At 60.0% G+C, this 124,409-nt stretch overlaps 5 protein-coding genes across 18 annotated transcripts; all 5 read right to left on the minus strand.

Annotated features, from left to right (window-relative positions):
* Positions 1–1,138: 1,138 nt before the first annotated feature.
* Positions 1,139–2,832, minus strand: SNRPE (small nuclear ribonucleoprotein polypeptide E). Its single transcript, XM_040085584.2, has 5 exons — positions 2,684–2,832; positions 2,418–2,444; positions 1,960–2,022; positions 1,637–1,715; positions 1,139–1,312 (listed from the first exon to the last, which is right to left on the minus strand). Exons 1-5 carry the CDS (start codon positions 2,735–2,737, stop codon positions 1,257–1,259), a joined length of 279 nt encoding a protein of 92 aa, XP_039941518.1. The 5' UTR covers positions 2,738–2,832; the 3' UTR covers positions 1,139–1,256.
* Positions 2,833–3,573: 741 nt separating this feature from the next.
* Positions 3,574–16,417, minus strand: ZC3H11A (zinc finger CCCH-type containing 11A). 5 transcript variants are annotated; one of them, XM_040085518.2, is made up of 18 exons: positions 16,351–16,417; positions 12,685–12,737; positions 12,155–12,338; positions 11,699–11,818; positions 10,904–11,027; positions 10,300–10,497; positions 9,976–10,092; positions 9,645–9,725; positions 9,281–9,391; positions 8,904–8,966; positions 8,640–8,741; positions 8,301–8,366; positions 7,285–7,761; positions 7,118–7,191; positions 6,188–6,467; positions 5,627–5,778; positions 5,276–5,343; positions 3,574–4,634 (listed from the first exon to the last, which is right to left on the minus strand). In XM_040085518.2, the coding sequence occupies exons 3-18, from the start codon at positions 12,206–12,208 to the stop codon at positions 4,364–4,366; spliced, it is 2,358 nt and encodes a 785-aa protein (XP_039941452.1). In that variant the 5' UTR covers positions 12,209–12,338; positions 12,685–12,737; positions 16,351–16,417; the 3' UTR covers positions 3,574–4,363. The 5 variants fall into 5 exon arrangements, with proteins under 5 accessions (XP_039941452.1, XP_039941449.1, XP_039941453.1 ...); XM_040085515.1 differs by having other exon boundaries at positions 12,685–14,470; positions 16,351–16,400; XM_040085519.2 differs by lacking the exon at positions 16,351–16,417 and adding an exon at positions 15,850–16,315.
* A 1,381-nt stretch (positions 16,418–17,798) lies between these two features.
* On the minus strand, positions 17,799–69,514 carry ATP2B4 (ATPase plasma membrane Ca2+ transporting 4). 10 transcript variants are annotated; one of them, XM_058423481.1, is made up of 22 exons: positions 69,370–69,514; positions 47,469–47,906; positions 42,555–42,752; positions 41,777–42,034; positions 40,623–40,748; positions 40,011–40,136; positions 39,396–39,431; positions 37,423–37,557; positions 37,116–37,330; positions 36,798–37,040; positions 35,043–35,281; positions 34,229–34,463; positions 33,375–33,554; positions 32,631–32,718; positions 32,425–32,531; positions 31,014–31,205; positions 29,737–29,950; positions 28,920–29,131; positions 28,426–28,533; positions 27,975–28,157; positions 26,142–26,231; positions 17,799–22,863 (listed from the first exon to the last, which is right to left on the minus strand). In XM_058423481.1, the coding sequence occupies exons 2-22, from the start codon at positions 47,662–47,664 to the stop codon at positions 22,567–22,569; spliced, it is 3,678 nt and encodes a 1,225-aa protein (XP_058279464.1). In that variant the 5' UTR covers positions 47,665–47,906; positions 69,370–69,514; the 3' UTR covers positions 17,799–22,566. The 10 variants fall into 10 exon arrangements, with proteins under 10 accessions (XP_058279464.1, XP_039941692.1, XP_058279466.1 ...); XM_040085758.2 differs by having other exon boundaries at positions 37,423–37,584; XM_058423483.1 differs by having other exon boundaries at positions 26,039–26,231; positions 37,423–37,584.
* A 21,122-nt stretch (positions 69,515–90,636) lies between these two features.
* Positions 90,637–96,779, minus strand: OPTC (opticin). Its single transcript, XM_040085712.1, has 7 exons — positions 96,713–96,779; positions 95,528–95,750; positions 94,194–94,332; positions 92,965–93,123; positions 91,489–91,691; positions 91,046–91,141; positions 90,637–90,896 (listed from the first exon to the last, which is right to left on the minus strand). Exons 2-7 carry the CDS (start codon positions 95,747–95,749, stop codon positions 90,726–90,728), a joined length of 990 nt encoding a protein of 329 aa, XP_039941646.1. The 5' UTR covers position 95,750; positions 96,713–96,779; the 3' UTR covers positions 90,637–90,725.
* Positions 96,780–99,094: 2,315 nt separating this feature from the next.
* Positions 99,095–108,790, minus strand: PRELP (proline and arginine rich end leucine rich repeat protein). Its single transcript, XM_040085874.1, has 3 exons — positions 108,688–108,790; positions 102,087–103,032; positions 99,095–100,941 (listed from the first exon to the last, which is right to left on the minus strand). Exons 2-3 carry the CDS (start codon positions 103,015–103,017, stop codon positions 100,763–100,765), a joined length of 1,110 nt encoding a protein of 369 aa, XP_039941808.1. The 5' UTR covers positions 103,018–103,032; positions 108,688–108,790; the 3' UTR covers positions 99,095–100,762.
* Positions 108,791–124,409: the final 15,619 nt, after the last annotated feature.

The following is a 124,409-nucleotide window of genomic DNA, read 5'->3' on the forward strand; positions in this document are numbered from 1 at the left end:
GAGGTTCATCCCCATCCTTATCCTCATCCTCATCCCTATCCCCATCCTCATCCTCACCCTCACCCTCATCCTCACCCTCATCCTCATCCTCATCCTCACCCTCATCCTCATCCTCATCCTCATCCTCATCCCCATCCCTCCATCCCGGGAGTCCGGTCTGGGGGATGTGAGGAAAATCGGGATAAATCCGGCACCGGGAAAGCCGAAAAGCGGCCCCAGATGGATTTGGGGTTAGTGGGAGCGGGAAAGGGGAAAACTCCCCCTGGAAAAGGCAGGGAATGGGAATTTCCATCCCTGGAGACGTGGGATGGGATTTGTGCCACATCCCGGTGTGCTGATTTGGGGAATTTCCTTCAGGAATTCTTTCCAAGGGCTTTACCGCCGTCCAGCCCTGCCCGGGAGCGGAAGGAATTTTCACCCTCGGGAAAAGTGGAACTGGGGAAAGCCGAGACCGCGAGAGGTTCCGAGGCAGCAGAAAATCCAAGGAAAAGGGGCTGGGAAAGGCGGAGCCCGCCCGGAACCTCTGCCCTGCTCCTCCCGGGAATTCCCGCCGGGATCGGGATCGGGATCGGGATCGGGATCGGGCAGAGCCGGGCCCGCAGCTCCCCCTCCTGTCCGGAGCCCGCGGGAAGTTTTTTCCCGTTCTAGCAGGAATTTGGGATGCTCCGGGCAGAATTCCCGCAGGAACTCCAGCTAGGAATGCTGGAGGGGGAAAAATCCCGGGCGCCGGCCCCGGGGGGAGGACTGGGAAGGGGATTTCTTGGGAAAAAGGGATTTGATTTGGGGAAAAAAGAGATTGGTTTGGGGGAAAAAAAAAAAAAAGAATTGGGGGGGGGGGGTTGGTTTTTTTTTTTTTTGGGTTGGGGTTTGTTTGTTTGTTTGTTTTTGGTTTTGTTTTGTTTTTTGTTTTTTTGGATAAAGGGGTTAGTTGTTGGAGAAAAGCGACTGGTTTGGGAAAAGCATTTTTTGGAAAAAGGGGATTGGTTTGGGAAGAAGGGATTGATTTGGGGACAATGGGATTGTTTTTGGGATGGAGGGCTTGCCTTGGGAAAACTTGAAGCTCCAGGATCCAATCCCACAGGGGAAAAACCCCTGGACAATATCCGTCCCCACCAGAGACTGAAATCCCAGCCGCAGATTTCGTGAAAAACGTTTTTTATTCCCCCAAGAAAGCCCCGAACTACAAAACAGAATTCCCAAAGGAAGGCGAGGATCTCCGCCACTGGCACATCCTGGTGCTCCGGAGCAGCCGGATCCTAACTGGAGACGCTCTGCAGCAGGGTGATGTTGTCCCCCTTCAGCATGATCCGACCTGGAAGCCAGCGGGATCAGGGAATGTGGGAACGCCCCGGGACGGGAGCGCCCCAAAGCCCCACGGATGGATCCCAGCCCCAAACCCCATTTCAGCTTCTGACCCCTGGGTTTGAGCTCCCACACCTGGATTTCAGGTTTTACACTGGGATTTTCAGGCTCCAGATCCCAGACCCGGATTTCACGTTCCACGCTCGGGGATCCCACACCCGAGTTTCAGCTCCCACAGCTGGATTCCAGGACCCCACACCCGAGTTTCAGCTCCCACAGCTGGATTTTAGGGTCCCACAGCTGGATTTCCCACCCCAGCGCCCCCCTGACGTACCCAGCTGCTTCCTGGACTTGGTTTTGGAGTGAATCTCCTCAGCATCGTCCAGCACCAGGTTCATGTACTCATCAAAGCCCTGCAGGAGCAGCACCAGCCTCAGCCAGGGGCCCCACACCCCAAAACCCCTCCCAGAAACCCCCAAATCCTGCAACTCCCGGGAGAAACAGGAACCCCCACAGGGGTTTTCATGGAAAAGACGGAAGAAATGGGTTTAGGAATGGGAAGAACGGGAAGAAGGGAATGGGAATGGGTTTAGGAAGGGAAGGAAGCAGGGAGCAGAGCCCAGAGCAGAGGGGTGACAAGGGGCCAGTGGCACTCACGATGATGCAGCCTTCTATCCTCATGTTCACCTGCTCGTAGAGCCACACCTGGATCCTGGATCTCTGGAAACCGCGGGGAGGGAGAGAAAAGCAGGGGTGGGAACACTGCAGGCAGCTCTGAGGGGTCTCTGCCCTGTCCCTGGGGGGCTCCACGGGAACATCCCACAGGACTGTAGGATGGAGGAGCAGCAAGCACTCCCCTCACGTTTAATGGGTTTTAAACGGGAAGAAATAGGATTTAAATTGGATATTGGGAGGGAATTCCTCTCTGTGAGGGTGGGGAGCGGCTGGGATGGAATTCCCAGAGGATCCCTGGCTGCCCCATCCATGGGAGTGCCCAAGGCCAGGCTGGAGCAGCCCGGGATGATGGAAATTGTCCCTGCCCGTGGAAGGAGTGGCACCGTTTGGGATTTGAGCCCAACCGCGCTGCAGCCCCCGGGCCCGTTCCCGCTACTCACGTTCTGCAGGTAGCGGAAGATGAGGTTCTGGAGCCGAGAGTTAAGGGCACAGCACAGCCAGGAGCTCCCGGGGACAGCGCCCGGGGATGGGACCCGAAACGCGCTGAGGGGGAACCTGCGGCCCGCAGGGATGGAGGCCGAGATCCCCCCGGGCGGAGCCGTTACCCCGGCGATAAAACCCGCCAGCCGCGCCCCTTTCCCGCCCGCCAGCCCCGCGCTCCCCGCGCTCCCCCGGCGCCCCGAGGGGCTCGCGGCAGGCAGGATACGATGGGCTGCACCATCACCTTCTGCACCTTCTGGCCCTGCCCGCGGTACGCCATGGCTGCACGGGGCCCGCGGCGGCGCGGGGCACTGTGGGATAGTGGCGGTGTGAGGGGAGAACTGCGCGCGGGGCACTGTGGGATAGTGGCGGTGCGAGGGGAGAACTGCGCGCGGGGCACTGTGGGATAGTGGCGGTGTAGGGGCGGGAGGAGCGCGCGGGGCACTGTGGGATAGTGGCGGTGTAGGGGCAGGAGGAGCGCGCGGTGCACTGTGGGATACCGGTGGTGTGTGGGGCGCAGTTTTTTCTCACTGGGTTTTTTAACGTTAGTTTTAGGTGTTGGGGTTTGTTTTTTTTTCTGTTAGTAGTTTTCTTTTCTTGCTGTTACTAGGGTGGGGGGTTTTTGCTAGTATTTTATTTGGTTTTAATAACCACAATTCATAGAAAAAAATTGAATTAAAATGTTTCCCCGGCTCAGAGCTACAGCAGAGTTGCGCCTTTAAGCGCCCGACTTTAAAATCAAGCGGCCTTTTGTGCTCCTACAGGCACCAGAGTTTTCCTGTTAATTTGCCCCACAGGGTCATGAAAGACCTGAGAAGCCAAAACTCGTTGAGATATCACCCAGCCCCGGTGTCCTGGCCCTGTTCTCTGGGATGAGAACCCAAATCCTCCCCTCAATTCCCAGAAATTCCCCACGCCTCCTTTTCTCCAGGCTGAGCCCCTTCCCCAGCTCCCTCAGGACTTCCAGCCCCTTTCCCTTCCCTGGAGCACCTCTGGATGACCCCAAAATCCCAACCTGTACTCATTAACTTCTAATTAACTCCAAAGCCCCAACGTGTTTGATCCCATCCCTTAAATAAAGCATGGAAAGCAGAGAGCTCTGCGCGGACACCAGAGTGAACAGCCTACTTTTAATCCCTTAAATAGAATCATACAAATATAAAATGGAAGAATAAAATATTTACAGAAAAAAAAAAAACAAAACAATCAAATAAAATCCACAGGGATTCCACCCAATCCCATCTCCTGACGGGCTGGAAGAGGGAAGCAGCCGGGGGGAACACTCCAGGTGCTTTTCCTCCCTCCCACAAGGATCCCGGCCGGTTCCAGTCCTTCGGCAGGGAGCGATCCTCAGAACCGAGAGGCACTTGAGGCAATCCTCCTTTTCCCGAATCCCTGCAGGCAGCCAGCAGGAATTCTGGCTGCCCAGGACCCCGGTGCCCTCAGGGAAAGCCGCCCTGGATCATCCGGAGCCAGGCTCACGCCGGCAGTGTTTGGTCCGAACTCTGACTCGCTGCTCCCTCTCCCAGCCCGCTTTTCCCGAATTCCCCCGGCTCCGAGCGCGGAGGCGGCGTCCATCCGTCAATTCCAGAGTTGACACAGTAACTCTGGGGTTTTTGGGATGCGCTGTCCAGCACAGGAGGGAGCTGGGATGGCTCTGGAGATGGGATCTGTGTCCCCCGAGGGAACTCCAAGTGCTTTGTCCTGTCCCAAGCGGGAGGAGCCGCCGGAATTTCGGGATAACTGAGTGCAGACTCTGCCTATTCCTAGCAATCCAACTGCGCTTCCAGCTGGAAAAGGATCCCCTCCACGGATCCAACAACATTTACAGGATTTGTGTGGGGATGGGAGTTTTTTTAGGGGCGGTTTGGTTTATTTTTTGGTGGTTTTTTAAGACCTGCCTCTCTCAGCTGTCAATCATCTCCGAGAGTTCCAGCAGGAGATCATCCTCGTCCTTCCCGGGATCCAGGTCGATTTCTGCTTCCAGTTTTCCCCCGGAGATCTCCCAGATGAGCTTCTCGAAGTCGTCCTCCACCGACAGCGCGGGTTTGGCGGCGCCGGCCGAGCTGAGGCGCCGCAGCTTCACCGGAGCCTCCAGGGAGGAGGATCCCGATCCCGATCCCGACCCCTCCGACTGCGCCGGGGAATCCCCCCGGCTCCCAGCCTGCAGCTTGGGGCTGCGGGAAACGGGGAGAAGGGAAAAATCAGCCTGGGAGACCCCTGAGGGGGAGCTTGAATTTCACAGCGGGGTGGGGAACCCGGGGGCTTGGGAGTCCTGGATCGGCTTTGGGAATCCTGGATCAGTTTAGGGTTTGGGGATTTAGCCATGAGGAAACACAGCTGGAATGTGGGGGAGAAGGGGCGAGAAGAAACCCCAAAAAGGCACTGAAAAAACCCAAAGAGTCACTGAGAAGAAACCTCAAAAAAAATTGAAAAAAAAAACCAAAAGCACCACTGGAAAGGAATCCCAAAAAACGTGCCACTGGAAAGGAATCCCAAAAAACGCCACTGGAAAGGAATCCCAAAAATAAGCCACTGGAAAGGAATCCCCAGAATAGCGCCACTGGAAAGGAATCCCAAAAAACGCGCCACTGGAAAGGAATCCCCAGAATAGCGCCACTGGAAAGGAATCCCAAAAAAAGCGCCACTGGAAAGGAATCCCAAAGGAGCTCTGCTGCACAAACATTAACTCCAGTTAACGGCTCCTCTGCTGGATTTCAGCTCCCATTCCCTCAGAACCGGGATCTCCCACTCGTGGCTGCCCCACAGCCCATCCCTGGGGGCAGGAAGGAGAAGGAAAAGCTGGGATTGGGGTTACCTGCTCTGGGAATTCTCTCCCCGAGGGTTGGAGCCCGGGCTGTCCTCTGGAGAAGTGGGAACAACAACCTGGGAATGAGGAGCAGGACAACTTTTAGGATGTAAGAATCCCAAATTTTAGGAGATTTTTCCTTTTCTGCCCCACCTGAGGCAGGGCATTCCCTGACATAAGGAATTTTTCTCTTGGAACGGACAAACCCCTTCCCAAAATGCCAGCAGGGAATTCTGGAGGTGCTTCCAAAGCAGGAACGCGCTGCCCATGGGCGTCAGGGGGCGAGAAGGGGCGGGAGAGCCGGAGAAGGTTCCAGTTTTCCCGGTGTTTTTGGGAAGGAGGAGGGATCTGGGGCCGTACCTTGGCCGAGGGCTCCGGGATGTCCCCGCTGGTGGCCCCCAGCGGCTTCACGGCCACCACGGCGGGGGGGGGCCCCTCGGGACCCTTCCTCTTCAGCGGCTGCTTGGGCGTGGCCTTGGCATCCAGGGGCTTCAGGCACACCCTGGATTTGGCTGGAATGGAGGGGAAAGGAGGAATGGAACAGCTCTGGGAATTCCAATCTCTGGCAGTGGGGAGCCAATCCCTGTGTCCTGCCCCTCCATCCCCATCCCAAAACTCTCTGCAGCTCTCCTGGAAGGAGCTCCGAGCTCTCCCTGGATCCTTCTCTTCTCCAGGTGAAGATTCCCAACATTCCCACCTGCACAGGGACGAGCTCTAGACCCCTGATCCAAACATTCCCAGCGCCCCCCATGCCGTGGGCACTGCCTGCAGCATTCCAGCCGGGATCTCAGCGCTCCCCACACTCCTGGGAATGCCCCACGGGTATTTCCAAGCGGGGAATGACCAGAGCTGCCTCCCACAGTTTCTCCAGGAATCTCAACCCCTGCTCCCAGAACATTCCCAAAGGAACCCAACACCTACCTCTGGTTTTCCTCTCGGGCAGCTGAGCTCCCTTTTTCCCTGGATCCTTCTCCGGGCTTCCCACTCCATCCTCCTGGAGTTTTCCCAGCCTCCTCCTGCCCAGCTGCTGCGCTGATCCCACAGCAGACTCGGGGCTTTTATCCTTGTTTTTCTCCTGTTTTTCAGCTGGAATTGCCCCGGATCCTTTCTGCAGTTTCTCCTCCTGGCGCTGTTTCAGCTGACGCTTCTCCCACATGATTTCCTCCAGGCTCTTCACCTGAATGCCAGAATTCCCTGAATTCTGAGAAAGGAAAAAAAACCACCCCAAGGGGGTTGTTAGGATAAAAATCTATGGATTCACTAAGGAATTCCGGGTGGCAATCCCTACAAAATGACTCCATGTGGCACTGCTAAAATAATTTTTTTTTTTTTTTCCAAGGTCCCTCCTATGAAAATGCACTTTGGGAACTTTGAAATTCCCCAAAAAAAACAAGTTTTCATGGAGCAGAAGGCTCTGCCTGTAGCCTATCCAATCTTTTTAGGGAATATAAAACCATCCAAGCTGCTCCACAGAGCCTGATTTCCTCTAAAATTCCAACTTTCAGGGTTAAAATATCCAGCTCGGCATTTTAAAAATGGGGAAAAAAATCTCTGAAAACATTTTGCCCTCCTCTGTTTTTTATTCATTGTCAGGCATAAACGAAATAATTAATTAAAATGAAGTAATTGATTAATTCGAAGGGAGGATTTGTTTCCTGGGAATTTTACTGACAGCATTATAGGATTTCACCACAACTCCCAAATGAGGAAAGGTGGGAAAAACGGACCAGGAAACAAGTAGTGACAAAATCGTTGGGAAATTGTATGCCCCAAAACGCTCAGGAATGTGAGGCATTGATCAGAAATGTTGATGTTTTATTATAAATTTGCTCTCCCTCACACCAGACTCACCTCAGCAGATGCACAGCCCTCCTTGAGGGAAGGTTTGTTCAGCTCCACGATCATCTTCTCCTCTCTTCCAGGCGCTTTAAACCAAGAAAAAAACATCCAAGAATTGGTTTTTTTTGGTTTCCTGGGGGGGTGATTTCCCTGATTTTATTAGCAGGATCTACGCTCACCTAGGAGCTTGGTGACGCGGAGCAGCTTCCGTCCCCTGAGGGCGGCCTCGGGCGGGGCGGGAGCAGCGGGAACGTTCTCCCCGCTCTGCTGCATCCTCAGCGCCTTCTCCCGCTTGATCTCCTCCAGGGTTTTGATGCGCAGCTCCCCGGCGCCCTTGGGCCTGGCCGGCTCCGCCCTGCCCGGCACGGCCACGCTCTGCCTGCGGGGCTCGGCCTCCGCCCGGGCCCTGCTGGGGAACTCCTCGGCCTTCTCCTTCTCCTCTCCCGACCGTTTGTGGTTCTTCTCGGCCAGCGCTCCCGCCAGGGATTTGGTGCGGGCGGCTGGGGAGGGTCTGGCTCCCGCGCCGGGATCCTCGCCTCTCCTGCCTTCCCCCGGGATTTTGGCTGGCGGCTCCCCTCGCCTCTGGTTGGCTTTTTCCAGCCGGATCTCCTCCAGGGTTTTCACCCGGATCTCCTCGATGGGCTTGGTGGCTTTGTCTGCGCTCGGGGAAAGCAAATCCCGACGTGGGAGAGAGCTCAAGGACCCGGACTGAATCCCACTTTCAGGCTCCAGAACTCCTCCCAGCACTGAGGGAATTTGGGACGAGGGCTCCCGGTGCCCCTTGGCTTGGAAGGACTTTAAGGATCATCCAGGGACATCTTCCCCTATCCCAGGGTGCTCCAACCTGGCCTGGGATGCTCCCAGGGATGGGGCAGCCACAGCTCCTCTGGGAATCCCGTCCCAGCCCCAGGGAAAGATTCCTTCCCAAAATCCCATCCAAACCCGTTCCCCATCAGCCTGCAGCCCTTCCCCTCGTCCTTGGGAATCTGCTCCTTTCCTGCAGGCTCCCCTCAGCCCACAGCGATCACCCCGAAATTCCTCCTCCTCAGGTGGAACAATCCCAACTCTCTCCCTCCTTCGAACCACTTGGATGTGGAAAATCAGAGCCAGTTATCCTTTCAAATTACCAACTTTAGGCTGCATGGAAGTTCTTGGGAAGAAAAGACAAAAGGAGTATTTCCAATCTAATTTTCACCTGTCTCGGTGCTGCTCTGCTCAGAGGGCAGCCCCAGCCTCTCCTTCAGGGACTTCAGGACTTGCACTAAAAAGAAAAAAAAAAAACAGAGGAAAAGTTAAAAAGTGGCAAAAAATCCCAATTTTGGGTGGGAAATGAGACAGGAGAGGAGAGCACCTCAGTGGGACTCAGAGAGACCCTGAACCCACACCCAACATGCAAAAATAAGCAGGAGAAAAAAGGAGGAACAAAAAATCCCAAAAGGAAAAGCTGAAGAGAAAATCCCAACAGAATAAACCTGGAGAGAAAATCCCAAGCCAGGTGTGAATCCCAGGTGTAAATTCCAAGTGTTTTTGGTACCTGTGCCTCTCCTCGGGGCTTTGTCAGCGTTCTCCTGCAGCTCTGCCTTCCTCCCCAGCCTGTCAGCAACGTTCCTCCTCAGGGGAAGGAAAGTTTTCCCACCTTCAAAAAGACAGCAAACGAGAAATTCTTTCAGAATGTTCCTCTGCAGAAGGGTTTAGAACAAACCTAAATCCTCCCAGATTAATTTTTAATATTTTTTTTGTTTTCGTTGCTACCAGAATTTGCTTTTTTTGATGTAAATACTTCACAAAAAGCTCTCACCTATGACGGTCTTCCTTCTTCCCAGTCTGTCAGGAAGATTCAGCTGGATCACGGGGTCCTCCCCTAAAACGAGGAACAATCTTTGCAGTGCACCGAAAGCATCATCCCCAATGCAGCCCTCACCCCAAAAACGCCATTTTCTGGCTGCCAGCCCACAGGAACTAAAGAAGGCCTGGGAGGAGAAACGATTTTAATGACAAAACTTCCTGAGCTTTGATTCCAACCAAACCCAGCGCCTACAGATCCCCAACATTTCCAACACAGCCACAGCCTTTAAAATTGAAATTGGGAAAGGCAGCACCACGCCAGAGTCACCCCCACTCTCAACAAGCTGATCTGGGGGCTGTGGAATGGCAATCTGGGCCATTTGGGATTACCTTCCTTGGAGGAGAGGGTCACAGTTCTCAGCACGGTCCGGACGTTCTCCTTCTCTGGCACGGGAATGCTCCGGGCCTGGAGGGGCTCCACAGCCACTCCTGAGGGACCTTCTGCAGGGAAAAGCATGGAAAAATCCCGAGATTTACAATTCTCCTTGCGTCTGCCCTTGGCAATTCCGAGCAGCTGCCACCTGCCAGAGTAGCCCCTCCAAAGAACATTCACGTCTGCCCCTGCAGGATCTCCCAATTCACACAAAAAAACTTCCTTTCCTTGCAAATTATCCAAGGAAAATCAGGATTAAACAAAAGGATGAGCAGTAGGCAGAAGGATAAGGAAGGAGGGATTTTATGAAAATTAACTCACCACCTTGTTTTTTGGCTTTTTCCTTGAGTTTCTTCAATTTGATCTCTTCCAAGGTTTTTATCCCAAAATTTAAGTTGTCATCTGGAAGCACAGAATAGGGACATTTTTAGGCATTCAAATATCATTTAAACTCTTTAAATTCCATTTAAACTCTATTTTGTCCCACAAAACCAACCCAGGAGGATTTTTCCCTGCCTGGGGAAGGTGATTAGGTGGGAATGAACTCCTGGATTCCATTCAGCATCCCGGGGTTCTATTTTATTTTAGGAATATTTTGCTTTTAATTGTCAAATTCCCCTCCCAATCCCTCCTCCTGCAGCTCTTGGGATACCTTGCTTTGCACTGGGATTGGATTTCCTGGTGGAAATCACCCTCAGTCCGTTGTGGGCTTCTGTGGGTGGTGGCTGGACCGGGGCTTTGGTTTCTTCTCCTTCTTCAGAAAGCTGGTCTGGAAGGGAAACCAAACCCAAAGTGAAATCATTGACGGAGTAAGGATTTAGCCAAACTTCTCATTTTCAGGTGGTTCAGTACTTCAGCCCGCAAAAACACATATGCCTCTTTTCTGCAGCTCAAACCGGCGAAAAAATTCCCAACTTCTGCGATCTGCACCTCGACTGAAAGCAGAAACCCCCGAGATGAATTCAGGGTTTCTCACCGTCATCATCCTCATCGTCATCTGCGGCGTTGATGACCACGGGGGGGTGCGTGGGGCTGGGGACATTCTCCGAGTTCTCCACTTTCATCACGCCCCGCAGCTGCGGGGACGGGTTGGACTGAACGGAGAGCTTGCTCTGCTGCAGCTGCACCATCTTCACCTCGTCCTCGGCGGCCTCGGCGGGGCTCGGCAGAGTGGCTGCCAAGGAAAAACATCCCCAAAAAATTTAAATTAGAATTCCGCTCCACTCCCCTGACTGCAAACCTCCCTTCCAGGAAGCATGGCTTGAAAAAAAAAAACCTCAAATGTGACTCAGAAATCCCAAACTTTGACCCCAGACGTCGTAAATTTGATAACAGAACACATCTGGATTTGGTTCCTTATTCCCCACCCACACAGGGGTTAAAGGAGAAGGGAAAAGGAACCCTGAAAACACCAAGCATAGAGCAGGGAAAAAAATTCCAAAATCAGAATTTCATTTAATTCCTGTGACTGCAAACTCCCCTTCAGCCGTACAACAATTCCTTGAGACTCCACATAACTTTATGGAATATTCCCCATGAATTCTCGGGTGTTTTGAGGGAAAAGGAGGTGGAGAACTCACTTTTGCTGGGGGGAAGGAAGAGCCCGTCCACGTAGCGTCCCTTGGTGTGGTGGAAAGCACAGTTGTGCTTCTGGCAGCCTCCAGGTTGGTTCTCCCAGTAGCAGGCGATCTCACTCCGCTTTTTCTGAGGGCAGAACCACAAACCCAGGCTCAGGGGACTCTCCCCTGGACCGGCAAACTGGCTCACTTTGTCAACAGGCCGCAGGGAAGGCGGGAAACTCATTCCAAAGGGCAGCTAAAAATATTCCAGGGCTTGGAGACAAGGTTTTGGAGGCTGGGAAAATGGGATTCATAAGGATTTTTTTTTTCTTGTCATTCAGATGGAAAAGACAGGACACTGTCACAGAGTTAAATTAATACAAAATCCAAAATAATGGGATTATGCACAGGGAAAAACGTTAATTTTCAGATTTGAATTGCAGGTGAAATCCACCTGAATTCATCTTTCAGAGCTTTAGCTCCTTCCCATTTTTTTTTTTCCTCCCCACCCAATACAATTCCAAGAGCTCAGGATAAAGTTCTGGGGAGAAATCCAGGGCCATTTTCCAGCTCCCAGGAATCTGTTTCCCACCCCATTTAAGGAGTGGGACCCATGTGGGTGCTCTGGCGAAAACTCTGGGAATTTCAGCATTTAACACAAACACTTCCTGCTGGGATAAACACCTTAAAAGTCCATTTTTTCCCTGCCTTACCTCCCTCCCGGTAACCAAAACCCCTGTAAATCTCTGCTGGAAAAGGACACGGATCCCCCTGCACTCCTGGGGAGCTCTGCCAGGGTTTTTTGGGAGCACTCACATCGATTTCCATGTGCCTGAACCTGCAGACATTCCTAAAGCACCGCCCCTCCTGCCACAGCGTGCAGACGGTCTCGCTGCCCAGGGCGGCCTCGCAGTGCCGGAAGGAACAGGAATCTCCCTGAAAAACACAGGAAATCAGCAAAAAACGGGAAAAAATCCACACCCAGCCTCAAAAACTAACCGGGGCGGAAAGGAGAATCACACACAGGCTAAAGTATGGGATGGGAAAAGGACACAGGTTAAAAAAAATGGGATGGGAAAAGGACACAGGCTAAAAAAATAAACAGAGCTAGAAAGGGAAATCACACAGCTTAAAAAAACCCCAGTTTTCAGAACTGGGAGCTGAATAATTAATTAATGAATTAACTGATTTGTTTTTTCTCTCTTCCCGCTCTTTGCTGGGAAATTAAAGAGGGAATGAAGGCACTGCAGAGGGGCTCAGACCCCAGCTCACCTTGTTGCAGGTGGAGTAGAAGTAGAAGTAGCAGTCGTCTCCCTGGTTGGACATGCTGCAGAAATCCTTGGAAAAGCTCAGGGTCTGCTCCCTCTCAGGGCTCTCCTCCAGCCTGGGCAAGAATTGGCTTCGCTTCAAAGGCTTCTCCTGGCTTAGCAGTGACAGCTTCTTTTTAACAGAAACCCTAAAGCAGCAGCAACAAAAATTGCTGGGTTTAGACTTGTTTCCTGTTAATCTTCAGAGGGAAGCAATGACTTGAAATCAGCTGGGCACGAAAATGAAGCTGAATTTGTCTAAAATTCCATTTTTAACATAAGTAGATATTAATAATAATCACATGCTAATAACAACCACATAATGACACCACACCTCAACAACACAAAACACCGAGCTTTAACACCGGATTGTGAAACAGCATGAACTGGGAACTCTGGGATGAATCCATTTCAGAGGGCAGCGACCATTTCCACGCTATCCAAGTGCCACATCCCGGATTTTCCCAATCCCAGGGCACTCTGGAGCTCACCCACCTGGCCACGTTGAGCACAGGCTTTGATCTTCCCAGCCATGCAGTTCCCCTCTCCTGTAGGCCGAAGGAGTCCGTGAATGAATAACAAAGGGGCAGAAAGAATTTTTTCCTTTTTTTCCTCCTGACAATTCCAAGGGAACCTCTCAGCCAACAATTCCAAACTCTGAGGTGCTCTCAGAACAATCTGACAACTAATGAAGGAATTGAGTCCATTGGAAAACTGGCACACTGGAGACAGCCAGGGATATTTTAATTCTTCCAATAAAAAAAAAAAAATAACCAACAAAAAAAAAAATTAAAAAATAAAAAGCCCCAGCGCCTTTTTTTTTTTTTTTTTTAAAAGATGAACTCAGGATTCAAAGTGGCTGCAAAAATGAGGCTCCATCTTCCACAGCTGGGGAAATTTCTAATTTTTTTTTTTCTTTTTTTTTTTTTTTTTTTTTTAATTTTTTTTTTTTTTAATGATTTAATTCAGTAAGTTGCAATTTCGGGTCTTCCGAGATTTCTTCACCTATTAAGAAAACACAAAAACCTTCCCCCGTCTTTGTGACCTGTACAACAAACCCCCCCCAATTCTGTGTGTATAAACCCACACACGTGTTTATACACACCCCAAAGAGGGAGGGACAGCACAACAAGGAGCAGGAATTTCAGCCCATTTCCCACCTCAAAAGCAAATCCGGGGGAAAATGCGATTATTTCTGTGCTTTGGGATGAGGTGACGGGGTCAGAGGGGGTTTGGGGACACGGGGACAGCGCAGGGGACACATCCAGAAGGGCTTTATCCCTTTATCCCCACCCAAGGAAAAGCAGCAGCAGCGAGCTTTGGGAAGCAGGGATCGCATTGGGAGCGGCGTGGCTGCACGGATTGGGAATTTGGGACAGGAATTAGTTGGGGTTTCCATCAAATACCACAATTTTGCTATTTGCGCTGTTCCCTGATCCATTTATCCATCATTATCCTGCCTTGGATCCAGTTCAGCAGCTGGCTGGGGTTTTTGGTGCCATCAAAAATTGATTTTATTCAGCTTTTTTTTCATGGGAATCACACTTTTCTTTTGGACAGTCTTATAAAAATCAGATTTTTAGGGCTCTTTTGCACACAACCTGCAACCAAACCAGCTAAAATCCAAATACGTGTCAATTTTACCCCTCTGACATCTGTGTAAAGGATTTCTGACTCTCTGGGGAGCACAAAACTGAATGAAATTTTTCTTTACAGGTTAAGAAGAAATGCTTGGGACCTTTTACTCACACAGACACTAGTGAATTTTCCCAGGACTTTTTTTTTTTTTTTTTTGGCCGGGGAATTTTCCCAAGTCTAAAATAAAGAGAGGAAAAGTTGTGTTCTCAGATTAGTGATTGGTTGGGGTTTTTTTACTGCTTGACACAGGGGATAAAACAGGAATTAAGCACAGGGTTCCCTCCCCTTCTTCCATCTCCGTAGGGTTAAATTCACTTTTGGACCTTCAAAATCAGATTCGGGGTCGTGGAGATTCCTGGGAATCTACTCCTAAAAATTCCTGCAGCTCCTTTTCTTGTGGAAGTTCAACATTTTTCCAGGTGTTTTCCCCAGTGCTCCTGGGAATTCAAATCAAATTTCAAGCCCAAACTCTTCGGTTTGCTCAAGCCAACACTGAAATCCGCAGGGATTCGGGTCATTCCCGGCTGGAAGCAGGAATTCCTCTTCCAACCCAGATCAGGAGGAATTCCCAGGCTGGAAGGCGGAATTTCCTTTCCTCAGGCAATCAGACACCTAAAAATGCAACATTCCTACATCCACCACCCTGGGGGGAAAGAAAACCCCTTCAGATTTAATTCCTTTACAAACTGAATCAGCATTTTCCCTTCCACATCCTTCCATATTCCAGTGCAGAGTCTGAATCTTGTATAAAGAGTGGGAATAAAACCTTGTAAATAAACGACAGCAACAGAAAAAAAATCAACCAACCCCTCCCAAAAAAACCTCAAGGTTCTAAATTCCATCAAGGTAATTTAATTATTAAAAAGGTTCATAAAAAACCTTTATTTCCTCTCATATTAAATCGGTTTCAAGGTGGCAATCAAAAAAAAAAAAAAAAAAAAAGGAAAATATGAATAAAAATTAGCAACTCTGGTGCACTCAGCAGGTCTGGAATTAACTAAAGTTAATGTGCAATTGAAACACCTTTTTGTCCAGAATTCCATTAAAATTTTTGTAGTAAAACGTTTTTAAACCAATTATTTGTAAAAAAAATCAAATCAAAAATGCAGCAGCTGAGGGTCAGCAAGAACCAGGTCAAAAAAACCCCAACACACACTTTTTATTTTAAAGGGAAAAGAAATAAAAACACCCAAGAGAAGTTTTCCTGCACCTCCCTGTGAGGAATTCTTGGATTTCATGCCCCAGAATTCCCCTGGGAAAGCCTCTCCTGCTGCTTCATTTGTGCCTTGAATTCCTGACAAAGGCATTTGATGATTCACCTCCTGTCTATCAGGTGACAAAGAAGGAAAAACACCATGAATTCCACATTTTAACCCCCTTTTTAGGCGTTTTTTTTCCCACTGTCCTCCGGCTTTTCCTCTTCAGGAATCAACCCCAAAGCAAGGGAAGCTGCTACATCCACTCTTGACTAAAATAACTATAGAAAATAAGCATTTTTCTTTTTTTTTTTCTTCCCCCATATTTCTGAGCTCAACCCCAGGGCCTGGCAGCGATTTCCTGTGACAATTCCTCCCCTGTCACGGGAATGTTTTATTAAATCCCAAAAAAGACTCGATGTCCCCTGGATTTCACCTTGGAAAAGCGTCACTGGAGCTGGGAAGTGCCAGCACCAGGAAGTTTTCCCTGGAAAACTCCTGGACATATCCAGCAACCCCTCCAGCCCTCCTGTTCTGCTTCAGGTGTGCCCAGACTCAACCCCAAAATCCTTTATTCCCCGGGAAATCCCCTTTTATTCTCTTTTTTACAGCCAAATAAAGCCGGGCTTTATTCAGGAAGTCTGACCCTGAGTCCATTTCTGGGAATAACCTAGAGGCTCTGATCCTGCAGCAACAACAAAAAACTCCTTTTGGCGTTTCCACAACAAAAATCGACGGCAGAAAGCAGAAACCTCTCAGCTCCAACCTTTAAAAAACATGAAAACCCCCCAAAAATTCACCGAATCGCGTTGTTTTAACAACCTACGGGAGGAATTCAGCCCGGCTGCATCCAGTTACTCAGCTCCTGAAGTTCCTTTAGGGAGTGAGGAGTAATTAGGCGACTACATTAGAAATAACCCCTTAGACGCGTTGCTACAACAGGAAGAAAGGAGGTTTTACCCGAAAATGAGGAGATTTATAAAGCACCTGCGCTGGGATCGCGAATTTGGAGCGGGGGACGAGCCCTAAGGAAAGGCCTCGGGCCTACCTCGGACACGCAGGCCCCCCCCTCCCCAAAGCCCCAGGGGTAGGAAACCCACCTCATCCCGGCTTTATTCCCACCTAATCCCGCTAATTCCACCTCATCCCACTTCACCCCGGTGGTCCCCTCAGCGCTCCCCTCCGGCTGCGGGGACAGCGCGGGGGACGCGCGGCCTGCGGAGCAGCCGGGGCTGGGCCCGCAAACCCCCCCCCCGGCCCCTCATCTCCCAGCAGCCGCCGCGGGGGCTCCGAAGCGCTCTATTTACGGTCGATCGGGGAGTTTTACCGAGCCCCCGGGGGCCGCCGTGCCGCTGTCGCCGCGCTCCGCCAGGGCCGCCGCCGCCGCCGCCGTGTCCCCGCTGCCCGGCTTAAAGATGGCGCCCGGCGCGCGCGCAGCCTCAGCGCGCCCGCCGCCAAGATGGCGGCCGGAGGCGGCTTCGCCCGCCCCACAGGAAGGGAGAGGGCGGGCGGGAGCGTGAGGCGGAGCCGGGGCGGATTTTTCTGCGTTGTTTTTGTTTTCCCCGCGCTTGAAAAATCCTTCAAAAAGCTTCAAAAACGGGAGGAAAGCTTTTCCCCTATGAAGCGAACAGGACTGTGTGTCTCCGTCCTGCCCTGTGCCCACAGAATTTCAGTTGGAAAATCCCTCCAGGGTCGTCAAGCTGTTCCCGATCCCTCAGAGCCCTCAGTGCCAAGTCCAGTCCCTCCTTGTCACCTCCAGGGATGGGGACGACTCCAAACCTCCCTGGGCAGCCTTTTCCAAAGCCTGGCCACCCTTTCCATGAGGAAATTCCTCGCGATGTCCCAAGAATGGTCCCCACTCCCTGCCGCAGCCCCTGAGGTGCCGTCCCCTCCCTCACGCCGCCTCAGGGATGTGAATTCTAAACTAGAAGATATTTTGAGTTCCCAGCCCTTTTTTGGGTTGTTTTTGTTTGTTTTGTTTGTTTTGTTTTTTGCATCCAGCCCAGATTATGTTTAAAAAAAACCCCACGGAATTGTGGCTGTCGTGTTTATTTAAGAGCTGTGGGCAGGGCCACCAGCCTGGGAAAGCAGGCAAGAGGAGAGGGTGACGCTGCACAATAAAGTTTTACACCCCATTCCTCTCCCTTGGAATCAGCTCCAAGGATCAACTTAGAGACGTTTGGGATGGAATTTTCTTTCAACCCACTGGGATTTTCTCATCATGGCCCTGGGGAATTGACTTGGAGAAGATGCTGCTTCTCCATAAAAAAAAACCAGCTCCAGTGCAATCAGTGCTTGAAAATGAGAGGATTTAAGGGGCTGGTTGCTTTTATTCCCCATTTCCCTCCTTTTCTGGACAGAATTCCTCCTTGGAGGGAAAGGTCCCTCGGGTATGGAAGCAGGATGTGGCTTGAAGGCGATCCCAAGGAGATGGAGATCCCAACTCCACCAAGGACCCCCTCAGCAGCTCCATGTGCAGCACTGGGAATGGGAAAGGGAGAATCCCTGACCCAGGGCAGCCCCTCACGGCCCAGCAGCACCGCTTGGGTGGCATTGGCAGCAATTTGGGGACTTTAGCTAGAGGTGGTGGAAGGAGAAGCGACTCAATGACAGAAACCCCGCGCCAAGGGGAGCTTGGATCCCCATCCCTCCTTCCACCCCACCCGATGGAGCCGTTCCTCGGGGAGGGATTGGGACAGATTCCCCGAGCTGCCGGACACACGGAGGACGGCACAGTTACACGTGGGCACATTTTATTCTCTGGATGCACTCGCATTGTTTCTGCTCAACAGCCAAAGCTTTATTGATTCCAAACTGTTCCTCCTTCTCCCTCTTCATTTTTATTTTTTTTTTACTGCACCCCCTTTTCCTACACCTCTAACCACTCTGCTGCTTCCACTTTGCAGTATTATCTCTGCTTGGAGTCTGTTTTCTCAGAAGAAGCCAACGGACAATTCATTCAGATTATTTTTTTTTTTTTCTCCCAAGATCCATATAAATTACATGCAAAACATTGTACATAGAGATTAATATCAAAATGCAATACAGATCAGGTGCACTTTAAGCTGGACTCTAGGATATGGCAAACACACCAGGGTACATATTGCTTTGAAACCACCATTGTTTTGTTTTTTAATGTCATGCATACCACATAATATTCAGTCTTTTGTTTTGTATTTTGGTTGTTGGTTTTTGTTTTTTTTTTCCTTTTTTTCTCTCTCCCATTTTTTATACAAAAATACCAGTGCTTATTATACTGAGTTACTGGAAAAAAAAAGAGAAAAACTCGGCTCCACGTGCCCTCTTCAAAAGAAAGTTTGTTTTGTGAGAGCATTTGATAAATATATATACACACACATAAATGTTGAGTTCAGACTGTATATATATATATATTTATTGAAGGGGAGGAAATAAACTAAAGGCAGTTTTAGCCATGGGCTTTGCTGGGTGAAAACTGGAGGATTTGAGGAGCGGGAGAGAGCGGAGTCGGGCTGAGGAGGGGGGATGACGCTGGAGAGGTGCCAAAATCCCCCCGTTTGGGTGGAAAAGGAGCAGGAAAAGCGTTCCCCCACACGCCCCGAGGGGAGATCTGGGGGTGCAGGAGGGCGTTTTGGGGGCTCGGAGCTCCACAAGGGGTCGGGGCCGGAGCAGAAGCGATGCAGGCCCAGGTGTCCCCTCAGAGGGACAGAAACCTGCCGGGGGCTCGGGGTGGTGCCAGGAGCTGGCGGTGGCACCTCGGAGATGCCCTCCTGCATTCGGGATGGGGATTTTTTATTCCAGCCGTCCCCTCAGGTCACCCTCGGAGAGGGGCCGAGCCCTCCAGACCCCGGGGGAGTAAAAGCCACGAAGGCCGCCCATGCTAAAAGTGCGGTTTAGTTTGTTTCCTTCTTGAGATCGGTCGGAAAAATTTCACTTGGAAGCTTTATTGCATGGGAAAAAAAAAAAACAAAACCTTTGGGGAAAAAAAAAAAAGAATGAAATTAAACCCCCTCCCCACACCCTTCTCCCTGTGCAAATCATAAAAACCTCAGCAGGAGAAAGCGAAAACGCCTCAGGAGCTGCCTGGCCAGCAAACCGCACACAGGCCGCGGTGGGATGTCTTTGGTACCAATCCGCCAATTCCACGGAAAATCCACGGAAAATCCGCCACCAAGGGGCCCTGCCGGGATCAAGAACGGGATGCAGGAGGATGTTCAGAGTGTTTTAATAACAAAGCATTCCAAGGCAAAGTTGAACACGGATCACAACGAGGAGGGGAGTGCTCCGTGCGCACTCGTGGCAGTTCAAACAAAGCAAAAACCCCAGAAATTATTCATAATAATATATATTTATATATATATTTATATCTCCCCCTAGTCAAGGCATGTTGCAGAGAGTCCCCAAAAGTCCGTGCCGCCGATCATGCCTTTTTTTTTTGGAGCACCAATCTCCCCCAAATCTCTTTTTTGTGTGTGTGTAATGTCCTCAATAACTTAAGCCAAGAGTCAGCTGCTGCCAGGATATCACTGAAACTTAACCAAAAAAAAAAAAAAACAACTTTACAGGAAATCTGCACAAGAAACATTTATACTTGAAGCAACCAGCCATACACCAACATAATTTATAGATATTTATATAAAAAAACCCCGTTTGTGTCATCCAACTCACGTCTAGTAGAAAGATGGCTGCTCAGAGAAAAGGAAGCTGACTGGCATCCGATGGCTGAATTAATTAATCCACGGAATTAATTAAAGTGTCCCTTGCAACTGCCCTCACGCAGTGGTGGGACTCGAGATTTCTTTATTTTCTTTAAACAAAATACATATGGCTGACGTAAAAATATCAGTTTCTGAGCTAAAGAAAACTAGATTTTTTTTCTTTTTCCTTTTTTTTTTCTTTTTTTCTTTTTTTTTTTTTGCATAATATTTATATAGTGTTATTTCTCCCTCCCCCCACTCCTGAAATGGAAACTAGAACGACAAAAATAGAGCAAACTAAAGGAACAACCAGACCCTTTGTGGCAAACCCTGCCAGTCACAGATTTCTGGGAGTGACTTTGAGAGCCTCCAAAGTTGGCTTGAAGTTGTTGTTGGTTTAAGTCTTTCTTTTTTTTTTTTTTTTTAACAGGTCTGAGGTATTAAAAAAATATCAAAAGAAAAAAAAAAAATTGGTGCATCCCCCCAAAAAGTATTTAATAAATATTTATGTAAGCATGTAAGAACACTGTATCTTCTTTTTTTTGGTTTTTTTTTTGTTGGTTTTTTTTTGCAAGTATTTAAAATAGAAAAAGTGATTTTTTTTTTTGTTGGTTTTCTTAAGCGACGTCACCTTTAGCACAGAACCAAAACCCCACAACCACCCCTTGTTTGGGTTTTTTTTCCTTTGTTTGTTTGTTTTTCCTGGTGTTTGACCCAGGATGCCCTCACTCCCCTGGGCTGTTGTTCCGGGGAGGGAGGGAAGGAGCCGGGCGCGGGGCGCACGCTGAATTTGCACTGGGGACGGGCAGTGGTGGCAATTCCTTCTGGCTGTTGGCAGTGAACAGCGCCCAGCTCTCCAGCACCAGGGCGGGACACTGGGGATGCTCGGGATCTGGGGGGTTTTTGGGGTAAGGACCTTTCCTCAGCAGGAATGAGCCCGTCCTTCCCTCCGCCTCGCACCCCACGGGAAGGACGAGGCGGTGCCGGGGGCGAAGCGAAGACACTTGGTTTGTCTGGTGGTTTAAGGAACACTTAAAAAATCATGGCAAAGATCTGGGCCCTGGCGTGGCAGGAGGTGCTGCAGGCAGTGCTCGGACAAGGCACGGGAGATTCCGCTGTGCGTTCCCGACGGGAAAGGGGAGGAGAACCCAGCCAGACACAGCCTCTCCCAAAGAAACGGGATCCTCTGCGCTCCCAGGGATGGGAATGAGCTCGGGCGGGCGCTTCCAGCACGTTCCCTCTGCTCCCAAGCCAGCCCTGGGGATGGAGGAGAGCAGGAGGGTGGCAGAGCTTCCCCCAGGTCACAACCAGCTGGGGAAGGAGAAGCCCAGGCCCTGCCTCCTGCTCCAGGGATGGCCAGAGGGACAATCCAGAGCCAGCTCCAAGGAAAGGGACTCCCACTGGATTACTCCCAGGGCTGGAGGTGAGGCAGGGCTCGAGGGGAAGAGGCGACCTCCAAAAAAAAGCAGCGAAGCGAGGCCAAGCCTCCAGCAGGACCTCCTCTGGAAGAGCTGCAGCCATCCAAGCCAAACCTCTGGGAAAATCAGGGATCATCCGTGGGCCTCCCTGCCTTCCACTGGATCACGAGACAGCTGGATTGATCTTCCCGAGGATTCAGCACCCGCTGTGCCCTGAGTATTCCCCACTCCGCCTCCCATGGCTTTTGGGCACAGCCGGAGCTCCTCCCGGATCCCTCAGCGCTTCCCTGGAGCCGGCACTGCGAGGCTGAGGAGTGCTGGGCCCCAGGAGCACAGAAAAAGGACAAAAATCCCTCTGCTCCGGAGGGCAGGAGCTGGGAGAGCTGCAAAAATCCTCTCACCGAGAGCTTCCCCCTGACCAAGAGCAGCAGAGAGGCCTCTCCTAAAATCCCTCAGGAAGAAGCTGCGTCCCTCACAACCCGGGGGTTCTCTCCACCTTCCCCCTGGCAGTTTCACCTCCACCTCTGCAGGAAAGTCAGAATGTCTCCCCTCCAGCAAGGTTAGAGCCAAGCCACCTTCATTTCTCATCTCCCAGCTTGGAAACAGAGAGAGAAAAACGTGTGGGCACACAGAGAGGGGGAGCTGGAAAAAGCCCAGGTACCATTTTTCAAAGGTGGAAGACTGGTGGGCATCCCTGGATCTCAGCCTCGGAGCAAACACCTTCCCCTGGCTGGGAGTTCTGAGTTCATTCCTTAATTTTCGCACTGGAGCGGTGACTGCCCCTTCCCACTGCGTAGGGGGGCAAATCCCACAAGCAAAGAGCAAACCCCAACGTTAGAAGAAAAAAACCCTAAAAACCACGAGTGGAGAAAAAAAAAACACCCACAAAAAAAAAAAAAATTAAAATAAGTGCACCCCCAGCCTCAGGGCTGAGGGCGTGTAAGACTACAACAGTTTGAATTTCCTTGGAACATGCATTTTTCCAAAGTGAAAACCCCCTGGCTCCAGGTGCCTGGAGCCCAGCTCTTGGAGAGGAAAAGAACCTGGCAGCTTCCCCTGGGCGAGTACCACGGAAAATCAGGGATGGAGATGCACAATTGGTTTTTTGTTTGGTTGGTTTTTTTTGGCTTAGCCTCTCTCCCAACACCCAGCGTGGTGGTACTCTGGTTCCCACTGCTAAAGAACGGTTTAAAAAAAAAAAAAAAAAAAAAAAAGGAACAAAATGAAACAAAACAAAAAGAAAAAACAGATAAACAATGCCCCCCCCTCCCCACCAAACAAAAAAACCCCAACAAGACCCAGATGATGATACAGGCATGAGCAGTTTGACACGGAGTGACCGCAGCGTGTGATCAGTTACTGGTGCCGGGATCACACGGCGCCGAGCCGGACGAGGAGGAGGAGGAGGAGGAGGAGGAGGAGGAGGAGGGGGAATTCCAAGTTCTAAGGTCAAACGGAGGTCTCCAGGCTGTGGAAGGGGCTCCCGGGCTCGGGGAAGCTGAACTCGCTGTCCACGGCGTTGTTGTTTCTGTTCAGGGCCGTGGACCCCGCCGGGCTGCCCCCACCTCGCTTTTGGAGTCCGTCAGGCTCGGGCTCGTCTTCGGTGCCGTCAAGGAATGGTGTCCGAGGCTCGTCTTCCTCCAGGATGAACTCCGGGTGAGTCATGAAGTTATGGATGGAGCTTCTGGATTCGGGTTTCTCGAGGCCTTCGTACAGGGAGCTACGGAACGCATTCACCACTTTGATCTGGGCGGCGCGGGGAAGAAAAAACAGGGGTCAGTCGGGCTGCCAGAGGGCAGGGCTCGAGGGAGGAAGTGAAAATAAATGATGAGAGACAACCATCGAACAAAAAAAAAACGGCACGACCACAGGCAACAAAATCACCACTGAACAGACAGCTCGGTCAAAAATGAGACATCTACGGTGAACGGGGGTCAGAGTCAGGCACTACGGGGCGGTGGGAACCCGCCGGCTACGGGGCGGCCTCAGAAGCTGCAAGAAAAGACACAGGACGACTCAAAACCACCACCCCGACATCACCGCTCTGGACGGACGGAAGCCAAAATGCGTTAATTAGCCGCTCGTTAACTCCGTGTGTGCGCGCGCGCGCGCCTCGGGGTGGACGGACACGAGGACAACGAGGCGGGGGAACTACGGCTCCGGGAGGAGGTGGGTTAGGCAGACAGCGGGGGCAAACGCTACCGTGGGAGCCGTGGGTGGGCTGGGCAGGGCCGTTCCTACAGCCCCGGAGGGGAGCGGGATTCCCAGAGGTGTCCCCGGCTCTTCTGGGAAGCACGGGATCCAGGGGGGTGAGCAGGGAACCGGACCCCGTGAGCATCCCGGTCTGCGTGGGCTTCCCCAGCCCACCGCCGGAGCTCTGGATCCTTCCTGCACCTGCAGGACACCCAGCGGTTCCCAAAGGCAGTTCCACTGGAACTGGAAAAATGGGGATCTGATGGAGCTGGGAACCAATTCGGAGCTGGAATTGTGCACCTGTGAGCCTGGATAAATCCAGCTGAATGAACAGGACAAGGGACAGCACCGAGGTCACCTCGGGCTGATCGTCCGTCACATCAGCAAGGCCTGACCCCTAAAAAACCAACGGGATCAAGGAGAACGAATCCAACCAAGCCAAGGAGAGCCCAGGGACTGCCAGGGCCACGGGGAGGTGGCGACTACAAGCTCAGGTTTAGGAGCAGCTCCACAGAAGCCTCAGCTCCATGGAGCAGAGCTCACGTGGGACCAGCAGATCTCCTCTCCCAGGGAATCACCTCCCGAGCACTGCAGATCTGTCCAGCACCGCTGGGAGCAGCAGGGAAGGCTCCCTGGAACAATTCCAGGGAATTTGTGCTCAGTTTCCTGCCCAACCTCTCTCAGCCCCCTCAAGGAGCTCCTGCTGCAGCTTCCCTCAGATTTTCCTCCTTTCTCCATCGCCTGCTGCGAGATGAATTCAGCTGTTCCCTCGTCAAAGGAAGGGAACAGTGAGGAAATGTGTTCTCAATGATCCAGGCAAAGCTGAATCCCAGGCTGGAGCCGCCCCTCCCTCCCTCCCACGGCCTGGCTCCCGCCTCCTCTCCACCTGGAAACTTCAAATGCCACCTCCACGCTTGGAATTCATTCCCGTGAAACGTGAAACCTCCACGTGCTGGGCGAGCGCCACGGGAATTACATCCCCTGCCCCTGGCTCTAGGGCAGAATTCCTGCAGGACCTGAACATCGTTCCGAGACCTCTCCAGCAATTCCAGGAGGGACACAGCAAGTCCAGCCCTGGAAAAACTCATCCACGGGAGAGGGACACCACGGATCTGCGTGGAGGGAAGAGGAGCTTTGGGAGAGAGGGAAGCAGCAGAGGGAAACAAGAGAAATCCAGGCAAGAAAACAGCGGGAAGATTTGGAGACCTGGTGAAGTTTGCAGGAGCTATCCAAGTTTTCTAATCCCTCGCTGCAAAATGGGGGAAACGTGGATCCACAGACTGTAAAAAAGCTGCATTTCGGTCTCATCCCCCCACCAAAACCCTCTGCTCTGAGCCCCTCTAAGCAGATTTTATTCCATTAGAAAGTGCTGGAGGTTTTCCCAGATGCAGGCGGCAGCAGGAGGCAGCTGCGCTGCTCCAGAATCGCTGGGGTTAAACTCAATCAGCTGCCAGCCTCAGAGTCAGCTAAACAGAGAGAAAACAAAATTATCCCAAATTCTCTCTCCTCCCCCACAGTGCATAAACAGCGGAGCCTGAAAGCTCTCCAGAAAGCCACCGAGGGTATTTCTCTAATCAGAGGAGAACGGGGATAAGTGACTGTGCAATAAAAAAGCCAATTATCCAGCAGAGACACATTCCCTGCTCCCAGCCTGCAGACAGAACCCACGGCCACGTGCTCACCAGCCCCAACAACCAACACACGGAGGGGCCTGACACCAGACAGGGCCTTTCTGGGGCTCTGGAAACCCAGGATCCAGCATTCCCGCTGGTATCCAGCAGGAATTTTGAGGTTTCCATGCCCATTTCCATGCACGGTTGCGTGTCTGCACGCCCTGGGATCCAGCGTGTGCAGAGCAGCCCACGATGAACACAGACAGGGCGATTTTGGGGGGTCTGGAAACCCAGTGCCAGATCCAGCATCCGGAATTCCCGCCGGGATCCAGCAGGAATTGTTTCCCGTGCCCCTTTCCATGCAGAGCAGTGTCTGCACACCCCGGAATCCAGAGCGTGCAGAGCAAGGTGGGCGCCGAGGATCCTCTGGCTGCGCTGGGCACCGGCAGCGCCCCCGGGATGTGCCCAGGGCAGCACAGGGATGGCTCAGCTCAGTCCCCAGGCCATGCAAGTCCCCAGGTGGGGACAGAGAAGGGGACAGCAGCCCCGGGGTGTCACCGGCGGAGCCACGGGCAGGGCCGTGCACAGGCAGCACCCACCACGGCAGGAGCAAACCCTGCTTGTCCCTCCTCCCCGTGGCTCAGCCTGGGGACGGTTCCCGGCGGCCGCTCTGCCTCCAAAAGAGATTTCAAGCGAGGCCTCTGCCCGTCCCTGGGGTGAGCCAGGGCCGGGCAGCGGGAAGAACCAGCAGGATCCGGGCTCAGCCTTGCCCTTCTCCCAGCAATGCCCGTGAACTCGGGGGCTTTTGAGGAAGGGCCGCCAATTTTTGCCCGCCCTCGGGAGGGTGGACTCAAACACCAGCCCTGCAAAGGAGGAGAAGAGGTAAAACTGGAGGAAGCGACAAGGAACTGGCGGGGGGGAAAGGACCAGAAGGGTTCGTAACTTTGTTAACAGCACAAAAACTGGGGTTTTGAACGGTTTCCCGCCCCGTCCTTCATGTTTGGGACTGAGTGTGCGAGTCAAGGCTGAGAGGGAGAGAGAACAGGCGGGGTTAGGTGGGTGCAGGTGCTCTCTGTGGTTATTAGAATCATGCATTGTAATAGACCATCACTCACTGCCCGCAGGAGGAGATGCAGCAGCAGCAGCAACAGCAGAAGTGGTGGGAGTGGAATTGACGGAGGAAAGAGCTACATGGGTTGGGCTAGAAACATTTTTTACATCGTGGTGCTGGCTCACGATGGAAGGCTGTCTCCTGAGGGCTCCCTGCAAAGAGGAGGCGCCGGTCTGGAATGTGTAAACTACGTCCATCTGCAAAGAACCAGAGAGTGAGATAGCAACACCCGGCCAGGGACAGGGACAGGGACAGGGACAGGGAGAGGGGAGGGCGGGAGCAGGGAGGCCGGGCAGACACACAGACAGCAAGGAAGGAGGAGGATGGAGAGGCGAGGAAGAGGAGGAGGAGGAAAGAGGAGAAAGAGCCCCCCACCACCCCACGCTCCCCGAAACCCACGTGGGGTTCTGCTGGTGGTGCTGGGGGGGGAGCGGAGAGAGCGCCCGGCCCTGCCCTTCCCGCGGCAGCGAGAGCAGCGGGGCCGATCCCCGCAGCGGGAAAAGGCTGTGGTGGGAGGCAGTGGCAGAGGAAACACCTGGGGTGACCCCGAAGGTCTGCAGGAGGAGCAGAGACAGACAGAGAGAGCGGGCAGAGGTGCGAGTGGGCAGCCGTGGCACAGGGCTCCTGGTGCCCCAGCCCCGTGTCCATGGGCTCCCCACAGCTCCCGTGGCAGCAGGAGATGTTCCAGCGCCTCTCCCAGGCCCAGGGCTGCTGGGGATGCACCGAGGCTGCCCTGTGGGTGTTGTGTCCCGAGGCTGGAGGATCTGAGCAGCATCCGGGGCCGCCGTGGGCACTTTGTGGCTGGGTCACGCCAGCCCCGTGGCCCTTCTGCACACCTCGCCCAGCCCCAGCTCCGGCTGTGGAGCTGTTTCACTCTTGGCTCCTGCCCCACTCTGCTGTCCCTCTTTTCCCCTGGCCTGGGGAAGAGCCCCGTGCCCTTTTCGGACACGCCGAGCGGGGACAGGAGCCCCCCGTGCTCAGGACCCTGAAGAGGCTCCAGCTCCCAGGAGCATTTCTCACGTGGCAGGAGCTCAGCTCAGCTCAGGAAAACACCCGGGAGGCTCCAGGCTCGGCCCCGGGGGCACCTCTGGCACTGCAGCCCTCCAGAGCTCCCAGGTTCCCATCTGGACCACTTCCAGAAGATCCTGGCAGCTCCCAGCGTGTTCTCGATGTGAGTGGAGCACTGGTTACCCCCACAAAAAGCCCCCCAGTGCTCACAAGCAGCCGGGAATGGAGGCTGAGCTTCACCCTGAAGCCATGGGGGTGGCACCGTGGAGGTGACAGCTCACGGAGGAGGAATTTAACTCTGCCCCAGCCCCTGCGTGTCACAGGGACAGAAAGGAGGAGGAACAAAGGTGACCCTTTGTCCCTTTGTGCCAGCTCTTCGTGCCTGGGGACACCAGGACTTCCCCACTTGGGACAGCTCTGCCCTGGCCTCCAGGGAAAGTGAGGGGCACATCCCCACCCCCTTTTGGGATGGGGAAAAAGGCAAAAATCAGGGAAAAAAGGTCAGGCAAAACCAACGGGTGTAAAAAGAAGGTTGAGAGGTTTTCTCCCCCTTCTGCGCCGTGGGGTGGCACAGGGAGCGAGGCCAGCGAGGGTCTCGTGCTGGCAAATCCCTGCTGGGCACATTCCCACGGGAACAGCATCCCAGCAGGAGCAGGCACAGCCCGGGGGGCTCCGTGGACCCCTCCCAGGTGACCATCAGTGGCACGTCCAGCCTCCTGCTGAGCCCAGGACAGCGTCTGCAGCACAGCAGCCTCCCCCTGCCCCCGGCTGTCCCAAAAATCCGGGTGTTCCCGGCTCCCTGGAGAGGCACGGGCAGTGATGGCACCCTCGGAGCGGCAGCCGTCACCTCTCCGCAGACAGAGCCCCCGGACGGGGAGAGGCAGGAGGGGACAGAGAAGGCAGAGACCCCCGGCGCCGCTGCCCCCCGGTACCTGGGTCTGGATCCTGTTGAGCCCCCGGAACCAGAGGATCTGCCCCCGCCGCAGCTCCATCTCCGCGTGGTCGATCTCGTCCACGTCCTCGGGCAGCTCCTCCTCGGGGATCTCCTCCTTGGTGATGCCGTGCCCGGCCTCCTTCAGGAACTTCAGGTGGCTCGTTGGGACGGTGCAGATCAGCTGGGGACATTCAGGGACGTTAGCCTGAGCTCGTGGCAGTGCCACCAGCCCTGGGGAGCTGCCAGGACCCGGCGGGAATGTCACTGCCACTGCCACTGCCACTGCCACTGCTGGGTGTGTCCCTCTGCAGCAGGGGGAATGAGGAGGGGATGGGGTGGGACATCAGCCCCTTCCTAAACACCTTCCTGAAGAGCTGCCCTGGAGACAAACCCGGGAGGACACGGGCAGGGAGGGAAAGACGGGGCAGGATCTGGGGACTGGCCCTTACCTGGCCCCACAGGAGCTCTCCCACTCCGATGAAAATGCACCAGAACCACTGGCTCAGGGTGAGCCCGGAGCAGCTGAAGGGCTTCCCACCAAACTCCACGATGATGATCTGCGGCACGGAGACAAGAGTCACACCCCAGGCAGCTCCCAGGGCGTGGAAACGTCCCCTTGGGCCACACTTCTCCCTCTTTCCTGGGATTACAAGAGGAGCAGGGACCTCACAGCCAGGCTGGGAATTTCGAGGAACACCAGAAAGGAGCAGGGACCTCACAGCCAGGCTGGGAACTCCAAACACCAGATTCCCCTCCCAACACGCTCCAGCCCCCAAATCCCGGGATCCCAGGATGTTCTGGGCTGGAAGGGATTTAAAGCCCGCCCAGATCCGTGCTCAGGGACACCTCTGAGCTCCACCCGGCCCCAGGCCGGCTCCCGTGCCGCCGAGGCGCGGCTGGTGGAGGCCAAGGGGACGGAGCCCCTGCGGCCCGGCGGGGTCACCTGGGCGGCGAAGGTGCCCAGCACCACGGTGCAGAAGATGGGGTTGCGGTAGATGGCCTCGAAGACGTTCCTCTCGCCGTGGATCTTGCGGGCGTTGATCTCGTTGAAGAGCTGCATCATCACGAAGGTGTTGAAGACGATGGTGTAGTGCTCGGTGGGGGGAGAGTGCAGGGGAGCGTTCCGGCCGCTGTCGATGTCGAAAAACTTCTCCCCTGAGCAGGGAGGAGGGGATTTGGGGCAGGGAAGAGAGAGGAGGATGAGGTGCTGCTCCTCCCTTCTGCTCCCCGCTGCGGGAGTGGGATTAGGGCACCTTGACCCAGCCCCACTGAACCTAAATATCCTTAAAAATACCCAACTGTGCACCCAGGAGCAAAAAACCCAAACCTCTCTGGGTCACCCCTGTGCTTCCCACCCAGCGCTCACAAAGCTCTGTCCTGCACGAGGGAACGGAGACAGCGACAGCGAGGGTGCCCTTGGTGGCTGCGGGCAGGGAGGGCACTCTGCCCCTTTTCCTTTTCCTTTTCTCTTTTCCTTTTCTCCTTTCCTCTTCTCTTTTACTTTTCCTTTTCCCCTTCTCCCTTTTCCTTTTCCCCTTCCCTTTCCTTTTCCTTTTCCCCCTTTCCATCTCCCTCCCCTTTTCCCGTTCCCCCTTTCCCTTTTCCACTTCTCCTTTCCTTTTTCCTTTTTCCCTTTTCCTTCTTCTTTCCTTTTCCCGCTCCCCCGTTTCCTTTCCCCCTTCTCCTTTCCTTTTTCCTTTTCCCCTTCTCCTTCTCCCTCTCCTTCTCCCGCTCCCCGTTCCCCGGGGCCGCGGGCTCACCGGCGAAGAGCAGGGTGAAGATGATGGTGAGCTGGTAGACGGCGTGGCCCAGGATGTTTTTCATCATGGTGCGGGAGATGAGCGGTTTGTTGCGGCCGTAGGGTTTGCGCAGCAGCAGCGACTCGGACGGCGGCTCCGTGGCCAGCGCCAGCGAGGCGAAGGTGTCCATGATCAGGTTCACCCACAGCATCTGCACCGCCTTCAGGGGAGAGTCCTGCGAGGGGGAGAGCACGTGGTGACACCAAAACCCTCCCTTCATCCCTCTCTGCTTCGCTCTCCTCCCGAAGAGAACGCCAGAATCGCTCTGGGGTATTTAACGCCTTCCTAAAACATCCCCTGGGACATTTCTGCTTTTCTCCAAGCTCCCTGCACAGCCCTCAGGGGAGAATCCTGCAGGGGAGGAGTGGGAGAACATGTCACACCACCAAAATAAACCTGCTCCATCGGAAAATAATCCTCAGGAAACCTGTGAAATCCAACAAGTTCTCCTGCTCTGCTAGAAAATAATCCTCAGGAAACCTGTGAAATCCAACAGGTTTGTTCTCCTGCTCCATTGGAAAAGAACCCACTGAAAACCTGTGAAATCCAACAGGTTTGTTCTCCTGGTCCTTTGGAAAATAATCCTCAGGAAACCTGTGAAATCCAACAGGTTTGTTCTCCTGCTCCATTGGAAAAGAACCCACTGAAAACCTGTGAAATCCAACAGGTTTGTTCTCCTGGTCCTTTGGAAAATAATCCTCAGGAAACCTCTGAAATCCAACAGGTTTGTTCTCCTCCTCCAGTGAAGAACAATCCACTGAAAACCCGCTAAACCCAAGAAACTCATCCTCCTGCTCCACTCGACAACAGCCCACTGACAATTTGTTAAAAATCACGGAGTTCATTCTCCTGCTCCCTGCCTGCGTGACACAGGCGCCGGTGAAAGGAACGATGACGGCCACCACCGTGTCCCACCTGCCCAGGTGACACCCCAGGTGTCCCACCCAACCAGGTGTCACCCTGTGTCCCACCCACCCAGGTGACACCCCAGGTGTCCCACCTGCCCAGGTGACACCCCAGGTGTCCCACCCAACCAGGTGTCACCCCCTGTGTCCCACCCACCCAAGGTGTCACCCCCAGGTGTCCCACCTGCCCAGGTGAGCTCACCTGTGTGATGCAGGCGCCGGTGAAGGCCACGATGACGGCCACTACCATGTCCCACCTGCCCAGGTGACACCCCAGGTGTCCCACCTGCCCAGGTGACACCCCAGGTGTCCCACCCGCCCAGGTGAGCTCACCTGCGTGATGCAGGCGCCGGTGAAGGCCACGATGACGGCCACCACGTTGACGGTCAGCTGGAACTGCAGGAACTTGGAGATGCTGTCGTAGACGTTGCGGCCCCACATGACGGCCTTGACGATGCTGGTGAAGTTGTCGTCCGTCAGGATGATGTCCGACGCCTCCTTGGCCACGTCCGTGCCCGCGATGCCCTTGGGGACAGAGGCGGGGCTGTGACGGTGCCCCCCGGGGCTCCGCCGCTTCCCGGGAACGTTCCCGGCAGGAAAAGCCCCGGAGACGGAGCCGACCTGCGCTCGGCAGCGGCGGCACGGCCACCCCAAGGACGGGCTTTCCCTGGGAACAGCCCAGACAGAGCCACGGCGCAGGAAAGGTGGGAACCAGCCGGGAAATAGCCAGGAAAAAAGATAGGAAACAGCTGGAAATCAGCAGGGAACCAGCCAGAAAAAAAAAGACAGGAAACAGCTGGAAAACAGCAGGGAAACAGCCGGGAAACAGCCAGAAAATTGGCAGGAAACAGCTGGAAACCAGTTGGGAAACAGCTGGGAAACAGCTGGGAAACAGCAAGGAAATAGCTGGAAAATAGCTGGAAAACAGCTGGAAAAAAGCTGGGAAACATCCAGGAAACAGAAAAAAAGCCAGGAAACAGCCGGGAAACAGCCGGCAAAAATGATCCCAAAATTCTCCCGCAGCATCGGCAGGGCCCGGGCCGGGCTGTGCTCCCCGGCTCCAGCGCAGGGAGGCGCTCCCACCGCAGGAATTCCATGCAGGAATTCCAAGCCGTGCCCAAAGCGGATCCCTGGATTCCCGGGATCCCTGCCCGCTGCAGGGCACGGGGGCTTTAGGGGAACAGCCTTCCCTGCTCATCCCAAAGGCTCTGGAATTGCGTTTGGATGTTCAACACGTTCCTAAAAACACTTCCCAAAAAATCCCATCTGCTCAAAGCTCCCTGTGCAGCCTCCCCACGCAGCTCCTGCTCACGTGCCTAAAATTCACCCACAGGGAAACTTCAAATCAACACCTTCATCTCCCTGCTCCTTTCAGACAGGATAAAAAAGCATCAAACCAGAGTTTTCCGGCATAAATAAACTCCCCAAGCCTGATCCAGCATCGTGCCTGGAATTGGGGTGAAGAGCTGCAGGGAAATCCGAATCATGGGGCTCCCACAGCTCCCCTGGATCCGGGAGTGACACCAGGGCAGGTCCCTGCTCTGGGACCTCCAAGGAATTCCCAATCCCTTGCTCACGGTCCCACACAGCTCAGACTCAAATCCACCACCCTCAGAAAATCCCTTTCTTGCGTTTTTGGGCCGTCCCATCGATTTGGAATAGATTTCCACGGTCTGGAAGCAGTTCCAGGGGACTGTAACCCCGCGATCCCACGGAGCAAAGGAGAACCTCCAGGCTGCCCTACCATGGCAAAGCCGACATCCGCTTTCTTCAGGGCCGGGCCGTCGTTGGTGCCGTCCCCGGTCACCGCCACCACCTGCCTCTGGTCACCCACGGTGCTGTCGATGATCCCTGCCACGGGGACGAGGGATTGAACCCCGGGGAACGCTCCCAGCCCGGATCGGGCTGGGAACGCCGCAGGGATGCGCCCTGGGGAGGGGCGGTGCCCACCTTTCACCAGGGTGTGCTTGTCCGTCGGGGAGGAGCGCGCCAGCACACGCAGCTTGGGCCAGATCTTGTCCAGCTGCTCCTGTTCCACCTGCAGGGCCGGGAAAAAGGGAACTGAACCCCCCACAGGAAATCTTCTGTCCCACCGGAGAGCAAATCCCAACCGGGACAGGAAAACGGCTTCACCCCAAACCCCGCTGAGCATCCCAGCAGCTCCCTGATCCAAGGAAAGAGGAAAGGCCAGCGGGACTCGGGAAACCCAGCAGGATTCGGGAAAATCCATTAGGATTTGGGAAAATCCATTAGGATTTGGGAAACCCAGCAGGATTTGGGAAACCCAGCAGGATTTGGGAAAATCCATTAGGATTTGGGAAACCCAGCAGGATTTGGGAAAATCCATTAGGATTTGGGAAACCCAGCAGGATTCGGGAAACCCAGCAGGATTCGGGAAAATCCATTAGGATTTGGGAAACCCAGCAGGATTTGGGAAACCCAGCAGGATTCGGGAAACCCAGCAGGATTTGGGAAACCCATCAGGATTCGGAAACCCAGCAGGATTTGGGAACCCAGCAGGATTTGGGAAACCCAGCAGGATTCGGGAAACCCAGCAGGATTCGGGAAAGCCACCAGGATTCGGGAAAGCCATCGGGATTCAGGAAAGCCATGGGGATTCAGGAAAGCCATCGGGATCTGGCGTTTTTGCTGTGGGAGGTTCCCCCCTCCCCGTGCAGGGCAGAGCTCTCCCACCTCTCCCTTCTCGTTGCGGATGAGCCGGTTGAATTCCTTCCCCTCCAGGCACAGGAAGTCCTCCCCGGGCAGCAGGATGCCGCACTTGGTGGCGATGGCACGGGCGGTGTTGATGTTGTCCCCCGTCACCATGCGGACGGTGATGCCCGCGCGCTGGCACTTCAGGATGGCGTCGGGCACCTGGGGACAGTGACAGGGACAGGGCTGGCACCGGGAACGCCGGGACGGGGGCAGCTCCTCGTCCCTGCAGGGATCGGGAAAGGGTTTGGAGCGGGGAGGGAGCTGCACGTGGCACCCCCAGGGGAGGGACCTCGCTGGGTGCCAAGGCACGGCCAGGGCATCCACGAAAACGGGAATTTCACCCTCTCCCAGCCCTCCAATGGGTTTATCCATTTGGGAGCGCTGGGGGAAGAGAGGAGACCAGAGTGAGGAATGAGCAAATCGGATCAGGAGCCTCCAGAGCCGCTGCAGCCGGGGGATCCGTAATGCAATTCCCAGATTGCCAGATCCCTGAACATCTCCTCGGGGACCAGGAGAGCAGGGGGAGAGCTCCGAGTCCAGAGGCAGGAACGAGGGGATTATTGCATTAGCCCAGCTCAGAGGGAAAAACCAGAGCCCGGGGATTCTTCCTGGCTCTTTCCATCCACCTCTGGTGCAGCCCGGAGCAGCACAGACGCCAAAGGTTGGGAATTTTGGGGTGGGAACACGCAGACGTGGCATTGTTTTGTCCAAAAAACGGGAGAGAAATGCCCACAGCAGGGATGTGGGGGCACATGTCAGGATGTCAGGGCTGGGCACAGAGGAGCTGCTGGAATTCCTGAGGGGACAGCGGCACAGCACGGGGCATTCGGTACCTCGGGCCGGACGGGATCCTCGATCCCCACCACGGCGATGCAGGTCAGGTCGGACAGGATCTCGTTCTCGCTGTCCCAGTCGGGCTCTGCGTCCGCAGGGAAATCCCGGAACGCCAGGCAGATGGTCCTGAGCCCGTGGCAGGCCATGGGCTCGATCACCTTCTTCACCATCTCGTCCCTGTCCTTCACCTTGAACAGCCGCGGCTCGCCGTTCTTGTCCAGGATCTTGGTGCACCTGAGGCAGGGCCACCTTCCTGTCACCCCCTCTGCAGAAAGGGGCTGTCCCCTTGGTCACAGCTTCCTACAGCTTCCCAAAACCACCCAGAAAGCACTCGGCACACTGCTGCCACCCCATCCACACAAAGGGGCAAATTCTCCTTCCACAACTCCTTCCAGCTTTGCCAAATGCACACAAAACCACTGCACATTGCTGCCACCCCATCCACAAAAAGGAGCAAATTCTCCTGATACAACTCCTTCCAGCTTTGCCAAATCCACACAAAAAACACTGCACATTGCTGCCACCCCATCCACACAAAGGAGCAAATTCTCCTTCCACAGCTCCTTCCAGCTTTGCCAAATCCACACAAAAACCCCTCGGCACATTCCTGCCACCCCATCCACAAAAAGGGGCAAATTCTCTTTCCACAGCTCCCTCCAACTTCCCCAAACCCACCCCAAAACCCCTGGGCAGGCTGCAGCCACCCCATCCGCACATCCCCGTCCCCACAGCCGCCTCCAGCGTCCCCACACGCACCCCACACCCCGGGGCACCTCCCGAGCCGCCCCGCCGCGGGAGGGGAGCGGGATTTACTTGCGCAGGATGATCTCGGAGGCGCCCTTGCTGTACATGCGGAAGCCGGCGCCGCTGCGCAGCACGGTGCTCATGGACTTGCGCACCGAGTTGAAGGTGTAGACCTTGTAGAGCTTCTCCTCGGGCACCTCGTTGCGCACGGCCTGGTAGTCCTGCTTCAGGTCCAGCACGAAGCCCAGCAGGGCGCACTCGGTCTTGTTGCCCACCTGGCGGGGCAGCCCGCCCTCCTTCTCCGGAGGCTGCGGGAGAGGGACGGCGTCGGGACGGGCGTCGGGACGCGGAGCCCCCGCGGAACCCCGGGGCGCAGTACGCCAGCAAAAGCACAATGTTCTACCGCCGCTGTTACCCTGGTTTTTCTGAGGTTTTTTTAAGGCCGTTTTGAATTTCATAAATGGAGTCAGAGCTTTTAGTTACTGCAGGATATTAGAGCAGTTTTCTACCTTTTACCCACAGATGTAACATAAACAAATCCTTTGTTTTTCATTCCCTGTCCTTTGTTTGCATATTTCTAACCTGAAAACAATTGTAACTGACAATTGGTCTGGCCACTGAGGCTGAGGGGTGGAAACCCCAAAAAGCCAATCTTCTGCTGGACCCACAAATGTATAAAAAGTAAGAAATAAACAAGGGGTCTCTTCTCTCCGCTCTCTCGGCTGTGAGCTGGGATCAGAAGGACCTCTGCCTTGTGAAATCTCTTGTCTGCGTGTGACTGCTCTGTGTGTCTCGGTGACACAGACACAGAGGCTCACAAACATCACGAATGCTGCAGCTGCTCTGCTGATAAAGGCTCGGGGGACGCAGACACGGCTGCTGCTGCTGCCCTACGGCTGCTGATAAGGAGCTCCCGCCCGGGACACGGCGGCGTCTGGGGCGTTCGTGTCCCCGGCCGCCTGCGCTGTTTGTGCCGGTGCTGGGAGCCACGAGGGGGAAAAGGAGCGAAAGGAGCGCGGGGCTTCTGAGAAACAGCTGCAGATGCCAGCGGCTGGACTGAGCTGCCTGCAGCACGGACAGACGGACGGACAGAGATCTCCCCGGCTTTTATTTTAGCTGGCCCAGGCAGAGAAGCTCCCTGGACTGGTTTTTCCTTTTCCTTGGGGCTGTTTAAAGCTGCTCTGGACTAAAATAACCACAAGAGCATCAGGAGCTCACAGCTGCAGCCCACCAGGGCCCAGGTTGGAATTTCCAGTGCAGGAGGGACTGATAAGGGACTGATAAGGGACTGATAAGGGACTGATAAGAGACTGATAAGGGACTGAGAGAGCCCAGCTACACCCACGGCAAGGAGTTCTCTCAATTTTGCCATCTCTCCTCAGAGCAGTGAGAGGTTTTGTTGTTTCGTGCTGTTCATTTTTTATGCTTGTGGGCACTTAGTTTGTTAAATAAATATTTTTTTCCACTTTTGTCTAAGGAGATTTTTCCCCAGACCAATCCAGGGAGGGGCCGTTTGGGTTTGCTGCTCCAGAGGAACCCCCCATTCGGAGGTCTCCTCCCAAACTTGCCCTAAAAAAGTGAGAGTTGTCCCTAAAGCAGGACAGCAGGCTGGGGCTGTAACAACCCTGCCTTCACGGGGCAGATTTAGCCATGAAATAAAGAACTGAACTTCCACAACCACCCATCACCACGGCCTTCAGTGACGACTCCCCAAAAACCTGACAGACGGAGAGAGAGAGAGACGCCAAACCCGAGCAGGAGCAGACAGCAACAGCAAAACCAACAACAACAACAACGACAGCGGGGCTTGGCGCTGCAGCTCACCAGGATTTTGGAGGTGTAGGCCGAGTTGATGGCCACGCCGTGCACGATGAGGTCCAGGACCTTGGGCAGGATGGCCTCGGGGTCGGGGATCTGGCGGTAGTGCGTGTCCCCCACGTAGGCCTGCACCACGGTCATGCGGTTCATGGTCAGCGTGCCCGTCTTGTCCGAGCAGATGGCCGTGGCGTTGCCCATGGTCTCGCAGGCGTCCAGGTGCCGCACCAGGTTGTTGTCCTTCATCATTTTCTGGGGGCGCCCGGGAGGTCAGGGCCGAGCCCCCCGGGCGCCCGCCCCGCGCCCGCGCGCCGCGCCCCGGCTCACCTTGACCGAGTAGGCCAGCGAGATGGTGACGGCCAGCGGGAGCCCCTCGGGCACGGCCACCACCAGCACGGTGACGCCGATGATGAAGAACTTGACGAAGTACTGGATGTAGATGGGGGTGCACTCGGTCAGCCAGGGCCGCTTCTGCACCCCGAAGGTGTCGATGACGAAGTAGAGCACCAGGATGATGACGGTGATGGCCGACATGATCAGCCCTGGGGACGAGGACGAGGTGAGGGGACGCAGGGGACAGGGACAGGCAGCCGCCACCAGCTCTGGGGTCACCGTCACCGTCACCGTCACTCACCTGCCTTCCCGATCTGCACCGCCAGGCGCGTCAGCTTCCCCTGCAGCACCGACTTCTCCTTCTTGGGCACTTTCACCTTCTTCTTCTCCTTCTCCTCGTTTTCCACCCCCTCCTGGCTCTTCAGGGGCTGGATCTCTAAGGCCACACCATCCTGAGTTTTAGCTACAGCCCGGGGGGCAAAAGAAGACACCACGTGTGAACAGGAGAGACCCGGAGCAGCCTGGAGGACACCACGGAGGAGGAGGATGGTGGTGGCGGTGGCAGAGAGAGCGAGCGAGAGAGAAATCCCAGGACAAGAACCAAGAGCCACTCCCGGCCACACACGCGTCCGAGCACATGGAAGCTCCATGTCCCGGGGCCCTGCCTCCTCCACGGGCGGGTTTTCTGTCACCTACCCCCTGCCCACGGGTAAGGGATCCTCAGAGGTGACTCTGGCACCGTCACGCCTCTGCGAGGAACATTCTAGGCCAGATTTTGGGATCCCTTCCGGCCTCTGAGCCCGCAGCGGGCTGGGAGCGCCTTGGGATGAGCCCCGAGGTGCTGCAGTGCCCCGAGGAGCGTCCCCAAATCCCCCTGGTGCCACCCCTGCGGGCAGCGCGGCTGGAAGCGCCGGCCAGGGAAGCGACAGGGGCCGGGATGGAGGGGAGGGTTAGAAACTGGGATGGAGATGGAAGAGCAGGGAGCTGGGAATCCTCCAAAATCCCAGCCTGGAGCCGTCCACGGCGCCTCTGGGACCCGAGGCAGCTCCCAAAGCGGGGCTAATCCAGCCCTGGGGAGACCCGAGCTGGGAGCTCTGCGGAGGGACGGGAACCCCCAGGGGCTCCAGCCCGAGCAGCAGCAGCGGCCCCGGGGCCACCGCGGGACCTGTCCCCTCCTGGCTCCACGGTGACAACAGACCCGACACGGACACAACAAAGCACCCGGACACATCTGACGGCACGGAGGGCAACTCAAACTGCTGAGAGGAGAGAGAGAGAGAGAGAGAGAGAGAGAGAGAGGGGTGGAGAGAGAGAGAGGTGCAGAAATGGGGCTTCCTCCACAGCCTGCAAAGAACGGTGTGAGAAACACGGGCGAGAGACGCTCACGGAGTCCAGGCCATGGCAGGACAGGGTGCAAGCGTCCCGTGGGCCGGGCCAGAGCTCATCCCAGGAATGCCAGGGGGGCACCCCCAGCCCTGCCCCGAACACCAACCCCCCCGGGACAGCGTGTGACGGGCACGAGAGCTTCAGAGCCCCGAACCCCGCTGCAGAGGCTCGGGGATGCTCTGCCAGAAGCGCTGCTGGAAGAGCCCTGGCCTCCCCGAGAAATGGCTCTTCCCACACAGGGACAACAGGAACATTCATCCCAGTGATGCCTCAGGATTTTCGCTTTTCTATTGTTCGTACGTTTATAATCCTGCAATTCTTCAGTGTATAACTCTAAACTCCATAGGCGGTGTTGGCTGCTGCTTTCCCATTCTGGTCAGACACAACAATTCCTCTCCAGGCCTGGGAATCAAGGGCACCTCGCTGCCTCACAAAAGTGAGCTGGGGGCAGCAAACTTGAGCTAAAAAACTTCATGACCTGAAGCTGCAATTGAAGGATTAACCCCCAATGTGCAAATAACTCATAAAAGCGTGAAAACCCCCTGACCCTCGGTCCGATTTTGGCTGCAGCCCCTGGAAGGGGCTTTGCCCGCCCGAAATGTACCCGGGGGCCCTCCAATAAACACAGCTGCTTTTTATCCTCTCCATTTTGCCCGGCCCCTGATTTCAGGCAGTCCCAACAGGGCGTCACCGGCCGTGCCGGGGCTCCGGGGACACCGCAGGGCCCCTGGCCACGGGACCCTTGCACCCTGTCCCGGGAAAACGAGGCGAGAGTCCCGCCGGAGCAGCCAAGAGCACAGAGTGATGAGGAGAAGGAAGGAAGAAGGAAGGAGGAATGCTCGGTAGTTAGTGTGGTGCTGGTTCAAAGGATGGAGAGGCTGGCGTTACCTTTGTTGCGGTTTTCGGGGGCTCCGCTTTTTTTACCTGTTCAAAGAGAGAAAGGGTGGAGGGCTGAGCACGCGGAGCCGCGGGCGCCGTGCAGCGGGGACGCTCCCGGGGCCGCTCCGGCGTCGCCCTCCGGACACCGCGCCTCGGTCCGGCGCGCGGCTGGAGGCTCCGCCGCTCCCGGGCCCCCCGTTCCCGAGGATTCCGATCTTCCCCGCCTGTAAATCACCCCCACAACGCCAGCAGTGCCTCCACGGGGCTGGAGCGCCTCAAGATTTTCAGGAGGAGAAGCCACGGAGCTCCACGGGGCAGATTTTCAGGAGAAGAAATCCTCCAGTGCCACTCCCAGCGCCATTCCCATGCCCAGCTCCGCTCCCAGTGCCACTCCCAGGGCACCCTGTCCTGTCACCTCGGCGGTGGCAGCCCCACCCGGGGCTCGGCAGCTCCCAAACCCGGGCACACCCGGGGCTGCCAGGGGAGCCTCGCTCTCCCGCCTGGCAGCGCCTCGGGAAGAGCTCCCTGGCGCGGGAACGCCGGAGCAGCCGGCGGTGCCATCCTGGCACTGCTGCCAGCGCCCGATCCCAAACCTGCCGGGCAGGGATCGGGGAATTTCCTCACCTTTCTTCACTTTCTTCTCCTCATCACCCTCTCCTGCTCCCAGGAGGGTGAAGATGATCCCCGTCTGGGAGTTGATGCCCACGGCAGTCACCACCATCCTGCCCGAGCCCTCCATCACGTGGGTACCTGGCAGGGCAGGAATGCCATGGGGACACAGCTGGGACCCCAATTCCCACCCCACAGAATCCCAGACTGATTTAGCTTGGAAGGGCAGGAGCGCCGTGGGGACACAGCTGGGACCCCAATTCCCACCCCACAGAATCCCAGACTGGTTTAGCTTGGAAGGGCAGGAACGCCATGGGGACACAGCTGGGACCCCAATTCCCATCCCACAGAATCCCAGACTGGTTTAGCTTGGAAGGGCAGGAACGCTGTGGGGACACAGCTGGGACCCCAATTCCCACCCCACAGAATCCCAGACTGGCCTGGCTCAGAAGGGACCTCCAACCCCATCCCGTTCCACCCCTGCCAGGGGCAGGGACAACGTCCCCTATCCCAGGCTGCTCCAGGCCCTGTCCAGCCTGGCCTTGGACCCCTCCCTGGGACCAGGACCCCCCGGCCACCCCCTTCCCGTCCCAAGTCACCCCAGCCCCGCGTCACCCCGGAACCCACCTGACAGCAGCATGGGGTCTTTATCCATTGACTTCTTGACCTGGTCTGACTCCCCGGTCAGCGAGCTCTCGTCGATTTTCAGGTCATTGCCCTGGATCAGGATCCCGTCCGCTGGCAGGAGATCCCCTGGGACAGGAGGAAAAACGGGATCAACCCAGCATCCCACGGGAATGCTCCAGAGGGATCCAAAACTCGGGCTCAGACCACTCTAGGGGCAGGAGAAGCAGCAGGTGGGGTTTGTAAGGGACAGGTGCAATAAAGTGAAATTTCATTCCAAGAGCTCCCAAGCCCTGGCTGGGGCACCGAGAGTCCTGGGGAGGGTTTTGCTCAGCGCTTCCCCATCTGGTTTCAGTGAATCATTCCCAGAGCTCCTGATCCAGACTCCACCGTGTCCACCTGCCAAGTGTGGAACTGGGCCCTTGGGAAAACAAACACGGTGTCGGATCAACCTCCTTCCTAATGGGAGGAATATTCCCCTGGGAAACGGGGAGCAGGGCCTGATTTATCCCAAGGGCTGCAGCTCCTGCATGAGGAAACGATCACCAGTACCTCCAGGCCGAGGAAACATCCCCCAGCATTTTCTGGATAAGGAAATATTCCCCAACATCTCCTGGATAAAGAAGTACTCCCCAACATCTCCTGGATGAGGAAATATTCCCCAATATCTCCTGAGTGAGGAAATATTCCCCAATGTCTCCTGGATAAAGAAGTACTCCCCAACATCTCCTGGATGAGGAAATATTCCCCAACATCTCCTGGATAAGGAAATATTCCCCAATATCTCCTGGATAAAGAAGTACTCCCCAACATCTCCTGGATAAGGAAATATTCCCCAATATCTCCCGGATGAGGAAATATCCACCGACACATCCTGGATAAGGAAACGCTCCCCAAAACCTCCTGGATCAGGAAACACTCCCCAGCGTCTCCTGGCCAAGGAAATATCCCTCAACACCCCCTCCACAGGGACAAGGTTGGGCAAACACCCTCGCTGTGACCCAGCAGCTCCAGGGCAGGCAGAGGCGGGAGCGGAGCTCCGCCACGCCACGGCAGCGTTTCCCTGGAGTACCCGGAGCAGCCGAGGCTCCTGCCCCAGGAAGAGGGGCCGCAGAAAGGGGAGGAGGAAGGGGAAGCTCAGCGCCAGCGCCGCTCACCGTACTTGATCTGGGCGATGTCCCCCACCACGATCTCGGCCACGGGGATCTGGATCACCTGGCCCTTGCGGATCACCGTGAACTTCTGCTCCTGCTCGATGCGGCTCTGGAGGCCCCGGAACTGCTTCTCCTTGCTCCAGTCGTTGAAGGCCGTCACCAGCACCACGATGATGACGGAGAAGAGGATGGCAGCGCCCTCGATCCAGCCCGCCTGCGACTCGCCCTCGTCCTCCACGCCGCCCGTGGACTGCCCGCACACTGCCGGGAGAATTCCCCGTGGGATAACCCCGATGGGAGAACCCCGATGGGATAACCCCGATGGGATAACCCCAAACACTGCCCAGGGAGAATTCCCAATGGGATAACCCTACACAGGGAATGAGGCAGATCTCGGAATCCCCCCATGGGGAATGGGGCAGATCCCGGAGTTCCCTCACAGGACAGATCCCAGTCCCCACACAGGGAATGGGGCAGATCCCAGTCCCCTCACAGGGAATGGGGCAGATCCCAGTCCCCTCACAGGACAGATCCCAGTCCCCTCACAGGACAGATCCCATTTCCCTCACAGGACAGATCCCAGTCCCCTGACAGGACAGATCCCATTTCCCTCACAGGACAGATCCCAGTCCCCTCACAGGACAGATCCCAGTTCCCTCACAGGACAGATCCCAGTCCCCTGACAGGACAGATCCCAGTCCCCTGACAGGACAGATCCCAGTCCCCCCGGGAACGGGGCACCCCCAGCCCCCCGAGCCCCCGGCCCCGTCCCGGGACTGACGCTCGTTGTCCCCGCCGGGCGGGTGGTAGAAGGAGAGCACCAGGGAGATGATGGCTGCGATCTCCAGGATGATCAGCGTCACGTCCTGCAGCGCCTCCCACACCAGCTGCAGGAACGTCTTGGCCTTCTTCGGCGGGATGAAGTTCTGGCCGAAGACCTGGCGCCTCTTCTCCAGGTCCGTGGGGTTCCCGGACAGGCCTGGAGGGGTGGGGAGAACCGGGGTGAGGGAAAATCCCGCGCTGTCCACAGGGAACGCGGCCGGGAGCGGCTCCCTGCCCGCCCCGGAGAACGGGAGCGCAGATAAATAAAATACAAACAGAGAAAATATCAACAAATAAAATAAATAAACATATCATAATAAATAAAATATAAACAAATACATTTATATTTATATGTACTATTTATCAATAAATACTTGTTATATTTATAATATAAATACAAGGATAAGGATAAGGATAAGGATAAGGATAAATATAAATATAAATATAAATGTAAATATATATATACATATAAATATACATATATTTAGAAATTAAATTATAAATAAACATTATAAATATAAATATTATATTTATATTTATATTATATTTATATTATATTTATATTATAAATAAACATTATAAATAAGTATGTATCATATAAATAAACATTACAAATTAGTATCTATAAATACGGCGATTGAATGAGTATTTGTAAATGTAGAAATTAAATCAATATCAACCCCCGGGTGCCGTCAGAGACACCTGGAGCGGGAGAAGATGGATACGAGACCCATGGAATGAGGGCCAGAGCAGGGGAGCGATGGGTGACCGGCACGAGATCAAACCCAGGGAATTGTCACTCGGAGCTGAGGAAGGAGAATTGCTCCGGGGTTTTTATGGATAAAAACAGGAAAAACCCATGAAAGATCCGAGTGTAATAAAGAATTCCTATCGCACGTCCCAGAATAAAATAACTCCTCAATCCTCCATCACCTCCCTGTGGCTCCAGGGACAGCAGGACAGGTGCCACTGTCACCCCGGGCTGCTGCCAGCTGGCACCGGCCGCCGTGTTTACATCAAATGAGCCGTAAATCCGGGAGATCTGCGCAAATCTGGGCAGATCTGGGAAAACCTGGGCAGATCCGGGAAAACCTGGGCAGATCTGAGCAGTTCTGGGCAGTTCTGGGCAGTTCTGAGCAGTTCTGGGCAGTTCTGGGCAGCTCTGGGCAGCTCTGTCACCGGCAGTGGCCACCCGAGCCCTGTCCCTGCCAGCCCTGGGGCAGCGGCAGCGTCCCCGAGCCCAGAGAGAGGGGAGCGAGGACGGGGAAACGGGGAAAAATGGGAATAAAAGGGAGCTCGAGCCCCTGAGAGCCCTCCCATCCCAGGCAACGACGGGGGACAGTGGCAGTGTGAGAGTGTGACAGTGCCACCCCTAACAGAGCCATGAGTGCTGGGGGGCAGCAGGACACAGTGACAGTGTCAGTGACAGTGGCAGTGCGACATGGCCGTGCCCCCAGCGGGAGCAGCCCCCCCCTGCCCAGCACCACCTTAAGGGACCCCCCCATCCTCTTCCACCTTAAGATGTCCCCGGGGCCGCTGCCAGGTCCCAGGGAGCTCCGGGAGTGGCCCTGGACACACCCCGGCCGTGCCTGGAGCAGCCTGGCAGTGACAGGGACACGGGGCTCACACTCGGGGGACGGCTCCACGCTCAGGGGACAGCCCCGTGTCACCCTGGGGTCACCCCCTGTTCATCTTGTGTCACCCTGGGGTCACCCCCTGTTCACCCTGTGTCACCCTGGGGTCACCCCGTGCCACCCCGTGTCACATTAGGGTCACCCCGTGCCACCCCGTGTCACATTAGGGTCACTCCCTGCCACCCTGTGTCACATTAGGGTCACTCCCTGCCACCCTGTGTCACTCTGGGGTTACCCCCTGTTCACCCTGTGTCACCCTGGGGTCACCCCCTGCCACCTTGTGTCACCCTGGGGTCACCCTGTGCCACCCCGTGTCACATTAGGGTCACTCCCTGCCACCCTGTGTCACTCTGGGGTCACCCCCTGTTCACCCCGTGTCACCCTGGGGTCACCCCCTGCCACCCTGTGTCACCCTGGGGTCACCCCCTGCCACCCCGTGTCACCCTGGGGTCACCCCCTGCCACCCCGTGTCACATTAGGGTCACTCCCTGCCACCCTGTGTCACTCTGGGGTCACCCCGTGCCACCCCGTGTCACTCTGGGGTCACCCCGTGCCACCCCGTGTCACCCTGGGGTCACCCCCTGTTCACCCTGTGTCACATTGGGGTCACCCCCTGCCACCCCGTGTCACCCTGGGGTCACCCCGTGCCACCCCAAGCAGGAAGCAGCCCCCGGGCCGGTCCCAGCCCGCCCCGTGTGGCTCCAGCCCAGCCGCGGCGAGGGAGGGGACAGCTGGCAGCTGGCCGTGTCCCCAGCCAGCCCTGGCGGAGGCTGAGCAGGACCCGGGGATGTCCCGGCCTCCGTTCCCACCCAAAGCGGCTCACGGCCACCCCGGCACGGGGACACACGGGGGACACCCAGGGGACACCCAGGGGACACACGGGGACACCCAGGGGACACCCAGGGGACACCCAGGGGACACCCAGGGGACACCCAGAGACACGCAGGGACACACACGGGGACACCCAGGGGACACGGGACGGTCCCACAGGACACGGACCCCAAAGCTCATCCCGCTGACGGAACGATGCCAGGGCTGTCCCAGCTGTCCCCGGGGAATTGGGGACGGCTTCGATGGCTCTGTGCTGGCACGGGGAGGGTGACAAAGGGCCCCTGCCACCCAAATGCCACCGCAGGCCCCGGGGTCAGCGCTAGCGGGGGATTGGGGCAGGAATTTTGGGTGGAGGCCACAGGCGCCAGCAGGGAGCCGTCACCAGTCCCCGATGTGCTGGGGACAGCGGCCGTGGGGTGACACCAGGATCCCCCGGGATCCCCCCGGGGCCGGGACAGAGTCAGGGCACCCAGGGGACACGGTGGCTCAGGGACAGGGGGACGGGGTGGCATTTGGGACAGCTCGGCTCCACGGGAGGGATGGGATGGGCTGGGGGCACGAGATCCGGGACTGGGGTGGGACTGAACCCTGCACATCCCCTAAAAATGCCTTTTGGGTTCTCGTCCCGCCTCTCCTCCCGGCCCAAAGCAGCTGATCCCACCTTGGCAGGGCCGAGCACATTGTTCTGTGACCTGGGCTTTGCATTCCCACCGGGATTTCCCCCTGCTCTAACGACATCCCGATATTGTCTCTCCTTCCCGGTCCCGCTCGCAGCTGGAAAGCCGCAAATCCCCCCCTTGCAGCACCAAAAATATCCCAAGGATTGTCCCAGCCGGGCACGGCCGCGTCCCCACCCCACAGCTCCCGCAGCTCCAGGGCCGAATTCCCACCCCACAGCTCCAGGAAAACCCTCGGAGCTGGAATCAGGGGCTCTCTGCCCCTGCAGCCCCCCGGTGCCAGGAAAGGCACCCCCAGTGCCACCAGGGCCACCGGCCGTGCCGATGAGGGGACCCCAAAAGCCAGCCCAGCCCCTGGGGACAGAGGTGACATCCTGAGATCCTCGCAGGTGACCCCGGGTGTCGCTGCCACCACTCCAGCTGCGCTGCCCAGGTTTTCCCTGTAGAATTCCTCAGACCGGGAGGGACCTGGGCCCATCTCCCCATCCCTGGGTGCATCCCCCACGCCCTGGGGGTGTCCCGCACCGTCCCTGTCCCTCTCCCTTGCCCCAGGTGCCACCAACAGCTGCAGGTGGCACCCGGCCACCGCGCCAGCGCCCTCCAACCTTTACCCCTCCCCTCCCACCCCGTAAATGATTAAACAGGAACAGCTGGAGCGGCGGCTGGGCTGTGGGGAGGAGCTCCTCATCCCTTATCCCACATCCCACATTCCGTATCCCTCATCCTATATCCCATATCCCACATCCCAGATCCCATATCCCTCATCCCACACCCCACATCCCTTATCCCACATCCCATATCTCACATCCCACACCCCACATTCCATATCCCACATCCCACACCCCTCCTGTGCTCCATCCTCCCAGGGGATCCCAGTCACACCTCAGGGAACCCCTGGAAGTCGCTTCTCCTCCTCCTTCCTCCTCTCCCACCCTTCCGACCCTTTCCTAACACACGGGGCACGCTCCAGGGGACACGGAGCGCGATGGCACAGCCCAGCTCAGCCGCTGGGGACACCACCCTCGGGTGTCACCTTCACGTGGCTCCATCCCGCTGGTGACAACCCCAGACCACGGGACGGCCGCTGGTGACACCACTCCCCATTGTCACCTTCGCGCGGGTCCGTCACAAAAGTGACAACCCCGGACCACGGGAGCCACCACCCCTGGATGTGACCTTTGTGCGGCTCCATCCCAGTGGTGACACTCCCAGAGGTGACAATCCCAGACCATGTGACAGTCACTGGAGCCACCACCTTCCACCTTCACACGGCTCCATTCCAGAGGTGACAACCCCAGGCCATGGGACAGCCACTGGGGCCACCACCTTTGGATGTCACCGTCTCACAGCCCCATCCCAGGGGTGACAACCACAGAGGTGACACCCCCAGACCACTGGAGCCACCTTTGGATGTCACCTTCCCACAGCCCCATCCCAGGGGTGACAACCACAGAGGTGACAACCCCAGACCACGGGAGCCACCACCCTTGGATGTCACCTTCCCACAGCCCCATCCCAGGGGTGACAGCTGCAGCGGTGACACCCCCAGACCACGGGAGCCACCACCCTTGGATGTCACCTTCCCACAGCCCCATCCCAGGGGTGACAGCCGCAGCGGTGACACCCCCAGACCACGGGAGCCACCACCCTTGGATGTCACCTTCCCACAGCCCCATCCCAGGGGTGACAGCCGCAGCGGTGACACCCCCAGACCACGACAGCGCCACTCACCTTCGACCGGCGACGTCTTCAGCCTCTTGCAGACGTTCTGGACGCCGCCGTAGGAGTCGTTGAGCCGGGCCACGGCCTCGGCGCTCCTCAGCTCCATGAGGTTCCTGAGCTCCACCATGGAGCACCCAAAGTCCCCCTCATGGCTGCCCTCGGCCACCGAGTTCCCGGGGTGGTGGTCGGCCACGTTGTTCGTCATGGCGGCGGCGGCGGCTCCGGGAGCGGGGGATGCGCGGCGCGGCCCCTTCCCTGGGGGCTCCCGGGGGGAACGGGCGGCTCTACCCCAGCCCAAGTTGTCGGGATGAAGGTGTAAACAGGATGTGCATGTTACCGCGGAGGCGACCTTAGCAACGCCCGGCGTGCAGCTCCTGCAGCGGGAGGAGGAGGAGGAGGAGGAGGAGGAGGAGGAGGAGGGCTCCCTGGATACCACAGCAACTGGAGCTGCGAAAACAACCGTGGGAAACAAAAATATCAGCGTTAGGAGGGCTTGGGAAGGAGCGAGGAGCCCCACGGGGAGGGAGAGGGGAGCGGCGCTGCCCCAAGGACGGGGACGTTTTGAGGGAGAACGCGGTGTCGGCGGGGTTTGGGAAAAAAAATTCCTGGGTGAGAAGTTGGGCTCGGAGCGAGGAGCAGGGAGAAGCGGCAGCTGCGGGGCCGGGCAGGAAAGGAGCCCAGGTGGTTCTTCACTTTCAGCCCAGGCAAACCCTGCCGTTGATTTTGGGATAAAAATACCCCTCGGCAGTGGGAAACAGCTGCTTCCTCCCCTGGGCGGGACGCTGGGGCCGGAGCAGCGCTCCCCGCCCTGCCAGCAGGTAGGGAACAAGCCCGATATCCCAACTTCCCAATATCCCAAATTTCCAAATTCCCAAAATCTCAATATCGCAATATCCCAAAATCACAATATCCCAAAATCTCAATATCCTGATATCCCAAAAATCCCAATGTCCCAATACCCTAGAATCCCCAAATCCCAATACCGCAATACCCCAATATCCCAGTATCCCGATATCCGTGGGAAAGGGGCTGCAGCACCCCGTGGGCTCCCCAACAGCTGGGAGATGTCACAGGAACCACGAAAGGGAAGCCAGGAGTGGCAGAGAAGCCACCAAGAGCCGGGATTTTCTCGGGAACGGAGGCTTTTCCGTGAGTGACCTGTCCCGAGGTGTCCCCAGTGTCCCCAGGTGCTGCCACCCAGGTCACAGCCCCAGCCAGGACAGCGGAGCCCCAAAAAGGCTTCAGCCGAGGCAGGCAGGGACCACGAGCGTCCCAGAGCTCCCCCATTCCCCAGGGATCTGGGGGCTGGGATTCCCTGCCGGCATTTCGGAGTGCTAGGGACAAGCAGGGACACGGCGGGAACAGCACAGGCTGGAGGGAAAAAGGGCTTTTTGTCAGCCAGGGTGAGCCGTGTTCCCGAGCTCCAGGGCAGCTCCCGGCGCTCCAGAGGCAAAAAGGCTGCGAGGGGAGGCTCCCACGGAGGGAAAACAAAACCCTTCCAAGGGCAAAATAAATAAAGGACAACGGGGAACGGCCACTCCGGCAGCACCCGCCCGGGACGGGGCCCTGGGGTGGCGGAGCAGCTGGGCAGGGACAGGGAGGGACAGGGGGACAGGGAGGGACAGGGGGACAGGGAGGGACAGGGGGACAGGGGGACAGGGAAGGACAGGGGGACAGGGATGGACAGGGGGACAGGGACAACGACCCCTGCTGATCCCAGGAACACGGGGATGCTCCAGCCCTCACAAACCCCACAGGAAGGCACTGATCAGCACAGGGCTGATGCCAAACCGCCCCATTCCAGCCCCAAAACTGCCCCAAGCTGCCCCATTCCAGCCCCAAAACTGCCCCAAGCTGCCCCATTGCAGCCCCAGCCGGGGCCTCTTCAATCTCTGGGGCAGCACAACCCCAGAGCACCAGACCCAGCCCTGCTCCTCATCCCGGGGCTGCTCCCGGCATTATCAGGGACCCACAGGCACCAACAGAACCTCGGGGACAGCAGTGACACCCGCACAATGTCCCCACCCCGGGAGGGACCCGTGCCCCTGCCGAGGGGATGGGGCACTGGGAATGGGAGAATGGGGTGGGGACACTGGGATGGGACACGGGGATGGGACATGGGGATGGGACATTGGGATGGGGACACTGAGATGGGGACACTGGAATGGGACACAGGGATGGGACACTGGGATTGGGACACTGGAATGGGACACAGGGATGGGGACACTGAGATGGGACACTGGGATGGGACACGGGGATGGGCACACAGGGATGGGACATGGGGATGGGACACTGGAATTGGGACACTGGAATGGGACACAGGGATGGGGACACTGGAATGGGACAGGGATGGGACACGGGGATGGGGACACTGAGATGGGGACACTGAGATGGGGACACTGGAATGGGACACGGGGATGGGACACAGGGATGGGGACACGGGGATGGGACATTGGGATGGGACACAGGGATGGGACACAGGGATGGGACACTGGGATTGGGACACTGGAATGGGACACGGGGATGGGGACACAGGGATGGGACACAGGGATGGGACACAGGGATGGGGACACAGGGATGGGACACAGGGACAGGACACAGGGATGGGACACAGGGATGGGACACAGGGATGGGGACACTGAGATGGGACACAGGGACAGGACACAGGGATGGGGACACTGCAGCTCCCAGGACACTGCAGCTCCCACCCTCGGGCCAGAGCGTTGCTGCTGCCCCGTCCCGCAGGGATCCCCGGCTCCCGCATCCCTGCCCGTTCCCAGCCCCGCTATCCCGCGGCTCCTCGTGGAGCTGAGCTCATCCCGGCAGCAGCTCCCGGCAGCGGGAAGCAGGAGGTGGCAGGCCCAATTAAACAGGCTCCTGCTGATTAAGAGAAAAAACGATAATTCCCCCACCCCACCACGCTCATTTCCTCCTCTTTCATAGCAACCGGCGCTGTCTGAGGAGAGCTCAGAGGTTAAGAGGGAGACAGTTAATTAATGCTGTAACGGCCTAGCCCTTAATTACCCCTGACACAGCTCAGAGGGCAGTGATCACCCCTGTGTCCCACTGAGAGATTCCAGCCTGGAATCCCTGTGTCCCATCCCTGTGTCCCACCTGTGATCCCAGCCCGGGACCGAGGTGTGGGACGGCTCCTGCCCGCCCTCAGCATCCTCCCGCAGCCCTTTTGGGATCTCAGCCCCCTTCCCGTCCCTGCCCCGTCCCACCAGCTCCCTGGCCAGGCTGGGAAGGATCAGCGCCGTCGCCCTGGGGAGCTCCCGGTGACTCCGGCAGGTTCTGCCCTTCCCTCCGGGAATTCACCCCCGGAGCCGGAGAGAGGAACAAGTTCCTCCCTGAGGGAAGAAACCCAGCTGGGAGAGGAGCGGGGACCTGAGCGACACCACCCGCGACACCTCCGAAATGCCACCCCTGAGCCGGACAGGGCCCGGGGACACCGGGGCTGAGGGGAAGGAGCTGCAGGCTCCAGGCAGGAGCCGGCGAGGAGCGGCGCAGCCGACGCGGTGCTGCAGCCGAACCTGCCCGGAATAATAAACGGCAGCACGGCCCTGTCCTGCCAGGGACAGTGACCAGGGACAGGGACCAGGGACAGGGACAGGGACAGGGACAGGGACAGGGACAGGGACAGGGACCAGGGACAGGGACAGAGACCAGGGACAGTGACCACGGACAGGGACAGTGACCAGGGACAGGGACAGGGACAGGGACAGGGACAGGGACCAGGGACAGGGACCAGGGACAGGGACAGGGACAGAGACCAGGGACAGTGACCAGGGACAGGGACCAGGGACAGGGACAGGGACCAGGGACAGGGACCAGGGACAGGGACCACAGACAGGGACCAGGGACAGGGACAGGGACCACGAACAGGGACAGTGACCACAGACAGGGACAGTGACCAGGGACAGGGACCAGGGACAGTGACCACAGACAGGGACCAGGGACAGGGACCAGGGACAGTGACCAGGGACAGGGACCAGGGACAGGGACAGGGACCAGGGACAGTGCCCAGGGACAATGACCATAGACAGGGACAGTGACCATGGACAGGGACCAGGGACAGTGACCAGGGACAGGGACTAGGGACAGTGACCACTGCCAGGGACAGTGCCCAGGGACAGTGACCATAGACAGGGACAGTGACCACTGCCAGGGAGAGTGCCCAGGGACAGTGCCCAGGGACAGTGACAGCAGCCAGGGACAGTGACAACGGCCAGGGACAGTGACAACGGCCAGGGACAGTGACCACAGCCAGGGAGAATGACCACAGCCAGGGACAGTGACCACAGCCAGGGACAGTGACCACAGCCAGGGACAGTGACAGTGCCCAGGGACAGTGACCATGGCCAGGGACACTGCCCAGCGTCCCCCGTGCCCGGCCCCAGCACCTGCTGGATTTCACCTCGCAGACAGGAGAGCGCTCAAAAAGCGACGGGCAAAAATTGATCAGCCGGAGACGCCACAAGTGACAACTTCGGCCACGCCGTGGGTGGCCCTGCTGCCACATGGGCGGCACCGCCGGTGGCACCAGGAGCCTGGCACGTGCCAGCAGGGCACGGATAGGGATCTTCCTGCTCCAGGACATGGGCTCAGATCCCCCCACGGACGATCAGACACGGAGCAATCCCTGCCCAAGCTCAGGAGGCTTTTCCATGGATCCAAGGAGGAGGGTAAAATCCACGCCCCAGCTCAGCTCCTCCGGCTGGGACATCTCCCACCGCCAGGCCAAGGAAAAGCGTCACCAGCCACCACATCCCGGCCCAGAGGCACAACTCCCAGCTTGGCTCACGTGGATCGAGGTGGGTCAAGGCGGAATCACCTTCTCCAAGCACCCGGACCCCAGCCCCGCTCTCGGCCCCCCTCGGCAGCACCCACTGTGTCCAGCTCCTCTCCCACTCGGGGAATGGGGCGCTGGGAACACTTGGCTGCCGGAGGTTGCCATGGCAAACTCAATGTAAAGCCGTCAGGGAGGCTGTTTATGTTGCCAAGTGGGGAGGAAGGGAAAAAAAAAAATTTAAAAAAAAATTAAAAAGAAAAAAAAAAATCAACTCCCTCAAAATTAGCCTTCCTTGGCTGGGGGTTGAGATTTCTCTCGTTGGGAATCCGAAGCTGCATCCGCAGCGGGATGAGAGGGGCCGCACGGACAGAGCCACTCCAGACGGACAAACGGGCTCCCAGAGCCCAGGTCGGGAACGAAGAAGGGAGCTGGGAGCACCTTTCCTGCCCTCGGGCTGGGAAATGCCCCTGGAGGTCCCGCTCCCTCCCTGCCTGCCCACCGCCAGGACCCACGGGGAGGGGTGAAAATCCCCTGGAATGCCGGAATCCAGGGGGGAATCGCGGCAGAGCGCCTCGGGGGGCTGCGGAGGGTGAGGGGTGAAAATCCCCTGGAATGCCGGAATCCAGGGGGGAATCGCGGCAGAGCCCCCCGGGGGGCTGCGGAGGGTCCGAGCCCCCCTCGGAGCCGGGACCCCCTTCCCGGTGGGAACGTGGGACCGGGGCTCTGCGCCGGCCCCGGGGCACCACCGCCCTGCCCCGGCCCCGCGGGGGACACGGGGGACACGGGGGACACGGGGGACACGGGGCCACCGGCAGCACGCGGCGGCCAGCCCGCGGTGGCACCGGCCCGGGGGGGTTCCGGGACCCCGGGCCCCCGCCCCGAGCCCCGCGGCCCCGCGGCCCCTCCCTGCACACTCACCGAATCGCAATGTGCCGATGGCAGCGCCTCCCGCCCGCCCGCTGCCAGCAACACCCCTGGCGAGGGAAGCGTCCTCCTTAACCCCTGCGGCACCGCGACAGCCGCGGGGACACCGCGACAGCCGCGGGGACACCGCGACAGCCGCGGGGACACCGGGACAGCCACAGGGACACCGCGACAGCCGCGGGGACACGGCGACAGCCGCGGGGACACCGGGACAGCCACGGGGACACGGCGACAGCCGCGGGGACACCGCGACAGCCACGGGGACACCGGGACAGAGAACAGGGACAGGGACAGGGACAGGGACAGAGAACAGGGACAGGGACAGGGACAGGGACAGGGGACAGTGGATAGGGACAGGGACAGGGGACAGCGGATAGGGACAGGGACAGGGACAGGGGATAGGGGACAGGGACATCCCGGAGAGGATCGCCACCCTCGGGGTTGAAGAGCGTCCAGGGGAAGAGGGGCAGGGTGGCGGAAGGTCACGGTGGCGGAACCTCCATCCCGGGGTGGCAGAGGGGACAAGGCCAGGCTGCGACAGCCCGGACAGACCCTGCTGGCACTCAGGGGCCCTGTGCAGCACCCGCACGGCTCGGGAGGGTCTGTCCCCGGCCGGGTCAGGAGGATCTGTCCCCACACGGCTCGGATCTGTCCCGGCACAGCTCGGATCTGTCCCTGCACAGCTCAGATCTGTCCCCGCACAGCTCGGATCTGTCCCTGCACGGTTCGGATCTGTCCCCGCACAGCTCGGATCTGTCCCCGCACGGTTCAGATCTGTCCCCGCACGGTTCAGATCTGTCCCTGCACAGTTCGGATCTGTCCCCGCACGGTTCAGATCTGTCCCCGCACAGCTCGGACCTGTCCCCGCACAGCTCGGATCTGTCCCCGCACAGCTCGGATCTGTTCCCGCACGGTTCGGATCTGTCCCCGCACAGCTCGGACCTGTCCCCGCACGGCTCAGTTCTGTCCCCGCACAGCTCGGATCTGTCCCCGCACAGTTCAGATCTGTCCCCGCACAGATGGGATCTGTCCCCGCACAGCTCAGACCTGTCCCGCACAGTTCAGTTCTGTCCCCGCACAGCTCGGATCTGTCCCCGCACGGCTCAGTTCTGTCCCCGCACAGCTCGGATCTGTCCCCGCACGGTTCGGATCTGTCCCGCACAGTTCAGATCTGTCCCTGCACAGCTCAGATCTGTCCCTGCACAGCTCAGATCTGTCCCTGCACGGTTCAGATCTGTTCCCGCACAGTTCAGATCTGTCCCTGCACAGCTCAGATCTGTCCCTGCACGGTTCAGATCTGTCCCCGCACAGTTCAGTTCTGTCCCTGCACGGTTCGGACCCGTCCCCTCCCCCGGTCACGCCGCTGTCCCCCGGCCCCGCTCCTCGCCCCGGGCCGCTGCCGGTGGCACCCGGGGCTCCGGGGACACCACCTGTGGCACCCGCGGGCCGTCCCCTCCCACCGCGGCATCCGCTTCCTCCGGCAGCGTGGGGACAGCGACATCGCCCCGCCCGGGGACACCCCCGGCACCGGGGACACCCCAGCGACCGCCAGAGCCCCGTCCTGGGGGCACGGGGAAAGGGGCCAGCGGGTCCATCCACGGGAAAATAAAAGCCGGGAATGCCCTGGAAAAGGAGCAGGAAAACGCCCAGGAAGAGCCGGGGCCCGGCGGAGTGCGGCAGCAGCAGCGCAGTGCCGGGGAAACTGAGTCACCGACCGAGTGACGGAGCCGGTGGCAGAGGCGGTGACAAAGGCAGTGACAGAGCCGGTGGCAGAGCGCTCACGGAGCCGTGGCTGAGCCCAGGGCGCAGGGCTGGTGCTGCAGCCCGGGAATTCCAGCGGGAATTCGCTGTGAGGATCCAGCCCCCGGGCAGCGCAGGGCAGGGCAGGGCAGGGCAGGGCAGGGCAGGCCCCCCTCGTCCTGTGTCCCCACCACGAGTGACCATTCCCATCTCCCACGAGTGACCATTCCCATCTCCCACGAGTGACCATTCCCATCTCCCACGAGTGACCATTCCCGACTCCCACGCACCTCCACGCCCGTGACGTCGGTCTGGCGACAAGGGAGGGGACACGCCTGGAGCTCAGGGTGCCACCGGCAGGGCCACCCCGCGGTGTCACCGTCACCCACGGGCGCTGCAGCCCCGTCGCGTTTCCTCCCCCGGGCGCACAATTCCCGGTGCCAGCGGCGCAGCCACGGCGCTGCCACGTGCCGGGCACAGGGCCGGCGGTCTGTCCCCAGACCGGCTGCCACCCCCTCGTCCCCACGCAGGTGACACCGCCACGGGTGGGCACAGCGCTGTCCCACCCCTGGCCGTGTCACACCGGCCTCCTCCTCCTCCTCTCCTTCCTCCGGCCAGGCCAGGGACCGGGAGCGGGGATGGCAGCAGGGCCTGGGTGACGGGAAAGCACAGGGAAAGGCAGGAGGTGACGTTCCCCCAAAACCCAGCGTCCCTGCCGCCGCCCCGCTCACTGCAGCTGCCCTGGCTCCCATTTTGCTCCTGTTTTGCCTCCTGCTAATTGACGTTGGAAAACTGCTGGGTTTTGGCTGCCCAAGGCAGCAATTAACTCCTGCGGAGGGCAGGGAAGGGGCTGGAGGCGGAACGCCGGGCACGGCCTCCGCACGGACGCGGCGCTCCAGGGCCTGGCTCCCCAAACCCTGCTGAGCCGAGCCCCGAAATCTGCAACCCTGAGCCCCAAACCCCAGAGCGCTGCCACCAGGGGCTGTGACAGCCCCGGCCGCTGCTGTCCAGGCCTCCGAAAGCGCCACATCCTCATCCTGGTGCCAAAGCCACCGGCGCAGCTGTCAGGAATCTGCCCTCGCCCCCGGCCGGGGCTTCCCCACTCCTCAGGGTGCAGCAGCCCAGGAATTCCAGGGGGGGTGGAAGCAAAGGAAAAGCAGGGAGCCTCCGGGAGAGCTGTCAGGGGGAATGTTTCCATCTAAGGCCTTGGTATTTCTCCGGCGGCGCCTGCACTCAATCAGCGCCGCTCCTCTCGTTATCCCCTCGTGCTTTACAAGGTAGCAGGGCCGTGCAGGAATGCAGGAGGACGGGGAGCGAAGCCGGCCCCTCCTGCGGCCCCAAACACCTGCGGGCATCACCCTCCGTGGGGCCACAGCGTCCCCGGTGCCACCGCAGCCGGTGCCCGGCGAGGTGACAGCGGCGCTGCCGGGCGCGGAGGATTGTCCTGGATGCCAGCACGAGGTTTTATCCGCTCCTTCTCCATCCCACTCGGCACCAGGAGATCGGTCCCTCCCGGCCTGGGAGCGCCGACAGCGGGTGCCCTTTGCTCCTCTCCCTGCCCTGCGGGTGAACCCGGGGCAGGGATGTGCCCACCACCTCCCCTCCCTCCTCCGGACCCCTCCGGGCTTGGCTCAGCGCGCATTTACAGCCCAGAGCGAGCCCAAGGCCGAGGTTCGGGATTTGGGCAGCTCGGAACTGCGGAGCGGGACCCGAGGATAAAAACGAGGCAGCGAACCGGGCCCGGGGCTGCTCTGGCAGCAGCAGCACCACGGACACGGAGCAGTGCCACATCCCGGCCCCGGCAGCGCCTCCGGGACCCTCCCAGCTCCCGCGCGCCCGGGCAGGAGGGAGCGGACACGGACACCCCCGGCAGGCTGTGGCCCCGTTCCCAGGGAGGGCTGAGCCCCAGCAGCTGGAGCCTCTCCCGGGAGGCCCCAGAGGAGCAGGAGAGCCCCGAGCAGGGCTGGCAGCAGGGTCCGAGCCAGCCCGGCCCCAGGAGAGGCCACGGGTCGGGATCCGGGGCTGGAATACCCAGGGCAGGACGGGAGGAGCCCGGAGCTCTCTGCTCCAGAGCCTCGGAGCTGTTCCGGGTACGGCCACAGCCAGGATTTGGGATTTGTGGATCCCAGGAGAGCGGGATTCCAGCAGGAGCTGCGGCAGAGCCGGGCACATCCCAGCCGAGGGACGGAGCAGCCCAGGAGCGCCGGGAGCAGCCGGTGCCCAGCTCATCCCCACACACACCTGAGATCCCCCCGGCCCCGACCCCCAGCTGCCCACATCCCCTGCGGAGAGCACGGGGATTTTAAACTCGGCTTGAACTAAATGCGACCCAGCAAAGCCCGACCCAGAGCACGGGGCGGTCTGAGAGGCACAGCAGCGCCCGGGGGCCGGGAGAGGCGCCGGGCAGGACAGGCGGACACAGGCACGGTATTTTTAGCAGGATTACACAGGGACAGGGGATTCCTACCCCGAAGATCCCTGGGGGATGAAAATAGGTCCCGTCACTTCCTCCAGCAGCAGCCGGGGACGAGCATCTGCCGCTCCGGGAAGGCGGGAGGGGGAGAGGGGCAGCCCCGGGCTTGGGGACACCCTGGGGCAGCGCTCACCTTGTCACCGGAGCCGCTTCCTCTTCCCTGCTCCCTGAAGAATCCCGGGGAAGAAAAGCCAAGCCGGCAGCAACCCCTCCCAAAAATCCCCCTCTGGAGCACGGCGGGGGAAACTGAGGCAGGAGAGGCGGAGCCGGCGGGACACCGCCGGGAAACGGGGGCTGCCCGGAGCGCGGGGATCCCCTAGAGCTGGGGGGAGATCCCAGAGCGCTGGGGTCCCGGGGGCGGCAGCAGCCTGGGGACACGGGGAAGGGCTGGGGACAGCAGTGCCCCTCCTGCCACCGCCACCACCGGAGCTCTGCCGCGGTGTCCCCGCTCCGGCAGCCGCAGCCCCGAGAATCCCCGCTCGGGATCACATCCCTGCCCCGGCTCCGGCCGGCCCGGCGTCCTCCGAGCCCTCTCCCCACGCTCCTCCAGCCCCAAATCCGGATCTTCCCAACAAAAAAAAAAAAACACCACAAAAAAACCCCGACCGCAGCGGAGATTTTCCAACCCGGCAACAAAGGGATTGGGAGAGGGGTTAAAAAAGGTAAAAGTTAAAAACAAAAAAAACGGGGCCGCGAGCGTTTTTCGCTGCCGCAAAGGGTTAAAAGAAATAAAGCCGGGAAAAGCGATAGGAAAAACACACGCGGCTCCAGGGAAGAGCGCGCGGCTGCTCCCGCTTCCCTTCCCAACATTCCCCGCTCCTGGGAAAGTGTGGGCTGTTTTCCATATATAACTGCGAACTGCTCCATGCAGTAACCAGTCTAATTAAAGGGAGCCAGGCGAGCAGGGAAAGGCGATATTTGTCCCGGAGAAAAGAGCCCCCATCCCCAAATCCCAGATCCCAAATCCCGACCCTCGCCCAGCAAGGGGGGAGGAGGGGTAAAAAAAAAAAAAAAAAAACAAAAACCAACCAAAAAAACCACCAACCAAACAAAAAAAAAAAAAAAAAACCCTCCAGGCGGGAGAGGCAAATGGGAGCTTGGAAAATATGGAGAAATAGGAGAGGAGCCAGATGGGCCAGGAGAGCCCGGGGAGGGGCAGGGCGAGGAGGAGGGAGAGCTCCTGGGAGCTGGGAAGGGGCACGGCCACCCCCGGGAGCCGCCCGGCGCCCTCCTTCCCCGGACGGCGGGAGAGGCGAGGGTTTGGGTGAGCAGCAGGAATCCGCTTGGAAAATAAATCTGAACGCGAATTCGCCCAGGCGGGAAGGGGCTGGGAGGGGGCTGGGAAATGCCTTGGAGGCACCGGGAGGGATCCAGGGGGGTGGGAGAGGCTGGGAGGGAGGGGGCAGCACCCGGGCACCATCCCGGGAACCATCCCGGACACCCGTATCCCAGACACCCATATCCCAGACATCCATATCCCAGGCACCATCCCAGGCACCATCCCGGGAACCACCCCGGACACCATTCCAGACACCCATATCCCAGACATCCATACCCCAGACACCATCCCGGGCACCATCCCGGGCACACACACGCTCTGGGGTGACCCACAGGGTCTCACCCCAGCCCTGCCTCGCCCAGCTGAACCCCACCGGTGTTTCGGAGGATTTGTCCCTTCAAGGGATGGAAAAAAACCTTGGAGAAAGCCCTGGATCTGCTTCCCACCAGCGCCAGGCACCGCCATAATCCAGAGCAGGCACCACATTCCCAGGTACCGGGGCCTGAGCCGGGGGAGCAGAGCAATTAAAAACCGTTAGCCTGCTTTAATTAAGTGCTGATTATATTTAAGAGTCGCCGAGCTGGGGAGAGGCACCATCACCATCATCGTGATGGGCATTGCCTCCGGATGGACACGGCTCTTTGCTCCCTAAAACTGGACTTGGTCCTGCTGCTGTCAGCCCGATCTGGAGTCTGGGCTGTCATTCCCAGTCCTGGCATTCCCAATCCCGCCATTCCCGGCCCCTCCTGGAATCCTGCCTGCAGCCCGCGCTCCCGGCACATCCCTGCTCGTGCCGCATCCAGCCCCGCGCGCTCCCTCCTCCCAGCAGCACCAGTAACGCCGGCAAACTGGGAAACCCCTGCCCTCGGAGCTCCCGCACCCCTGAGAGGAGGGACCGGGCCTTCCAGCCCCTGGAGCACGGCTCCAAAGCCAGGCTTTGCCATGAACGTGCCATAAATCCCAGCTCCCCCCAAATCCAAAGGTGCCGGGATGGAACCCCAGCATCCCAGCGCAGACTGGGGTGAAGGAGACCCTGAAGCTCACCCCGTTCCAGGGGCAGGGACACATCCCACAGCCCCAGGGAGCTCCAAGCCCCGTCCAACCCGGCCTGGCTGGGACGAGCTCAGCCTGGGACACAACGGGGACGAGGACACGGCGCTGCCGGGGGTGACACCCCGAGTGACGCCCCCAAAACCCCACAGCCCCCAGACGAGAGGGACAAGGTGGCCCTGGGGTCACCCCAGGTGACAGCGGCCACGGCCGCTCTGTCCTGGCTGAGCTGGAGCTGTGCGAGGCTTTGGGGACGCTTTGGGGACAATTTGGGGACGCTTTGGGGAGACTTTGGGGGGGCTTGGGGGACACTTTGGGAGGGGCTTTGGGAGGGGCTTTGGGAGGGGCTTTGGGGATGCTTTGGGGACATTTTGGGGACACTTTGGGGACACTTTGGCACAGCCCCAGCGCTGCCCCAGGTGGGTCCCTAAGCAGCAGCGCTAATCCAGGGATAATTGCGGCTTTAGCAGCGATAGGGCCCAGATTACCGGGAAAATCCGGGTTTAGGGGCAGCGCGCTGGCACCGAGCGGCGCCGGAGCCCACGGAGCGAGGGAGCCGTGGGAATACGGAGAGGGATCTGTGGGAATACGGTGAGGGATCCCAGGAACACAGCGAGGGATCCCGCAGACACCGGAGCCCAGCACGGACACTCCCCATGGCTCAGGGCACCGATTCCCACTCCCCATCCCAAAGGAAAAACGCCAAACCCTTGACCAGGATTCCAGCCCAGCTGGAATTGCTCTGCCTGCCGGAATCTGCTCTGTTCCCAAGGCTTCGGCTCCTCTCCCCTCTCCCAGCACTTTCCCTGCAGTACCAGGGGCCTTCCTCACCCTCTCCATCCTCTGCACCTCCCACGGAGCCCAGGCAGGGCTGGGCCAGGGGCTTTGCTCCTGGAATAACGAGGAGAGTGGGAATGTGGGGTGGCAGCTTGGACTGGGGTTGTCCAGCACGGCCTGGGATCCCCCAGCACGGTCTGGGATCCCCCAGCACGGTCTGGGATCCTCCAGCATGGTTTGGGATCTCCCAGCATGGCTTGGGATCCCCCAGCACGGTCTGGGATCCTTCAGCATAGTTTGGGATCCCCCAGCACTGTCTGGGATCCTCCAGCATAGTTTGGGATCCCCCAGCATGGTTTGGGATCTTCCAGCACTGTCTGGGATCCCCCCACCATGGTCTGGGATCCCCCAGCACGGTCTGGGATCCTCCAGCATGGTTTGGGATCCCCCCACCATGGTTTGGAATCCCCCCAGCACAGTTTGGGGTCCCCCAGCACTGTCTGGGACCCCCCAGCAGCACCTTGGCTGCTCCCCCACTCGAGGGCAGGCAGGTCCCAGGCGAGGAGGCTGAGATTCGGGGCAATCCCTCTGCTCCCTGCGGGCTTTTCCTGGATCCCTGTCCCAGGGCTCATCCCGAGAGGGCACAGATCCCCGCGAGCTCCCGGGGACGCGGCCAGGCCGGGCCGTGCTGCGTCCGGGGGGTGGGAGGAGGAGGAAGGGAGGCTCCCTGGTTGTCCTTTCCAGAGGGAAAAGGGACAGCCCCGCGCCTGGAAGCGCCAGGAAACGCTTCCAGCCTGCCCTGGGGCCGCCGGCCCCGGCACTGCAGAAATTCCATCTGCAGCATCTTCCCGGCATTGGATGCATTTCACGTCCGACTGCAGGAGCCCGAGGATCCCCTGGCTGCTGACCTGCACGGAAACACCCGGCTGCTGCTGCGCGGGGGGGACGAGGAGGAGGAGGAGGAGGAGAGGAGGAGGAGGAAAGGCCATTCCTGTACCCGGCCCCGGGCCAGAGATGCTCCAGCAGGTGCCCGGCGAGGTGCGAGAGGCACGGAGCGCATCCACGGATGGGGAGAGGAGGGAAAACAGCGCCAGGAAGGGAAGAGAGGATGGGAACGGACAAAAGGCAGCGGGTCAGGAGCCGGCACAGCAGAATCCAGCGGTGGGGCACGGAGCTGGAGCATGGCGTGGATGGATTCTGGGCCCCTGGGATCGGCTGTACCCATCCCGGAGAATCCATGGATACCAGGACAGCCCCCTCGGGATGAGCCTCCCCCAAAACACCCCACCCGTGATTCCAGCCTTTCCCACCTCCTCTAGGAGCCCCCCAAGTGGCACCCAGCACTCCTCAATAAATCCAAAGCGTCCCTGAGATGAGAAACCCGTGGACCAAACCCCCGTGGAACAGCCGGGCCGGCTCGCGGGGGCGCGGCACGCCCCGGGGACGCCAGAGCAGGTAGCAGGATGAGGTTTTCCAGCTGGATTTCCCCACGGGGACACGAGCAGGGCTCGGCTGTTGGCTTTCTCCTTCCCCCAGGAAATCTCCTCTGGCTCGGGAAACACCCTCGGGCGCAGCTCTGCGGGGAGGGAACACTTCCCAGGCACAGCTTTGCTCCTTCCCTTGGTTTTTTTGGCCAGTCCAGCTGGGGTCAGATTGGAGAGCAATCCATCACTTGGGAAATAACACCACTGCAGGCCTCCTCCCTCAAAGAAACCTCAAAAGACAGCATTTAAGGCGAGCTTAAATTGGACAACTAAAAATAGCCGGCACCAGTCACACTGGAAAATGCAGGACGTGGAGCTTCGCCCCCTCCCAGCTCCGCCTGCACACGGGGCTTTGTCCCCCCAGCCCCACGGATCCGCCCCGAGGGACCAGCGCGGGATAAATCCCACGGGGAATCCAGCAGGAGACCCCCGAGGGCCCCGACGGGAGCGCGGGGACCCAAAGCTTTCCCAGGCAGGATGTGGTGACTCAGAGCCACGTCTGCAGCGGGACACCCAGGAAAGATCCCAGCCACGCTTCCCGGCTTCTCCCAGCCCAGCCAAGCCTCTGATCCCGGCTCCCCGCCGCTGATTCAGCCCCGGGTGAAGGCAGCCAGGCCTGCGCCATCGGGATGAATCCCGGCTGTCATCCCGCTGCTCCGGAGGCTGTCACCCTCGCTCCGGCCATCCCGGGCATTCCCAGCTGCCGGCACGGCCGCAAATCCAGCCTGCCCTCATTTCCCCGCGCTCGCCTTCCCGGCGCTAATCCCTCCCTGCTCCAGGGGCAGGAATAATGTTTAACTCGGGTTCAGGCCGGAGCAGGGGCTCCCTCCCAGCCCCGGGCAGCGCCAGGCGTGTTCCCGTCCCCGCGGCTCCGACAGGGAGCCCCTCTGGAGCAGGGAGCTCCGGGAGTGTCGCACCGGGGCTGGCGGCACGCCGGGGACGGGAACGGGGACGGGAATGGGGACGGGAATGGGGACAGGAATGGGGACGGGAACGGGGACGGGAATGGGGGACAGGGCCGAGCTCCGCAGGGGCCACGAGAGCCCCGCAGCCGGCAGAGCCCGCCCGGAGCCTCCCCGTCCCCCCGGGATCATCCCAAAATCCGGGGGGCTTGGACACGGCAGGGACGAGAGGGGACAGCGCTGGAGGACCGAGCCATGCCCTCGCTCGTCCCGGTGTCCCCGGGCTGCCTGCGGAATGGCAGGACCGGGAAAGCGGCTTTCCCTCGGGATGTGTTCCCAGCGGCGCTCCGCAGCACCGGGCTGTTTTTGAGGAGGTGGGAGGGAAGGGAGGCGAGCAGCCGGAGCGCCGCGAGGGCCGCGCCGCTGAGCCCAAGGAAAAGGCTGGAGCAGCGCCGGAGAGGCGAGGGAGGCATCGGCATTCCCCGGCGGGAACAAAAGGAAAGGAAGGAAAAGAAAAGCCGAGGGCATTCCAGGGGCCACGGGCACCCCCCCGGCCCAGCGAGGGGCGGCGAAGGGACGGCAAAGCTCCAGCTGCCGCAGCAGGCTCCTGAATCAGCATCTCGAGAAACGGCGCCGAAAATCAGACACCTTCCGCCCGAAACCCGAGCCCGGACCCGAAGATCTGATCGCCGACCCCGGCGCCCAAAGAGCAAAGGTCGCCGCCAGCCCCCCGCCCGCAGCCAGCCCCTGCCCACCGCCAGCCCCCCCAGGCCGAGCAGAGGCAGCACGGCGAGGGCCGGACGCTTATTTTTAGCCCGGAGAAGGCAGGAGCCGGGAGCAGCCATCCCCAGCCTTGCCCTTGGCGCCGGACGCGGCGCCGCCGCCCCCCGGCTCCGGGCCGGCATCACCCCGGGCACGGCTCCGGGGCACGGCGGGACGAGCGGCAGGATGCCGGGCTCGGCCCCGGAGCCGGCCCCGCGGCACGGCGAGCGCGGTTATTTACGGCTCCTGGAGGGAGCGAGGCAGGGCTGACCTTTCCGAGCCGCAGACAAAGAGCAGATGTCGGGAATCGCCGCTGGCGGGGACCCTTCCCGGCCCGGCGGGATGAGCCAGCGGAGCCACCGGGGCCAGCGGGGCCGGCGGGGATCGGCAGCGGGGAGCCGGCCGAGGCCACGGAGAGCCCGGCGCGCCGGGATCCCAGCCTGGGAAAAGGAGGGATCGGATTCCTCCCTGCCCGGCCCCGCCGGACAAACTCTTCCGGGTGGGGACTCCTACGCGCTGTGCCCGGGCACGGCCCGCCGGGGCTGCTGCCTCCCGCCGCCAAAGACAGCCAAAAACCCGGCAGAGAGAGCCAAAACCAGGGAAACACGGCCAAACGCAGCCAAAAACCAGGCAAACACAGCCAAAAACAGGCGAACGCGGCCAAAAACCGGCCAAACACAGCCAAACAAACACAGACGAACGCCGCCAAAAACAGGCGCACGGCACGGAACCGACACCACCGGCACCGAGCCTCGCCCCACGCGCCCCAGCCCGGCTGCCGACTCATCCCTGCCCTGGAAGCGTGCAAGGAAAAGTTTCCCCGTCAGCACAAAACGCCAACGCTTGGCCAAAGCTTCCCCCTGGCTGCTGCTGCCGCCCTGGCCAGGAGCTCCCCACCTTGGGGACACGCCAGCGCCCGGCCCCGGGGGGCTGCAGGGGGAAGGGGTGGCAGGGGACAGGCCTGGTCCCTGCCGTGTGGCACTGCTGTGGCACTGGTGTGACCCGATCCCTGTGGTGTGGCACTGGTGCGACCCAGTCCCTGCAGTGTGGCACGGGTGTGGCACTGGTGTGGCCCTGCTGTGGCACAGTCCCTGCAGCGTGGCACTGGTGTGGCACTGCTGTGACCCAGTCCCTGCAGCGTGGCACTGCTGTGGCACTGGTGTGACCCGATCCCTGTGGTGTGACACTGCTGTGGCACTGGTGTGGCACTGGTGTGACCCAGTCCCTGTGGTGTGACACTGCTGTGACACTGCTGTGACCCAATCCCTGCGGTGTGGCACTGCTGTGACACTGGTGTGGCACTGCTGTGACCTAGTCCCTGTGGTGTGGCACTGCTGTGACATTGCTGTGACCCGATCCCTGCGGTGTGGCACTGCTGTGGCACTGGTGTGGCCCAGTCCCTGTGGTGTGGCACTGCTGTGACCCGATCCCTGTGGTGTGACACTCCTGTGGCACTGGTGTGGCCCAGTCCCTGTGGTGTGACACTGCTGTGACCCGGTCCCTGCAGCGTGGCACTGCTGTGGCACTGCTGTGGCGTGGCACTGCTGTGGCACTGCTGTGGCGTGGCACTGCTGTGGCAGGGGAGGCAGCGATTCCCGAGGCCAGGAGCTCTCCCACTGGCACTGGGATGAGCGCTCCCACCCCCCTGGATCGCTCCCACGTCCCTCCCTGGCTCCGAGGGCTTTGGGCACAGGGCTGCGGCTGCTGTCACAGCCGTGTCCCCTCCTGGGCCGTGTTTAGGGCCCCATTTAGGACTTGATGCCACGATCCAGAGATCCCAGGGCGCTGCCCAGGAGCACCCCAGCAGGGTCCCCGTGTCCCTCGCCACCAGCCTGGGCCACCGTGGCCTGGTCACCCTGCAGGGAGCGGGGCCAGCCCCAGAAGGGAACCCCACAACCCCAGTTCCCGATTCCAGGGGCCTGGCCGTGCACCAGCTTCCCACGTTCCAGTCTGGGGTCCCTCCCCGAAGCTCACAAAGGCAGGAGGACTCTGAACTCAGCTCTTACTCACAGAGAGCTCTCCCAGGATTTAAGGTGTTTAATTAGCGGTTTAAAGGAGTCACGGCCGGGTGGGTGACACCCCAGCGGGTGTCACGTGCTCCAGCTTCCCTCCTGCCCCTACCCAGCCTCACCTTCTGTCTTTTTTCCCTTTTCCTAATGATCCAGCAGAGGGGCAGGGTTTATAAATCCATGGAAACTCTATTATCCCCATGCATTAAAGCCAAAAGCAACTAATTAAAACATCAAAGTCACAGGATTCATTAGCTTGGCGCTGGTAGGAGGTGACAGGGATCGTGGCTGTCACTGCTCCCAGGGACCCCAAGGCTGGCCCTGCACCCCAAGACACATTCCCTGTCCCAGTGTCACAGGGAAAACCAGCGGCTTCCACTGGAAAGCCGCAGGGCTGGGCAGGATCCTGTCACCTGCCTGTCCCTGTCCCCCAGCTGGTCACCTCTGCCAGCACCAGCGTGGAGAGGAGGGAGGCTGGGGACAGCTCTGCCCCCCTCGGCCCTGGAGGCTGCGTCCCCCAGGAGCGTCCCCAGCCCCGTGACCCTGCTCCCACCCGGCACAGCGCCAGGGGACAGGGAAGGGTCCAAATTCCCAGCTGGCCCCACTGATTCCTGCGCTCTGCACGCCAGATCCCCTCCGGAGTGCCAGAACAGCCGGGAATCACCGGGAATGCTGCGGCATCCAGCAGCACCCGGGAGATCCGGCAAGCTACGGGAGACAGGGAACACCATGGTCACACCCAGCACTGACCACTGCCATGGTCACACCGAGCACCGGGCACTGACCACTGCCATGGTCACATGGAGCATCAGTCACTGCCATGGTCACAGTGAGCATTGACCACTGCCATGGTCACACCCAGCACTGGTCACTGCCATGGTCACAGTGAGCACTGACCACTGCCATGGTCACAGTGAGCACTGACCACTGCCATGGTCACACCCAGCACTGACCACTGCCATGGTCACACCCAGCACTGGTCACTGCCATGGTCACACGGAGCATCAGTCACTGCCATGGTCACACCAAACCTCGGTCACTTCCCACGGCCACGGTCACATGGAGCACGGGTCACTTCCCATCCAAGGCCCTCCATCCCCTTGCCCTCGGTCACTTCCCAAAGGACCTGCACCCACTTCCAGGCCCGCACCGAGCATCCCCGCCGGGGCTCCCTGTCCCATCCCGGCCACGGCGGGTTCGGTTCCTGCCCGGCCGCTCCCGGAGCCCGGCGGGATCCGCGGGCTCTCACGCAGCAGGGCGCAGCCGTGCCCGGCGGGGAGGAGCCGCGGGCGAGGAGGAAGCGGGGGCTGCCAGCCCTTCCCCGGGCCCTCGGCGGGGAGCGGCGGCCGCGGGTCCCCCCCAGCGCAGGGATCTGTGTCCCCAAACCCCCGCAGGCTCCAGCCCGCGCTGCGGGAACGGGCGGCCACTGCGGGAAAACTCCGCTCGTGGCCTAGCAGGGAGGAGAAACAGGAAAAGGGAATAAAAAAACACAACCCACCGGCCGAGAGAGGAGCGGGGAAGGCGCGGAGAAGCCGGCGAGGGGCGGGCAGGGAGGGAGCGGGGGCAGGAGCGGGGCTCCTCTGCCAGCGCTTGGGGACGAAGGGGAAACTCCGGGCTCAGCTCCACCCCGGCGCTTTCGGCTGCTGAACAATAGTGGAGAGGAGCAGCCGTCCCTCCCTGCTCTTACTCATCCTGCCCGAGGGCTGTGCCACCCTCGGGCTGCCCCCGCCCTCCCCGCGGGCTCCCGGGGCGCAAGGCTCGGGTGACAGCGACAGATTCCCCCGGGAAGAGATGCGGACCCACGGCACGCGGGCGGCGAGCCGGCAGCGCAGGGAATTCCCTCCGTCATCGTCGCCAGAGGAGGAAAAAAAAAAAAAAAAAAAAAAAAAAAAAAAAAAAAAAAAAGAAACCAACACCCAACAACAGCCGGCGCCCTCTCCAACCGCTCTACCTGCAGCACTCCCCAGCGCTCTTCCAGCCGGGAAGGGAGCAGGGAAGGAGCCGGGGCAGGGGAAGGCGCGGCGCGGGGGCAGGGACGGGGCAGCGCTGCCTCCTGCCCTGGGCGCGCCCGGCCCCGCCTGCAGCATCCCGGCACGGGCACCTTCCGTGCCACGGAACCCGGCCCGGCAGCCGCAGCCTGGAATTCGGGAGGCCTCCAAGCCCACCCAGCGCCCACCGCGGAGGGAGGGTCCCCCAGCCCCCGCATCCGAGGGGCGCCCGCAGCCCCCCCGAGCCGCCAGCCGGCCCGCGGGCGGGGTCCGGGGGTCCCGGGGGTCCCGGGGAGGGAAGCCCAAGGGCAGGGAGGGGTGGGGCTGGCGGAGCGCGGGGGCGTCAGCCTCTCTCGCTCATGATTTAATAATTCAGGTGCGTTTCGATGCTCAGGGAAGCGAAAGATTGAGGGCAGCGTCTGGAGGCGGGCAGGGCGCAGCCCGGGGCTTTGGGGCGGGGGGCTCCGCTCGGGCTCCCCCGGCCCCAGGGCGGCTCCGGGCGCCCCACGGCGAGCTCCGAGCACTCACCTCCAGCCCAGCTCGCCGCCCTCGGCTCCTGCCCGTCCACCCACGTCCAGGGCCGCCGCTCCACGGCCACGGGCAGAAACTGGCTGCACTGGTTTCAGCTTCGCACTGCAAACCCCCACCCAAGCTCAGGTCTCCAGAGATAAGAGCACAATAACCTATTGTCCCTCCTTCCCTCCCAGCATCTCCACTCGCCTCTGGCCGGGCGGGGAGGGACCACCGGGCGCAGCCCCCCCGCCCCCGGGGGGCACGGACCCACCGAGCCAGGCCAGGGATGCTGCGAGGCTCCGGAGCCGGGGCTGGGATGCAGGGAGCGCCGAGGGCAGCGGCAGGAGGAGGCGGACGAGGCCGGCGCCCGGCCGGGCTTCCAATGGATTTCCCGATTTATTTTTTAATTTATTTTCCGCCTCCCCACTCCTGTTTTCTCCGCCGTGGCTCTGCCCAGCCGGATCGGTGCAGGCGGGAGGGGGACGTGCCCAGCCGCGGCGTGGGCAACCCCCACGCACCTCCCACCGCATCCCACCCGAGCCACCGCATCCCACCCGAGCCACCGCACTCCGGGCGGGGAGCGGCCCAAACCCACCCCAAACCCACCCACGCAGCACCTTCCCCGCTCCGTCCTTGGGCTGCCGCAAGCCCCCCTCCCCTTCCCCCGCCTCTTCCTTCCTCCATCATCCTCATCCCCCTCCTCCCCGCAATGCCACAACTCGCTCCCTCCCAAAAACCCAGCGACACGCGCCACCGGGAACCCCGCGCCCCCCCACCCCGATCCCCCCCGCCGCAGCCTCAAGGGCGGACAACAAGTTGTAGGATGCGAGCGGAGCGCGTCCCCCACCCCAAACGCCGGGGCGCTGCCGGAGCTCCGCCGCGGGATGTCGGGGGGCCGCTCGCCCCGCAGCCGCCCACGCCCCACCGCGGCCGCGGCGCCGCCGCCCCTCTCGCAGGCGGGGCTGGGCTCGGGGGGTGCCGCGCCGAGCCCCCCACGGTCCAGGAACCCACGCCGAGCCCCCCCCAGTCCCACCTGCTGCACCGGGACGGATCGGGGCGGGTGAAATCCCCGCGGCCCGCGCCCCACCCGCCCCGGCGGAGCGCGGCTCCCACCCCCCCGATCCCACCGGGAACCCCCTCCGCCGCCGCCCCACGCCGCTCCCGAGTGTCCCCCCCCCGACCCCCGCGGGACCCCCGCGTCCCCCCCGAGCGCTCACCGGCTCCGGTCCCACGGCGCCCGGCTGGCGGCGGAGCCTCGGCGACTGGCCATGGGACGGGGCGAGAGGGGGGGGCACCGGTCCCGGGGCTACCGGGAGAAAATGCTTGTCATGGCAACCCCCGAGCCGTGCGGGGCCGTGCGGGGCCGGGCCGGCGAGGGAGGGGACGGCGGGCACGGAGGGGGAGGGCTCGTCCCAGCCCGTCGGGGGAGGGGCTCCCTTAAGGTGGCTGCAGCCCCGACGGCCGCTTAAGGGGGACGGAGAAAGGAGGGCGGCGGCGGGGGGGACCCCAGCGGGGATAGGAGACCCCAGCGAGGGCAGGAGACCACGGGCACGGCCGGGGTGCACGGCTGGAAAGGGTGGGGACACCCCCGGGAAGAACAGGGACACCCCCGGGCAGTGTGGGGACCCCCCCGGAAGAATGGCGGGGTTCACCCCCGGAAAGGGTGGGGTGCGCTCCCCCAAAAAGCGCGGGGACGCCCCCGGCAATGCGGGGACCCCTCCCAGGGCTCCAGGGCTTTTTGGGGTGTGGGCGCCCCAAAAACGCGAGGGCACCCTCACGCCCAAACCCCTCCCAGCCTCCGGGTGCGAATGAACTTCGTGAGCTGCGGCGAAATCGGGGCTCTTTGCGGGGTTTGAGTGGGTTTGGGGTCTGACCCGCCCTGAGAGCGGCTGTCCCCTCATGGGGCAGCGTCACTTTGGGGGTGCTGGCACCCTGAGAGCCACGAGGGTCCAGCACGACCAAACCCCCCCATCCCAGACCCCACCCTCACCCCCCTTTTTTTTTTAAGGAGCCCGGATAAAATCCCTCCTGGAATCCTTCCCCAGGCAGGAGAGGCTTTGGCCGCCCGCGGTGGCCTCGGGGCAGGGCTGGCAGGGGACACCCCAAATCCCCTCCCGGGGCCCCGGGTTGGGCCCGCAGCGGTTCCAGTTAAACCAGTGAGCGCCCGTGCGGGCACAGCCCCTCATTAGCGCTCGGAACGCGGTTTTCCCCCCTGCAGGGCCTGCTCCTGCAGAGCTGCACATTCCCGAGCGCTCCCGGGCGCTGCGGCGCTGGACGGGGAGCGCAGCCCTGGGAATTCCTCTTTCCCATTTCCCTGCAAAATCCCTCCCTCAGCTGGGACGGACCCTGCCGCTCAGCGGAGCTGATCCGGGGCTTGTTTGGAGCAGGGAATGCTGTTTGGAGCAGGGAATGGAGTTTGGAGCAGGGAATGGAGTTCGGAGCAGGGAATGCTGTTTGGAGCAGGGAATGGAGTTTGGAGCAGGGAATGCTGTTTGCAGCAGGGAATGGAGTTTGGAGCAGGGAATCTTGTTTGGAGCAGGGAGTGCTGTTTGGAGCAGGGAATGCTGTTTGGAGCAGGGAATGCTGTTTGGAGCAGGGAATGTTGTTTGGAGCAGGGAATGCTGTTTGGAGCAGGGAGTGCTGTTTGGAGCAGGGAATGCTGTTTGGAGCAGGGAATGCTGTTTGGAGTCGCCGCAGTGGCATCGGAGCTGCCCGTGTTGGATTCAATTCCATCTCTGTGACCTGGGCCTGAGCTTTGCTTTGAGGGGAGGAAAATGCCCTGGGCTGGGAATTCCTCCTCAATTCCTCCTTGGCATCTTCCCAGGGAGTTCACAGGGTTGTTCTTTCTGAAAATAAAGTATTTCAGGGCTGAGTCTTCTCATGACAAGGAAAAACGTTGAGTCTCAAAAAAAAAAAAACAACCTCAGGCCTCTTCCATTGAACCGCTCCACGCTCGCCCGAGACAGAAAAAAAATGGGAATAAACACACGGATTTTATCCCTCCACCAAAATCCGCCAACCCTGGCCAGACTGGCTCTCCAGGAGCAGGGAACAGCTTGGAGAAGAGGTGTTGGAGCAGCTGGCAGGCGCCGCTTCCAACGGGCCGGGATGCAAAACTGCTATTGAGACATAATGGCCTTTTCCAACAGGTTCTGGGAGCTTGGAAGGGATCTCTGACCATCTGGATTCGGGCTGCTGGGAGGAAATCAGCCTTCCTGCCTCAGGGAGGCCGTGGGAGCGGGGCAGCTCGGCAGTGCCGGGAATGCGCAGCCTCCGCGGACCCCTGGGTTTGGGTCGAAACGAGGGAAAAACAGGTTTTCCACCCGGGGCGGTGGCTGCAGGAGGGAGCGGCCAAAATCCGAGTGGGAAATGTGATTCCCGTGCGGTGACAGGCGGGGATTCCTGGACAGAGCCGTGAGCAGCCCCAGAGCCTCTTCCAGGCCGCGTTTAAGGAGAAGCACGTGGAGGAAGAGGGAAAATCCTGGCGGGAACGGGAGCAGGGGCAGGGGCAGGGGCAGGAGCAGGGGCAGGAGCAGGAGCAGGGGCAGGAGCAGGAATGTCACCTCCAAGCCAGCATCGAGCTGTGCCCACACACGCTGCAGATGGGAAAAATTCCTTCAGGGAATATTTCGGGACCCTCTGTGTGTGTGTGTCACAGCCACGGGGGTGGCAGTGGGGACAGGCCGCATTTGGGGTGGCAGTGGGGACCAGGTAAAACAAATAACCCCAAACCAGAAAATATCGCTGCACCAGGCTCTTCCCTAAAAAAATAAATAAATAAATAAATAAATAAAAAATCCGTGACTTCCCTGATGATTTCCCTAATATTTGGATTAATTTGCCTTTAATGCCTCCCAGGCTGGGAACTTGTAGGTGGAATTTTTTAGCCCGAAAAAATGAATTAAATCAGCCGAGTTGTATCAGCCAAGTTACAAACCCCTCCAAAGCCGGGGCCAGATCCTGATCTCATCCCGGGGGGGCGGAGGGCTGAATCCAGCGCCGGGGAAGGTTTTTGTCACGGTGCCGGCGAGCGGAGCTCGGGATTGGAGCCCCCGGGCTCCTCATGGAAACACTGAGTGGTTCCCGAGCCCCGGGCAGAGTCGGGCGCGGTGAAATCTCGCTCCTCCCGAGGGCTGAGTGCGGGACAGCGAGCGCCGGGGCGTGAGCGCGGCGCCGGGGGCTGAAGAAACCCTGGAGAGGCGCTGCCGGGAGAGTGGGGGGCCCGGGGGGCCCCGGGGGGGTCCGGGGGGGCCCGGGGGGGTCCTGGAGGGATCCTGGAGGGTCCTGGGGGTTCCTGAGGGGTCCTGGAGGGTCTTGGAAGGTCCTGGATGGTCCTGGGGGATACTGGAGGGTCTTGGGGGCTTTGGGGGGGTCCTGGAGGGTCCGGGGGGATCCTGGGGTCTTCTGGGGGGTCCTGGAGGTTCCTGGGGCATCCTGGAGGGTCCTGGGGGGTCCTGGAGGATCCTGGAGGGTCCTGGAGGGTCCTGGAGGGTCCTGGAGGGTCCCAGGGGACCGCGGAGCTGGAGATGCTCCCGCAGCTGCTGGAAAGGGGGTTTAAGGGATTTTTTTCCCCTGCTCTTTCTCCCTTTTTTCCCTCTCCCTGCTCACCCCCGAGCTGCAGCACCCCGAGGTGCCTCCTCGAGGCTCGGATTCCTGCCTGGAATTTGGGATGCCGATGGGAAAGGTCCCCTCATGGTCCCATCGCATCCACGGCAATTCCCTGCTCTGCTCCCGGCTTTCCGCTCACCCCAAGGCCTTCGGAGACCCCAGAAAAAGAATTCCCGCAGCCACGGAACTGCTAATTACCCATCACCGCACTAATGAACTCTCCTAGCCCATTCCTGCTCCCAGTTACTCCAACAGCCCCGTTAATTCCTAATTAAGCAGCTCTTCCATCGGGGAAAAGGGGCTTGACAGGAGAGGAGGAGGAATTTGGGGATTGGGAGGGAATTTTGCTTTATGGCTGTAATTAGGAGACGGAATTGTTTGCTCACCTACGGAATTCATCACCAAAGCGCCTGGGAGCCTTTTCCCTTCCCCATCCCTGCGCATTCCCGGGTGGAAGCACGGCGGGGTTTAAATCTGTGCGGGGCTCGTTATTAAACCCCGAAATTCGCGACAGCTCAGGATGCGCCTCTGGGCTGCTCCCTCCCGAGCATCCCGGGGCGGCGTGAGGGGGAATCCCGGGCCGCTGGATGCGTGCTCTTCCACGGATCCCCCCGCTCCTCTCCAGAGCAATTCCCGGGGAAACAACCCCGGGGAAAACCCCCGGGATCCTCCCCTCCCTCCCGAAATGAACATTTCTCCCTCCGGCCCCGACCTCGTTTCGCTCCTCACATCAAGGAGGAGCCCCGCGCTGGGTGTTCGCAGCGCGCTAACAGCTCGGGGACCCCGGGGGCCCGGCAGAGCCCCCGCTGCCGGCGCTGACAGCGGTGGGAGGGACGGGAGCCAAGTGAGAGGGAGAGAAAATCGCTGCGCCCGTCACCGCCGAGCTGTCAGCGCCGAGCCGGGGAGGCGGGCGAGCTCCCGAGCCCCGCTCTGGGGCCTCTCCTCCCTCCAGGGATGCGGGGGAAAGGTGCTGGAAGAGCTGGAGATGGCCTCGGCCCCGCCCGGATCCCGGTGACCCCGCGGAGCGCGGGGCTGAAATCCCGGGGTGCGGCAGCGGGGGCGGGGGCGACCCCGGCCGGGCCGCTTCTGTCGCCTTCCCAAGGTCGTGGGGTCGGGAGCGGCTTTCCCAGAGGAGCAGATCCCGAGACATTCCCAAAACCCCAAATCTGGGGCGGCGAGAAGCCCAGGGGCCGCCCCTGTGCCACCCCCGGCGCCCCAGCAAAGCCACCGCGAGCCTGGGGACATTCCCGACCCCCGGGATCCTCCGGGACCCTCCGGATTCCTGCTTCCAGAAAGGTCCATTTCCCCCTAAACCTGCCTCGGGGGACGCTGGGTGACAATCACGGGACATCAGGACATCACCGGTGTTGATGTCACAGGACAACACCCAAAAGAGGGGTGAAATACCCAAAAAAGGTGTGCAATACCCCCAAAAATGGGGTGAAAATGGGTCGAAAAATCTTGAATGCAAAAATCTTGGATGCAAAGGTGACCCCTTCCCAAAACAGGGCGGAAGAGAGGACAGGGCGAGCCAGACACGTTTCCAAGTGCTTCCCCGGGAAAGCGAAGCAGGAGCGGCTCCTTTATTGGAATAATAACCATCAATAATGCATCGCTAAGGAGCTGCAGATGAGTGCAATTAAAAAAGAAGCAGCGCATTCCCCGAGCAAAAAAGAAAAAACGAAATTATTCCTCGCAGCTTCCCCGAGATTTATGGAAATGGAGCGGCTCCTGGAGCTCGGCAGAGCCGGGGAGCCCGGGTGGAAGGCAGGGGAGAAGGGAAGAAAAAAAGGAAAAAGGCAGGGAAAAAAGTGAAGAAGGGCCCTAATGTAGGGATTTATAAATATTTTACAGCCGAGGAGGAGTGGGGAGCCGTGGATAAAGATGGGATTGCGGGCGGCCGTGGTGGGAGGAAGGAATTAATCACAGAACCGGAGGAGAGTTTCTCCTCCAGGCGCGCACGGCCGCCGGGGCAGGGCCGGGGTTTGCTCCAGGGGGTGCGGATGTGAGCCCGTGTGATGCCCTCCCTCCCCGGCAGCGCCCCGGGCCTGCAGCAGGCACCCAGAATTCCTGGGGAAAGGCGGAGTGCAAATATTGACCGGGAAAAGCTCCCGGATAAGGGCAGGGAAAGCCGTGGTGGGGCAGGAGGGGGTGAGCTGAGGCTTTGGGGTCACTCTGACACCCCAGAAATTCCCGTCCCGGGGTGGTGGGGCAGGAGAGGGGATCCCGGGGAGCGGGATAATCCCGGATCCCGTGGCCTGGCGTTCCCAAACCCCGCTCTTGTCGCTGTCCCAGGTTGCTCCCATCCGGCCTGGGACCTTTCCAGGGAGGGGCAGAGCTCCAGGTTTGTGGAGCTCCATCCCTGGGGCCAGGGAGAGGCTGGGGCTCCTCAGAACCTGCAGGGATCCTTCTCAGGGTGGGAGATTTTCCTTTTCCCTGCCAGCTCTTGGCTTGTGCTTCCCAGGGACTCTGCAGCAGCTGGAACATCCCGTCCTTGCTCCATCCAGGCTGAGCACAGGGAGAATCCTGCTCCAGTGTGGGATCCCATTCCCAGCTCCAAACCTGGCTCCATCTGACGGATCCTGGGTGAGGAGAGCTCCTCGAGCCCCATCCATGGATCCATCCCTCCAACCATTCATCCATCCATCCATCCATCCATCTGTCCCTCCCTCCTCCTGTGCCCATATCCAGACTGGAAAAGCTCCCTGGCCCCAGCTGGGAGCCTCTGCAGGTGTGAAACCCTCCCAGGGCTTCTTTAAAAATCCAAGAATTTCTCTTGGCGAGAGAGAGAAATGAGTCACGGCAGGGAGAGAGCGAGAGGAGAGCGAGCTCACAGCAGCAGCAGGGAAGGAGAGCTGGGAAAAGGGACGGGAATTCACTGGGAAGCAGCCATGGCAGGGGACACCTGGCAGAGCTGGAGGTTTGGGACACAGCCACTGTCAGCCCCACACCATGCAGGATTTCCATGCAGGATTTTCCCTGCAGGATTTTCCCTGCGGACACAGAGCTTTTGGCACCAGGAATGCCAGGACTGGAAAAGCAGATCCCGGCCTTGCTTGGGAAGGTGACAGGGACATCCCACCCGCCTGCCGGGCCGGGCACTGCCCCCGCACAGGGGACGGTCGGATGGTCACCAGGAGGAATTTTTCCGTGGAAAAGGCAAGGTCGGAACTGCCCAGGGAGCTGTGGAGTCCCCATCCCTGGGGGTGTCCAAGGGAGGCCTGGCTGTGACACTCCCGGTGACAGCGTGGGGGCCGGGCACAGCCTGGGCTCCGCCGGGCCTGGGGCTCCGTCGGGCTGCAGGAATCCCCTCGGATCCCCGGGATGGGCGGCAGGGTCGGCGCTGCGGCTCTGGCGCGGAGCCCTCCCTCCCTCCCTCCCTCCCTGCCTCCCTGCCTCCCTGCCTGCCGTGCCCGTGTCGCACATCAGCGGTGACGCCAGCAGCTCCTGTCCCCGCTGGCTGCCGAGAGCCGGTCCCAGCTCCCGGCTCCCGGCTCCCGGCTCTGACGTGGGAATCTTCATCTCCAGCCACACCGAGCTGCTTTCGAGCTGCTTTCGAGCTGCTTTCTTCCTGCTTTATCCCTGATTTATCCCTGCTTTCTCCCTGATTTCTCCCTGCTTTCTCCCTGCTTTTTCCCTGATTTCTCCCTGCTTTCTCCCTGATTTCTCCCTGATTTCTCCCTGATTTCTCCCTGCTTTCTCCCTGATTTCTCCCTGATTTCTCCCTGCTTTCTTCCTGCTTTCTCCCTGATTTCTCCCTGCTTTCTCCCTGCTTTCTCCCTGATTTCTCCCTGATTTCTCCCTGATTTATCCCTGATTTATCCCTGCTTTCTCCCTGCTTTGTCCCTGATTTCTCCCTGATTTCTCCCTGCTTTCTTCCTGCTTTCTCCCTGCTTTTTCCCTGATTTCTCCCTGCTTTCTCCCTGCTTTCTCCCTGCTGTGACGGGCGCTGATGAAGCCCTGTGGCCGTCCCGGCTCCCGAGGAGCGCTGGGGCTGACGAGGGGCCGCGGGCTGGGCTGGCAGCGTCCCCGGTGACCCGGGCTCGGGAATGACACATCCCATCCGTAAAGGATGGCCGTGGATCCGGCTGAGCTCCCGGGAAAAACAAATCCGAGGAAGGGCAGGAGGGGAGGGAGAATGTCCCCAAAGGCCGGGAAGGGGAGGAGGGATGGGGAATCTCTGCGGGATTGGGGTGCTGTGGGGTGGGAGGGTCGAAGGGACAAAGATCCAGGGTAGGTGTTGGAGGTAGGGATGCAAACCTGAGTCCAGGTGTGTTCCCAGAACCAAACCTGAGTCCAGGTGTGTTCCCAGATCCGAACCTGAGTCCAGGTGTGTTCCCAGATCCGAACCTGAGTCCAGCCCTGCCCGACTCACAGCCCCTCCAGCTGTCCTTTGTCCCCGTCCCCCTGTGACAAACATCCTTCCTCCCATTCTCCCTGAAATCCCAACCTGCCCAGAGCTGGGATTGGGATCGAGGCTTTCCAACACAGATCCTGGAGGAGACCGAGGAGCTGCAGCCCGGCAGATCAGAGCACAGACTGTGGGGACATCACTGTCGGGCCTGGGGACACATCAGTGTCCAGCCTGGGGACACATCACTTTCCGGCCTGGGGACAGATCCGCTGCTTTTTGTCCCTTGTTAGCAGCAGCAGCAGCAGCGCTGGGAGCGGAGCCGGCCGGGATCCTCATTCCTGCGGGGATTTCAGAGGGAAGAGGAGCCTGGGGAAGAGCCCAGGGGCGGCAGCAGCTCCGATGAGCCGCCCCCTCCCTCGCCTGTCCCTCGCAGGAGCTCTGGGAAGCTCTGGGAAGCTCCGGGAAGCAGAAGTTCGCTCCTTCCCTCTCGCTCCCCACTCAGATTTTCCAGTGACCCTGGAAGCGCTGATGGAAACTCAGCCGCTCTCCGGCCCTTTCCTCTCCAGGGCGTTCGGGTGTCGCTTTATTTTTAATTTCCAGCTTCCCCCAGCCCTGAGCGACCTTTGGAGGACAAAGCATCACCTCTGGCACTGGCACGGCCGGGGCTCGCCGGTTCTGCTCCGAGCAGGGGAGATCCGCAGGGAAAAGAGGAAAATTCCCGAACCCAGCTCCACTGGGAATTCCCAGCAAAGGGGGCGCAGCCCTAAGCAGAGCCCACGGGGGCTGGGCCCGGCCTGGGCAGGGACAGGAGGGGACAGGAGGGGACAGGAGGGGACAGGGTTGCAGCATCCCCTTTTCTTTGGGATTTGTCAGGGAAAGCAGCATCCCCCTTTTCTTTGGGATTTGTCAGGGAAAGCAGCATCCCCTTTTCTTTGGGGTTTGTCAGGGACAGCCGGAGCAGCCGAGGCGGAGCTGCTGCCCGAGGGCGCAGGCAGAGCCCAGCCTGGAGCACCCAAACATCCGGAAGGAACAGCCCTGTCCCCCCTCCAGGCGGCACACCGATAACGCAGTGGAAAATTCCGATATCTCAGCGTGTTTTGGGAATCTGGAAGCAGCTGTAAAAAGCTCCCCACCCGCGGAGAGCCTCGCTGGGGCTCCCCAGCAGAGCTGGGCACCCCGCACCCCCCGGCCACCCTCACACCTGCTTTCCTGGCAGCAAAACCGCTCCCAGCAGGGCTGGAGCCTGGCTGGATCCAGCCCCATTCCCGGCTGGAGCCCGGCTGGACCCAGCCCGATTCCCGGCTGGAGCCCGGCCGGATCCAGCCCCATTCCCGGCTGGAGCCCGGCTGGATCCAGCCCCATTCCCAGCCCGATTCCCGGCCGGATCCAGCCCGATTCCCGGCTGGATCCCCGCTCCCCCCGAGCTCGGGCTTAGCCAACTCCTCCGCTCCTCATTCAGAAGCCCCCGGGTTGGAATCCTCAGCCCGCGCTGGAGCAGAGGCTCGGGAGCTCTCCAGAGCTCATTCCCTGAATCTGCTCCTAATTGGGAGGGGATTCACCCCGGCAAATAATTGCCGGAGTTCTTCATTAGCGCCTGGATACCCAGATCTGTTTGGGAGAGGAGGCGGCGGGGTAATTAATCACGTTTAACTAATGAGGGGAGCGTCCAAAGCCGTGGCAAAGTCCCCGTACCTGGCCGGGGGACAGCTGGTGGCTTCCAGCGGAAAGTTGGCTTTGGGACAGGCGGGATTTGGGCATTTTTCCCCGGCTCTGGCGGTGCTGCTGGCGGGCGCTGCCAGCCCCAGGGGCTTGGCGTGACACAGCGCCGGTGTCCCCGCTCGCCCCGGCCGCGTGTCCCCGTGTCCCCGTGTCCCCGCCTGCCCGCCACCGCCGCCGGGCCCCGGGGAGCGCGGCTGGCGCTGGCGGCTCCCATTCCTCTCCAGGATCCCATTTTCCTCATTTTCCCCATTTTTCCCATGATTTTTCCCTGTGTCCTGATTGCTCTGCGAAGCTGGGAAATCCGCTCGGGGAAGGACAGGGAATATTCCCCGTCCTGTGGCACCGCCACCACCCCCAGAGCAAACTCAGGCGGAGCTCAGCCCTTTTCCCAAACCTCCTTAAATCCACCTCAGCACTCCCGTGCCTCAGTTTCCCACCCCCGCGGGCTGCACGAGGCTCGGGCGCTGGGCGCTATAATTAGGGTTTAGGGAAGTGAGAGTCTTTCCGTTCCTCAGCATTTTCATTTTCGCTCAGCGTGGAAAAAAAAAAAAAAATAACATACCACCCACCCCACACCCAGACCCCCAGGAAACCACCGGTGGAATCACCCGGGTGAAGCCGCAGGGTCATTCCCGGGGGGTTGGAGAAGCTTCCAGAAGGTCAGGGAAGCTCCCGGGACTGTTTTTGCTGCAGTTTGACCAAAATTGGGCGGGTTTGGGGAGGCACAAACGCTGGGTCCCACCGCTTCGGCCAGGTGGTGGTGAGGGTCCCCCAAAAAACCCACGAGGTTTTTGCTGCGATTTAGGGGGAAAAAAGGGGAAAAAACCCGCTGTGGAGTGAGGGAGGGGCAGAGCTGAGTTCTGGGCTGACGGCAGCTGAAGTGACACTGAAAACTGGAGCACAGCAGAGCCCGGAAGGCAGATCAATGCGAGCAGCACCAGGAACTGGGACGCGGCTCCTCAGCCGGGATGTCCGTGTCCCCGGCTCCGGGCTCTCCCGGGGCTGGGCGCGGACAGGACCCGCTCTGGAGGGGACAGGTTCCTGCCCGAGCCAGCGCCATCCTCACAAAACTGCCTTTTCCCAGCAATATCCAGGTTTTCCAGCCGGGCCAGGGTTCTCAGAATTCCCTGGGGCTCTGCAGGCCGCCCCTCAACCCTCGGGCAGCTCCCGAGGAGGGATTTTTATTGTTTTCTTTTTCCGTGGCTCCTGCCCGCCTGAGGAGGGTGAGGATAACCCTGGAGAAAAGGGAGGAATCCCCTGGAGATCCCTTCGGGCCTGGGGCAGCGCCCGGGCAGGGAGTGAGAGGGACAAAAGCGAGGAAATCCCCGGATAATGGGCACAGAGGCGAGGAAATCCCTGGATAACGGGCACAGAAGTGAGGAAATCCCTGGATAACGGGCACAGCCGGGCATGGCCGGGCAGGAGAGGACCGGGATGGATGTGCAGGGTGCCGGGGCAGCAGGACGGGTTTCCAGCGGCGCTCCGTGCCCTGCTCGGTGTCACCCGTGTGTCCCTCCAGGAGATCCCGCTGGGAAGGGCCTCCAAGGACATCCTCTCCCGACTCCTGCCTCCCTGGAGCTCCGGAGCTGTGACCGAGCCTGTCCAAAACTTCGCTCCCCCGAGGAGCCCGAAGGGATTCCGGGGATTTCCCTTCCCTCCACTTCGGTTTCCCCCTGCGGCTGCTCCCGCTGGGATCCCCGAGGGAAGGGGGAACATTCACCGTCCCCTCCTCCAAAGGGCGCCCCAGTTGTGCCCCACAACCCCGGGCTCTCGGGGGAGCCTGGCAGCAGGAGCCCGCTCCTCCCGGGTTAATCCCGCTCCCGCCCCGGGCCAAGGGCTCCGACAGGAATAAACACATCCCAGATGCCTTTCCATAAGGGGAGCGGACCTGCTGGCCGAGGTGCCGCTCTCCCGGCTCCCTTCCAGCCCCGCCGTCACCAGGCAGGGGAACGGGAAAAGCTCCGGCAGATCCCGGGTTTGGGATGTTTTCCCAGCTGGATTTTCCTCCCCGCAGCATGACCGGGGCTGCTCTCCTTGGGCAGGGAAAGGGGAAAGGCAGGACCAGGCTTTGCCCAGGGCCTGGATTCCACCTTGGAATGTGTTTGGGATCCTCTTCCGCCCCAAAGCTGCTCCTGTGGCCAGCTCAGGACCCAGGGGAGCACCCGGGGATCGTCCCCATGGTGGGACAGGTGGGGACACGGGTGGGGACCCCAAACCAACCACCAGCAACCCCGGATGGGGGGACAGCCCTCGGAATTCCACCAAGGATCGCCACATGGGAATGCGGAGCGGGAGCGCCGGGCTCCCCCCTCCTCGGGATGGGTTTGGGTTGGAACTTCCCCGGCGTGTTTGGGTGTTTTTGTGTCCCTGAGCCCGCGTGGGAGTGGCGGCAGCAGAGCCTGAGCTTCCCACGGCTCTGATCCCACCGCATTCCCAGCGCTTCCCACGGCTCTGATCCCACCGCATTCCCAGAGCTTCCCACGGCTCTGATCCCACCGCATTCCCAGCGCTTCCCACGGCTCTGATCCCACCGCATTCCCAGCGCTTCCCACGGCTCTGATCCCACCGCATTCCCAGAGCTTCCCACGGCTCTGATCCCACCGCATTCCACGGGGCTGCTCCTGCATTCCCACGGCTCTGATCCCACCGCGTTCCCACCGCGCCGCTCCTGCCCGTGGCCAGGAGCACGAAACTTTCTCCCCTTGGAGGAGAGGAAAGCCGGGATTATCCCGGCGCTCCCGTTGCCGCGGAAACGCGCAGACATCCATCGGGAGAACGGCCCAGGGTCCCCATCCTGCTCCTCTCGGGACTTTCCCTCCCCATCCCTTCCCTTCCCGGCAGTCCCAGGGTGTCAGATCCCGGTGGGAACTCCAGGAGGGGCCAAGGGATGTCCCCGGCACCCTCCTGTCCCCGGGAGAGGCAGGAAAAGGCTCCTGCGGGACAGGGATGCTCTTTCCATTTCTGGCACCCCCCGTCTCTCCGCAGGAGCCTGGCGGCACCGCCGCGGTGGGAATGAAAATCCATTTCAAACACTTGATTACTCTCATTAATAAAAATTCTAAAAATTGGCTGGAAGAGGTGTTGCTGACCTTGGCACAAGGAGTGCGCGGGGACTCCGCTCCGGGGGGGTAAATGGGATTGTTGGCCTCATCCCAAGTCACTGGCTCCTCCCGGAGCCGCTCATTAATCCCGGGAAATGCCCCGTGGCTGGGGTCAGCGGTGATTTATGGACACGGGCTCCCATCCCGGGGACAGATCCTGAAATCATTTGGTGCAGGGCTGCCCTTGGCTGGGGCTCAGGGCTGTGGGGTGTGGGGTGTGGGTACTGTAGGATATCAGTGGTGTGAATTTGTGTTCTGCAGGATTTGGGTTCTGCAGGATGTAGATCCTGTGGGATTTGAGTTCTGCAGGATCTGGGTTCTGCAGGATGTAGATCCTGTGGGATTTGGGTGCTGCAGGATCTGGGTTCTGCAGGATTTGGGTGCTGCAGGATCTGGGTGCTGTAGGATTTGGGTGCTGTAGGATGTGGATTTTGCAGGATTTGGGTTCTGCAGGTTTTGGGTTCTGCAGGATGTAGATCCTGTGGGATTTGGGTTCTGCAGGATTTGGGTGCCACAGTCCGGGGTGCTGCAGGCGCTGGCAAGGCCGGTGGATAACCACCCCCTCCTGGATCCAAGGATTGCATTTCCTTGCGGATTTGGACCATTCCTGTGGGGTGAGCGCACCCCTGAGCATTCAGCACAGCGCCCCAAAAACGCGGAGCCGCCTGGAAAACCCACACACCTTCCCACATTCCCTCCATCCCAGCGAGGAATCCTCAGCACTCCCTGCGTTCTCCCCCTCCCTCTCTCGTCCTTTATCCCACCGCTTCTCCCAGATGGAAAACGCAGCACCTCCTGTTCCCTGCTCCCACCCCGCTCCTTTCCGCAATCCCACTCTTTAAAAAGCGAAATAAACCCCATTTATCACCGTAACGGTTTTAATTTCCCGGCTCTCCTGTGATTTATGGAGCTGCTTCCCGGAGCTGATCAAAGTCCAGGGATGGGCTGGGGGTGGCGGGGGACACGCGGGGACACCGTGGGCTCCCGGAGAGTCCCGTGGCAGCACGAGCCGGGAAAAGGCTCGGAATAAACCGGGGGTGACAGGGAAGGGACATTTCTCCATCCCACAGCGCGGGATCCACCCTGGAGCCGCGTGGCTGCGGGAAAACCACGGGATGTGGCAGCAGCCGGTGCCACCGGGGCTGTCCCCTGCTGCTGGCGGTGTCACCCGTGCCACCGGGGCTGTCACCCGTGCCACCAGGGCTGTCCCCTGCTCCTGGCAGTGCCACCCGTGCCACCGGGGCTGTCCCCTGCTCCTGGCATTGTCACCCGTGCCACCCGGGCTGTCCCCTGCTCCTGGCAGTGTCACCCGTGCCACTGGGGCTGTCCCCTGACCCGGCCCCGCCGGCGCTCAGGGGGGCGGTGACAAAGCCACCTCAAAATCCGGAGGGATCCGAGGCCGTAAATCCCGGTGGGAAACGCTCCGAGGGTGTCACCCTGATCCCAGGCTCCCATCGTGGGCAGAGGGGATTTGGGTCGGGGAATCCCAGCGGGATTTGGGTTGAGGAATCCCGGTGGGATTTTGGTCGGGGAATCCCAGCGGGATTTGGGTCAGGGAATCCCAGCGGGATTTGGGTCGGGGAATCCCAGCGGCTCCACCCCGCACCCCTCAGCGCCCGGGGCACCGGGAACCTTTGGAAAAGTCCCTCTGGAGACGCTTCCCAACCCAGACCCTTCCCAGCATCCTCATCCCTCAGCAAACCCAGGCTGCCCCGATGTTTATTTTCGCCGGCATTCAGTTGCCCACATCGCTCTTTCTTCCCTTATTTTGTTCCACTCCTTTTCCTTTTTATTATGCCCCCTTTTCCTTGTTTTATTCCCCCCTTTTCCTTATTTTTTTTCCCCCTGTTTTTCCTCATTTTTCCCCCCTGTTTATCCTAAGTCCCTGCTCGATTTCGGGAGTTACAGAATTTGTCAATAATTTGCTCCACGTGCCTCTTTCCTGAAGGGATCAGAGGCCTCTCCCAGGAATCTCCGTGTCCCCAGGGAAGGCGATGCCAGAGGACTGGGGGATTTTCATCCCTCAGCATTCCCACTTTATCCCTGCAAACCACATCCCGGGAAAGCGGCCGGGGATTTTGGGTGCTGATGTCAGGGCCAGGACAGGTCCCCTGTGGGGTTTGGGGACATCCCGGGCACCATCCCTGCTCCGGGGGTGCCCCCAGGGGATGTTGGGATCCGATATCGGGAATGAGATGGACCAAGGAGTGAATTCTTGGGGAATTGCCACCTCCGGAGCGTCCCTCTGCTCCTGTCACCCCTTTTAAGGCTGTCGCTGCTGTCCCGGGGCTTTCCGTGGAGCAGGGCTGGGAGCGGCTCCAGGAGGCTGGAATTGTGTTCCCACAGATCCAGGACTGTGCTTCCAACCGGGATCGCTCCTCCCGAGCACCCCGAGCACCCCCGGGTGCCCCCGGTCAAGCAAAAGATGCCGCAGAGCGAACACTCCCCAAAAAATCCCCGTGTCCAAACATCCCTTCCCCTCTCCAAGGCCCCCCTGGGCGCTCCCAGGCAATTCCCAGATGGAAAGGCAGCGCCTGATCCCATCTCTCCTGGGGCAGGGTCTTCCCACAACCCCAACCCCTGGAATTCTGAGCCTCCTGCGTGGAGACCTTCAGAATTCAAACCCCGCCTCTGCCTCTTCGTGTCTCCCAAAAACCCCTGAAATCCCTGGATTTGAAGGCGCCCAGGATCCGGGGATCCGGGACGGCTCCCGGTGCCCTGGCACAGGAGGAACCCAAACCCAACGATATTTGCTGCTGTTTCCAAAGAACTCCGGCATCTCCTCCTGCCTAAAGCCACAAACTCCATGATTTTCCCCCCCAAAAATCCCCAGGGATGCGGGGAAAGGCAGCGCTGGCTTTGCCGATTTGGGGTTTTTGGGGAACTTTTTCCTTTTTTTTTAAATTTTTTTTCCCCTCCCTCTCTGCTCCTGCCGGGATGGAAAGTTTTGCTCCAGCTCACCCTTGTGACTGGAAAAAGAGCCGGAGCAGCCTCGGGACAAGGGGATGGTTCTTCTTTCCCTTTTTGGATTTTTTTTTTTTTCCGTGGCAAAGTTCTCGGGAAAGTGAGAGGTTTTGCAAGGAGGCCGAGGGGGAAAGCGGGAGCGGAATCCCTGGGGAGATCCCTGGAATTAAAAAACAATGGGATCCAGAAAGGATGAGGATGAAAATGTGGAGGGGATTAAGGGGGAAAAGGGTTTGGGATGGGGACAGAACGGTCATGGAGAGGAGCAGGATCCCAGAGCCGCGGCCATTCCCAGGAAAACCTGGGAACGTGTTTGGGAATGATCCCAGGGGTTTGGACCAGGGCCTGGAGCTGATCCAAGGTAAAATTCCAGAGATCTGGAATTTTAATTTGGTAAAATTCCTGAGCTGGCAGCTCTCCGGGTCCGAGCTGATTAGAGCTTTGATTGATTAATTTTAAAGCTGATTGTCCTTTCATGAATTAATTAATAATCAGTACAACCACGGAGCTGCAGGGAAAAAACCTGATCCCCCTCCTCAAATCCGGACTTTCCTGAGGGAAGATCCCCCTCCCCAAATCCGGAATTCCCTGAGGGAAGATCCCCCTCCCCAAATCCGGAATTCCCTGAGGGAAGATCCCCCTCCCCAAATCTGGAATTCCCTGAGGGAAGATCCCCCTCCCCAAATCCAGAATTCCCTGAGGGAAGATCCCCCTCCCCAAATCTGGAATTCCCTGAGGGAAGATCCCCCTCCCCAAATCCGGAATTCCCTGAGGGAAGATCCCCCTCCCCAAATCCGGAATTCCCTGAGGGAAGATCCCCCTCCCCAAATCCGGAATTCCCTGAGGGAAAATCCCCCTCCTCAAATCCGGAATTCCCTGAGGGAAGATCCCCCTCCCCAAATCCAGAATTCCCTGAGGGAAGATCCCCCTCCCCAAATCCGGAATTCCCTGAGGGAAGATCCCCCTCCCCAAATCCGGACTTCCCTGAGGGAAGATCCCCCTCCTCAAATCCGGACTTTCCTGAGGGAAGATCCCCCTCCCCAAATCTGGAATTCCCTGAGGGAAGATCCCCCTCCCCAAATCCGGAATTCCCTGAGGGAAGATCCCCCTCCCCAAATCCGGAATTCCCTGAGGGAAGATCCCCCTCCCCAAATCCGGAATTCCCTGAGGGAAGATCCCCCTCCCCAAATCCGGAATTCCCTGAGGGAAGATCCCCCTCCCCAAATCCACCCTGCCGCCGGACGCCTCCTGCTGCTGCCACCCGCGGGTCGCACACCCCAGGGGGATCCCGGAAGGAAAATCCTCCGGGATGAGGGAATTCAGGTTCCCCACCCTGTTCTGGGGGCACAAAGGAGCACGATTCCCAAAAGGGGAATTCACGGGGCCGGCAGCGCTCCCAAATCCTGGCAGGGAATCGCGTCCCGGCGGGCAGGGCCAGCGGAACCCAAACCTCCCCGTGCAGGCAGGGACAATTCCTCGGGCGGCAATTCGGGCTGAGCCCGCGCCGCCTTCCCACAGTTTTCCCGCAGGGAATCCTTTTCCCGAGCCCTGGAGAAATCGGGTTCCTCCCCAGCCGAACGCCACGTCCTTCCCCTGCCACCTCCCAGCTCCAGCGTTTCTCTGATCATAAATTAGCGATCCTCGCACCCGGCTCGCTCGGAGCTGTTTCTCTCTTCCCCCTCTCCAGGTTTTCCACATCCTACAGACAGGGAAGATCCAGGCTCCGCGCGGTTATTTTAGAAGCCGCCGCTCAATCCGAGCTCCCCTCCTCCCTCTCCCCGCCACCCCAGTCCCTGAGCGGAGCATCCCCGGACAGCCCAAACCGCGCCTGGAAGGGCTCGGGTTCGGGTCAAACCGGGAAAAATCTGAAACCAAGGACGGGGCAATGCGGAATTGGCGGTGGGGGAGAGCCTGGTGCCCCGCAGGGTGCTGCGTGTGGGCCCTGGAAAAGCCGGGATCGCGGCACGGAGCCGCCGATCCCGCTGGAATCGTCCTCCGTTTCGTCCCCTCTCCGGGGTCAGACGGGAGCTGATCCCGCCCGGAATGGGGCTGGAGGGAATTATCCCTGTGCCAGGACGCCCCGGGGCGGGATCCGGGAGCCCTTGGGTCGGGAGCGGCAGCAGGGCGGGAGAACATTCCCGAATCCTGGCAGCCACGCCGCTGTCACCCCCGGGCTGTGACACCGCCCCAGGGCCCCAGCCCCGGCCCTCGGGAGCCGGAACCGCGTTCATCCAGGGCCCCCTTCCCGGGAATTCACGCTTCCCACCCCGGAGCCTTTCCCAGGCGTCAGGGCTCCTGTTGACAGCACCTAACGCGTCGCTGCTAAAAATAGCGGTGTCGGGTCACATCTCCCACCGCGGAGCGGCTCAGGGCACGGGATCCCGATCCCAGAGAGAGCCAGGAAAGCCCCGGGATGCTGCAGGAACCCCCAGTCCCTTGGGAATGCTGCAGGGAGGGGGCTGAGCCCGAGAAATCTGAATTTCTGTGGATTATTTTTATACAATTCGAGGGGGAGGGGGATGTGAAAAATAAAATTTAAAACAAAAAACAAAAAACAAAACCCAAGGAATGTTTGCTGCGTTTTGATGTGTTTTTCTCTCCTCCTTTTCTTTTTTTTTTTTCTTTTTTTTTTTTTTTTTTTCCCTGTGGAGAAGGAGGGAATGGGGAGAAGAAAAGCTCGGGCTGTTCCCCCCATCCCGTTCCTATTCCCATTGTTGAGTTTCCCTGGAGGGACCCCAGAGCTGTCCACACCTCAGGGATAATTCATGGGCGGCCCTTTCATCCCCAGCTCCCACCTAATCAATCCCAGCCCTGGGATATCCCGGGGGAAAAAAGGAAAAAACTCCGGAACTGGAGCAGCACCATTAATAATCGGAATAATCTGTTAATTCCCGGGGGGATTTAATGACTCCAGCAAACTACCCCAAAATCCCCATTGGCACCGAGGCAGGAAAATGAGGTTTTGATCATTCTGGGGAATCTTCCCAGCTTTTCCAGGGCCCAGGAAGCTGGAAACTTCCACCCCCTTCTCGGGTTCCTGTTCGACGTCCCCGAGCTGGCCCCGGCTGTGGAGCGGCCGAGGGACCCCGGGGGACGCCTCTGTCCCCACGCGGGGCCGAGGGACACCGGGGGACGCCTCTGTCCCCACGCGGGGCCAAGGGACACGGGGCTGCTCCTGGCGCGGGGAAAAGGGAGGAGGAATTCGGGTGGGGAGCAGGGAGAGGGGACTGGGAACGTGGAATTGGAGGGGGAAACTTCTGGGGGCAGGAGGAGGAGGAGCGGGGGGGAAGGAGGAGGAGTGGGGGGGTAGAAAAAGGGGAGGAGGAGGAGGAAGAGGAGGAAGGGGAGGAAGGGGAGGAAGGGGAGGAAGGGGAGGAAGGGGATGGGGCCGTACGGAGCCGCAGGGTGCTGAGCTGGCGGGGGCTCGGGGCCGCTGCGAGCCGGCGCTGCCGGAGCGCGGAGATCGATGTGTGACAGCGCAGCCCCGCCGAGGGAAGGTGACCTTGGGCGGCACGGCGAGGAGGGAGGAGCGAGGCAGAGCCAGGAATTCCACACGGAATCGCTCCCCGGGCGGGGGAGGAGGGACGGGGATGCGGAGCCCCGGGGTGCGCTCTGTGCCCTCCTGGCTGCTCCAGGACGGGATCCCGGCGCCCGAGGAGCGCCTGGGGACGGTCCCTGCCCAGGAGGGGACGAGTGGCAGGAGGCGGTGGCCGTTCCCAGCCAGGCCGCGATCAATAACTGCTGCAATAATCAATAAACCAGCCCCCAAAATGCCCCAATAATCAATAAACCAGCCCCAAAACTGCCCCAGCTCCGCCCCTCCTGGGTCCCTCCAGGATCCCTCCAGAGTCACTCCAGAGTCCCCCCAGGGTCCCTCCAGGATCCCTCCAGGGTCACTCCAGAGTCACTCCAGGGTCTCTCCAGGGTCTCTCCAGGATCCCTCCAGGGTCTCTCCAGAGTCACTCCAGGGTCTCCCCAGGGTCCCTCCAGGATCTCTCCAGGGTCTCTCCAAGGTCTCTCCAAGGTCCCTCCTGCCCCATCCTGCTCCCTCCTCCCTGGGGGTGACAGGGACACAGAAGCCACCCAAGGCAGGCGCCCGCCCTGAATCCCAACTCTGCCCCAGCAAAGCCCCCCCGGACCCCCTCAGTGCTCCTTTCTCACAGAAAATTTGGGATTTCTGTAAATCCGGGAGCCATCCCTGCCCGCCCGGCCTCCTGCAGCTCCTCCGAAGCCTTCCCCTGACAATTCCCGGGCTGCTCCCGATCCCGGCGGGCATTCCCGGGATCCCAGAGCCTCCGGGAGGGTCCGGCACTCCCGGCACTCTGCCTTTGCCCTCTAGCGGGACGAGCGCGAAGGAACCGGCCGGGAAAATTCGGGCAATTCCCTCCTGCCGGAGCCTGATCTGCAGAAATCCCAGCTCTTCCAAAAGAAATGAGTAGCTCATGGGGGAATTGCCTGGAGAAGAGCTGAGATTTAGGGGCGTTGTCTTGCCTTGGGTGGCTTTGGGGTCCCCTCTCCCCCGGGGAGGATGGGACAGGACGGGACGGGATGGGACAGGCTGGAACAGGCGGCTCCCACCTTTTCCAGAGCTCTGGAGGGGCGGAGGTGGGGCTGGATTTGGGGAAGGAGCTGCTGGAGGCTCCATCCCATGGGATCAGCTGGATGAAGGCTGGTGGGAAGGTGTTGGAAGGGTGGATGGGGATGGAGGAGGATGCGGGGACGGCAGAGCTGACTCAAGGGTGACGCGACAGCAGCGCCAACAAACGCTGGAACTTTGGATAAAGCAGCTCCAAATTCCCCTTTCCCAAGGATTTTGGGTCAATAATCCACCCTGAGCTGGGTTTTGCCCGGAAAAGGGGCGAGAGGAGGTGCCCACACTCCCCCCAACACGGTGCCAGTGCTGCGCCCCCCGGGTCCCCGCGGGTGAGGAGCCGGATCCTCTTCCCAGGTTTTCTCCCGCCGCCTTCGGATGCCTCCCCGGGCTCCGAGGATGTGGGCTGAGCTCCGTGGTTTCAGTTCAGGGGTTTGGATTCTCCGGGGATGTGTCATCCCCCTCGCGGTGTTCGTTACATGTGGATAAAAATACAAGGCATGAATACATCGCATCGAAAATATCCCACACCACTGGGCAGCTCCTCTCAGCTCCTGGAAGCCGGGATGATCCCAGAGATTTTAACTCCCTCCGAGAGGTTTTCCTGCTGCTCCTGGCAGGGTCATTGGACTGGAAGTTTTCCAGGTTTCTCTGCAGTTCCAAATCCAGGGATGCCCTCCCAAACCCCACCCAATGCCAGGACAGCTCCCGGTTCCTGTTCCAGGGACTGCAGTGCCTCTGGGATGAGGGGATGGAAGATTCCAGTTGCCCTGTGCGGGGATTTTCCTCTTTGGGAGCACACTGGACAGCCCAGCTGTGCCCACGCCCCGGGAGCTGGGCACAGCCCTGGGCACAGATCACACCGGCCGTGGCTGAGGCGCCGCCAGCTCCTGATCCCTGGCTGGGACACGCTGAACAGGATCCCAGGATCCCAGGATCCCAGGATCTTCGGAATGGAGGAAGAAACGGGACACGGGGAAATCCCATCCTTGCCAATCCAAGCAAAGCTGCGGGGCTGGGGCTGGGTGAGGGCTTCCCTGTGCTCTCCCTGTCCAGAACAAGGCCCTGAATGCATTTAAAAACCGTTACTTTATTTTATTTCATTACTCCCCAGCACCGAGCTCACTCTGGGGTGAAACACCTCCACTTTAACCGCGTTTTTCCATGGAGCAGCAGGGTCCCAGCGGTCCGGGACGGGACCTGGGAATTCCTTCCTGCGTTTCCAGCTCGGGGGGCTCAGGAGAAGCGGCTGGTGGGCAGGCAGGGCAGGCAGAAGAAGGCGTTGGGGAAGAGGCTGAGGTTGATGGGGTTCCCGTCCAGGCGGACGTCCTCCAGCGCCCGGCGGATCTGCCCATGGTCCTGGCTGTCGCAGAACGTGTCCTCGTGCATCGTCTGGATGTTGTTGTTCTGGGAAGGGGAGAACTCGGGTCAGAGGGAGCCGGGGAGAGGCACAGGAGGACCAGGACCAGGAAAAGGAGGAGGAGGAGGAGGAGGAGGAGGAGGAGGAGGAGGAGGAGGGCTCTGCTAGGCTCAGGCACAGGCAAACCCCGTCCCACCTGGAGGTGCAGGGAGCGCAGGCTCTCGGGAAGGGGCACCGGGATAAAATCCAGCTGGTTATCGGAGAGGTGGAGGAACTGCAGCTGCTTCAGGTCCTGCGGGAGAGGGCAGAGATGAACCCCCGAAAGAGATGAGCCCCAACTGAGATGAACCCCAAGAAACGAACCCCTAGAGATGAACCCCTAGAGATGAACCCCAAATAGAGATGAACCCCAAAAGATGAATGCCTGAAAGAGATGAACCCCAAAAAAATGAACCCCTAGAGATGAACCCCAAATAGAGATGAACCCCAAATAGAGATAAACCCCAGTAGAGATGAACCTCGAGATGAACCCCCTGAGGATGAATCCCCTAAAGACGAATCCCCTGGAGCTGACCCCAGTAGGGATGACCCCCTGGAGCTGACCCCCTGCTCCCAGCCCGCCGCGGCCCCGGGACGCACCCGGAGCGCCTCGGGGCGCAGCCCGGCGCTGCCGATGCGGTTGAGGCGCGCGTCCAGGCGCACGATGCTGCGGGGCAGCTCGGGCAGCGCCGTCAGCAGGTTCTGGGGCAGCAGCAGCTCCTGCAGGCTGGGCAGCAGCCGGAACGCGTCCGCCTCCGCCCACGAGATGGAATTGCTGCTCAGGTCGATGCGCTTCAGCTTCTCTGGGGGCAGGAGGAAAAGAGGGACAAAGCCAGGGCGGTTTATTCCCCTCATTCCCCATCCAAATCCTGGTTTTCCCCTTGTCCCAATGATGATTTTTGGTTTTTAATGTATTTTCCGTATATTCGTAGCTCTGCAGGCTGCTGTTACACGGCTCCTTGACCAGCTCTGGTACTTTTCCCACCCTTTCTCTCAGATTCCAGAACAATGAGCGGAGCTTCCAAACACGTTCTGAAATATTGTCTGGTGTTATCCCAAGGAGGGGACTGGCAATAAGATGTGGGGCCGATGGGAAGCATGGAACAACTGAATCTCCTATTGGATGCACCTGTTAAATATCCCAATTAATTATCCTTATAAAACTGTAGAAATCCAAATGTACAAGTTAACTATCCTGATTAAGTAACCACATAAAATTGTAGAAATACAAATGCACCTGTTAAATACCTTACTTAATTAACGTTACGAAACCATAAAAATTCAATCCCGGGAGCGCCCATCACCACCCGGAAGCTTCTGATAAAATTCTGCTTTTCCACTTTACTTTCCTAACGCTGCTGCCGGGTGTCCTGGGCGGCAATGCGGGATGTGCTCCATTCCCAATCTGCTGGAAAAGGTCGGAGAGGGGATTTTTTCATTGTCTCGTAACTGTGCGTCTCCTGTCAATGGGGCAGCCGTTAAACCAGGAGGGGCAGGGTTCTGTATCCCTTCCAGGCCCATCCTCCCTGCAGGGATATCTGCCCTTCCTGGGCCATCCAGGCTCACTGCAGGGCTGAGACAATTCCATCATCCCATTGGGAGGTGCTCCAGCCAGGGGAGGAGCCCAGCATTCCTACCTGGATAAAACCTGGGATTGGGAACAGCAGCACAGCTGGTGTGCACTGGACTGCCAGAGGACGCCGGACCCATCTACAGGATCATCTCTGATCCAACAGAACCACATCCATCACTGCAGGAGGATTTATTTGGGCTGCTCCTCACACCCTCACCAACAGGGGCTGGGAAAACACTCTGCCACTGTTTTCTTTTTTTTGTTTGCGTTTTTATACTACTACGTTTGTATTTTTAATATTCCTAGTAAAGAACAGTTATCTATCCCTATTCCCACATCTTGGCCTGAAAGCCCCTTAATTTCAAAACCATAATAATTTGGAGGGACGAGGTTTTACATTCTCCATTCCAAGGGGGTCTCCGGCTCTCCCTGGCAGACGCCTGTCTCCCCAAACCAAGACCCTGGGGATTTCCCTCCCCGGGTTCCGGGTGACCCCGACGCACCGAGGCCGGTGAAGTCTGCGGCGCGGACGGCGCCGATGCGGTTGAAGCGGGCGTACAGGTACGCGGTGTCCGGGGGCAGCGCCGGGATCTGCTCCAGGCCGGCGTCGTCGCAGTACACCGAGGTGCCGAGGCACAGGCACAGCTGGCAGCTGGGCAGCCCTGGGGTGCAGAGACACCCTGGGCATGGAAACCACCCCCGGCCCCACAAAATACCCCACAACAGCGGGATCTGCCCACCCTGCTGCGGGGACGTGCATCTGTGACACCCGGAGCTGCCACAGCTCCCTGACCCCATAAAATACCCCAGGACAGCACAGGGACATGCCCACACTGTGGGGACACAGGATCCATGACACCAGCACTGTCACAGCCCCCTGACCCCACAAATTGCCCCAGGACAGCAGAGGATGTGCCCACTCCATGGGACACAGGAGTTCATGACACCAGCACTGTCACAGCTCCCTGACCCCATAAAATACCCCAGGACAGCAGAGGATGTGCCCACTCTATGGGGACACACGGAGTTTGTGACACCCGGAGCTGTCACAGCCCCAGCACCACCCAGGGAAGCGCCAGAAACTCCCAGCAAAGAACCCCACCTGGTAATAAATGAAGTGCCCGGGAGGAGGGGAGATTAACGCTCCCAAAACTCAGCGTTTTACACCCAAAACCCTCCTGGCCCCTTTAATTCTCCCACTGGAGGGAGAAAAACTCATGAAAAATATTTTGGATCAAGGAAAATCTGTCCCAGCTGCCCCAAAGGCCCCAGCACTGGGGGCAGGAGGGGTGAAGCCGAGCCCAACCCCGGCCCCGATCCCCCTCCTCTCCCCCAGCCCCATCCCGGTCCCCCCGAGGGTCCCCATCCCTTCCAGGGGGCTCAAAGCGGCTCAGCACCAATTTCCTTTCACCTCCCACTTAATTTGTCCCGGTCTGGAGTGACAGAAAAGGAATACAGATAGTTATGCCTCGCCCCAGGATTTTAATTGTCACTAATTTAATTGCCACCGTTGCAAAGCCTCTGCTCATTAAAGCGTCGCTGCTTTGCTGGAGTTCGTTCTTTTTTTTTCCCAGAAATTTCTCTCCCTGCAGCCCTCCTGCCTCGCTGTGTGAGCAGACTCAACCCAAAACCTTACAAAGAGCTGCTGGCAGCAGAAGAATTCCCTTTTTTTTCCCCCAAAAAAGCTCCACCCCTGTGGCGTGGGGATGCATCCCAAGGGATCGCCACTCACCCTGCCCGGGGATGGGCGCCGGGGGCACCGGGCCAGCACCGCTCGGGGGCCGCAGCTCGGGCGTTCCAGCCGTGGCTTCACCCAGCTCTGGGAGGGTTTTGGGGTCCTTGGGGCGAGGAGCCAAGGTGCCAACCTCGATCTGCAAGGAGCGGGGTGTGAGGGACCGAGGGTTGATTTGTCCCCGGTGGGCTGGGTGGCACCGGTCAGGGACGGGTGGCACCGGTCAGGGTCACGGGCACTGGTCAGGGGTCACGGGCACTGGTCAGGGATGGGTGGCACCAGTCAGGGGTCACAGGCACCGGTCAGGGACGGGTGGCACTGGTCAGGGGTCACAGGCACCGGTCAGGGACGGGTGGCACTGGTCAGGGTCACGGGCACCGGTCAGGGATGGGTGGCACTGGTCAGGGTCACGGGCACTGGTCAGGGGTCACGGGCACTGGTCAGGGTCATGGGCACTGGTCAGGGGTCACGGGCACTGGTCAGGGGTCACAGGCACTGGTCAGGGTCATGGGCACTGGTCAGGGTCACAGGCACTGGTCAGGGGTCATGGGCACTGGTCAGGGGTCACGGGCACCGGTCAGGGTCATGGGCACTGGTCAGGGGTCACGGGCACCAGTCAGGGTCACGGGCACCGGTCAGGGGTCACAGGCACCGGTCAGGGTCATGGGCACTGGTCAGGGTCACGGGCACTGGTCAGGGTCACGGGCACTGGTCAGGGTCATGGGCACTGGTCAGGGGTCATGGGCACTGCGCAGTTAAATTTGGCACAAAAGGTCGCACCCACAGAACTGAGGATGTCTGATTCCTTAATTTCAGGAGATGCCTTGGGAAGGCGAGGAGCCCACCAGTGTCATGCGCGTACTGGGGATCAAAGATCCCGTGGGAATGATCCTGTGAGTGAACCTTGCCTGGCTCCGTCAATTCCTTCTGGGACTGGCCAGGCACCCGCTGGCACGCTTACTGAAGAGGTGGGAAATGGCTTCTCTGGGATTGTATAGGAAATACACCGGACATTTAAATCTGATGCATTGGCTGAAGCCACCCAGACATTTGTTTTGGGTGGCAAATTTGGGTTGGGGTTATTAATTCCTCCTTGGAAAGCTCTCCAAGCTCTCCAAGGAACTCCCCCCGCCCCTCCTCGCCCAGAGGGGTGAAGGAATCCTCACATCCAGGCGCTGGCAGGGGACAAAGAGCTGGCAGAGGTTTGGCTCGGGTAAAACCTTCCCCAGCACCGGGAGAGCTGCCAGAGGCTGCTCCTCCTGCCGTGCCACGTCCGTCCCTGGCACCGAATCCCCATCCCAGGATGCGCCCGGAGCTCTCCTGGTCCCCCTCACCTTCGGGACGAGGTCCCCGTAGTCGTAGAGCTCCTCGTAGTTGCTCAGGTCCAGGATCTCCCCGTAGTTATCCAAGGTCAGGTCGTAGTTGTCCAAATCCAGGTTTTCATGGAGGGTCGGGTCAGCCTTTGGCTTCTCCGCCTTCCTCCTCTCCTCGGCTGGGACCGCGCAGAGCGTCCCCAGGCACAGGCTGGCCGCTGCCAGCCAGCCCAGGGGACACATCCTGCGCCCGGGGATGGAGGGAGGGGGCCTGGGGTGAGCACAGGGCCGGCACGGGGCTGAGCCAGCCCGGGGGGCACAGGCAGCCCCGGCCCCGGGGACCCTTCTGCTTGGGTGACCCTTTTCAGCCCGTTTCACGCTCGGCTGTGCAGGAGAGGCCCCGCGGGGCTGCGGGGGCTTCCCGGCTTTTCCAGCCCGGGGGGAGCGGAGAGGGCCGGGAGGGGATGGGGGATCGGGATGGGGAGATTGGGAGGGGATGGGGGGATCGGGATGGGGAGTTCGGGAGGGGATGGGGAGGTCGGGATGGGGAGGTCGGGAGGGGATGGGGAGGTCGGGATGGGGAGTTCGGGAGGGGATGGGGAGGTCGGGATGGGGAGGTCGGGAGGGGATGGGGAGGTCGGGATGGGGAGTTCAGGAGGGGATGAGGGGCTCAGGGCGCTCGTGGGGATCCCTGGAAGCGGTCACTGGTCACCCACCAACACCAGCAGCCGAGGAGAACCAGCCCCAGGAGCCCTGGAACCGCTGCCCCCCGCTTCTGCCCCCACATCCAGGTCTAAATCTCGGGATTCTGCTTTTCCAACATCCTGGGGGGCCAGAGGCCACGGGATCCCTGTGATACTGCCGGAACCCCCCCCCGGTCCTGGCAGCTCCACACCCAAACCCTCCGGGGACGATTCCCGCAGGGAATTCCCATTCCCTCCCTCCCATGGGACACACACCGCAGAGCAGGGGGAGGGTCCCGGCCCCCTCCAGCCTCTCCCAACCCAAATCCCAAATCCACCACCCAGCCCAGAGTTTGTCACTCCGTCCTGAGGATGCTGCTCCCAAATTCCTGCTGTTTTCCCCCAGATCCGCCCTTTCCCGGTGCGCTGAGACCCCGCCACCCCCACAACCAAACCCTCCCAACCCCGCTCCCCCCGCCCGGGGGGGCTCCGGAGGAGCCAAACGAAGCCGGCACGGACGTACCCCCGTCCCTCTTCCTCCTCCTCCTCCTCGGCGCAGAGGGCCCCGCTCGGCCGCAGGGGCTGGGGAAGGGCAGCCGGGCTTTTAACGCACGGAGAGGAGGAGGAGGAGGAGGAGGAGTAGGAGGAGGAGGAGGAGGAGGAGGAGGAGGAGGAGGGGGCTGCTCCGGGGGTCTGGCCGAGGGGACCGGCAGGATGCGGCCAATCAAACCCGCGCTCCCCTGCTGCGACATCACATTGTCCCCAGGGCCAGGCGGCCCCGGTGGTGGCTCTGCTCCAAGAGCCCGGGCTGGGCCTGGGAGGGGCGGGACTGGGGACCACGGGCGGTGGTCTGTCCCTGGTGTCCCCGTGGTCTGTCCCTGATGTCCCCGTGCCCTGTCCCTGGTGTCCCCGTGCCCTGTCCCTGGTGTCCCCGTGGTCTGTCCCTGATGTCCCCGTGGTCTGTCCCTGGTGTCCCCGTGCCCTGTCCCTGGTGTCCCCGTGTCCCATCCATGGTGTCCCTGTGCCCTGTCCCTGGTGTCCCCGTGCCCTGTTCCTGGTGTCCCCGTGTCTCGTCCCTGATGTCCCTGTGCCCTGTCCCTGGTGTCTCCGTGCCCTGTCCCTGGTTTCCCCGTGACCCACACAGGGTTTGGGGTCTGCACAGACGCCCCCCGGCAGCCGCTGGATGGGGGCGTTCAGCTCACCCAGCTCCTGCTGGGGGGGCTCAGTACCCTAAATCTCCTCTCTCTGGGGTGGTTTTGGGGTTTTTTGGGGAAGGGGAGTCGGTGTGGGCGCAGGGGGGGCTCAGCACCGCTCCCCTCATTGGGACGGGAGGGGGTCACCGGCTGCAAGGGGGGGCTGACTGGAGCCAGAATTCCCCCTGATCCCAAATCCCTGTGGGATCCAGAACCTTCCCAGCACCGGGAGCAGCAGCTGAGGAGCCCCCCGCCTCCTCTAACCCCGCTATTGAGGGGTCCCAGCCTTCCCCGGCTCCCCGCACTCAGCCCCGATCCCAGCCCCACGGGGGCACCGCGGGCCCGCGGGGAGCTCCCACGGGAGATGGGCTCTGACTTTCCCGGGAAGGGAGAACACCCCCGGGAGCGGGGGATCCGCGCTCCGGTTACGAAACAGCGCGGCCGGGAGGGGCGGGGGGAGCGGCGAGCGCGCACAAACCCGCTCCGCCTCATCCCACATCCTCACACCTTCTCCCACGCCCGTCCTCCCTCTCCGCTCGGGATTCACGTGGGGAGAGCGGCAGCAGCAGCGCCTTCGGGGACGCGCGGGGGGAGCAGCCGCTGCCGCCGCCCACCCCGCGCCCGGGAGCACGCCAGCCCCAGCCCCGCCGCGGGTCCCGGCTGCTCCGGCGCGGGAGAGGGGCCCTGGGCGCGGCTGTGCCCCACCGATGGATCCCCGCATCCCGGATTTCACAGGGGAGGGCGCGGGATGCTGGGATGGGGCTGTGAACCCACGGATGTGTCCCTGCATCCCGGATTTTACAGGGAAGGATACAGGATTTTGGGATGGGGCTGTGAACCCATGGATGTGTCCCTGCATCCCGGATTTTACAGGGAAGGATACAGGATTTTGGGATAGGGCTGTTATCACATGGATGTGTCCCTGCATCCCGGATTTTACAGGGAGGATACAGGATTTTGGGATAGGGCTGTGAACCCATGGATGTGTCCCTGCATCCCGGATTTTACAGGGAAGGATAAAGGATTTTGGGATAGGGCTGTTGTCACGTGGATGTTTCTGTCCCCGATTTCAGACCTGCTGCCGGGGGTGGGAGATCTCCTTGGAGATCTCCATGCTGCTCCCACCGGGATAATCACCCCAGCGGGGTTTGGAGGGTTCCCCTGGTGCCACGGGGCAGCTCAGGGTTGTCACCCGCCCCGATGTCCGGTGTCACCTTCTGCTGGTGTGACAGCGGCCCTGGAGCTGCAGCCAAGGTGAGGCTCTCCTAATTAGCAGGATGCTCGTTAGGGAAGGCACGCGGGGCAGGAGCGTGCAGGTGTGACACCAGGGCTGTGAGCCCAACCCCACAAACCATGGTTTGGGGTCCAAGCACCTTGAATCCCATCCCATCCCATCCCATCCCATCCCATCCCATCCCATCCCATCCCATCCCATCCCATCCCATCCCATGGGCAGGGACGCCTTCCACCACCCCAGGGCGCTCCACCGCGGACACTTCCAGGGATCCAGGAGCAGCCACGGATTCTCTGGGAACGCCATCCCAGCCCCTCCCAGCCAAGAATTCCTTCCCAAATTCAGCATCGCCCCAGCCAAAACCCCAAACCCACCAACCCCCCAAAATATTGGGAGAGTTGTCCCCAGGCAAGGAATTTTTGCTGCTGGGTGAAGCAGCGCGCGAGGAAGGCGAGGACGGATCAGGGAGAGGCTCGGGGTCCCTTGTGAATGATTTTATTTCCACTGCTGCGGGGAGTGGGAGTGAAAAATCCCGCCAAGCCGCCGGGTCGGGAGGCGCGGGTGGCTCTGGGGTATCTGTACATTCTACCAGTCTATATACACATCAGATATAAATATACATAAATCCGGGGGGCTCCGTCCGGGCCTAGGGCTGAGACCTGCCCCACCCAGCTGCAGGGAGAGCTGGAAAGGGGATTTTATCACCAGGGAAAATAAATCCTCCGTCATGAGCAGGAGGTGTTAATGAACGGAGGAAAGGGGAGCGTCGCTGTGCCATCCGCAGGGAGAAGGACACGGTGCCGGTCCGTGGCCATCCCGGGAAGCGTCAGCTCTGCTGGCTGGACACAGAGGAGCGTTCTTTGGTTTATTTAATGCTCGCTGCAGTTGGATTTTTTTTCTTTTTTTTTTTTTTTCTTTTCTTCCTCTCTAATGCTCGGCCTTTAAATCCAAATCCTGAGACTCAGGAAGAAAAGAAGAGAGTAATCCCCCCCTAAACCCGGACACCCTATAAATGCAGGTACAGCTATGGAAGGGGGAAGCGATACATGTGAGGACAGGGGAGAGAAGGGATAAAAATAGCTCTTCCAAAGGGTAATTCTTCCCTTTTCTTTCCCCTTCCTTTTATTTCTAACAAAAAAAGGGCAAAACCCACAATGTGTGATTGGCTCCGGAGAAAATCTGAGCCGTGGATTTGGAGCTGAATCCTCAGATCTCAGAGGGAAGGGTGCAGGATTTGGGGATGGGGCCGTGACCCCATGGATGTGTCCCTGAATCCCCCCAGCTCAGAGGGAAGGATTCGGGATTTTGGGATGTGGCCCCATGGATGTGGTTCTGCATCCAAAGATTTTATAGGGAATGATGCAGGATTTTGGGATGGGAATGTGAACCAATGGATGTGGCCCCTGATCCCAGATTTTATGGGGGAAGGTGCAGGATTTTGGGACCGGTGCTGGGAAGGGGCGGGTTTTTCCCAGGTGTGACCCACACGGGAGAGCAGGATCCAGGGGCAGGAAACCCTCCCTGCTCCATCCCGGCAAACCCTCAGCTCCAGGAGGGATTTAGATCCTCCTCCTCCAGGGAAATGTGGAGCCAAAGCTCTCCAGGAGGGCCCAGGTGACAGGAGTGTCCCCAGATTATCCATCCTCCCTCCTCTTCCACGGATCCCACCCGCCCTCGGCGCCAGCCCGGCCCATCCGCGCTCCAAAATCCACCGGGAATCGCTCCCGGAGCAGGGACACGAGCCCCGGAGCGAATCCAACGGCCCGGAACTCGGCCGGGAGCGCAGGGAGAGACGGAGCCGGCTCCGGGCTCTGCCTGGGGGACAGGGACAGGGACAGGGACAGGGAGCTGCGGGCCGGGGTGGCAGCTGCGACACGGCGCTGTCCCCGAGGAGCCGCCGGCGTCCCCGCACGGGAGGGACGGGGAGAGGGACGGGAGAGGGACGGGAGAGGGACGGGAGAGGAACGGGGAGAGGGACGGGGAGAGGGACGGGGAGAGGGACGGGGAGAGGGACGGGAGAGGGACGGGGAGAGGGACGGAGGCGGGGAGGGAGCAGGGGGAGAGGGAGGAGAGAGGGTCCCGCGTGTCAAACGCCGCCGGGGGTGAAGTGTCCGAGCAAAGCCGGGCCTGGGAGGGGCGAGCGGGGCTAAAACACCACGGACTGCAGCAGGCGGAAGCACAGCATCAGGTCCAGCGGGATGGGCGGCTTCAGCAGGTTCCCGTCCAGCCGCAGGTAGCGGAGCCGGGGGACGCTGTCCAGGTCGGAGGGCGAGAAATCCTGGATGGACACCAGCGATGTGGGGCAGATCTGCGTGCCGTTGATTTCTGCGGGACAGGAGGAGCAGCGGGATGGAGATCAGCGAAACGGGAATGTGGAGAGGAGGAGCAGCGGGATGGAGGTCAGGGAAACGGGAATGTGGAGAGAACGAACAGCGGGATGGAGGTCAGGGAATGGGGAATGTGGAGAGGAGGAGCAGCGGGATGGAGGTCAGGGAAACGGGAATGTGGAGAGGAGGAGCAGCGGGATGGAGGTCAGCGAAACGGGAATGTGGAGAGGAGGAGCAGCGGGATGGAGGTCAGGGAATGGGGAATGTGGAGAGGAGGAGCAGCGGGATGGAGGTCAGGGAATGGGGAATGTGGACCGGGATTTTTGAAACCCCCCCTCCGTTATTGAACCCCAAACTGGGGTTGTTTTGCCACCAAAAGGGACAATCCCAGGCTGTTCCTGAAGCCCCAGTGAGAGGGAAAATCTGGCTTTTGATCAGGAGCGAAGTAGGTCGCGTTCCTCCGGAGGATGCGGTGGCATTCCAGAGAGAAAAGGGATCATCCCGCTCCCGGAACCTGCCGAGCCGGCCCCGAGCTTCCCAAAAAAACATCAAGGCATCCTGCTCCAGCCCTGTCACGCCGGAGATAACGTCAGCACCCGGCTCATTCCTCGCCTCTGGAATTCTACATGTCCCTGCCCTGCCTTATGGAAAATAAACCCTGGGATCCTGATGTCAGCTCCAGGGATGGGAATCTTCTAAAAACTGGGGGAAACAGGCGAGGGGAAGCTGGGTCAGGGCGCGCACAGGATTTGTCTCCATGGAAAACGCTGGCAGGACCTGGATCCTGGGGATGTTCTCCCCGTTCCTTCCCGCACGGCTCCGCTCGGGAGCAGGGCTGGGATGTTTCCTCACCATCCTGAGCCGTGCCTTTGGCGACTGCTCCTAAAATACCCAGCCTCACCTCGTTAAATATCCTGATTTCTACCGGGGAAAGAGCCCCCCCGAGGGCAGGTGGCCCCAAAGAGGGCAGCCAGGAAAAGTCCTGCAGCACCAGCGGGGATTTCACTCCGCTCCTCCCCTTCCACCCTTGCAGCTCCCGCCTCATCCCACCCCCTCGGAAGGGATCACATCCCGCCGGGTGAGAAACGACCTCTCCGAGGTTTTTCTCTCCCAGGAATCTCCCCGCGTCCCCCCGGGACTCACTCTCGATGGAGTTGTTGTTCAGGTAGAGGTGCTCCAGCTTGGGGCTGATGAAGGGCACGTTGGTGAGCTTGTTGTGGGCCAGGTGCAGCACCAGCAGGTTGGTGAGGTTGAAGGAGTTTTTGGGCAGCCCCTTATCCGAGATCTGGTTGTAGTTGAGCCGGATGAAGGCCAGGTTGGGAAACTCCTTGAAATAGTCGCTGGGGATGTCCTCGATGTTGTTCCTGTCCAGGAAGAGCTGGTGGATGGCGCTGGGCACGCCGGGGGGCATCTTCCTCAGGATGTTGTGGGCCAGGTTGAGCTGCATGAGGTTCTTGAGCCCCTTGAAGGTGTTCTTGTTGAAGACGCCGTCGCTCAGCTTGTTGTGGTGCAGGTCCAGCAGCACCAGGTTCTCCAGCTTGTTGAAGACGCCGGCGGGGATCTTGGAGATCTGGTTCCTGCTGAGCCGCAGCTGCTCCAGGTTGGGCGGCAGGAAGGCGGGCACCTCCTTCAGCTGGTTCCGCTCCATGTAGAGGAAGATGAGGTTTTCCAGCTTCTCCAGCACCTTCCTGTCCACCTTGCGGATGCGGTTGTTGTCCAGGTTGACCCACTTGAGGCCGGTGGCGTTGCGGAAGGACTCCTCGGGCAGGTCGGCGATGAAGTTGTTCTGCAGGTACAGGTAGTGGATGCGGGGCGGGATCACCGGCACCGTGCGCAGGTTGCGGCTGTCGCAGTACAGCGCCGACGGGAAGTCGGGCGGGCAGTAGCACTCCCGGGGGCAGTCGGGGAACACGGACGGGGGCCCCGGCGGGAGGGGAGGGGGCAGCTCCGTGGGCTCCGCGGGCTCCTCGAAGGGCGCGGGCGGCCGCGTGGGCCTGCGGGGGGGTTTCCGCCGCTGCGCGCTCGCCGCCAGCGCCAGCGCCAGCGGGAGAAGGAAGGCGAGGGCTGCCCTCATGGTCCGGGAGTTTTCCTGCAGGGACACAGGGAGAGGGGCTTGGGAAGGGGCTGGAGCGGGAATTGTCGCCTCCCCACCGCCGGTTTATCCCTCGTCCCTGCCACCTGCGCTCCCCTCGCCTCCGTGTTGGGAGCCGTCTTCAGATCCAGCCCCTCTCCGGAGCGGGATTGCTGAGGTCCCTATCCCTGGCTCACCACTATCCATGGAATTCCTCTCCCTTGCTCAGCATTATCCATGGGATTCCTCTCCCTGCCCCACAGTTATCCCTGGGATCCCTCTGGCTCACCATTATCCATGGGATCCCTCTCTCATTCACCATTATCCAAGGGATTCCTCTCCCTGCCCCACAGTTGTCCGTGGGATCCCTCTGGCTCACCATTATCCATGAGATCCCTCTCTCATTCACCATTATCCATGGGATTCCTCTCCTTGCCCCACCATGGGGAATGTTGGTTTTAGTTGTTTGGGTTTCTTTTTTTTAATTTGGGTTTTTATTTAATTTTTCCACCCTGCAGCGCCTGGGCCCTCCCCAGAGGCCTCTTCCATCCTCTCTTCCCGAAGGATGGATCAGCCCTTCGGACACCTGGATGGATTTGGCTTCATTTGACACTCGGGGCAGCAAATTGATGATTCCACAGGAAACTGGCTGCAGAGAAGTGCCAGGAATCCAGCAGCAGTTAACGGGGCAGAAGAGAGGGATGTGCTGCCCAGAGAACCCATCCAGCCCCCACAGCCCCACTGACGATTTGGGAAGCAGCAAATTCCCAAATCAGGAGACTGGGAGGAATCAGGCGAGGTCTGTGTGCCCCAAGCCCCAGGAAAGTTTCTCCTGGGCATCATCCCTGGTCACCTCTCCCTCTTCTCTGGGTCCTCATCCCATCCCATCCCGTCCCATCCCATCCCATCCCATCCCATCCCATCCCATCCCATCCCATCCCATCCCATCCCATCCCATCCCATCCCATCCCATCCCATCCCATCCCATCCCATCCCTGCTGCTGCCTGGAGCAGCAGTTCCTTGATCATCCTCGCCAGATTTTCTGGGAATTCTCCAGCTCAGAGGGTGGAGGGATCCCGCAGAGGAGCTCCCCAGAGTGCTCCGTGTTTGGATTTGGATGCTCCCACCTTTCCCTGCTGGAGCAGGCTGGGATTCCTGGGCATGGAATCAGGAATCACGGAATTCCTGGGGGGCTCACCAGGCTTTTCCCAGCGGGATTCGTCAGCCTGGCAGGATCTGAGCTGAGCTGGAGGCAGGGCAAGGCAGAGGGAGGGTGGGAAGGAGCACGGAGACAGAGCAGAGGGAGGGAAATGAGGAAAACCTGAGGAAGAAGGGAAACGGAAGGGAAAGCGCTGCCGAGACGGGAGAAGCCTTTGGTGGTGCCAGTTCTGGAGGGAAATCCGGCACTCGCCGCTCTCCCATCCAGCACAGCAGCGTGGGGTTTGCTGCCCACCCTCCCTTTCCAGCCCATTCCCAGCTCTCCTCACATCTGGAATCCCCAATTTCCATTATCCCAATTTCCATTATTCCATTTCCATTGGGAGGGGGAAAAGCCCCATCCCAACGCGGGAACCGCAGGGACCGGGGCACACCAACGCCCTGATCTGCATCCCACCCCGGATGAGCTGCCCTCTGCCAGCCCCGGCTCCCTTGGAAAGGATCCCACGCTGTCCCGGGGCTCCAAGGAATGGACTTTCTCCAGGAAAAGGTCCCGAATTTGCCCCCCCGCAGGCTCGGCCTGTTCCTCCCGGCTCCCATCTGGCTCCGGTTAACCCCGCACGCCGCCCGCGCCGGCTGCTTTCCATCAGGGCTCTGGCATCTCGCTGGGGGAAGGGAGGAGCAGGGAGGGAGCCCAGAGCTGCCGGATCCTGAGCCCAGCAGAGCTGCAGCGGGTCCCGGCTGGGGACGGATGTGATCCTGTCCCCGCATTCTGGATTCGGTGTCCGGAAAAGGGAAAAATCCCCACAGGGGTCTGCTGTTCGTGCAGTGCCCTTCCCATTCCATCAGCTCCTGCTCCTTCCCCGCCCACAGCACAGCTCCATGCTGTCCCAGAGCTTTCCATGGGGTCCCAGAGCTTTCCATGGGATCCCAGAGCTTTCCGTGGGGTCCCAGAGCTTTCCATGGGTTTTTCCTCTGCTCCAGAACCTGGATTTTAACCCCCGCAAACTCCCAAGGGAGTGGTGGGGACTGAGGTCTGAGCTTAGCCCAGTGCAGAGGAGAGGAAGCAGCTGGGATGAGAAATTCCAGCTGGGAGATGATCTTCCATCTGGGAGGTGATCTTCCATCCAGGACACACTATTCCAGCTGGAACACTCTGTGATCCAGGTGTTGGATCCGCTCAGGCAGTGTCCCAGCTGAGCCTGCCCCGTGCCCTCCTCACGAGGATTTGACATCCCAGATCTCTGGGGACCCGGCACAGAGCGGGAGCGGCCACCGGAGCCAGGAATCCCGGCTGGAGAGGGACAGCATCCTGTGGAATTTTGTCAGCACAGACGGGCGGTGGTGGGAGGCGGACGCGGCCCCTTTTATCCACCCCGCATTCCCGCCGGGATCGTCCCAGCCCCTGGCACCGCCGCCGCCCTGCCCTGGTGCCGCTCCCCAGCCTGCCTGGGGAAAGCAGGACACACTTCCAAGCAAACTGCGGGAAAACTGTGGCATTCCCAAAAAAACAGGGATGCAACAAGCCCGAGGCCACCACAAGCATCACAATGGCCTCCAACCCTCTGGAAGATTCCAAGCCAGCTCTCCCTGGATCTGGAAAAGCTGGAAGTCTGCTCTCCATCCAGTCAGAACTAACTGGCAGAATTCCCAGATCCCACCCGCAGATCCCACCGGAGCCCCAGCAGAGCCCTGCCCTGCCAGGCTCCCGAGGGACGGCACAGCTCCGATTCCAGCTGCCCACGAGGAATCCGTGCCACTGGAACAAAGTTAAGTCATGGAGCAACGGAGGAATTCAGGAAACCGACGGCCTGGCGTGGAGAAAGGGCTCAATTCATGGATAAAACCGGCGCTGACACCTCCGGAGCGCTGAGCTGGGCCCGGCTGTGGGGCCGAGGCACCCAGCACATCCCGGGGGTTTTCCCAGAAGGAGGCAGCTGCTTCCTCACCCGTCCCGGTTACAATGGACAAAAAAGAGAAAAAAAACATCGGCGCAACATCTGGAAATTCCAGCCCCGGGTGCCGCTGGGGTTTGCTTTGCGCATAGTTTCTCTTCCCTGCATCCCAGTAACCCCCGGCTCCCGGCGGCGCTGGCCGCCAGCCCCGGGACGGGCGCCAGGCGCGGGGAGAAGCCGCCGCCACCCCGGGCGAGAGGCAGCGCGCAAATGTCACACGAATGTCACCCGAATGTCACCCTCGGCCGGGATTTGTCACGGCGGCGCTGCCCCCGGTGCCTCCCGCAGCGGCCGGGGCGGAGGGAGCAGCTGGATCCGGATACTCGTCCGAGATCCCGCTCCCGCCGAGCGATAAAGGGAATTTTAACTCCGGGAGAGGCAGGAAAAGCCTGGATGGCTGGAGTAGGGCCCCTTTCCAGCTCGCTCTTCGCTCCCCTCACACATTCCCGCAATTCCCGTCGTCCCTGCTGGGGGAGAAGCCCCCTGCCAGCCTGGGCACGGGAATGGCGGAGCAGAACGGGGAGAGCGAGATAAAAATAACCGCAAGGACCGGGCAAAGCTCCTTCCTTGGCTTCCCTCGCGTCCCGCGCCCCTCGTGTCGCCGCGAGAGCCTGGCCCAGCGCGGGGCTCGACATCCAGCGGCTCTGGAGCGCTGGGAATCGGGGAAGAGGGGGAGGGCAGCCCGGCTGTCACCCAGGCGTCGCCGGGGTCCCTTGGGAAGCGCAGCCCTGACGGAACAACCCCGCGGCTCTCGCCCTTTCCCAGCGAGCAGCGGAGCCGCGCTGGAGCCGGGGCTCGGTCCCGCCGCTGTGTCCCTGCAGGGACGGGTGACATCCCCCAGGACCCCCTGTCCCGCCGCGTTCCCGCTCGCCAGGGCTCAGCCAGGACACGGCCGCAACAGCGCGGGGCTCCTGCGTGCCAGGAGCGTCCCCGCAGTGCCCGGGATCCTTCCCAAAGGCTCGTCCCGTCCTCTGCTTTCTCGGTGTCGGCAGTTCCTCCCTCCCTGCGCGTCCCGACCCTTCCAGCGCCGCTCCCGGCTCGGGTCCCGCTGCCACACGCAGCGGGAACGGCTGGACAGGGACAAAAGCGGATCCTGGCAGGAGCCGCTGCCAAAGCGCCGCCGGCCCCGACCCCACGCAGGCCCCGCTCGCCCCCCCCGAGCAGCGGCCTCGCCCCGCTCCGCTTCGCCCTCGGGCTGGGAAACGGCTCCGCCGCCTCGTTCCCTCCCCTCCAGCCGCTTCCAAGGGCAGGGGAAACCTCCCACGGCTGCGCTTTGATCTCTGCCCGGGCTGGAAGCGCTGGTCCCTCACTCCCCGGGGAGCGGGGACACCATTCCCGCAGCCTGGCTGTCCCGGGAAAGGGCGCTGCGCTGCCGGGGGGCGGCCCCGGGGTGCCCCGGGCACCACACGAGGCAGGGCCCCGATCGCAGGATCCCGGGATCGCAGGATCTCAGATCACGGGATCGCAGGATCTCAGGGAAGTTTCCACGCCCTCACGTGCGGCGCCAAGGGGTTGAATTCCCGTGTTTCACTCTGGGGCTGCTTTTCCCTAGAGCTCTCCAGCCGGCGGGGAAGGGCAGGTTTGGGATCGCCCTCTTCCAACCAACAAAACCCATTTTTCCCAGGATTTCGGCGAACATTTCCCGCTCCCATCGTCTCCCGGCGGAGCGGGGACAAAGAGCCGGCTCCAGACGGGACCCGCGCGGGGGGGCGCGGGGAGGGGGCTGCACCCCCTGAGCTCCGGGCAGGAAAAGTGGGATGGCATTCCCTGGGAATGTTCAGTGCGATCCAGGCAGGAGAGCAGGGCTTTACCACCTACATTTTGGGCGGAAAAGCAGCAGCCCTTTGGAAGCGGCCCTGGAGCTGTCGGGCTGCTCGCTCCCGCCTCGCTCCGGTCCCTTCCGAAATTCCCTGATCCCAGCCCGGCACGGGGAGATGGGAGCAGCCCCCCGGAGCCCCCCCAAGCCCCGCCCGGCCGCTCAGCCCCTGCCCCAGGCAGGACAAGGTGCCCCGATGTCCCCGGGGGCTCCTGGTGGCGTTCCTGGCGCCGGGGGTTCCCTCCTCCCCTCAGCCTCTCCCTCTCCTCGCTGTTTTCCCTCCTGCCTCCCACGGCGGGGGATTGTCCGGGGCTCTGCAGCCCCCAGCTCCCCCAGCTCCGGCGCCCCCAGTTTGGGCTCTGCAGCCCCCAGCTCCCCCAGAGCCAAAGGCGCTGGGCTTGGGGGTGTGGGGGATGCACAAAGGGCGCCTCAGGGTCCCCCAGAGCGCGCCCGGCAGTGGCCGCACCCCCGGGGCCTCCCTGTGACCCCGCAGCCCCCAAAGCCCCCCCTGCTCCCCCCCACGGCCGGAGAAACTCCTGGAAGCGGAGCAGAGGGAGAGAACAAAGACTCCAGAGCGCCGCGGGACAGAAGAACCAAGAGGAGAGGGGGGAAAGAGGAAGAGCGGATGTTTTTGGGGATGGAAGGGAGGCTGGAGAGGGCAGGAGCATCGTCCTGGCGTCCTGGGTGGGAGGCTCAGGCCCGGTGAGAAGAGCCTGGGGGGGAAACACCTGCCCAGAGCTTACCTGTGTGCACCTCTCCCTCCTCCTGCCTCCTATTAATCCCCAAGACAAGTTTCTCTCTGGCTTCTCTCTCTTTCTCCCTCCTCCTCCTCCTCCACCTCCTCCCTCTTCCTCCTCCCTCCTCCTCCTCCTCCTCCTCCTGTCCGCTCCGCCACCAGCGAGCCCGGCCGGGGCGCGGGGGTTTTGTTGCTGGGAGCGGTGGGAGCGCGGGGGGCGGAGGGCTGGGAGGGCTGGGAGCGCCGGGAGCACTGGGAGCACTGGGAGGGCTGGGAGCGAGGCACGGTGACAACAATCACGTCTTTCTCTGGCAGCCGAGCGCGGCGGGCTCGGCGCACACGCGGCTCTGGCGCTCGGCAACAATTCCTCCTCCTCCTCCTCCTCCTCCGGTGCTGCTGCTGCTGCGGAGGCAGCTCCTTGTTTCAAAACAAAGCTAATTAATCACGAGTAAGCCCCTCCCTCGCCGTCGGCTCCGCTTTCCCGGGAGCGGGATGGAGTTTTCCAGCGGGTGGGTGTCCCCTGTCGCCCCCCGCGGGGACTCCCGGCTGTCCCCTCATCCCGATTTCCCGGCCCCACGGGCCGAGGGCTCCGTCCGCTGCCAGCCGGGGATGAGCTTTAATTGAGATCCTGGTGACACAGCGGTGGCACGAGCTGAGCGTCCCTGTCCGGGGGACGCTGGATTTTCCTGCCTGGAAAACGGCCGGGAAGGCTCAGGGGGGAAATTTCTGCTCCGTTTGTGTCCGCGAGGGGCTCAGAGGAGCCCGGGACCCGCTGCATGTTCAGAGCTCCGAGGGGGGACACAGGAGCCCCCCAGCCCTGGGAATGGCCCTCCCACATCTGTCCCGATCCCCGAATCCCTGGGATTTGGGGTCCTCTCCCTCCCTCCGCACCATCCCCCTCTCTCCATCTGCAGCAGGACCAGGAAATTTGAGCTGCTCTGGCTCCTCGAAATCCCAATCCCGACCCTGCCAGGGGCTGGCAGCCACCCAGGAGGGGCTGCTCCTGCGTTTCCACACTGCGCTGGCAGCGCCTGGCCGCCGAAACCAGAGCTTTTCCCAAAATTCCCACTCTCTGGACTGCCCTGTTTTGCCTTAAACGTTTTTATTCCCAAGACGGAGCTTTTCCTTTTACCCCCAAATCGGGGGATTGCTCCTTGCTGAGTGCCTGGAGCAGGACGATCCCGAGGCACGGCCTCTCCTGGATCCTGAAATCCAGCAGGTGTGTGGAGTGGGAGCCAGGAAAAGGCACCAAGAGGACCCACGGAGGAATTCCAGGCTGGTTAAACAGAAGGTCGGGATGGAGACTCGAGTTTGCCTGCTGGAAAAGGACCAGGACCCATAGCGAAAGGAGATGCTGTTTGCAAGGAGATGGTGCTGCAATTTGATGCTAATTCCTTTAAAAAACGGTCCAAAAATCCCCAAATCCACGGGGACATGTTCCATGGATTTATTTCTTCCCCCCCTGCTAATTTACGGCCGCTCAGCCGGGCACGGAAAGGGAGCAGTGGGGGCACCAAGCGGGGCAGATCCTCGCACTAAAGCCACGCCAGGCCTGGAAAGCTTGGAAAGGTGTCGCATCCCAGACCTTTTCCATGCTCTGCCCAACCTCTGGAGCCGCTCCCGCCCCACGAAAGCTCCAAATTTGGGAGGCACCGACCCCTCCCAGCGGCTCTGGTGGTGACGGCGAGCTCTGCTCTCAGCCAGGGGACTTTGTTGAATTTTCTCCCTGCAGGAATTCTTTCCCCGCCACGGCCAAGTTTCGGATCCACCTTCAAAGGCGCCCTTTCACATTTTTCAAGCCTCGGACGTGGCTCCGGGCACCGTTTCTTCCGCGTCTGGAGCAAAACGCGGCGCTGCTCTCGCAGGGAAAGGGGTGCTGGGGGTGTCCCCAGCCTCGGGGACATCGCCGTGCCCGTGGCCCTGACGTGCATTTTCCGCCATCCCGGTGGTCGATCCCCTTTTCCCGGTTTGTCCCACAGGGATTTGGAGCCAAACCCCTCTTGGATCTGGCAGAGGTGGGAGAGGGAATGTCGAGCATGGAAATGCCAGGGACAGAGCCAGGACAGCGGGAACGGCCGGGGTGACTGGACTTCATGGATTTCGTGGATTTCCTGCATGGATAAACTGCTGGGAACACCACAGGACTCCAGGAATTGTCAATCCCAGCCTCGGGGACACCACAGGACCCCAAGAGTTGTGGATCTCATTTCTGGAAGCGTCAGGAGCTCTCAACCCCAGGCCCAGGAGGTTCAGGAAAGGGAATTTTCCAGAGCAAAGGGCTGTCCCCAAACCAGGGTCACCTTCCCACACCCCAGCCTGGATTTCTCAGGAATATTGGCTTAAAAATGTTGATTTTGCCCCAGGGAGATGACTCCAGGTGTTATCCCTGTCCCAAGCTGAATCTTCACTCTGTGCCACAAACCCAGGGGATTCCTGGATCTTTGTGAGGGCCGGATCTTCCAAATTCCCTTTGAATTTGAAAAAATTGAATTTCAGAATTTCAGAAAGGAAAGGAGGAAAAAAATCCAAAACAACAACAAAAAACACAGCAGGAAAAGCTGCAAAATGCCAGATTTGGGGAGTTTGGCAGCAAAACCCCCGAGCCTCAGAGCTCCCCGTGGGAAGGGAAGGCAGGGCAGGGAAAAGGGGAGCGCAGGGATCCCCTGGAGGATGTCTGGAAGTTTGGGATGGCTCCATTCCCACAGGATGCGCTGGGAAGGGGCCGTGCTGCCCCTCCCGGGCTCTGCCGGGCGTTCCCGGTGGTGCCAGGCTGGAAAATCCCGGTCAGCTTCCTGCGAACGCCTCCAGGAGCCCCGCACGCCAGAGCCGCATCCAGAGGGCTGGGACGGCGTCGCCGGGAGCCCGGGAGAAGCTCTTGGCTCGGGAAAAGCTCTGGAGTTGGGAGTGAGCGAAGGGGAAAAGAATTCCGGGATGTAAGGCGCGGATGGCGTCTCACGCGGCCGGGATGGGCCGGGCTGGAGCAGATCCCAGCCCACCTTCCATCCTGGAACAGCGGGAACGGGGCTGGAAGGTGCTGGAGCGAAGCTGGCCCTGCCCAAAGCGCTCCATCCCTCTTTCCATGGATCTCAGCCCCCCAGATCCCTGCCTGGGTGCAGGGCTTGGCCAAGAGGGATCCGCATTCCTGGGTTCTCCATGAGAACTCGGAAAAGTTCCCATTTTATCCCATCCTGCACACATCCCCATCGCTGCCCCGGTGCCGCCCCCGGCATTCCCATCCTTCACTCTCCCAGGCTTGGGGCTGTTCCTGCACCCCTCCAGGGGTATAACCGGGGATAACTGGGAATAATTGGAAGCTGATGAGTGGAGCTGCTCCCTTGGAGAAGCGGAGCTGCTCTCCCCTCACTGAACCTGCCCTGGAATTCCTGGGAAGAGCCCAAAGTTCTGCTGGACATTGGATCCAGCCATCCCTGTTCCCAGGGCAGCTCCCGGGGGACACCAGCCGCTCCCTCTCACCCCAGATCACCTGGAAAAAAACCAGGAAAGAGAGGCAATATATTCCAGTAGTGAGGAAAAGTGGGAATCAGGAAGCTGTGCCCACGGAGTGGTGCCAGGGAATGGCTGGGAAGGGCTGGGATGGAGCAAAACAAGGTGGGACAAACCGGAGGAGCTCCATTTATTTGCTGTCCCTTCATTCCCTTTCCTTCCCTTTTCCAGGGAAGAGTTCGCAGCCAGAGCTGGAGCAAAACAATTCCCAGTAAAACAAACCTGGATCCTGACCTGGGATGGATCACCCGAACCACCGGGGCCTCTGGAATTTGGACCAAGCTGGGATTTTCAACTTCCAGCTGCAATTTCCAGTCAAGCCATCCCAAAATCCCCATCCCAGCAGCCTCCGTGTCCCACCTTTGGCATTCCCAGATAATCCCTGGAGAAGCAGAGTGGGAGCAGGGAGCTGGACAAACCCCGGGGTCACATTTTGATTGGAAAGTTCCCATATTCCACTTTTTGTTCTGATCCAAAATGGTACAAAAACAAAGGAAAACAGAACCTTTGGAAAAATCTCCCTTCAGAGCTGAAGGAAAAGGATTTTAGGGTTGTTTTTTTAAAAATACAATCAAAATATTTTCCTCCTATTTTTACCTTCAGCAAAGCCCTTGGTGGGAAAGAGAGGCTGTTTTTTAGGGATGAGATTTCACTGAAATTTTTAGGGATGAGGTTTCATCCACAGCACTCAATTCCCTGGGGTGGGAGCTGAGGGATTTCGGGATATTTGGCCAAATTCTGTCCCCCCAAAGGTGCTGCCCCATTTCCAGGCAAAGCCTGCGGCTGAGCAAAGGGAATTCTGTGGTTTTCCCCCACGTTGTGGGTAGTGATTCCCAATTTCCCAGCTCCCACACAGGAGGTGCCAAAATTCCATCCAGGTAGAATTTGGTGCCCCTTTCCCTCTGGAATGGCCAGACCTCTTCCTGCGCCATTTTCGGGTAAAGCCTGGAGCTGAATAAAGGGAATTCCAAGGAAAGGGAGGATCCCGAGGAAAGGAAGGATCCCAGGGAAGAGCCCTGGCTCTGCCTCCAGCACAGTGGCCCCGAGCCGATGTCCCTGTCCCTGTCCCTGTCCCTGTCCCTTCTCCAAGAGCTCCAGAGAGGCTGCTCGGCTTTGCAGGGATAAAAAACTGGAAAAAACCTCGGGACTCTGGCCTTGTGTCCCTGGGAGTTGTGAGCGGGATGATTTAATCCGCCAGAAATGCGAGGTTTGGTGAGGTCTGGATCCCTCCCTGCGCTTAAAGCGGCCACGGGGGCAGCGGGGAGGGGGGACGGGGATGGGGCAGGGATTTGGGGTTTGGGGGGTGTTTGGGGGTCAGGGAGGATTTGGGGTTCAGGGCGTGTTTTGGGGTCAGGGAGGATTTGGGGGTTCAGGAGGGTTTGGGGTTCAGGGAGGATTTGGGGTTCAGGAGGATTTGGGGTTCAGGGAGGATTTGGGGGTTCAGGGGGTTTTCAGGGTCAGGGAGGATTTGGGGGTTCAGGAGGGGTTTGAGAGATCTCAGGAAGGGTTTGGGGGGGTCAGGAGGGGTTTGGGGGGGTCAGGAGGGGTTTGGGGGTCAGGAGGGGTTTGGGGGTCAGGTGGTCACCCCCGATCCAGCAGTGGGGACAGGGCCTGCCCCGCTGCCACCCCGCTGGTGACAGGGCTGAGGTGCCCCCACCGCTGTCCCGGTGCGGGGGGCGGCACAGACCAGTGCTCCCAGTTCAGTCCCGTCCCTGCCCACACTGGGAGCGGGGATGGAGCTGCTGGGGGCTGCAGGGAACCCCCGGGAACGGGACGGGAGCGCTCCAGCGCCGGGGCTCACACTGCGGGGTGTGGGGGGCTGAGCCTGAGTTTTCCATCCCAAACCCTTCCATTCCCAAATCATTCCACTCCAAACCCCTTCCCCTTATTCCTAAACCTTCCCCTTCCATTCCCAGACTTTCCATTCCCAAACCTTTCCCCTCCCATTCCCAACCCTCCCCTGTCCCTGCAGCTCCCTGGCTCAGGCTCCCAGCCTCCTCTCCCGGGAGACTTGCCCATGGATTTAACACCCAGAGCAGCATCTGAGCTCCATCCAGGGCTATTCCTCATTTTCCCTCTTTCCTTTAAACACCTGGCTGGGACCGGGATCAACTCCTTTGGCTGCTTTTCCCACTTGGAAGTGAGCAGAGCTTGTTCTGTGCAGCCTGGCCCGGCCATCTGTGCTGGGAAACTGCACGTCCTGAAACTCGGGGATCCTGCCCCAGGATCAGGGATCCTGTTCCAGGCTCAGAAATTCTGCTCCAGGCTCAGGGATCCTGAACCTTCATCCCTGCATCCCCACATCCCTATATCCCTGCATCCCTGAAACCATGCATCCCTGCGTCCCTGTGTCCCTGTGTCCCTGTGTCCCTGTGTCCCTGTGTCCCCGCATCCCTGCATCCCCCCATCCCTGCATCCCCCCATCCCCGCATTCCCGTATTCCCGGTATTCCCACATTCCCCGCTCCCGGCCGTGACGCCGGAGCTGAGTAATCCCCGCTCTCTCCGCAGAGGTCACCGTGCTCCTCCCGCCTCGCTCCCGCCTCGCTCCCGCGGCTCCCGCCCACTCTCCCTCCTCTCCCGCCTCTTCCCAATACCGTCGTTATCAATTATTTTCATTATTTTAATTTCTGCCGTTAATTTCCTCGGCTCCTGCCTGCCCGTCCCGCCCGCGGGAGCCTCCGCAATCCCCGCTCCCTGCCCTTCCCGGGACATCCGTCACTCCCTGCTCCCTGCTCCGGGACTGCGGCATTCCCAGAGGGAAAAACCTCTGGATTTGTTCCCCACAGAGCCACGGAGTCCCTGAGTTCCGGGCCCGTCCCTCTGATCCCCAGCCCCTGGCATGCGGGCAGGTGTCCCACAGGTGACAAACAGGGACCAGGGACATTAATCGCTGCAAAAATCAGCGTTTAAAGCACTCCCGAGGGATCGGCATTCCCAGGTCGTATTCCCATGCTGCATTCCCACGTTGCATTCCCAGGTTCCTACGAGGCACCGGGGCAGCCACCACGGCTTCTCTGCCTTTAATCAAATCCCTTCTTTCGGTTGTTTAATTAGCCAGGGAGCTCTGGGAGCGCTCCCAGAAGGAATCTGTGGCAGAGCCATTAAGGCCCAATTAATCCAACTTTAATCTTCCGGAGCTGACTTAAACCTTCCCAATTTCCCCCTTTAAATCTCTCCCGCTGTCCCTGGTGACCCTCGGCCACCCCACGCCGGGGGACAATTCCCTGGAAGTGCCCAGGGAGTTGGGGGTGGTCCAGGTTCTCCCTTGGAGCATCCCCAAATCCCCCCGGCTCTCCCACTCCAGGGAGTTCCTGCCCCTGGTCCTGCAGGGATCGGGGAGGGAAGCGCTGAGCCCCGCTGGGTGTGTGGGGCACAGGAAAAGGATCGGGGCAGGGGGGGAAATTAATTGGGGTTTGCCCAGCGGGAAGCAGGTTCCAGCCTCCAGATTCCACCAGGGGCTGCGGCTGTTCAATTCCATGATTTTTATCCGCATTTCCAGCCCCTTTGCACCCCAGGACTGCGACAACAACCCAGGAGCGGGGCTGTGACCGAGGCGCCTCCGTGGCCCCGGGGCCGGGCTGGGAGCCCTGGGACGGGGCCGAGGGAAGGTTTTTATCCAGGGAATTGCAATCCCAGCTGGCACCCGCGGGATAGCGAGGCTGCGGCCAGAGCCCGGGGTCAGCTCGAGGGGCTCCTGCCAGCGCCGGGTTCCAGCTCAGCCCTCACCGAGCCACAGGCGCTGCCAGAATCCTTGGAAAATCTGGGATTGGAGCTGACAGAGCCCCTTCCCAAAAAAAAAAAACGGGGAACCTCTCGCAGCTCTGCTGCTGCTCCAGGGTCCCTTCCAGATGGATTTGCTTCTCACTTTCCAAACTTCTGAGCCTTTGTGCTTCCTGCGGATTTTTCTAACCCCTCTGTCCTCTCTGGAATTTGCAAATCCTCCCAGCCCGGCATCCTTGGAGGGTTTTGTGTTATTTCCTCCCTTGATCCCCAAGCCCAGTAAACAGCTGGCCCTGCCAGCCACCTCCGGACCTGCACTTTCCATCTTCCCGGGATTTCAGAGCCCTGAAAATCCTCGGATGGAGACCCAAAGATTTCCCAGCAAGTTCCAGCCCATGGATCCCTGGCACTGCTAAAAACCCTTCAGGCAAGGCTGGAATCTCCCCTGGAGCCACTCCCTGCAGTCCCAGGTGTCTCCAAACTCCAGGAAAGCTCCAACACGGGGTGAAGGCATTCCCTGGGCCATCACCATTTCCCCAGGACTGGAATTTGGCTGGAATTTCTGTCTGAAGGTGCGGATTTCCATCCCAAAGGAGCTGAGATGGAGCAGCTCAGGGCATTTGGTCACTGCCCGGTCAGTGCCGGTGCTTTCCCTCGGGTGCTGCTCATCCCACGCCTGGGAATTCCGGGCTCAGGGGTCTGAGGTGCCTTTCCTTGGATATCCCCAACCTCAGCCACATCCCTTTCCCAGCTCCCTGCATCTCCAAGCCCCATCCATTGGGAGTTCACTCCGGTGGCCCTCGGGCTCCAAAGAATCCTTGGCAAGGTGTCAAAGCCACCTGCACCTGCCTCTTCCCACGCTTTCCCTTTCTTTTGCCCTTCCCAAGGGACAATCCCGGCAGTGTCCCTCACACCCGGGTGCGGGGATGAACACCCGAGTAGGGGATGAATACTCATTTCCCAGGATAAACACCCGGTTCCCAGGACAACGGCAGGGCCCGGCTCCCTCCAGGCTGTCCCGGAGCCGCCGCTGCCCCGACACCTCCCTCCCTCCCTCCCTCCCTCCCTCCCTCCTCCCTGTCCCCGTGACGGCTCCATGAAAGGAATCTGGAAAGCTCCCGGGAGCCGCGGCTCCGCTGTTCCCAAATGTCAGGTGGAGGTGGAGGCTCAGGAAGTGTTTTCATCCCCGAGGCATCCGCGCCGCCGCTTCCAGCTGCGCCGGGAGCTGCTCCCGCGGCCTCCCAGGATCAACCCCTCCCGCCTGGGGATGCTCCAGGCCCTTTCCCGCAGCCCCCGGAGCGCTGGGAGCGGTGGAGCAGCTGGACAGGCATGGCTGGTTCCCGTTCCTTGAGAAAACCACTCCAGGCTGCCCGGAACAAGGAGGGAAGGGGAGGGAAGGGGAGGCAGCAGCAGCCTGGATGCATGGAAATCTGCATCCATCCTGGAAAGGGGGTCCTGCATCCCCCGGGGGGGTTGCGGGGCTGGGAGAGGAAAGGAGAGGAGAGGGGAGAAGGCAGCAGGTGCCCCCTGGTTGTTTTCCTGGGGTTTCGCAGGAGCTGGAGGAATCCATCCTGCTGGAAGAGCCGTGTTTTTCTGAAAGGAAATGAGACGGCGCTGCTTTAATCGGAAATCAAAACACATCGAATGAAGAGGGAGCGGGACACAGGCCTGGAAAAAAGCGGAGCCGTCCAGCTGTGTCTCGCCAGCGGCCCCGACACCGCCAGGAGCACGGCGGCTGCACGGCCACGGTGCCCTCGGCCCTGCCCAGATCCCAGCGGGAACATCCCAAAGATCTCCACAGGGATTCACCTCCCTGCCTGCCCCTGCGCTCCCCTGCTGCCCTTGAGGGGTGCTGGGGGGAGATGGAGGGAGGGAGGGAGGGAGGGAGGGAGGGAGGGAGGGAGGAAGGAAGGAAGGACGGACAGATGGACAGAGGGATGGATGGATGGGCAGATGTGAGACCACATCAGCAGTTCCAGCTCCAAGGAAGTCCACTGATGCTCCCCACCCAGCTTCCCTGACATTTCCAACAAGGAACAATTCCACACCCGCCTGGAGCACTGGAAACTCCCCCAGGGTTCCATGGTTTCCTGCAGGATTGGGAATGGACAGGATACAGCATTGGGAATGCAGGATACAGCCTGGCAGGGAAAGCTGGACGTGTCCAAGCCCTCCTGGGGCCGCAATCAAACTCCTCCCAGAGCTGCGGAAGCCGAAGCCGGAGATGCAGCCGGGGGAGTTTCCATGACCCAGCCCTGTCCTGGCTGTCCCTGGGAGCTGCACCCCGGGCTCCAGCCTCACAGGAGGGGCTGGGAGCTGGAATCCCGGCCTGGAATTCCCTACAAACCTGGGCTGTGCCTTTGTTATCCCTGTGCCCATTCCCGCATTCCTGCATCCACCCCGGAGCTCCAGCAGCTCTGAGAGTGGAGAAAGCCTTTGAAAGTTCTCCTCAGAGGCGACCTGCTGGGATTTCTGGAGCTGTGGAACTTCCAGACAACCTCGCTCGGAAGCGTTTAATTGGGAGGGTTGGGAAGGAGCGAGGAGGGAGCCCGGGGCAGCGGGGAAAGGCTGGATAAGGGCTGGCAGCACAGGGATTTGGGCTTTGGGGTTGTTCCAGGGATGCTCCAGCGCCGCAAATCCCCCAGGATCATGTTCTGGAAAAGTTGGGAGAAGGAGGGCAGGAAGAGAAACCTGGAAAGAGATTCCAAATTATTCCCGCAGCCGTTTTCCCAACAAAAAGTCCCTTCAGGCGCTCACAAGCGGCCGCGGCCAAGGGCAACATTTGCACCTCTGGAGCTGCAGGAAACGCCGAGATTTTCCAGCACATTCCCTGCCCCGCTCGGTGCGGGGAGAGGCAGCGACCGGGGAGGCTCCGGGGCTGCTGGGATGGGGAAAAGCTTTCCCTGGATCAGCAGGATCCGTGCCAGCTCCAAAAGCCACCCCACACAACTCCCTAATGATCTCGGAGGTGTTTTCCAAGCGAAATCATCCCGGGATTCTTTCTCCTGGCTGCGGATCAGCCCCAGAATCCCAGGGCTGTCCCTGCCGGGAGAGTGGGGACGCGGCTGGGGGTCTCCACCCCGGGGTCCACTACAAGGAGAGTGTGGAAGCTGCTTCCCAAATCCCACAGGGCCCTGGCAGGGCTGGAATGGGGATCCCCAGGCCTGGACACGTCACTGCTTCCCGGCCGAGGGGCCGCGTAATTAGTACCAGACCTCATTAGGCTGCTCGCTAATTAACCCCGCGCCTCTGCAGCTTTCCCTGCCAGCAATTTCCTCATGGATTTGGGGGGCAGAGCCGAGGAAAAACCTGGGAACCCCCCAGGGAGTGAGAGGAGCCCCCCCGGGATCATCCCTGGCACCATCCAGGGGTGAAACTTTTATGGAGTCCAAAACCAAGGAAAAACACTTCCCACCCCTCCCGAGTGGCAGCGGGAGGAGGATCCAAAATCCTGCCAGGAATCTGGGGGGCGATTCCCAATCCAACACCTGGGGGTCTCCCGCTCCCGGCTCCCTGTTAAACACTCCTGGATGGAGACATTTACCCAGCATCTCCCGTTATTGAGCAGCCGCGGCTGGAAAAGGTCGGGAAAAGCAAAAAGCCGCAGTTATTTCCCAGAGGAAAAACTCAGGGAGAGGATCCTGCGGGGGCTCCACAGCAAAGGGGAATTTTCCCCCTTTAAAATACCCGGAAGAAAAAAAAAATATCGCCAGAGGGGATGACCAGGATGCATTGCTGGAATATCCCAGAGCCATCAGTGGGGTTGGGATGCTCCTGGAGCACGGCCGAGAGCTGCTGGGACCATCCCCATCCATCCCCATCCCTCCCCATCCATCCATCCCCATCCCTCGGGGGCGTTCCGTGAGAGGATTCATTAAATTCTGCCCCGGCGCTCGGCGCTGGGCGCGATGTGAATTATTCATCCCTCCAATAACGCGGCTGATTTATTTATGAAAAGGTCAGGCTCGCTGGAAGCGGAGAATTGCTGGAAAGCCGCTTTGGGATTGGGAGGATTCGCCGCTGGAGCGGGGCAGGGACGAGGCGCTGGGAGCTGCGCTGTTCCTTGCAGCCCGGATCATCGCGGAGCCGCACGTTCCCGCTGGAAAAGTGGGAATATCGGAGGGCGAGAGGGAGAGGGAGGAGAGGGAGGAGCGGCCGCCGCTGCCTCCTCCCGGCAGGAGAACCTGGGGAGCCGAGCAGACCCAGAGCTTCCACATCAGCAGGGAAGCGGTCCCTCCCTGCGGCGCCGGCAGGGAGCAGCGGGAGCTCCCAAATCCCGTCGGGAATTAAGGAAATCCCGGGGGCAGCGGCGGTTTTCCCTGAAGTTACTCCCGGGGGTCGCAGCCCCCCCACCGCTGAGCGCCGTGGTTGGGTTGGGCCCGGTTTGGGCACTCGCTTCCCTTTCCTTGGCTTTCCAGAGGGACAAAAGCAGCCAAGGTGGCCTTTCCTGGGAATTTTAGGAACATTTCCAACCTTTTCACACACTCGTGGCCCTGACACGGGGCTGTGACAGTGGAGGGACAGCAAAGGGAGCGCTCAGGGCATCCCGAATCCAGGTTCAGCCCTTCCCGCATTCCCGGCACAGATCCCAGGGCTCCCGCCGGCTTTGAAGGGAGCGATAAAACCGAGCCCGGAGCCAGGGAGAGGCTCCCGGACACAACGTGCTCCATTGCGCAATTCCAGAGGCGGGATGGAGAGGGGGAAAGGGGGAGAAGCCCCCCGGGGGGCTCTGGGGGCTGGGATGGAGCCGAGGCACGAACCCTGAGCGGGTGGAGGGGTCAAGCGGTTTTGGGGGAGAAAAGGGCTGTTCCAGATGTTTCTGCCGGTGGGATGAGGCCGGGAAGAGGCTGCGGGCAGGGGTTTGCCGTGGATTCCTGCGTGATCCCTTGGAGGGGAGCGTGGGGACAGCTCCTGGGGCAGGAGGAGGACCCGGGCCCCATAAACGGCTTTTCCCAGCCCCCAAGGGCAGCAGGAGCCAGCGGCGCCCGCTCGGGGAGAGGGAATCGGGGTCAGGGGCGATGCCACCCTGGCACAGGGACAGAGGTGACCCGGCCCGGGGACAGCCCGGGGACAGCCGGAGGAGCCCCGAGGGCGGGGCTGGCCCGGCCGCTGCCCCGTCCCACCCCCCGGCCCGCTCCATCTCCCGGGAGCTTCCAGCTCCTCAATCCCCCCCGACCCTGCAGGGACGCGCCCGTGGAGCCCCGGACAGCCCGGAGCTCTGCCCGCGCCCCCTCCCAGCCCCCCGAAATCCCCCGCTGGAGCTGGAGATGCCGGGAGCAGCTCTCAGCCGGCAGCGGGGGTTGTTTTTCCCCGTCGCCAGCAGCCGGGAGATTTCCAAGCATCCGCACGCAGGGCTGTCGGGAAGGAGCCGCTTTGATCATCGCTAATTATTGCTCACGGGCTGACAGCCCCCGCCCGAGCGCTGCGGCACCCGGGCCGCCCCCAGCCCGGCTGCGGCTGCCCACGGAGCCCCGCTCCAGCCTTTCCCAGCTCCACGGGGCCCAGGGAACCATCCCACAAATCCCAGAGCCCGCTCCCAGCCCGGCTGCGGCTGCCCACGGGCCCCCAGGAGCTCATCCCGGTTCCCCAGGGTCCAGGGAATGATCCCATAAACCCCAGTACCCATCCCTGGCCCGGCTGAGGCTGCCAAGGACCCTGCTCCAGCCTCTCCCAGCTCCCTGGGGATCAGGGAATGAGGGAATGATCCCCACGCATCCCAGAGCCCAACCCGGGCCGGCCGCGGCTGCCCACAGACCCCAAATCCATCCCCTCCCAGCTCCACGGGGTCCAGGGAATGATCCTACAAATCCCAGCTCCCACCCTCCAAGGGGGGGAAGGGGAGCAGGGCTGCACCCCAGAGCCCGGGCGTGGCACAGAGGGACCCCAGAGCCCAGGGGACGCATCCACCATGTGCCATCTCCTCCCAGATGCACTTTTTATCCCCAAAATCGCTGCAGGACCCCCCAGGCCCCCCCAGATCCTCAGCTCAGCTGCACAGCAGCAGCAGCAGCAGCAGCACCGCCCACGCCCCGCTCCTTCCTCCTGCTTATCTCCGAGGAGTTTTGGTTATTTATTTATTTGTTTGTTTAATGTTTTTCTTCCTCTTAACCCCTCCAACCTCTGCCTTTCTCCCCGAGGGGTTTGGCAGCTCGGGAGGAGCTGGAGCAGGGCAGAGGTGGCTGCGGTGCCCTGGCAGGGCTCCCTGTGCCCTGGACTCCCCGGGATTGGGAATTTTCGGGATGCCAGGTGGCAGGAGCAGGCAGGAATGCTGATGGCTTTCCCAGGCAGCTGATGTTTCTCTTTTCCCTTTTTTAAATTTTTTTTTCTTTTTTTTTTCTTTTTTTTCTTTTTTTTTTTTTTTTTTTTTTTTTTGTTCATATTTTAGATGCTTTGCAGACACAAACAGCCCGTTTGGGAGGGCAGCTCCAGGCCGTGACCTTCCCGGAGCCTGGGAATACTGCGGGATCCAGGAGGGGCAGTTCCTCATTAATCAACCTCTACATACAATTAATTTACCCTGCACGGGTTTATGTTTGTCCTATATGGATTTGCATTTGTCCTATAGGGATTTTAATTGTCCTATAGGGATTTATATTTGTCCGATAGGAATTTTATTTGTCCCATATGGATTTGCATTTGTCTTACATGGATTTATTTTTCCTAGCTGGATTTATTTGTCCTACAGAGATTTAAATGGAAGCACTGCAGGCCTTGGAAAACAGGGATTTGGGCTCCAAGCATTGGAATGCTGTAGTTTTCCTGCTGCTCCTTGCACAGCCGCAGGCAGCACCTGGAGGCCTTTGTCCTGGAGGGGAGAGGCAGCTGAGACCTGAAATCATGGAGCAATTCCCCCTGGAAAACATCCCGGAGCTTCCCGGGGTCCTGCAAGGGACAGGGAGGTGCTGCCACATCCCATCCAGGGCTGGAGCTCAGGGCTCAGCAGGGATCAGCATCCCAATCCCGCTGGGATGGGATCAGCATCCCAATCCTGCTGGGATGGGATCAGCATCCCAATCCCGCTGGGATGGGATCAGCATCCCAATCCTCATGGGATGGGATCAGCATCCCAATCCTGCTGGGATGGGATCAGCATCCCAATCCTGCTGGGGTGGGATCAGCATCCCAATCCTCATGGGATGAGATCAGCATCCCAGTCCTGCTGGGATGGGATCAGCATCCCAATCCTGCTGGGATGGGATCAGCATCCCAATCCCGCTGGGATGGGATCAGCATCCCTGTAGAACCCCCACAGCCCCGTCACAGCCACATCCCGGCCCAGGAAGGGAACTGTGACCCCAGCTGGGACTCGGTGGCCTCTGCCGCTCCCTCCCGTCCTCCCGGCGGGATTTGTCCCAGGATAATCCCGGGCTGACTCCTGTGGAAAGCTCAGAGCTCCCAGATGTGTTTGGCTGCGTATCCATGGAGGTGTCAGAGCAGTCCAGGGACAGGCGGGAACGTCGGGATGAGGAAACGCTTCAGAGTTTCCAGCCCTGCTCCAAATTAATCCCTTAACCTTTTCCAAGCCCTTTTTTTCCAGTGGCTGCGAGGAGCCCTGACCCTCCTTGAGCCGAGCCAGCCTCTCCCTGCACAGCCTGGAGGAGTTAGGGAATTTAGGGAATTGAGGGGATTTAGGGAATCCAGGTCCTTGGATTTGCAGGGAAGGGGATGGAGCCCACATGCTGCGGCCAGAGGGGATCCAGAGGCACTTCCCTGGGGCTGGGAATCTGGGATGGGCTGCAAGGATTCCATGGGGCTGGGAACTGTCAGGACCGAGCAGACCCAGAAACACCAGGCAGGAATCACACGAGATTCCAACCCTGGAATTACAGCAGGATGGGGAAAACGCTGCCCCAGCATTTCCCGGCATTTCCCAGCATTTCCCGGCACTTCCCGGCATTTCGCACCGGGGACGGGAAGGGGCAGCGCGGGATCTGCTGTCCCTCCCTCAGCTCGCCCCGTGCCAGGGGAGCTGCGCAGCCCCTCCCATGGGAATCTGGCGATTCCAGGAGCTCCGGGAGCGCCCGGCGCTGCCAGGCGGACGCGGGGCCGGAGCAGCCCCGGTCAGAGTTTCCAGCGGCGCTCGCTCGGCTGTTGCTCCGTCTCCGGGTGACCGAGTCCCTCCAGATTCCCTCAAATCTCCATCCAAGAATGTTGTTTGGGCTGAAGAATGCGCGGCTGGGACGGGAAAAGGGAGAAGGGAGAAGGGGGGCTCGGGGTCGGGGCAGGGTTGGCTCGGCTCCCCCCCGCTGACCTTCAGCTGCTGGACAGATGTGGGGCCGGCTCCCCACGCCCCAAAGGGATCCCGTGATCCCTGAATCCCTCGGGATTCCCCTTCCCGGCCCCTCCTCCTGCTCTGGGGAGATGGCCAGGGCGATGGGGATGCAGGGATGGAACCCCGAGGGGCCCTGCAGAGACCAGAGCTCGCTCTCCAGGGAATGCCTGGAGCAAGAGGAGCAAGAGGAGGAGGAGGAGGAGGAGGAGGAGGAGGAGGAAGAAGAGGAAA

Source organism: Hirundo rustica, chromosome 24, assembly GCF_015227805.2.
Source record: "Hirundo rustica isolate bHirRus1 chromosome 24, bHirRus1.pri.v3, whole genome shotgun sequence".
NCBI classification, from domain to species: Eukaryota; Metazoa; Chordata; class Aves; order Passeriformes; family Hirundinidae; genus Hirundo; species Hirundo rustica.

Excerpts from the sequence above, each read along its gene's own strand:
- PRELP (XM_040085874.1), bottom strand. The coding sequence starts at position 103,017 with ATGAGGGCAGCCCTCGCCTTCCTTCTCCCGCTGGCGCTGGCGCTGGCG. Across the intron at positions 100,942-102,086 it reads GAACAACAACTCCATCGAGA|AAATCAACGGCACGCAGATC; the intron begins GTGAGTCCCGGG and ends CCTGTCCCGCAG.
- OPTC (XM_040085712.1), bottom strand. The coding sequence starts at position 95,749 with ATGTGTCCCCTGGGCTGGCTGGCAGCGGCCAGCCTGTGCCTGGGGACG. Across the intron at positions 94,333-95,527 it reads ACGGGGACCTCGTCCCGAAG|ATCGAGGTTGGCACCTTGGC; the intron begins GTGAGGGGGACC and ends CGCTCCTTGCAG. Across the intron at positions 90,897-91,045 it reads TGCGCTCCCTGCACCTCCAG|AACAACAACATCCAGACGAT; the intron begins GTGGGACGGGGT and ends TCCCCTTCCCAG.
- SNRPE (XM_040085584.2), bottom strand. The coding sequence starts at position 2,737 with ATGGCGTACCGCGGGCAGGGCCAGAAGGTGCAGAAGGTGATGGTGCAG. Across the intron at positions 2,023-2,417 it reads TCTTCCGCTACCTGCAGAAC|AGATCCAGGATCCAGGTGTG; the intron begins GTGAGTAGCGGG and ends CGCGGTTTCCAG. Across the intron at positions 1,716-1,959 it reads GGATAGAAGGCTGCATCATC|GGCTTTGATGAGTACATGAA; the intron begins GTGAGTGCCACT and ends CTGCTCCTGCAG.
- ATP2B4 (XM_040085758.2), bottom strand. The coding sequence starts at position 47,664 with ATGACGAACAACGTGGCCGACCACCACCCCGGGAACTCGGTGGCCGAG. Across the intron at positions 40,749-41,776 it reads CATCGCCCAGATCAAGTACG|GGGATCTCCTGCCAGCGGAC; the intron begins GTGAGCGGCGCT and ends CTCCTGTCCCAG. Across the intron at positions 33,555-34,228 it reads AGGATCCCGTCCGGCCCGAG|GTGCCCGACGCCATCCTGAA; the intron begins GTACCGAATGCC and ends CACTGTCCCCAG.
- ZC3H11A (XM_040085518.2), bottom strand. The coding sequence starts at position 12,208 with ATGTCCAACCAGGGAGACGACTGCTACTTCTACTTCTACTCCACCTGC. Across the intron at positions 11,819-12,154 it reads TCTACTCCACCTGCAACAAG|GGAGATTCCTGTTCCTTCCG; the intron begins GTGAGCTGGGGT and ends TGTGTTTTTCAG. Across the intron at positions 8,967-9,280 it reads GACCCTCTCCTCCAAGGAAG|GGGAGGACCCCGTGATCCAG; the intron begins GTAATCCCAAAT and ends TCCTCGTTTTAG.